At 37.8% G+C, this 138,026-nt stretch overlaps 5 protein-coding genes across 5 annotated transcripts; 2 read left to right on the forward strand and 3 right to left on the reverse strand.

Annotated features, from left to right (window-relative positions):
• Positions 1–1,750: 1,750 nt before the first annotated feature.
• LOC139736434 (neurocalcin homolog) lies at positions 1,751–8,934 on the reverse strand. The gene is made up of 4 exons (XM_071647187.1): positions 8,660–8,934; positions 6,246–6,397; positions 4,371–4,639; positions 1,751–1,930 (listed from the first exon to the last, which is right to left on the reverse strand). The coding sequence occupies exons 2-4, from the start codon at positions 6,355–6,357 to the stop codon at positions 1,751–1,753; spliced, it is 561 nt and encodes a 186-aa protein (XP_071503288.1). The 5' UTR covers positions 6,358–6,397; positions 8,660–8,934.
• A 5,905-nt stretch (positions 8,935–14,839) lies between these two features.
• On the reverse strand, positions 14,840–66,914 carry LOC139737065 (rhophilin-1-like). Its single transcript, XM_071647746.1, has 14 exons — positions 66,711–66,914; positions 62,488–62,603; positions 52,039–52,243; positions 45,645–45,722; positions 44,859–44,983; positions 31,164–31,272; positions 26,695–26,844; positions 24,705–24,800; positions 19,738–19,906; positions 18,601–18,714; positions 17,939–18,133; positions 17,441–17,517; positions 16,311–16,457; positions 14,840–15,536 (listed from the first exon to the last, which is right to left on the reverse strand). Exons 1-14 carry the CDS (start codon positions 66,765–66,767, stop codon positions 15,063–15,065), a joined length of 2,112 nt encoding a protein of 703 aa, XP_071503847.1. The 5' UTR covers positions 66,768–66,914; the 3' UTR covers positions 14,840–15,062.
• A 12,480-nt stretch (positions 66,915–79,394) lies between these two features.
• Positions 79,395–84,741, forward strand: LOC139736445 (cyclin-D1-binding protein 1 homolog). The gene is made up of 6 exons (XM_071647198.1): positions 79,395–79,701; positions 80,411–80,507; positions 81,073–81,220; positions 82,726–82,896; positions 83,569–83,730; positions 84,573–84,741. Exons 1-6 carry the CDS (start codon positions 79,527–79,529, stop codon positions 84,732–84,734), a joined length of 915 nt encoding a protein of 304 aa, XP_071503299.1. The 5' UTR covers positions 79,395–79,526; the 3' UTR covers positions 84,735–84,741.
• A 5,875-nt stretch (positions 84,742–90,616) lies between these two features.
• Positions 90,617–114,643, forward strand: LOC139736456 (phosphorylase b kinase regulatory subunit beta-like). Its single transcript, XM_071647209.1, has 23 exons — positions 90,617–90,691; positions 93,128–93,266; positions 95,217–95,316; positions 95,712–95,873; positions 96,472–96,608; positions 97,350–97,509; positions 98,904–99,101; positions 101,547–101,682; positions 102,312–102,467; positions 103,189–103,292; positions 103,653–103,799; positions 104,448–104,636; positions 105,462–105,544; positions 106,187–106,333; positions 107,498–107,624; positions 108,345–108,471; positions 109,206–109,354; positions 110,137–110,339; positions 110,916–110,970; positions 111,540–111,690; positions 112,192–112,361; positions 112,628–112,702; positions 113,776–114,643. Exons 1-23 carry the CDS (start codon positions 90,625–90,627, stop codon positions 113,980–113,982), a joined length of 3,189 nt encoding a protein of 1,062 aa, XP_071503310.1. The 5' UTR covers positions 90,617–90,624; the 3' UTR covers positions 113,983–114,643.
• Positions 114,644–120,800: 6,157 nt separating this feature from the next.
• On the reverse strand, positions 120,801–135,393 carry LOC139737087 (lysosomal protective protein-like). The gene is made up of 9 exons (XM_071647767.1): positions 135,185–135,393; positions 132,211–132,322; positions 131,292–131,429; positions 130,039–130,194; positions 129,533–129,624; positions 128,837–128,921; positions 128,269–128,430; positions 123,562–123,746; positions 120,801–122,498 (listed from the first exon to the last, which is right to left on the reverse strand). Exons 1-9 carry the CDS (start codon positions 135,343–135,345, stop codon positions 122,159–122,161), a joined length of 1,431 nt encoding a protein of 476 aa, XP_071503868.1. The 5' UTR covers positions 135,346–135,393; the 3' UTR covers positions 120,801–122,158.
• Between the last annotated feature and the right edge of the window lie 2,633 nt (positions 135,394–138,026).

The raw sequence follows: 138,026 nt of genomic DNA on the forward strand, positions 1-138,026 counted from the left end.
ATATATATATATATATGTATATATATATATATATATATACACATGTATATATAGATATATATCATATGTGGGGTGTTTGAAAAATATATATAAATACAATGACTGTATTATGGGTGCATGTACGATTGGAAATTTACTCGCTGCCACAGGAATATGAAAATTTCTTATCTTAAACAGTGAAGAGTAAATGGGATGATCTTACGTGTTACATCGCAGAATCTACAATTTTTATGTGATTGATCACAACTACAAACAATCATCTATAGCTTGACATTCTCTGTCCTGATTCTCTAATTTTCCTGCTTCTACTCACAAGAACTAGTTTTCAGGATGGTCATGTTTTATGATCGAACACATACTGTTACAATTCCTTTCGTGTATGATGTGGAGTTCTGCATATAATTTTACAGAAAATTGAGGATTATATGATATGATTATAATCTACGATCTCGCAAGTTTACAGGTAAAAGAGATATAGGGCAATGATGTTGACGACGATATTGCGTATATTCAACGTAACAGGCTGACACCATTCGCATTACGTAATACTTGACAAACTGTAGTTACATAATAGTTTCGTACAAATTCTGTAATACTCCAGTATTGATATATCCTCATCATGCCATGTTGTTTTGTTGTTGTTGTTGTTTTATATAATACAATATACTCACAGAAGACGATTCAACAAGTGTGGTGCAGCAAAACGCAAAAAAAAAAAGAAACAGAAAAAAACCTGTGTTAGACAATTCGATATCTCCGAGAAAAAACCCCAACACAATTACGTCTTATAAAAGATCCAAGATTTACCACATCGCCAACTGTACATTCGAGAACCATTATTGCAATCAATGTATGATCATGTCGATAAAACGGTATGTTCTATGGTATTTTATAGTGAGTCAGTCATATATATTTTCTGATTGTGCGTGCGTGTTTGATGTTAAATTCATAGTGTCTTATGAACTTCAACCGCCTATGTCAAATATGAGGTGTTATTATTGAAACTACAACAAATAAGCAACTACATGTGTGGCACCTCTATCCAGTGCTAATTGTAATCTGCAACAATAACAGTTTTGATGAATATTTCTTCATCATGTACAATATTCAATAGGGGTGACATTAAAAAAATAATAATAATGATAATAATAACAATAATAAAGGACATTTATATTGCGCAGCTACTATAATAATATACTCTACTGCGCATTACAAAATAACATACATACATACAAGAAATTCAAACATAAAATACATTACTTCAAGAGATGACTTTTTAACCTAACCTTAAACTCATCAATTGTAACTGCTTGTCTTACAAACAAAGGGAGATTATTCCATAGTTTTGGTGCAGCATACAAAAATGCCCTGTCACCGAGAGTAACTTTTGATTTCCATGATGGATATTTCAATAATGTTTGATCCCGTGAACTTCGGAGGCGATAAGATGTTTGAAATGATGTTTTTAACTCAACAAGTTCCTGTATTTACACTGGTGCTGTACCATGAATAGCTCTATATAGAATAGCTCTATATACAATCAACAGAGTTTTAAATATGACGGATAGAAAGAAAAGTTATGACAACGGTTCCCACCGGGCCCGGCTGTTGGTTCTAATTCATTTCCAGCCTTCAAAGGAAATATCTTTTGATCAGGACAATTCATGCTAAGGGTGAATGATAAATAAATACATTGACAAAAATCCATTCATTGATAAAGTTGTGATGATCGAATCGAAGCCTTCTTTTGTCATTGCAAGACTGTGGTAATAGCCGAGTCATGCTTCGCTGCATACAGAAATTCATCCAGTGACAAGAGACCGTCAAAATTCCTGTCAACCTGTCGGAAGATCTTCTCAGTCTTGCTTTGGGGCGTGGCCTCGTCGTATGGCAACGAATCACACATTTCTCCCATCATCTTGTACATACCCTATAGAACAAACAAGAGTGAAAGGACTGTAAATTGTTTTATCCAAACTTGCGTAGAAGCAGTTGTGAATGCTGCCGTTTCCAGCCTTTTCTGATTTCGGCTCAATTATCTGAAAGCAGAAGGTGGTATTGATATAACTCAAAATGCTAAGTTAATGCTAATACGTTTACACCACGTTCCCGACGGTCATGGCAATCACGGCCATGGCGCTCGGTCTGGGATGGAGTACGAGAAAGCCAGGCCCGGCATACAGGGGAGTTCAAGTCTGAACATCGACAACACACTACCGTAATTACAAACGGGATAGGCAGGAGACCAGTGTGTGAACAGGGAGGTGTCACACCTCCCTGGTGTGAAGAAAGAAGGCAAAGCTACATCGCCAAAGATGGCCACCCATAATGCAACCAGCAAACATGAAAACACAGAATCGTGGCATCTTGGGCATCCATGATGTTGTCTCTGGATACAGTGCACTCCCGTTATAACGAACACACTTATAACAAAATTCTCGATATGCCCTACAATGTAAGTAAAAACGTAAGAGAGTAAATAGATATTCAGGCCCGAAAAGTAAGATCTATATGTCTTTATTTACGATACTGTTCGGGTATTTATAAGGAAATTTCGATATAAAGAAAGAAAGCTGCGAGTCCCAATGACTTCGTTATAACGGGAGTCGCCTGTATAATGATTAGATTGCCATTGCACGGGAGGTCTTTTCTCTACACACCGTCGGCACAAACGTGATCCAAGGCTGCCCGGCGTCCACCTTTCATTCGTAGAAAAACTTGACCTTGAGGACGCGAAAAACATGTCAGACGTAAACGTGAGAAACGCGAGGGACCCTATCAGAACGTGACAGGCCAAGAGGGAACGTACAGGCATCCGAGGAAGAACGCGGGGTGGACCGTAAAGCGCCTTGAGCCTCATAGCCCCGTGATCCCCACTGCCCGTCACGAACACCATGATAGGCCTATATAGATCTTCGAGAAAACTTGGCAAGAAGTGGCAATACTTGAATACGGCGAAATATCAACCAAAATCCCATAGCGAAAGATACCAACCTCGCATACAGCACTTGAGGGCTAATAAGCCAAATATATTTTCTGATGGAAAAACATTATTTTTACTTTTCCTGCAATCGACATTATTTTGCGGTAATATCATTTCGGTATAACATTTATTTCAACTAATTAGCATTTTCGGGAGGGGGGGAATACACTGTACTGAAAACAAGAAACAGTTGACATCTCTGCACGGTGCACTCTGTGAAACGGGGCTGCCGTGGTAACGGGTAAAACCTAAACTCAGTATAAGACTGAGCTCAAAACCAGGGAGATACTATAGTAGGAGAGCTCTCCCTGCTCAAACCCATCTCTCTTTCATTACACCCTACTCTCATTTTTAACATTAGTAATGAGCTAGAGAATTCTTTCTTCTTCTTCCTTGAGGCCAACGGTTTTTAGTTTTCAGTTATGAATAGATAGTCATATGGGTATATCGTGTAGGGCTATAGTATAAACGAACAAAAAAAAAATATGCGTAAACATTTACATCATGCAGTTTTACGTACGAGCGGAGAAGACTGTCATCAAAAAGCAATATATTTGACTGGGATGACGTCCCCGGAGTGACGTAGTAAATCTTATTGGAACTGAAAGAGCAACGACAGAAATTATCAATCCGAGCTATCTTCAGCCTCTGGTACATACGGTTGTGGTTCGTTAGTCCGTAGGTTCTTAATTCAGAAAATGAAATAATGTTATTCCTTGTTCTGAAGGTTCACTAATCTGAATAGAGTGGGGTTCGTTTTTCCGAAGATTCGTTAATCCGAAAACGAATTAAGATTCACAATTCCGAAAGTTCGTTATGGCGCACCTTCTCTTCATTTTCGGATTAACGAACATTCGGAATAACGAATTTTATTTCATTTTTAGATTAATAAGAAGGGATACCTGAAAAAAAAGGGGGGCCGCGGAACTCTCCCCCTTTTTTAAAAGTTGGTGTGTATAGGGGTAGTGGTCAGTCTGGTCAAGGGTATTTTCATGTCATGTGGTACTTGTTCAGTTGAGTCGTGTGTTAACGAGTGTAATTTTATTTGTTTTCTTTTTTTTCTTTTTTCATAAAACACAATGTACTCGAAGAAGAGGTAGTGGTCAGTCGGGTCAAGAGTTCCCCCCCCCCCCCCCCCCCAGCAGTACCCTCGACAGTCACGGGTTTTCCTGTTTGTGTGGGTGTTTATTTGTTTTTATTCCTTTTTCAAAGCAAAATGTTGGGTGGGGGATGCAGCTCCCCAGCTCCCCCCCCCCCCGGTCATTTACCTTTTTATCAATACCATCATACCTGACGCTATATCACTGCACGAGAGCGACACAATAATATGAACTATTAGAATCAATCGTGTGAGGCTGGCTGGCATTGAACGTTGCATTCAACTTACCTGAAGGATTTCTAGCATTTCTAGTTTGGATATGAACCCATTGCCGTCCAGGTCGTAAATTTGAAATATCCACCGTAGTTTATCGTCCAGTGAGCCTCTGGCCAATACACTTATGCCGCACATAAATTCTCGGAAGCTGATTGTACCGTCACGATTAGTGTCGAATGTACGAAAGACATGATCGGTAAATTTCGTTGGGTCACCGGAGGGGAAATACCTTCTGTAGACAACTGCAAAGTCTTCCGTGGTTAGGTTTCCTTTTGGACAATCTGTTTAGGAAGCAAAACATCATCAGATGGAAAACATGCCATTAAGAATGCATAATCGGAAAAGAAATGAAGCAAAAACTGCAACAAAATTGAAGAAAAACCATGATATGGAAGCAAGCGATCTGTCACAATTCGAGAACAAAAACAGAACTGATTTCTTTCTAGAGGTTGTAAGTTTTTTCTCTTTGCTCCTCTCTGGTTACTTGTTAAAAATTGAGTCGATGTGATGGTCATTTAGTTGTAAATTTCTGCTCATATATGAATTAAATGTTTCCGGTTAAGAACTGTTCAGCTGTAAATTGCAGTAAAAAGGAAGCAGCGGTTATGCATTGGCACAAGTAATTCATCGAACAACAAGTATACCACATCCGGTATAGAAACGTTTGTATAGACACACGGACATATTGAAAACAGCCTTTGGCTGAATCCTGTTGCCGTGCTTATGTTAATGAATTTACGAAGTGAAACGAAACAGTCACAAACAAATACACATGAAAACCTATAGCAAATAGGCGTGCACTCCTCTGCTTAGACCCACACGTAGATGCATGAACGCACACAGTATGTCATACTTGGAAGTAACTAAACAGAGATTACTGTATCTACGCTGTATGGGAGTGTAGATTATCTTTTGAAAGGGTACAAAATGCGCATGTGCTAATGTTTCTAAATGTTGGTGTTTTCATCAGACTTGGCTAAAAATATGGAGAAAGAGCTTAAATGTAAATAATATGTTCTTGCACGTTAGCATTTAATGATCTCGTTCAATGATTTTTTTTAACAGTTAGATGTCAATTGAGTTTATAGTTTTGTATTTTCTGATTTCTTTATGCTTTTACTATAATTTTGATTGATTTATATCTTGCTTTGCAATTTGTTACGAATGCATTCATAATCTCTGAAAAGAAAAAGAAGATCCTAGCGCAACGAAGTTGAAAATTTCTGTAGATTTCAGTTGGAATTTTGGGAGGCGTTATCATTGGTTGATGAGGGGAACATAACCTCAGGTGTTTTGAGACGGATTATGATATCATAGTGTTTCAATCAATATATTGAAAATTTGAATATCCAGTGTGAAACGTGATATATATATACGTATTTGTTGACAGAGAAAAAGAGAACTACAATTATGGTAACTTTGCCATCCAATGGTAACTCAGTCCATGGAATTCTTGATTTTGATTGGCTGTTGAGTATTGTTGCCATGGTAGTTACTATTAGATGGCAAAGTTACCATGATTGTAACTTTTATGCAACGGGCCCCAGATCTTTGTTATGCAACAAATTATCAATGTTAGTTCAGTTGTAAAATATTACTAATAGTGATAATGGTGAGACTACACACATATCAAGTGAGGAAAGTAGAAAACAAAAGAGTAATTCAGGAGAAATTACAATGGCTTTACAACATGATTTGACAGTAACAATGACTACAATGGAAAAGACAAATGCTTAAACGATGCATGGTACAGACATGAACTTCCACAAAATTAGGGACTTATGGAGTCTCACATCGGCTTCACAGAAAAACAAAATCCATCTTCCACCTCCTGAAACTCTTATACCATGTATATAAACCAACTATGGACACATCACTATACCATACCGTGTCTGAAGTCGGCATACCACTGCTGTAATTCCTCCTCTGTGAAGGCTGTTTGTTTCTTGAGGTCAGAAATCGTCTCTGGCTTCAGTTCCTTGCCGCCTTTGTTCCCCATCCTTCCTAATGTACACCTTGATCAATCCTTTCCTCAGCAACTATGTTTAAACAAAAACAGTTAACACAGCAATAGCCTAACACCATCCACTGGTGTTCGTGCATGCATGGCTACTGATTTCAGTATCTTTCACCGGCGCAGCCAAGGAGGAGGGGGGAGGGGGGCAAGGGGACCGTCGCCCCCCCCCCCCCCACCCCCCACCCACCCAGAAAAAAAAAGATGGAATAGAAAAAAAGGAAAATAAAGTTGCGGTGTATATCATAATTATGCACGCAACGCCGCTCCCTTTCAACGTTTTCTCAAGTAAGATATACCGTCAAAATATTTCACCCAAAGTGTGCACCAGATTTTGGAATTTCACTTCTGAAAAAGAGAAATCTCTCTTGCTTGGGAGGGGGATACCCCTTCCCACACCCCACCCCTCTGTATTCCTTTCCATGGCCTTATTTGCAGCTTTCCATTAGCCCTAGTTCCCCTTCAGATCGACCAAAAAAACAAAAACAAAACAAGACAAAAACAAAACAAAAAAGAAAAAATCAGAATAATTCTGAGTGTCCAAGACATGTCACTTCAATTAAAAAAAGTTCCCTCATGTACAAAGGGAATATCCCCTTTTAATTAACCCTTTTCTCGCTCAGTTCCAATCCATATCAGATTTAGTACAATTTTTTGACAATTTCCTCATCTCCCCTCCCCCCCCCCCCCCCAAGTCAGGACCCACCCTTGCCTAGACTATGGCTACACTTTGAAGATTGACAATAATTCTCCAAATATGTCACAAAATGTGTGCCCCAGATCGTTTAACTGCAACCATAAAGATATTAAATCTTCCCCGTGTAGGAGGGGAATGGCTTACCCCCCTCCCACATCCTCCTGCTTGATCTCCTCACAGAGTTGCTACATTTCTCTAATTGACAATTTTCCCGATTTTCCAACAAAAGTCTGCGCCAGATCGTTGAATTTCAGTTCTGCAAATGGAGAAGCTCCCTCGACTACGGGAGAGGTCTATCTTGCCACCCTCCAATTGCTCGGTCCCCTCTATAGACTTACTACACTTCGGGGAATTTCCGAATTGTCGACAAAATGTGAGCATCACATCGCTTTATTTCAATTCTAAAGATGCAAAAGCTCCGTCGAGTTGGAGGGGTTATCCCCTCTCTCCTCCCCCCCCCCCCACATCATTGGACCTAGTAGGACACAGTGATGATGCACACGCGTAATAAGAGCTGAGATTCGTGAGTTCGCCATTAAAACTTCCTGAAAAAAAATATTTACCGTTCTTCTTTGCTGAAAAAAAAATTTCAAGTATTCCATCCAAAGTTTGCACCAGATCGCTGAATATCAGGTCTGAAAATACAAAATCACCCTCGAGGAGGAAGGAATTATAGCACCCTCTCCTAGATTACACCCTTGTGTTTATGCTTTTTATATTTGATTGCTTAACAGACAGTGTCCATGATATTCATTGTAAGAATAAATACAAGACATTTCTTAATGATTTCCTTTTTATAGGCAAATTGTTTAGTAATAATCTACATCAAAATTTTACTACCTTACTTTAACCAGCGAGACTGTTTCAAGTCGATAAAACACACACACACACACACACACACACACACACACACACAAAACATGCATCAAATTGCACCATTCACAACATCAAAATGCAAAAAGTTCTCACCGTGGGAGGAGGGACACCTCCCACACCTTACCCCCTCCCCCCTTCCCGATCAAATCCTGGTTACGCCGGTGGTACATGTACCTTTATTAGACTTATATCTTCCAGACTAATTAAACATTGTAAATTTCCATCCGGATCTTTGATTACTAAAAACATGGCAGGATGTTTGTTTTCATTATCTTTTCCATACAAACCACAATTTCATAGACACCAGTATAAACTCTAGCCTTTCTTCAAGTTTGTTTAAATGAAAAGCAGTGATTTTATCAGTAATATCACGTCCTATAAACACCTATAACACGTGTCCCGTCGTTTATGCAATCATTTGTTGTCAGTGTCCAGTCATGGAGGTACAGTTCTATACCTCCATGGTCAATAAATGCAGTGGTCAATGATTCTGAACGGTATTCACGCCGTGTTTCAATCAACGACATATCGTACGCTGTAGAAACAAACTCTGAACTCTGAAGAGGACTTTGGAATCGCCAGACTTCATATTCAAATAGAACTCGGAATAAAATACATTGTAACTTCTCTCTCCGTATGGTAACACTATAGTCAAACGTCGTAAAGACAAACTGTGTTGGTTTATATTAGCTAAGTAGAGGCTTGATGGCTTACCTGGTATTTGAACAGATCTACCTCACTTTCTTTCTATAAACAGAGCGAGTTTAAAATGTTGAATCTCTCTGTTTTAAGTGGTTTGAGGTGTCGTCGCCGTCCTACCTGGATTTGTTAATGATGTTCTGCACTATTATCGGACGAACCGCAGACTCTTGTAGCAGCACGCTGCTGCACAACATTAATGCCAAGTGCAGTGATTGCATTGTATACTATTATCGTTCAGCTTTTTCGCTGCCGATCGAAGCCTTCACGAGACGTATTAGAGCCCCTCCCATTTGTATAGCCCCGCTTTGTAGTACGCTCCTTGGTAGTATAATACAGTGTGTTTGACCCACCTCCATATCCTCCACCCCCCCCCCCCTCTATCTCTCTCTCTCTCTCCTCCCTCCTCAACATCATCTATTTTTCTCTGTAACAGCCCATTTTTTTCTCATCTCTCTGTCTAGTCATTTCTTTCATTGTCTGTTTTCACATACAATACACTTCCGTATAATTATATTCATCGGTCATTGGCGTACTGGCGACTTCAACCCTCAATAATGTGTTTTGTCAAGCGTATGCTGCAGTGGAAAAGGGATTTCCCCAAAATCATACGAGGACATATGAATAGTATGTAGGCCTATTGACTGCGATGCATAGATCGCTATAAACAATTAGTATTTATTTCAATTTCGAATTATTACTCCAAATGATTGGTTTGATAATGATACTATAGGTTCTGTACATGATCATGTGTTGTGATTTTCACCAGTGGACTTAAAATTCAGTTCACACACACACACACACACACACACACACACACACACAGTTGGGACAAAACTCCCATTTTTAAAAAGAGTACTAGGCGAAAATGATTATATACTTCCGCCAAGAAAGTGTGTATGTTTTCGCCGGCGTTACTTTCTTTGTGTATCTGTCCGTCTGTCTCTTTGCACAATAACTCAGATATCTCGGGACACATTTGGATTAAATTTTAAGAAAAGGTAGATAATGACACAAAGAACAGATGATATAACTTTGGTAGTGATCCGGATCACCGTCTGGATATTTTTTGTTTGCTTGTTGCTTTTTTTTTTTTTTTTTTTTTTTTTCAAGTAGGGTACATTGTGAACGCCAGATGGCGCGCTTGCCTTTGCTCTCCTCCGAGCCATTGCGCTGTTGATAAAGTAGGGTGGACGCAGTGACGAGTCGCGTCGGCTGGTCGGCGGCAGTCTGAGGGTTGCCCACGTTTCAGCGGTCAAGGAATCTAATATCGTGCCGATATGAATGTTGGACTATAATATGGGGTGGAAATCATAATACGGGTGGAAATGCTTGGTCTGTGCTCTTCGAGTGCTTTTCTGATTTCAAGAATATTTTCTTTTGGCCCCTTTTCGACCTCTCTGTATGTGGAGTTCCCTGCCGAATAAGGAAGACTATAGATACAAACTGGCATTGGTTTTCACCTGCAAATTCATGCAATTCCTTCTTTCAATGGCTAACCATACGTTTAACAATTACAATGAAAATGTCTTTCGAGAAGAACTGAATTGAATGATGTCCACCACTGCACATTGTACAGTGCACTCCCATTACAACAAAACCCCCTTGAGACCGGCAGGTTTCTCTTCTTCCAGTGCACTCCCGTTAAAGCGAACACGGTTAAAACGAAATTCCAGTTACAAAGAAGTCAAAATTCAGGCCGCAATATTATCCTCTCTTTGTATTTCTATTGTTTTATTAGTTTGGTTACAACAACATTTCGCTATAACGAAAGAAAACTGCCGGTTCCGAGGATTCGTTATAATGGGAGTCCACTGTATTTTGTTGTAGCAGAACAGAAAAAATATAAAAAGATGGTAATTTGGGATATTTACTTTGTTGTTATGAAAATTTTGTAATAGCCATATTTGCTGTAACAGGAGTGCACTGTACTTGTATTTCAGTGGTCACATTTTCCCCCAGAACACAATTCCTTCTGCATGTTATGTATGTTAGCCAGGTATGCACACACACACAAACAAACAGACTGACAGATAGACAGACACATACACACACACACATTAAACATTGCCATATTATAGTACATGCATGTTTACATATAAAAAAACAAAAAACCAAATATACTACAAACCGGTTTGCTTCTGATACATTTTTAATGCTGCTCCAAATGTTGAAAACCTTTAAATGCAGCCATGGAACATGTCATGTGGATATCATTTTATATAAAAATAATGTAACATGTGTTTGATACAAGAATATTTACAAGTGAATGGAATAACTTTAGTGGTCACAAAACAATTACCTTTATAAATTTATCAAAATGTTGGCTTTTTCTCAAAACTTGCAATGCATTACATGCTAAGTACATTTTCAGCACATAAATCATATATCCTTCAACAACTCGACGTTATTTACACAGACCTCAGTATCTGAACACATGCTCATACATTCCTGTAGTTGCTGCTTTCCAATACTAAGCCAGAATAATTTCCATTATATACTTCATTCATTCCACACCTGGCTATATATTGTAATTATCAAATGAAGACAACACCAAAATTCACTAATAACATATATGTAATTTCAAAATTTCATTTCAGCAAATTTTCATTTGCTGTTGCATTGAGATTATCCAGTATTTGAATGGAATTTCCTTATAATCTAAGTAGCAGTAATTGAACAAGTTAGTAGAATACATCTATGCTTATCTATAATGTGTGTGGCTTCATCAAGCTTCTGGTATAATCACATGATGTGTATTGCTACTTTGTTTGATGGTTCATATTGACATCCACTATTTTTCAGTCTCTTATTTGGCATGTTGCCAATCTTTCAGAGTAGGTACATCCTCCACAAGTAGTGAAGAGCAGGGAATATTTTTGAAAAGACGAAAATCCCCTGGGGAATTTCCACAGAACAGTAGTGGCTATGAAGACAGTCATATATACGTTAACTGTCCAGAATATTAGCACAACGCATGTGAATAAGCAGTGAGCTCTTACTGACTCACAGGTCATTACATCAACTTATTCCAAGGGTAAGGAAAATATTCTTCTGAGCAGGCACTTACAGTGTCAAAGTGAGCGTTAGCTTCACTTTATGTTAGTAGGCAGGTTTGTTATCACCTATACCCTGTCTGAATCAAAACATACTGCAGTCTGCAGAAAGACTACACCCTCTATATAGCATGACTTTTCAATGTCAACCTGTTTCTGGCTGATGAGTGGAAGTACTGAGGGGAAATACAACTTTGACTTAAGTCTGACGTACACAACAAATAAAAACTGTACGGACACATACAGACACATGTCTACAGCAGCTACAATCCTGGAAACAAACTAATTATCCTGTGGAGTCTGAGTTGTATGAGGGCAGTGTTCAAATTACTACAAATGTGAAAATCTCTATTCATGATGGATCACCTAACTGCCTCCTATCTAGACATGCAAAATCATACCTCCCTTCATTTTTTCGTAATCAAATCGATGTAATTTTTATGGCATTCAGCAAACCTAAAAGCTATACAGCGTAAATGTAGAGGAATCAGTAATATTATTGTGTGACTACAGAAATTGTATAATCTTTAAGTACGGCACCATGCTGAATTTAACAAATCTGAAAAACAATGCAAGAATTTCATTAAAGCTTCCTTGTGATACAATATTTAAATCTCAAAAATTCATATTTCTCCTTCTATCTACAAACATTTACTCACAGAAAAACCAGTTTCCATGCAAAATGAATTCAGTACAATGAATACATGTGTGTTCATAGGAAGCATAACAAACAAAATACATAGCAGGCAGTCATCATTCCATGTTACAATCATCACACATTGTGCCTATTGTTGTATAGCTTTCAAACCAATATAAAAGAACTTTCTCAAAAGGCAGTTACAGTAGAGAATGACTATGAGTTCCAGATTGATGAACCTTTTCATTTAACAATGTCTACAAATGCCAAGAAATTGTCTAACATTGATGTCAAAAAAGGACAAATAAATAAATACAATGGAGAGAATGAATAGAGATCTAAAGAAAGAGTATGAAGGTACATATATGTGTACTCATCTGTCTCTGTACAGACTGAATAAAATATGTATCATCTTGAGATCTATCCCAACTTCCTAAACAATAATATTTAACAGAAAAAGAGGACAGAGGTTGATATATGAATACAAGTGGAGAGTAAAATGGCATGGACCAGCATTACCAAACAGGAACAAAAATAAAACCATAGGAATGAATTCTGCCAATAAACCAGCATACGTGTCTTTAGATATGTTTCATAAATTGAAAACAAAAAGTCTGTTGCACAACTAGATTCATGGCTGTCATAACTAGTTGCCACAAGACACTATATAAATCTTGATAAAGACTGCTATCTGCTGATACAACCCCCTACACCTGTTCATATCACTATGCACACATCACTGAGTCTATTTCATTCTTGTTTTTATCTGTCTTCTACTTAAATAGAATATCAATTGTTGAAAAGAAAGAAAACTAAATCACTTTCCAGAATTGGAAGCAAAATCACTTTGCTTTGACTTCCCCATATATTGTTGAAATATATATCATCAACTGTATTCAACTGAGTTACAAGTTTAATGTTTTGGTTATAAATATTCTTAGATTACATATGCTACGGATCAGGATGCACAAATAAAATCTCACTTGAGCATTCCTTTAAATCAACACCATATCAAAAGGAATAAAAGTCATGGACTATCACATAAACAATATCCTTCATCACAAGTCAGGAATATCATAAACAAACAAAAGCAAAAAACAAAACAAAAACAGACATCTTTAAAGGATTCTTGGCATAAACAAATCCTTCATCGCATTGATCATTGACTGGTTCTTTTTCTTCACATAGCTGAGTTGTCCAAACATCTTAAAGAGTACTCCTTGAATTCTGGTATGATCACTGGATCAAACTCACATTCCCCTTGTCATTGCAAAGTAAGAAATCATTTTGTGCTAGCTGAGGAAGAGAGTGATTGTACAATTGTAGCAAGCTTCATTGGCCATTACCACTGTCATCCATTATCACTTTCCTTTATTATCACTGTCCCCCATTACCACTGTCCCTCCATTACCACTGTTGCCCCATTACCACTGTCCCACCATTACCCTATCCTTCCATTACCACTGTCCCCCCTTACCACTGTCCCTCAATTATCACTGCCCCCCCCCCTTACCACTGCCCCTCCATTACCACTGTTGCTCCATTATCACTGTCCCTCAATTGTGTCCCTCCATTACCACTGTTGCCCCATTACCACTGTCCCTCCATCACCACTGTCCCCCATTACCACTGTCCCTCCAGAACCACTGTCCCTCAATTACTGCTGTCCCTCCATTACCATTGTTTACCACTGTCTTACCATTATGACTGTCATTTATCAACACTAATCAACATTGTAAACAAAAAAAAAAAAAAAAAAAAATTGGTTGCTTTGTTTTGTGCTACATATCTTGTGCTCTATTTGAGGCAAATCATAGCTATGAGCCTTACACTCTTCATTGAAGTTAAGTTTCAGGGGTCTTTCCCCTATAGGGAAAATTTGAGGGTTGCACATGGGGGGAGGGGAGGTTAAGGGGATTGCTTGTGTGTAGTCAATGTTCAGCGGCTTTCAGTTTTTGTTTCTTGACAGAGCAAAATGTGTGGGAGGTTACAAGTAAGAGAGTTCAGGAACAATTCGTCTTTATATTGTCTTAAAGAGGATTAGTCACCATCATTCTAGCCCTTTATTACAAGATGGCAAAGAGGTGGCTGATGAGAAATGTAAGTAAGGAGGCACCTGGTTAGGAGTGACAATGCAGAAACTAAGTCTGTTGTCATAAAAGGAGATGTACAATTTTGGTTGTGCTGTTTTCATGAAAAGTGACTAAATCATTGAAGAAGAATGAATCCTATTTGATTTACCATTCTTTCACTCAGATCCTCTCAATTGTTTGATGTAGAAATTTTGGGTACTTCTTTTCCGTATACTGTTTATCTTCAGAGCCATCTGCTATCATTCATAATACATATGGAATCACCAGTGGCATGGCTCAAAGGAAACTTGTGTTGTCATGTATGAGTGTAAATTTTACCAATTTATGTGATAAATTGACCAGTAATATCTGAACACTTCTAAAGCGTTTGCATAAAATGGTCAGCAGAGTATCTGTATTTATAGAGACAATGTAAAAGAAATAATAAGAGTTTTATCACTACTTCTCTGGAAAGGCGGGATCCTGAAGTTGAACTTTTCATGGTTGTACCTTTTGTTTCTTGCAATCCCATCTCCCAATCATGGTTATGACACAAGCCAGAAAACTTGGTTTCACACTGAAAATCTTCTCCATTTGGCATTTCCATCTCATTTTCTTCTACATAGAGTTTGATAAGGGCAGCCTTGCACACTTCAGTACAGCTGAGCTGGTGAGCCCTGAACACTTTTCCTCTTTCGGTCATCAGCACTATTCTTCTCTGCTTTCTTAGCCTTCTTCTTCCCTGTGCTGTTCTTTCCATCCGTTGAGATTGATGTCAATGAGTCCTTGGCCTTTCCACCTTTCCCTGATCCCTTCTGCCCCTGAGCATCTTTTTGAGTCTTCCTTGGAGGTTGCTGCCTTTCAAGTGATGAGTCTGATGTGGTGGATCCATTGACAGGTGACCTTGAGTCTCGAGAGGCGTTAGGGGAGGGGCCATCGGGACTCTTGACTTCTTTGCGCCGTATGTCCTGGGGATGGAGGAAGTTCTTGTCGAGTGGAGAAACGAGTTCTAGTTTGATGCGCTGGGGTGAGGCCAGGATACTCTTCACAACCTCCTCATGCTTGGCCCACTTGACATCCTGGTCATTGACACCGATGATGAAGTCCCCTTCCTTGACTCCGCTGGCCTGATCGACATCGTGAAGTGAGGACAAGGAAAAAAATCACATTTACAAATGTGTCATCACCATACATGTAATTGGATCATTGTACACCTTAACAGCAGTACATATTTCAATATATGTTCACATGCATCAAAGAATCAGTGTTGTCACTATCCCATCTCCAGGTTGGGGCTGGCTCTTGAAGTGAAAAACATCAAATCAATGATGGTGGACTGCAGATCCTTGCACAGTAATATACTAAACAATTTCAAATTCCACTTGGCAAAATTACTTCAGAAATCCTTTCTCTATGGTATTAGGTGTGATCAAGCAGGCCTTCCTAACTCCACCACTTAACTGCCAACAAAGCATGATGCATCTCCTCACTTACTACATGGAAGAGATTTATCCTGGTTTGCAATTCTAACCTTCAATATCTAAATGGGACAGGTTGAAATGGACAGTTTATCGGTGATGAAGCGTAACACTCAGACATAGGACAGTTACGGGACAGTGGTCAAAATCCTCTTCAGTTCTCAAATTGATTAAGAATGGGCAAGGAAAGTCACTCAACCAAGATACACACACCATACTACCAATTATGTGTTCTCAGAAAAAAAAATGTCTGCCTAATAAACAAATCCTTCATATACTCATTGCAAAAGCCTACTACCAAACTGTCACAAGTGCCTGCCTACACGAGTATAAAATCCATGGAAAAATGTGTTTTTCATGTATAATTTGTGACCTTTTTTCTCTCTAAATCATTATAACATTTGGACGTTGGTCAATACTCACTGCAGCAGCATAGCCAGGGTCCACCTGAGCAATGATGACCGGTGAGTCTCCCCGTACTGTGAAGCCATACCCTCCCATCCCTCTAACAATCTCTACAATACGAGGTGCTGTCCACTGGTTTCTGGCATTGAAGATGGCAAGAGGACCCTGTGTGCAAACAGACATCACAATCATAAAATCAACATCAGTACTTTCCCAGTCATCCCTCTTTTTCATTTCATTTCTAAACAGCAAACACAATTTACCTAGAAAACTCATTTCACTGAACATGGTTACATTTGTGTTGATTCTGCACCCCATTTGATGGCAAGAGTTTGCAAGTTACTGCATAGCAGTACAAGAGAGTCATTGAATATACATTGCTCAGCTGTTATAATAACTTTGGCTTGCTCCTGGTGCCACAAACATTCAATCATATTATGAACCTGATTAACAGATCCTTATTTTTTCCATGCAGCTATGTTAATTCAGTTAAATTTGTTTTAACTACTCATCGACTTGAATCCACTCTGTATTCATAAATTATCAAAAAACAGTGTAAGTCAGATAGAAACTATCAAAACTCAAAGAGTATCTTGGACAACATATTGTGTACAGCCAAATCTATAATTAAATAAGAAAGATTAAATAACATATCATTCCAAAACAACAGAAAACCTTTCTGATCTTCATTGATATAAATTATGACGAAACTCTCAACAAAAAACTACAAGTTAGTAATACAATTCTGAGCTGATTTCAGTATACAGTGGACCCCCATTATAATGAAGTCCTCGGGACCACCAGTTTTTTTCCGTTATATCCGAACAAATAAAACAACAAAAAACAAGGAGCAGATAATTTTGCGGCCTGAATTTTAGTTCGTTGTAACCGGAATTTCGTTATAACCGTGTTTGTTATAACTGGAGTGCACTGTATATCAAATCAATCTATTCTCCAACAGAGAACTGTGTCCTATAATGAAAAGAAAATAATAGATATGTTTTATCCTATTAAAATTTCATCACTAAGGCAACAAAGTACAAACCACTTCACCCTTCCCATGAATACAGATATATTTCCCTGGACACACAGCAAACCTTTGTAATTATCAGTTCTTTACATACTGAAAAACTTCAAAGCATACTCACAAGATTGTGGAAGATGTCATGGACTTTGACTGTTGTGAAATCTGGAACTTGTGGCTGAGCAATTCTTTGAGTTTTACCTGTTGGTTAAGTAGAACAAGAAAATAATATTATAGAAATCCATCAAACATACCCTATGTAGAGTCCAAAATTGTTTACACTCTACAAGTAAAGACTAAAACACATCGGTAACAGATATATATATATATATATATATATATATATATATATATATATATATTTTTTTTTTTTTTTTTTAAACTTAACCTTAACATGGCCATAATATCTCTGCATAGATCATCTGCTTTTTTTTATCAAACACAAAATCATCTCTGCATTAATATGTAATATTAAAGCCACTTCATTCCATTTTGTAGCAGTTTCTGAAGTATGTTCATAAATCTTGTCTTCATTGGAAGCAGGTGGGGCAGTCACAATACCACACATGCTCACAGAGCTGTGAGAATGACAAGCTGAGTAGATATCAAGATATTTTCTTACTCTGTATAACAGGGGCATCTGGTAGCTCAAAGAAGTCATCCTCTTCATCCAGGGTTTCATAGCGGCTCATAGAGTAGCCATGGAACTGCTTGAGGACCTCCTTCAGTGTATCAATCTTGCGCAGCTGTTTCGAGAGGTCATGAACTCTGAGAGCTTCTTCATGGAGCATCAGGGCCTGTCTGATGTGAGCCTTGCCTGTCATGGCAACAACCGTATTAAGGCATATATTACTATTCATTGATCCATTGGGACTACCTTTCAACAAATGCAATTGGCAACCCCCCACCTGTGAATTTTCAAAAACTTCTTTTTTCTAAATAATATTTTGAACATCGCTTGAAACCTGCAAAGGTGATATTTGGAAAAATAAACATGAGGTCAAATGACATCTTGTGTCCATACATTGGCTCCAAGCATTTCTACATTATGTACAGTTGACAAAAATTACATCAATTTGATCTGATATACTGCTTATTTTGCATCCTATGTTGAATAAGAAAATGTAACACATAAAGAGAATTCAGAGTGAATTATATCTCTCCCTAATCTGGTTACATGAAGACAGGCTTGATGTCCATTCATTATGCCTGGTCTCCTTCAAAGAGAAGACCCTAGTAACATGGGGGAAGCTGGGTGAAATCTGCTGCCCTCAGTGGTCTTACCTAATCGTTTCCGTTCCTCCCATGTCTGAGGAGGGTTGACATCTGTCTTATCTGCGTTGGTGTTGTACATGGATGGGAAGAGCCTCAGCAGGGTCTCCATGTCATAGTCATTGTCTGTAGTTTGCCAAACAGGTGGGAGGAAAGAAAAACTAAGGTCAGGGTTGGTAGTCTTTATTATGACCCCTGACTGTCTCTTGTAATCTAACACACTGCCTATGGGAATTCATTCAGTACTGTACAAAGTGTATGGCTACTTTAGAATAGAAGAGGTTTACTTTAGAATAGAAGAGGTTAACTCTAAAGCCCTCGAGTACATCACAAACCATAACAGGAATGTACACTATTTCCATTCCCTAGAGAACACTCATTGTCTGGTTCTGTGGGATAGAAGGTTGAGATCTTTCCCTGGTTCTGTGGGATAGAAGGTTGAGATCTTTCCCTGGTTCTGTGGGATAGAAGGTTGAGATCTTTCCCTGCATTTTATTCTCATACGTGAGGAACAAGTCACTTGGGAGAATTAGTGTCAAATGAACATTATGACTACTCCTCATATACAAACAGCTTCCTGTGTATAAACATGTAAACTGGAAAGAGCTGACCATGAACCACACATAAAACTTTTTGTCAAAAAGAAGAAGAAAAAAATAGTGAGAGAAACAACTTCCATATTTAAGAATGACTACAGGTTTTCAGGACATGCCCATTGTGGCACTTCCAAACTGCAGTGGCACAAGTTTATGTCATTTTACGAGGAGCATATCTGAACTTACAGACACCTTAAGTCTAATTTAATACTGATTTATCTTTATCCAGCTTATTATCAAAAGACATTGACTGTAATAGTCAATTTTATGTCATGCACTTCATCTACTGCACATCCTTGACAACAGCTTACATTATAAAGCTGATAACTTTCAGACTGTGGCAGCAGTCTACAAACTCATTCATTTTGACTTATCAAGGTTACAAAATATCAACGCTTCTTTCTCTTTTCTCTTCAATAATTATGGCAAATTCTAATGTCTTTGCAGCAATGATACATGTTTTCTTTAAGATCAAGTGTGTTTGAGTTCAGTTATTTCTATTCCTATTTGACTAATGCTTTCTGTCCATTAGGTGCTAAGATCTTCAACCCACCTTGCTGGTTCTTGCTGGGCCCTACCACTGCTACAGCCGCATAGTGGTGTGCCCTGGCCTTGAAATGTTGAGACTTGACAAGAACCATAGAGATCCAGGAGTAAGGGATGTAGTCTTTCACTGTTTCCTGCATCATTAGTTTGTGTACCTTGGTGTACATATCAGCCACCTACACAACCAAATAAATGACATGGTGTTAGACATTTCTACAAACAATCAATTTTTAGGGGAACTTTACAAAATAATTCAAGAGCTATCATAACACCTCAATCCTATGACTAATATGCAGACATTGCAGTGAATACATTTGAATCTTTTTTTCAACCAGCGTTAGTATATTCATTGGAATTACAAGTAAGAGAGTCTTCTTTGAAATAAATAAAGCAGTAATCTGAAAAAGGCTTAACTGCAAGATCTGAGATTTGGAAGTAACCCTGACTGTCAGCATACTGTAATCTTAGATCAGATCTTTCTATCAGTTAATGAATTTTGTGAGGAACAAAACAATAAGATATTATTGCCAATGGAGTCAATCAGCCCTAAAGGGCTGGTGATATGAACTATGAATTGCTGGATTGGTGATATTAGTTTATCAACTCCATTCTTGAGAACATAGAGCCTCGGTCTTGTGATACAGATTGGGTGCAATGACAATTTTTCCACCTCTCCTCAGACTTTACATAAACTTATGAATTCATGCCGTAGATTGAATTAGTCTGAAAAACAAGTTGTCTGATTCAATCAAATTGATTAATGCTGTCAGCTGTTTTTCAAAAGCTGAAGGAGACCAGACATTACTTCTTCAAAACATTCTCTCTTTCCCCTTGTTCATTATTATTTTTCACCACCACTCAGCTGCAGCCATACATGCACTCTGCTAAAGTGTGTCTACCTCTTAGTCTTGACCACTCAAAAGCCCTTTGAAGATTGGTAATTGTGATGATGGCATATAAAACTATAATTCTCCATAATATCACCAAGAATGCGCACCTTTCTGCACATGGTCCTTTCAAAGAAGCACAAGAAACTAATAATGAGACTTTTGAGAATGGCTTCTTTCCCTTTAAACATACAAATGCTGACAGAAAGTCAGTTACAGTCTGTGGAAAGAGACTATCATTCCTCCCTGAGTTACAGATTCAAGAAACTCTTGGCAAACACCTCTTTATTTGATGCCTCCATTTCCTCTTGTTTTCATCCAATGTTAAAATCATTCATTCCACAAATCAGTCAATTATCCAGCGATAAAGGGTCTAATCACATTACTGTCTTGAGATTAACTATGCAAACATTCAGTGAGTATGTACTTTAAGTGTAAAATAGGTTTAACATTAGTTTCATTATATCTCACTATAACAAACATGCACTGTTATCTTTATCAGTTAATATTTTTCTTACGTATCTTTATAAGCAGTGTAAAATTCATAGTTAACTAATTGAATTGAAGGTCATACTAGCAATGATAACTCATGAAACAAGTGTGACCACGAAGACTCAAATATACCGTATACACCATATAATTTGCAAGTCTAAATTTTCACGAATCAAGACTTCCCAACAATTTCGCGAGTGGTTAAATTTGCGATCGTGGAGGCCTGTACTGAACGGAGAAATGTGTTCGCGTACATCACATTCATATCAGGATCAGAGTCAATATTTTCATGTGTTTTTAATTTTGCGAAAAGCAGCTGACTCGCGAAATTCACGAAAATAAAAACCTCACGAAATATTTGGCATATACAGTATTTTGTGACATGACAGCTTCTTATATAGCTCGGGAAAAGATATATCAGATGTTTGTATACTTCTTTTGGCTACTATGCTGATATAATGAAGTGAGAAATACTTTTGTTTTGTTTTGTTTTGCATTTCACCATCAGTAAGATGATTGGACAGTGGTAATATTCAGTCGACATCACATTTTTTTTTTCTGATAAAGTCCTAGATCCAACCTACAAATAAAAAAAGTAAAGTTGTACTTGCCAGCCATAATCTTGATATTCCAATTCATTTCTTTGTTAAACCTACTGACACAAGCCAATACACTAACTCATCCTTGAATGATGCACATAACGTACTGTGAAACGAGGAATATTTGCATGCATTTTAATTTTGTGGATTTTGCAAGAGCCAAGATGCACGCAATTAAAATGCACATGAAGGGTCTTGTCTACAATACACGCATTGAATGCCAGTGACAATTCACAAAAAAGGCCATTGGCTCCAATTCGCAAAAATTTCATTTCCCGAAATTATCTAGCTTTACAGTAATAGAGAGGGTCTCACTGTGCCTAACATTTGCAGGCTACAGGCCCAGAATGGCTTCAATCCAAAGTACTTGGTGCGACTGTAAGAGTTCTTGGTTTCTCTAAACCCACACACCTTATAGATCATTGGACTTTGGGGCACAATAAGCCAGGTACCGTACGTAAATGACAAGTTCTATGCCCATTCAATGCAAATTTGGAACAACACAAAACATCCTACTTCCTCACTGTCACATGGTCAAAGTTTACCCAGGCCTGCTAACAATCATATATCATATTTTAACACAACAAGTTCTCTTACATATTGCCAGGCCTCACCTGTGACAGCAATGAATCATCAAGTAAATGGATGTGTCTAAAGAATGCCTTTACAATTTAAAGTGCTGCTTTACTTCATGAAGTTGGATGTCTGAACACAATGTAACATGTTATCTAATTATATCTAACTAGCAGCACCCGTGGAAATCCACGAGTCTGAGGGGTTTTATTTTTTTTTTCTCATAATACGATTTTGCACATTTTTATTGAAGAAATAAAAAGAAAAGTCTTCTCATTCTTTCGTTAATTGTGCTGTCTTCTAAATGACCACCTTTCCCAGAAATTTTATAATACATTTTTGTAGTATATGCCCGGCGATCCGGTCCATTGGTAGGGATCATTCCCGCCACTACTTGCTTTTATTATAGAACTTGAGTTTCGAGGGGTTATTTGCACCCGTTGAAGTCCAACAGTTGTCTTGTTGCCCCTCACCCCTCCCCCCCCCCCCTCACGCACACACACATTTCCACCTCCGCAGGGCAAAAAACAAAAACATTCAGGGAAAAATTACCAAAAACGCAAATGAGATTCCCCGAAAGTTCTGCCCACAGGTTGTTCCCGTCGAAACGGGAAGATATTAACACTATGACTTTGATTACCCCCTGCTCTTGCATCCATGCGGGCACCCGCGGGAATCCACGGCTGGTCTCAAGGCCTCGGTTTGTTTTGTGTTTTTTTTTTCATGTTTCTTTTCCCCACGTTATGAGAGAAAAATAAGATATTTTCGTCTTCATAATTTTGCTCCCTCCTTTTTGTTTTTAATCACCAAAACTTGGCTTGATATATCATATAGAAGTACATCTGCTTCAGACTGTACATTATAATAATCAATATTAGGCCTACAATTATTGCTCCTATTATAGTTATTATTATATTATCATTATCCTTATTATTATTATTATTATTATTATTATTATTATTATCATTATTATTATTATTATTATTATTATTATTATTATTATTATTATTATTATTATTACTATTATTATTATTATTATTATTACTATTACTATTATTATTATTATTATTTTTATTTTTATTATTATTATTATTATTATTATTATCATTGTTATTATTTGGGGAGGGGGAGATCATAGTCATCAGGTTTAATAGGCACCCGTGGGAGTAGGGTCTCACGACCTCGTATTTTTTTTCTTTAATATTTTTCCCATGTTATGGAAGAAAGAAGAATATATACATCACTGCATTCGTCTTCATTTGCTCCCTCTTTTTTTTTTGTCACCAAAACTTGGTTTGATAGAACATAGAACCACACATTCTATTTCCACTTGCAATTTTAAAAATAGGCGGTCGGCAAAGCGAGGTTTTCCTCTACGTCCGCTCATCTTATGAATATGTATGATTACAGCAGCTCTGCAGTAAACGAATGGACACAGCTGCGCGTGTAATCTGATATGGAAGGGTACGATCGGCAAATATATTTAGCCGCGTCCTAAACAGTCTGCGTACAATGACATCGGACTTGAGAGCAAACGGCGAGCAAACTAAATGACGTACCTGAGCTGCATATAGTATTCTGCAGTTGTGCAACATACAATTACATAACAACGTTCGTTGTTTTCATTTGGGGACGCCAATAATGGCGAACTGTACGTAAATGCCCTTGTAGTCCATATCATCACGCACACACAGATTCGTGTAACCATCGTCAATACATTCAGTACACGTAACAGGCGGAGGCAAAGGTACATCACAGAACTATACACACAGTGTAGAGTGTGTAGAGTTCTGCGAGGTACATTGTGTGTGTGCGTGCACGTCCGCCGGAAGATGTCAGAGATTTCGCTGCACCATCATCTTTAGTATCTCCTAGTGTCTCTGCAAGCTAAAAGATGGAAGATCGAGAAAGCAGGAGGCCAGCGCAGGTTCCGTGAATATTGAAACGCTCGGCTCTTTCGTCACGCACAAAAATGCATTATGCATCTATCTAATTAATTTTTCTTTTTCGTCCTCAACGTCGACACGGAGGCGGAGCGGGGACGAAACCCGCGCCATTCGATGCAGGATACTCTCCTGCGGCCGACGGCACCGGTCGCAGCTGCCCGGAGCCGACGGCTCGGGAGGAGATAGAGAAACCAGCAACGCCGGAATAAAACAGGAAATACATAAGGCCGCGACAACAACAACAACTTTGAGTATTATAGTAGTAGATTTTAGGAAATTCCATGGACAACAAAAGAGCTATTGGGAAAGGTTACTAAAGGTACTGCCTCAGTCTTTCCAGCAACATGTGATAAGTTTAGACAGGTCATGAAATAAAATAATGAAGCAAACTCAAAACATGATAAGAACTGTTGTCATAGAAGAACTGTTGTCATAGAAACAAGAAATGTGAGGAAATAATCAGTGTAAGTTACTTACAACTGAAGCTTCTTTAGCCACACTGCAACACATCTGTACTGTCTCCTCCACCCCATCTAGGACAAGCTTCTCAAAGATGCACTCCTGAGTTTGAGCCTGTAGAAACATCACAGCAAAGAGCAAGCCATGCATTGGTGAGTCCTTTGAGACTTTGTGACTTGAAGACTTTCTTTTAGAGTTTGGATTGATCAACTACCATAATGTCTGGAGTCTGACTTGAGCTCTTTTTGAGCTTGAAATGACTGATTTGTACATTGATTCTAGTCTGACACGAATTCTGATTGAGTTTAAATTGACTGCTTTGTGTCCATTCAACTTAAAGTGTAATTGTGACAGAGTTTGGGGCAAAGGTGACCTGATTCTAGTGAGATTCCAACTAAAAATATAACTGAAAGTCAATCTCATAGTCAGGTTGATTGATAGTTGACAAATTATTCTTTTGCCGGGAGGCAATTTAAGTGACGCTTTGTCACAAAGTGAAAATGTCTACTTCCCAATTCACGCAGGAAATTATGATCGAGTATTTGAAAAAACAAAATCACATTTAAGTCTACACATATAATGCTTACAATTACTTAACATTATAAGCTAGTGAAATGAGAATGATGCAATGGTTCTACATACAGTTTATCCTGATGATACATAAAGATTTAGCTTGTTTACAGAATAAGCACAGGTTCTTTTTAATCGCACAAACGTTATGACATGTTGATATTTCTTTCACATTTTGAGATAATTACCTATCCCTCTGCAAAAGCAAATTACGATGCACTAAGCCATATCATAGCCAAAGTCATTATGTACACCATAATCATTAAAACCGATATGTAGGTATAAAATAGTACATCAAACTTTCTACATGCAAGTTTCGTCGGCCTCATGCCAAAAGGGCACTAATAGTGTACAAAGTCTATGGTGTTAAGGCCCTTTTGGAATAAGGCCGACGGTTTCTAGATTAGATAATGTTTTCACTAGGTGGTGAACTAGGACTGAGTGCACAGGTTATTGGTGTTACATTCCTGTTCTAATTTGTGGAATGATTCCCATGATATTGCCTGTTTTTTAAACAAGCACTAATCTTGTGATTCACCCAACATTTCACAAGGCCAATTAACACTGCTTTCCCCATGACGATTAATCCGGGAAGGGGGTGGGGGGGGGGGGGTGCATTCCAGAGCATTAGCCCCGTATGCACAACCCTGAGATAATGTTGGACATTCATGAAATTACACATTAATGTGTCCATATTTTAGTGAAAAAAAGCACAATGAGCAAATACACAACTGTCACTTCATATCATTCAATGTGTCCTAAAATGGAGAAGATTTTCCAACATTACCCTTCATTTCCCCATATGAGTCATGTGAAAGCATTCCTTATTTGAGAGGCATGCAGAGTCATCTTATTATGTTCCAGAATTTCTGCAGCTTATGTCACATGTTCAGAAGATATTGAGCTAAAAATATACAAAAGCCTGGTTTGAGACAATGGTATTACCCCCTTTTAAACCCCTTGTTAAGTTCAAAGCTGGCATCATCAGTGCAGCTGTTTATAAAACAGGCATACACAGTAAACTTGGAAAAAAATGGCCTTAATTCTTAAAAGTTTCAGAGTTTCAGAGTTTAATAGTCAAGAATAACATTTTTCCTCTGGTGAATTACTCAACATGAACAAGGTTTCTCTGCTAACAATATCACCCAGGTCTTGTTACAGACATGATGTGAGAGACTACTTGACTCACACTAGCTTAAAAATGTTTCAATTTGATTGGGAATATGGCTGTAAAAATGTTTCATGTTCTGTTCTTCTTCATACTGTGTCTTAATCAAAATATGCTTAAATATTTCTTACCATCATTTTAAGTTTAAATTGTTGCAAATCACACATTAGAAGCAGACAAGGGAGCTAGCATCATCAACAATGTAACAGTAACAAACGAGAAACAAAAATAAGAGTGCAATGGGAGTCAAGGGGTCAAAGGTTGACTGACCAGCATTAATCCACCCAACATGCCAAGGACTGGTGCACTCATGTCCATACTGGGAGCATGGCTGAAGTTCTCTGACAGGTATTTGAAGGATCCTGCTGCTCTCTCCAAGTAATAGACAGCCTTGGAAGCACCCTCCTCTGTGGTACGATCCTGAGAAAAGAGAAGCAAGACGAAAAAAATGATATCAGATGTTATAATCCACTGTCTTACCTCATAATCATCGGGGGGGGGGGGGGGGGGGGTCATTGTGCAAATAAGATTTGTTACAGTGCACTCCAGTAATAACAAAATCCTTGGTGACTGGCGTTTTTCTTTTGTCATGTCGAAATTGCATTATAACCAAATACTGGGAACGAGGAATGTTTGCATGCATTTTAATTTTGCGAATTTTGCGAGTGCCAAGATCGCGAAATTAAAATGCACACGAAATTTCTTGTCTACGTTATATGCATTGAACGCCAGTGGCAATTCGCGTAAATTTCATGCCACAAAAAATGGCCGTCGGCTCCAATTCGCAAAAATTTCGTGCCGCGAATATCATGTAGTAAAGTACATAAATATATCAAATGATGATATTGGGATCTGAATTTTTACTTTGTTGCAACAAGAATTTTGTATTAACCAAGTTTGTTATTACGGGAGTGTGATGTACTCAGAATCTCAATTGTCAAAGGTCCATTTCTAATGAATGCAAAATATCAAATAAGGATTCACAAATACAAATAATAAGAATGTACACATAGTTGAAATTAAGTCAGCCCTGGCTCTTCTTCATGATCTGGAAAATTGATTTTCTCACCAATACAACAAGACCATACAAGTCACAATAGGTCCATTTTGGTTTAAATGACTATGAAATAAAGGGTATCAGCAATCTTAACTGTTCATCACATTTCCACACATTCCTATCACAAGGGCACTCTATAGTCAACAAATCAAAATGCTCCACTTATATCATTTTGATTTAGCAAAGTAAAAGATTATAAAAAGATTAATTTGTCATTCTCTGCATCAGTAAGAATGTTCTGCATGGTTTGATGAACATATGCAACTGCCTAGCTCTTTGGAAAGCTCAAATATCTGATTCCATCATATCTTTCGGAACAGAGTAAATGCTTAAATAGTCCTATTTCACAGAACTGCATTTCATTGGTCTGTCATAATACAACTCCTGGTTCAGCACACACTTTTCAAAAACAATTTCAAGGCTTTAATGGAGCATGAAATGGAACTGAAAATTACAGTCACAAAAGGAGTTGGCACCCACTCAATAATGTTCAAAATTTTCATTTTATAAGTACAGTTTATACTTTTTTTTTTTTTCTCACAACTTCTCATGAGATGAGAGTTGATTCTTTGGTAAGAGTAGAGTTGAAATCAAGTATTCAAGATCTACTACAGAGGATGCTGGATTGAAGAAGAAGAAAAACAAACAAAAACAAGACCTGACCATTGAAATAATGGTCACAAGTTCACCAAGCACTGTAGATTTTGCAGCACATTTCATCATGTTCAATCAAAAGCAAGGGAAATCAGCTTTATTACAAACCATACTATATTCCTACCACCTATAAGAGTTATTCACACTAATGCTCATTGTTGCTTTTGTTACAGGTTGATGTTGTTCTTTTTGTATTATCACTATTATTGGCATAATTATCATCATCATTATCATTACCATCATCAATTTTATCTTTCTATCTATCCACTTCAACTATCATTGTAATTGTTACTATTGAGATAAATTACTTTGCAATTCTTTACATGGTGATACAAATGATCATGGTAATATTTTGTTGAGTTTTTAATACTCTCCTTTCCATTACTCTCTCTTTCAGCAATCTTTGTACTCTTTATTGTCCATGTAGAAATACTGTAATGCTATGAAGAAAAATGTAGTCATTTTTTCAACGTCCACTGGTAACTTGTAGACTTGTCTGAATAATTACTGAAGATTCAATCTGCTACATTTCACCCTCCTACGTCACTTATTCACAATAAACTGATCAATGCCAAAAATCTCCTGTCACTATTTTACAATGCCAAATACGCAGAGGCCTGATATTCAGATTCATTTCATTTCTAATTCAGAATCCATGCACATTTCCAAATCACACACTATTGTGAGGTTTATACAGCAAACAGCGGCACTATTGGGTATGCATGGGTATACCATAAAACCAGAAACATTTGCGGCATGAATATTTCGCGAATTGCCGACCACGAAAATCTTTTTACTATACTATATACACTTGCATTCATGGCACTATGTAGACGAAGCTTTCATATCCACTTTACTTTTGGAAATCTTGGCTCCTCACAAAGTTCATGAAAGTTTTATGCATGAAAAAGTTTTTGGTTCTACAGTATTCATAGATCTATTAATCTCTAACTTCTTGAATTGAATGACCAACTTGAGTGATGTATCAGGGGGGAATTGATTTGATTTGCATAAAGGCTGCTACAGACATACTGAATAGGAGTGGAAGAACTTGTGGCAATGACCACAGATCTGATACTGTACTTGAAGTTAATACCCACGTTCACTACTTCAATAGGGGATTACTTGTATCCATCATGTACATCTTAAATTCAGTTTTAACCAAAGGTAAAAAAGAAAAAAACAACAAACAAACAAACATACACTTATGTCCAGTGGATGTAAATGGGAATAAGAGATTCTTCACTACACGGCCTTGTGTGAAACTAATAGGATACTGGGTAGGTAGCCAAGTCTGAAAATGTCAGGAGACAGAATGCAGACAGGCGTCTAAATGCCAGAAGTGAAGCAAACACCAGAGCTGTGAGCAGTCTGTAGTCTTCCTACACAGCTGCCCTCTTTACAAATGCACCTGCTTGCTCATAATGAAGTTGTTGGAGCTTCCTTTACACAGGACAAATCAGTAAATCTATTCTTCATATCAACTGTTTTCTAGGGAGAGTATCTTCAAACCATCAAACTTACAAATAAGGTTGATGAATTGATTTTTCAGACACCAATAGTCTGCTGTTGACATTACAGTCAGCATATTTCAATTGTCCACATTCTTTCATTAAAGAGTCAAGGAACTTGAGTAATTCAAAAGATTAAAAATCAAATAATGTCGATGAAAACATGTGAGACCTGAATGAAGACAGGCCTACATGGTATGTTTGATTAACGTGTAATTTGAAGCACGTACTGGGCAAAACAGCTCTTCTAGACACAATCTTATGGTAAACTCCATATTTTACACTTTATTTTTCTTGAGGCTATCGGATACAAACAATTTGTGGTTCAGAAGAATTCCTGGCTTAAAATCCCATGTCTCTTCGGATACAGCAGACAATATTTTCTGCATGCTCGATACAAAGGAAACTTCATTTCCCATGGCCTAAATTCTGTCTCACCCTCCCTATTTTGCACAGCCCCTGACAACTTGCCAATTTTAGAAGGCACTCTTAGGAGCATGCTGTTTGGGCTTACAACAACAAAAAATACCAGGGGTTTATCAATTCCCGCTTCATGAGTCACATAGGCTGTTATATCTTATACCTCAAGAACCATTTAAATAGGATATTTGTCATTTGAATCCCAGCTACGGTCCAATTACTCAAATGACACAAGGGGAGATTAGTAATAGGAACCCGCTGCATCAAAGTCTCATCTCCCGAGTTTTCACAGATACATGAAAATAACGAGGGTGTTCTCTTAATGTCACAGAGAGAGAGAGAGAATGCCAAAATGGCATAATTGATTGTCTCTATGATTTGAGCTGACGATAAAGATGATGGGGGGGGGGGGGGGCAGGCTAAATTTTTGTCCCCTCTGATATCAAAACACGAGCAGCACTGTACAGCAGCACATTTTGCAGAGCAGCATTATCTATGTATGACATGAGAGATAGAAGAAAAAGTGTGGATGATTACACTGGTATCTAGATCACATGGTGTAAGTATCCAAGAACTCATCTGGGAAGATTGGTTGACTGATGCCTCAAGTAGAAAAGAGGAAATGAACCAGACTCGGGCATCATATTTTTTTTTTTCTACAAGGGATGAGATGAGAAGTAAAATGCTGCGCAAGTGGGTTCTTGCTCTATTTGAATTCCAAATTATGTTGGGACATGGATGGGAGAATGGTATGATCCATGGTATGATATGTTCCCTTCGCTGCATACAGCAACAGGTCATATGACCATGCACTATACACACAAGCTCAGGTATTCATGGCATTATCATGGATACTTTCATTATGAATTATTTGAGTGCAGATTACATCTGAAATGAAGAATGAGAACTTTACATTGACAACAATCCTCCTATCTATGGGATGACAAACTGAGTGCATAGCAAGTTGATGGCAGCATCATGCATTGCACACAAAATACTCAAAGAAAGAACACACTAATTACTTGATGTAAATGGTTGATAATTAGTGTTTTAACCAGAAAAGGTAAAAGTGTGGCATCCTGCTCATCTGTTCTTACCTGTTTTGCTCCAATTTGGGTAAAGAGAGCTGCAATGTTGAATAGCACACTACCTTTCTCAAAGGCAACAGATTTCTGAATAGATGGGACACCAGTCAATGCATCATACCTGCAGAGACAAGAAAATAATTTTGATATGATTCAAGCATAACAAGATGAAAGGAACACTGCACTTTAGTCAAGTTATTGTTGATGTGATTCTTAGCATAAATGAAAAACACTTATGATCAGGGCACACTCTTCCCACATTATAAACATTATCAAGCTTTTATTAACATACTTTATACTGCCCCTATGGAATATGTGTACAATTTAAACATCATGATTACTGCACTTCAGTGTTATACAGCATCTCATTAAAGTTGAATGAATTTGGGGTCAAGTCATTGATACATCTGCTAGTATTCCTATGAATAATGTATAATCAATTGCAGTTACCATAGCAATGACAAGGATCCTTACAAATGATCAGTTATTACACAGACCAGTCTGCAACTATAGTAACTGCAAATATTGTGCATTACTTGTAGTAAACTGCATCATAAAAATGCATTTGTGGTAAAAACCGGATGACCTGTAACTATACAGTACTACCAGTAACAGTAATATAAACCAGTTTGCAGTTAGCAATGGTCCAAATTACCTCAAATTCTTAAACAAAAACAGTTGCAAATCTACTTGCTATTATGCCATTAAGCTCCCTTGAATGTTCAGGAATATTCTTTCACTGCAGTGTAAAGAATCTATTTAGGCACTGTCCATGATTTTGCTTATCACAACTCCATGTGTTGTCTCATTATTTTGTTTTTCTCAGTTGACCTTCATCTGTTCAAGCATAGAATACAACTTCAAACTGGCTTATAAACACGCTGATATAATTCTGTAAGATTTTTCCGTGGCTTGTCAACCACAGGGGAAAAATAGTCTGCCAGTCAAGAAATATTAAAGACTGCATAGATTTTTGTGTCAACCAAACCAAAATCATGAGTTCTGCAATACTGATGGACTGATTGTGCCTGAACACATCATTTCCAAACAATCTGTATCTGAGTCTCCATTCTACCAATGAATCAACATGGGATGGCAGGCTCACTTTTCTAAAACTGGCTGCAGGAAATAGTAATATTCCAAATTCACTTCTTGTACAATTTACAGGGGAAAAAAATCAGTCATCTTCTCCAGAAAGAGGACGATAAAAATCATCTCTCATCATAACAGATGTGCCCTGGCATTTTTATGAGTTTTGCAGGCTTTCTATCCAAAATTTCATCCAAGAAAATTTGATATGTTCCTCTTAGAGACATTGTCATGATAAATGCAAACTGACCAATACATTATAAATCACATTACCGACAATTTATTGAAAACCCAAATGCACTGTCATCAGGTATAAAGCTGAGTTATAGAGTCAATATGTATTGCATTTCCAGCTTTATAAAACTGTCCAAGTTTGCCTCTCATATTAATTTGCTTCTTCAAAATACATTGTATAATAATTGCATTTGTGAGAAATCAAGAGAAATATCATGCCTAATCCAGTATAAGTCAAACAACTCTAATTTTCCTTTTCAGAACTACAATAATGAAAAAAAAAATACTGACATTAAATAAACTTGGCAATACCTAGTAAGATTGATATTGAGGCAAATAAGAACTGGCTGCGGTAATGGGATTCAGTCTCAAAGAAGGAGATAGAAAAAGAGAGAAAAAAGGAAAGACAAAGACAAAGAGAAAATGGAAAAACTATATCATCAAAACTGATAGATTTGCTGTTCCAACCTTTGTTGAAAATGGGGAAATAAATGTTGTTCGTTTGTTGGTGGGTTTTTTTTTTTTTTTTGGTTTTTGTTTGTTTGTTTTGGGGTTTATTAACATGGCCTGAGGAAAATAACTACATTACTTCAAAATAAACGACAAATTAACACAAACAGCCTAGATGACTTGATTGTCTCTCTGTGAACACAAACAATGTTGTAAAATTTGGACACTCTTCATGAAATCAAACTTCCTACATAATTAAGAGGGATGCGTTATCTACATGATATCTTTCTTTTTCTCTCTTATATATTAAATCAAACTGGAACATAATATCTTGTCTGTTGCCATGCTGCAGTAGATCTCCCTTAACTCTCTACACTCCCTTCGAGTGAACATCATTATAAGGTCACGGGTTTCTGAAATTAAAATCTTGATTCATAGAGTGTTTTGTGGAGACATTATATAATCATAACAATGATCATTATCATCATCATAAAAATATTGCCATAACAATGATTATTATATGTCTCCACATATCGTAGAGACATTATTATCATAACAATCTAACAATCTAAGGGTGTGTTTATTCAAATATTTTCTGAGGCAAAATCATGATCCTAAATATGTTTGAGACATTTTCGGGCGATAGATAAATGCAACTGTATTTTCAAATGTGTTTAGATACGCCCATATGAAATGCCATTCAAAGGGCATTTTAAAATGTGTTTGAGACCACGATCGCCTTTCTGAGAGTAGATAAAAACAATGCTGTCTTGAAACACGTTAATATCTCTGAGCTGCCCAGGTCAACTTTCAGCTGTTTCCCATTGCGGAGAAAGCATGGCCATTTGTGTTTTCTAACACCCACTGTTTGTGCATGAATGATGAAGGCATGTTTAGTCTCACCTCCCTGATGGTACACAGTTGACCTCTACTTCCCAGGTCAAACAGAACAGAGCAATTGCGCAGTGACAGCACTTGAATAATGATTATATGATGTAGATAAAGCGGCACCCTGAGAATCACATTTCAAACCACATTCATATGAAATACGTTTTGAAACGTGATTCTCTCTCTCTCTCTCTCTCTCTCTCAAGTTCGATGAAAGCAGCCCTAATCTGGTAAAGACTCCCACCCTTCTGATTATTCTTTAAAAGCCTGGTTGCATGGGGATGCCATGGCGTGGGAATGCCGGCTTAGCTCGGATATTCTAAAATTCCTGTAATCAATACCATTATAACTGATCTCTGTGTAAACTGTACACACACGGCCAGAGAATCTCAATTGGAGTCAACTCTTATCGATAAGCATACACATCAATGTACATATTCGCAGACCGGCGCTATTCGTAGGTTTTTCAAATTTATTCCGGTGAGCAGCAAACAAAGTGGGCCACGTATGAATCCCCACACTACTGTGTCTTTAATGGTGAAAACGACAGTAATATGTAGATGGTCAGTGTGTTTCAGTTGTTTCAGAGTTGCTCTTCAGAAAATGATTATCTCAAATCAAGTGACTAGATATTGCCCATATGTACATGTAAAAAACTGAATATAAACTTTAAAAATTCATACAACAGATAGCACACAGATATACTGTAAAACATGATATATTCGCGGCATGAATTTTTCGCGAATTGGAGCCGACGGCCTTTTTTGCGGCATGAAATTTTCGCGAACTGCCTCTGGCATTCAATGCATATAGTGTAGACAAGAACTTTCGCGTGCATTTTAATTTCGCGAATCTTGGCGCTCGCGAAATTCGCGAAATTAAAATGCACGCGAAAATTCCTCATTTTACAGTAATGCCATTTAGTTATCATAAATAACTTTTCTTGGTAACATAATGATGAGAATACAATCTAACTCTGAAGAGATGACTCTGATGTTGTATGGCATCCAAGGTTTACCAGAGGTGTCTACCCCGTCTGGGTCACCTTAGCGATGGCTCCAATGCGGGAGCTAGGTGGCCATGTTCTCTCCTGCACAATCCCATCCATACAAAAGAATGAAACCAGGCACAACAGGCATGCTCCACTCCAATGGGTTTGGCAAAACATCTCATCAAAAAGGGTTCCCACAGCCTCAATAACCCACAATTCAACTTTTCTTTCAGGCTAGACTGAATATCTCACCACTCGATGTGGCCTATCGCTTCATGCTGATTGAGTCATCATGTCTACAACAGGCGCTGCATTCATTTATCACAACTTCATAATCAGCAGTCTTGCAATTCTGCTGTTTGAAGTTTCCTGCATATGTCACTGGCTAAATCCGCTCCCCAGGACAAATGATTTATTAAAGCAGCCCATCGTAGGTTCTGATTAACATTAACAGCAGCACAGGGAGATATTCACTGTGCCCTGAATTTCAACATTTTCTCTGGCATATATGTAGCATATACAACTGTATGCTTGAAATTACTGATCACTGATGCAAAAATGATGCCCAGTAAGAGCTCATCCAGGTTGAAACTAGCTGAATATTATACAAACTCATAGCCCATTGCTACAACCAGGTTGGGGGGGGGGGGGGGGTTACACAGAACAACTTCTGATCGCTGTTGATTTGAGAAGCCGGCTTGATTACAAACTGTGCTGAAGGAATATGAACTTTGATGTCAGCAATACACCACATTACAACCAAAATCAAGATACATTTGTAGCTCATTATTTACAAGGCAACAAATATCCTCAAAACCTTACATATACCACACACAAGCCTTACCTTGACAGAATAGTTTTCCATCTTTAAAACTTGTCTTACATCAATCAAGACATCCATACATGTAGGTGCAAGCCATACTCAAGTGATGTCCATGATGTGCTCACTACAGAAACAATATTCAATCTTGATATCAGATATTTAAACTTTCTTTACATCAAGGCTCCTTGGTTTTTAATGTAAATGTACTGTAAATCAAAGCTTATGTGAATTTAGGCACTCTCACAAAATTTCATAGAAGCAAGCTTCTCTCATTTCTAGTTGACATGATTTCTTACTCTGAAAAAACAAACCCATATACATGTTGATGGATAACTCTACATTCAATGTTTAAAATATACATGTGTCAGTTAATTACGGAGCAGCAAGCAAAGTTACACTTCTAACTCCATTGATGCAAATCTTCTTCCTAGCTCACTGCTGAACTCAACACTGATAAGGACACTGATCTCCATTCGTAATACCTTCCTTGTGTCTACCATGCCAACCCTAAACTACAAAATGAATAGATCCTACTCATACTAAATCTGGCAGGTAGTATGAATGAGGGATACTTTTGATAGAAATTGGAAATGTAGCCTGTTTAATGTGCAAAATGAATGATTTGGGTCTCATAAAACATATCATAATCATGTGACCAAATTACCAACTTTCATTTGTTGATGTTACCAGCTACAGTAGAATGTCATGACTTGCTTAATTTTGTTAATTTTAATGCTATTTCACCATTCTGTTGTCTTTTTTATACTGTCAAAAAAGGTCATTTTAACTGAAGTCTATCAGTCTGTTAAGATGCATTTTCAACATGATTTCTTTATGCAAACCACTACAAACTCAATAACCCTAAACTATACAAGGTAAACTACCTTTACACTTAGTATCGACACATTAGGGCACCAAAGTGTTTGTGCAATGTATTTTTAATCATGCTGTATCAATGATTATTCAAGAGGACATGGCAAATCTAATGAATATTCAAGAGGGCATGGCATATCTATCTCAAGGCAAGATTCACTGAAAAGAAATTGGTTACAAAAACAGCAGTGACATGCAGAAAAAGATGTCATGAAAAGTTAGGTATTAGGCCTCATGCCAGATAAGTTTTGATCTTTTTAATATCTTTGAATCACTTCAAATATGACATTGTTTGGGTACATGGGCAGGCAGGCCTCTAGTAGCTTTTGTGACTGCATCTCATGTGTTTTGCTTGATTTTATCACAAAATAGCATGAGAGCAATTTCTTTCTCTTAGCATTACAACTCTTTTGTGTCTCTCTTCTAAATCTACATATATTATGTATATATACATGTAATGATGCCTTCTTTTTCTTGGATTCATAACAGCAAAGTTTTGTTAGACTTCATATTTGTTAAAAAAACCAACCTTGAAAAGGAATTCTAATCATTTGATATTATATTAAGTACAAGGGAAGTAAATACAAACACTCAAAGGTTCATACAGTTTTCAGCATTGGACCCTTGGCAAACTAAGGCACTTGATGTATTTGCACTACACAATCGTATACACAATGGAAATACTGTGTTGTATATTTGTGATCATTAAACCATATCTGCATGAAACATTCTGTAGCTGCTCCCATATATTTCATCTGCCCACACCACACAGGTCGTGTGCATATTTGATAAGGGATTATGAATAGAGAGCAGCCAGGTAGAACACTACAGAAAAGACTCACTGACATACATGTAATGGCACTCCCAAGTGCATTAGGCTGTTTGACTTTGCTATGAGTATGACTGAGGGCTGCACAATGGAAATAAAAGACATTCCAGCTTGTCACAAACATTTGGTGGCTAGGACTCATCACGTATCAATAACACTTCCACAATAGCATTAATCCAAGAAAAATATCCACATAGCTTTGTTTGATATACAGTACATAGTCTTTTTACTTTCATTTCCTTCAACAAATACTCATATGTGATACAGCTCTATACCATTTTCCACTCTATTTTTATTGGGAGGAGAAGGATTGGAGAAGGCTACAGCACTCCAGGATAGGGCAAAGTGCCTGGTATTAGACAACAGTGCACAAACAGGGCTGCACTTGACATATTGACAGTGAGGTACCACTTACATGGTAAGATTCATCGCCTGAGAATTTACGAGAATTCCTCACAAGTCACACCATGACCCTAAACTTTAGGAACAGTCAACACATGTCAAATAGTGGTGAAGACAATTAATCATCAGTTAGAAATCAAGAGACTAGTCAAGATAGAAGTATACTCAAAGAGACACCAAGCCATGAAAAAAAAAATTGTTTGCTTTCGTTATTTTGCATAGTTATAAGACACAGAGTTTTACTTACACACATTCCTGCCTCTTCAATGTCAAGAAGACAATGAGTCTGCAACATGCAGTATGTAGGTCAAACTGTATCTTTCTGTTGTTTAGTTTATCATCCCATTTCTGCAGATGTGACATCAGAGTAACAGTGTTTTATCTGATCTGAACTTTCATACTTAGAGAGGAAAGATTGATTCAAAGTAGAATACAAATGTTCTGTTTGAGGGAATCTGAGGATGCTGATACTGTGGTCTCTAATAAACTACATAATCTTAGCAGAAAAGAAGACTGTGTCCATGCGCCTTACTGTAAAACATGTTATTTTTGTGGCATGAAATTTTTGCAAACTGCAGCCGACAGCCTTTTTACCGCGTGATTTTGTTGCAAAGTGTCTCTGGCATTCAATGCTTATAGTGTAGACAATAACTTTCCTGTGCATTATAATTTTGTAAATCTTGGCTCTCGCGAAATGAGCGAAAGTAAAATGCCCTCCAACATTCCTCCTTTTACAGTACCTCTTTACGTACAGTTTGCATTTTGATTTGATCATACTATCTTGTATTTTACATTTATTATATGTAACAATTAAATTTGAGTCAATATTTATGACATACCATGGATTTTACTATATTGGGAATCAAGATTCAGTTCAGAATGGATAGCTTTGTGCAGCTTTGCATATTCAGTGATGCATGTCAACGACAAAATATATTTTACAATGTAGGTGACCTGTGGTAATCAAGGCCTCTCCACACAGGCAGAAATGTTGATGAATTCAAACCAAACTTGAACTTTGAAAATAGAAAAGGGCATTGTAAATAGATTCGGTACAAACAGAGTTGGGAGTAGCTCAACCCAAAAGAGCCAATTCAACTGAAAATAAGTGCTTTTCACCAAATTCAAGTTATCACCTTATGTTGTTGGTGGGGTTTTTTCCATGCAAGTACCTACTGTGCAATGACCAGTTTTCAGATCACAGAGAGTAAGGTGGCTGTACTTAAAAACCTACAGTGTTGTAGTCAGTTATCAGGTCTACACTTACAGTACAAACACACAATGTTAAAGTCAGTTATCAGGTTTGGGAGAATAAGTTTCAAACAGAGAAAGCAATTTGTATGAGTGCTACACCCTCTAAAGATATATACCATAAGTCTCCTAACTGGTATACAAACTATAGATATGACGTTACTTGTAGCCAAAACTCAGCAAGCGATACTTTTGATTTAGTCAGTCTCAGTATGTTTGTCAATGTTATTTATATACTTGTGCATCTAAGACAGGATACACAGATAAAGCACAGAAATCTCTTTCCTTTTTCTGAATATGGTAAAAGGATAGAAATTTTCACAAGGTAAGATTGATGCCAAGGCAGTTCAAATGAGTAGCTACAGGCTTGGCGATACGGTGCAATTAACTCGCCAGAAGCTTTCGCCCTTGATGCCTAATTTGCATAAAGTAAACAACTTGTTTACAGAAAACCGCTAGAGAAGTGTTGCAGGACAATCGCAATATCTCGCCTCAAAAACCCATCAATGCTGAAATCTATACAGCAAATTAAAGGGGAAACTATTCTCTAACTCGCAATATCAGTTACTTTGGATTTTATTGGGGGCAAACCTGTAAAAATAATGTCAAGCGTAGCTGTTATGAATTCAAAAGCTTTGGCGTCTTTTCTACTCGCAGCGTTAACTGCACCGTGTCACCGGGCCTGGTTATGGTAACATGTACATGAACCTCACAGGGTGTCAATTAATGCTCTACACAAGCTCCTACATACATATGTAATATGTCATCAATTGCTTTATTCTTTATTCTCGGGGCTCTGCTTTGAAAGAAAAAGACCACAACTTTTAATACTGTAAGTCACAATTCATGTTGAGAGATAGTAATAGCCTACTTCCCACTAAAACTCCTACCTCTACTGATCTAAAACCAGCCAACAACTCCAGCTTTCCAAATTCTCTTTGCATTGTCAGTGTTCAACAAAAGTTGGAAAACCATGAAAGTCATATAAACTGTAAGTCTCATTGTAAAACATAGTTTGAACAAGGGTGACTGGTATGGTATGCAGGTTAGTAGAACACTAAAATGATAAAGTGGCAAAATCAGTTTTGCTCTATCAAAGTAGGAGTTTCACATAGAATGCATAGTTTGTCTGTTGACTAGAGGAAGGAATAAAAATGCATAAGAGAGACCCTCATATCATACATATCCATCTTTCCTGGTCTTTCTAAGACCAATCATTTTTCATCCTGCTCTCTCCAGTGCCACCTTTAATAATTCTCTCAGCAATAGCACACCATGAAGTGGGTAATCATATCATAAAAGTACATGGTTCATGGCCATTTGCACTTTATCTCTCCCCCCCCCCCCTCTCTCTCTCTCTCTCTCTCTCTGTCAAATCTACAGCGTTAAGCCTTTAATTCACTTGGACAAACCTAATACAGCAATAATACTTATTCATAAATATAGTGCATGCTAATCATAGATTTGATCAAAAGGATTGCATCAGTTTGAGAGGCAAAAGGGTGTAAATGACACACAAGATACTGCCACTCTACTTTTCACAGATTGATATATCACTGGATGCTGAATTGATGGCAGTGTTCCCAAGTGGTTTCCTTTCTAAGCTGGATTTTTGGCCTACATTATGTAACAGAGTACAATCCCCTGGGCCTGATTCGTGAGCTGGTAAGCTGATAACTGCTGGCTAAGTATAGTGGAGACAGACCCTGCAGGTCAGGTAATACTAGCTCCCTCCCTCCCTCCATCAACTAAATTGTTCCCTCAGTTTATTGTGCCCTTTAGTGTTTCACCTTGATAGCAGCATTTCAAAGCAGTCTGTTGATGAAATAAAACTCTCATGACCCACATTTACAGTTTCTTTCTCCTCCCCCACCCCTTTCACATGATCTATTTAACTATTTCCTACACATGTTTATCATACAAATTACAATTGTATGTAAATGACCCTAGTTGTAGCATGAGCCATCACAAACTGTCAGTACTGTCAAAGTGGTTATTTTTGCGCTCCGCTGTGTGAGATGAAGGTTTTTAGTATTTTATTGAATTTTTGTCTTTAATTCTGCGAAATCTAGACATTTATTAGTGGAACATAATGGCATGCAAAAATATTTGCATGTTGTTATTTTTGTGCTGGTTTCTGGTCACATAAAATGCGAGAATATTTCCACACTGCAAAAATTTCCCTGTGTGAAAAGGCACTTTCATTAAAATATAGGGCCGAGGCCTGCTTCTCTGATGGATAAGAATTGCCTTACAAGACCAGCAGGCAATAGGCACCTAACAATACTGGTACTTTGTACTTTATATGAGGTACACACACCCCCACTGCAACACCTTCAGTTAGTACTATGGAGTTTTAATCCACAGTTGTTGTTGTTGTATGTTTTTTTACCAGTTTGATTCAGGCCAAAGCACTATGTTAGCATTGTACAGACTTTCACTTTACCTCACCTGCTTTGATTCCCATACCTAACCAGACACAAATCTCTTTTCAATGCGGTCACTCTTGCATCACAAAGGATGCATCTATTGTTGAAGAGAAACTCTGTGCATCACAATATGGCCCTAAACAAATGCACTATTGTTGGCTAAAGCCCTTCTCTTCCCTTCTAGCACAGAGTTTGATCAGACTGGAAGGAAGGAGCTGAAGTCATCATAAAATCAACTTTATTCTCTGGTCCCATGATCAAGGACATAGTTCATGAAATCATGACTTATACTCCATATATAATGCAAAAGTGTTTCTACACACTCTCTCAGTTCCTGTAGTGATGGAAATATTCTTCTTTTCTTTTCTTTTAATGTCAGTGTTTAGGGTTAGACAGATTAAACACAGTCATTTCTGGGGCTGCTCTACTGGTCGTCATTGTGTTTACATGTTCATGAAACCATCTGTGTGGGAGGCAACTTTTACCAAACCCATAAAGATTATGTTTCAAAGTTTCAAGACAAGGCACACAGCTACAGCTACAGCTATTAAAAGTGGTAGGTAGAAACAGCAATGTCAAGTTTCTGGACTTATTTTTTGCTCTTGATAGCTTTTAAGTATTTCCCATCAATCCCATCAATAATTTCTTCTTGACTTTCATACATACTGTTATTAAAAATCTAGTCTGTTTCAGTACATATTGTGGGTTTTTCATGAAGTTCTGCAAATCACAAAGACTTAAAAAAAGTTATTCATAAACATCACTGACTTGGGGGCATATCACCATCACAAACACTTGCTGCATCTGCATTTCAGCATCAATCATTTCAAGTGATATGAAACGCAAATCAGAAAAATATCTACTGTTGAAACACTGCAATAACTTTGAATCGGCACATAATGTAATACCTTGACTATTCTGATATCATTCAAGCAGAAGTAATGCACACAAAGCTCTGAGAAAGAAAGAAAAATTGTGAGGACATGAGTTGTACAGGTGCTGAAATCCTACTTTAGTGGATGTATACCCACACACACACACACACACACACACACACACACACACACACGCACACACAAATAATGATAATAATGGTTTTGGTAAATGCAAGGCTAAGTTTTGAATGTCTTTATTTTTATAATCTATATCAGGGGCCCGTTGCATAAAACTTACCGTTGAATTTCAATGGTAACTACCGTCAAAATTAGGCATAACAGCCAATCAGCATCAAGGATTCTAAAATTTAACAGCTAATTTGAAGACTTACCGCTAGAAAGGAGCGGTAAGTCCGGCGGTAAGGGTTTTATGCAACAGGGCCCAGATCTGATATACCTGACTCTATATGAAATGGAATGAGGAATTCAGACTCACAGGCCTGTTAAAAAAAAATGAGAGAAGCAACATCCTTCAAGATCTTTCTATCATTAGACCAATGTAGTGATTTGGCTTCAGTCTCCTGCCTTGCAGACTTCAGGCCCTGTAGACTGATAAGACCTGATCTAAACTGTTCTGTGTCAATACCTGGGTCTCTCCATACCAGCAATGGGCAATCCTGATGTTATCGTCAGCTGTCATGGCAGATGTCGGGCGTGTCCATGTTTGACTTGTTTTTAGGGTATTTACTCACAGATATGACATCACCCTGTAGTTAGTCCCCTTTTTATTGACTGTTGGGTAACACAACCTTTCATGTCCACAAAATGTGTAACATACTCATACATGTTTCCAAGTACATGGTTTATGTCAGGTAATCTCAGCTAAAGGAATTGATTTTGGAATATATCTTACAGAAATAAATGGTTTGTAAAGTAAACATTGTATCCTAAAAAATCCTCTCAAAATTCAAGTTATAACTGAAAGTATTGTACATGAGTACATGTCAGCTAAAATGATTGAGTCTCTGTGATTATTAAATTCACTGAAAGCAAAGATCTGTAGCAGTGTACTACATTTTTATTTCAATATTCAACAGTCTAAAACTAAAAACCAAACATGAAAGATGTTTGTCTCAAGTCTGATTTCATTAGGTGACATGAATTCTAAAAGCATTTACACAAGAGACAGCATTGCAGATTAACACGTGGTGTAAAACTACTTGATTAACAACTGATGAATGAACTATCCTTTGAATAATAAAAAGATTTCTCTCAATTCTGCTTTACTGCTTATACTATCAATCATAATTTCCACAGCTCTCATGCATCTTTCCCCTCATTTGTTTGAAATTTAGCTCCCATTTTGCTGGCTTGCTCCATCCCTGATGAAGCATCTCAAGTGTCTTGTACAGCTCAAATTACACTTTGTGGGTATCACACAGGTTGAGAGTGGAAACAGGGATCTCTTATGCACAGTGAAATCATGAATTATTCCACAATCTCAGGGTAGATCTCTCTACATTGCATCAGACTGACATATGTGTACCCATTCCCTTATCTTTGCCAATAGGACAACCAGTATAACATTTTAAATCCTAGCATGCATTGGTATGGCCTAGCTATTTAAAAGCTAAAGTAAATATACACTAGACTAACCTTTGTCATATAAACTCTATAAATCTTTATGATGTCACAAATTCCAATATCTATCATAAAATGAATAATACCTTATTCAGGAGCTCAAGGTTTATTCACTGCATATAGTTAGTATCACTCTCTTCACCAATGATGTAATTCTACTAGTATGTAATCTAAGCTGCACATTATGTATTTCCAATTACATTAAATAAATTGTAAATATTCAGAGTATTTATCTGCATTCTGGGGCATTTGACAATAAACAAAAACCCACCTACAGTGTATGTTGATTTCTTTTTACCTTTTTTTTTTTACAGCCTGAAAGAGATACATGAGGGAATTCACTGAATGCTGAATGCTAACAAACATGTTTGTATAAACAACATAGACAGCTTCAGCGAGAGGAGAGAGAACCCCTTCAAGTGAATCTAACATTAAGTGAAAAACTGGACAAGCACAGTACAGCTTGACAAAATCACAAGTAACTCGTAAGAGCCTAACAAACATGCATCAGTATAAAGTCACACTGAAGTATTTGACAAAGAGACTCCAGCATACTTGTACTAACCTGGAAACACAAAAGCAGGACATATTGTATACTCTGCCTCCTCATCGTTGCCATGCCAAAATAATCCCACTCACCACTGTTTGGATCAATATTGACTGTTCAAACTCCTAGATAAACAATGTACTGAGCTTTTTAAGAATGCATAACACATGAACCCTTCAACCATAGTAAACTATTATCTCTTGGGTGTAACTTATAGTTTATGCCTCCTACCTGATGTATTTACCAGTGCACAAAAACTATGATAAAGAGAAGAAAGAAAAATCCCAACTTTTATAGCGACACCATCATCAGCATGTTCCCTCCTCTGTAATGGATAAAGAAAGGATGAGACTATTCCATTTATATCATCTTGTGAAACACTCACCAGTGAAAGTAGATGCCTACATTCCTGTCAGGTGGGAAAAACCTGTTCTCAACAAAATAGAGCTGGTTGTAATATTCCATGAGTAACTCAACACCTTCATCATTCCTTTTGGGTGTCCGTATTGACTGCAGATGATGAGAATGTGAGAGAAATATTGAATACTCAGTAGAAGAATTTGAAGCAACAAGTGAAAAGTGAGAAAGGAGTGATATTGAATTTACAACTTGGGGTCAGGTAAGAGGGTATCTCTCTACTTGATGTGAAAACAAACAGATACTATTAAATGGGCAACAAAATCATCAACAGATCATTTTACAGTTTAGAATTGTGCATAATTACAATGTGAGTATACAGACATTTAGAGAAGACCAGGGAATTTATAAACATTACAGGACACATCCACAGTCTTTTCAAGCATCTGGCTTGCATTCATATCTGAAGTTCAAAAGTTCAATCACAACAGTACAGCTATCTAGACTCCATTTTCTAAGAGTTCAATTTTATCAGAATTAGTTAATCAGTAGTCAATTAATAAATAACTTGTAGATGTCACTACATGAATTCCACTCTGATAGGAAACACTATCACTGCTACAATTTGAATTCTGGTAATTATATTTTGATGGTATTTCCTTTTCTTGAAATTTTGGTCAACAGTAGATCATCTAGTTAAAGCACTGATGGCTATCATTCTCAAATCAATGACAGGTACAGTATATTTGCAAAAACATACAAACAAAGAAACTGAAAGTACGTCTCAAAACAGTATCGTAAACACATCACTTACTTGTCTGAGTTCTGAAAATTCCTTGATCTCATTCTGAAATTTCTCCCCATCTGCACTGTAATGCTCTGATATGTAATCCTGCAAGAGAAAAATAGAAGGCCATTGGCACATTTGCACTGACTTCTGATATAAAAGTATTTCAAGGCCAATATGTACATGTTTATAACTATCAGTACACATATTATCTTACAAGCTGAGAACATGCAAGCAGGTATATCATGCCACTGATTTTATCATCACTCTGAGGATAATTGGATCCATAAAAGGTGTCAGAAACAGTTTGTATTGTGGATTACCTCCTTGTTCGCATGCAATGCCCTAGTGGGCTATTTCAAAGATTGCCATACCATTACCAATTATATCACATCATTTTCATACTGGATATGATGAACAAGTTCAGGGGAAATGGGGGTATGGTAGATATATTCAGCCTCAAATGATGCAGCTTTCCCTAGCAACACATCATTTCAGCAGCTGATGCCATGATGCATAATTCTGCAGTTAATGAGCAACTGAAGAGGTTGACTTGACAAGCTGTTAGTCCAATCAATTAAATGGGTGGATGGGGAGGGGGCTGCTCTCACACAGATGATATTCATGTCACATAAACATCTCAAGCTGTTAAAGAAATCCATCTACCTAATTGATATAACACATTATTCACATCAACACAGTGGGACTGCATAATGCTCTACAACTTTGACAGATTGCATTTTACCAGTCTACAATATGCAATTATCTTTCTAGACCTCCCCTCTCTTTATACCATAACCAGCCACAAACATTCATATGTAGACAGTGAGTAAGATTGGAAGAGTTTGAACCATTTTAAAATGTGTATAAATATAAAATAAAACAAAAAAGGAATAATTTGGAATTTGTTGACAAAACTGAAGTAGCGGTAAAGACTCCACTAATTAGGTGATACGCTATCAGCGTATCACCTATTGTGATTGTCAAAATCTCTCTTTATTAGGTGATACGCTTTTAGCGTATCACCTATTGTGTTTGTCAAAATCTTCCTTTCTTTCTTTTTATTCTTCTTTCTTTCTGGCACATTTTGTGTCGTGAATATCTCAACATTGACATGACGGAATAGCATGACATTTTCAGTCAACATGTCTCATGACAATATCTAGCCACAATAAGGTTTTCATGACAGTAACGTATCTATGACGTCATCTAGGCGCCATTTTGTGATTTTCGGACATGTTACATGATCGATCATAACTTCATAACTAAAGGACATTTCCGTATCATTTTCGGTAGACATAAAGTTCAGGTCACGCTCAATCTTACTTTGTAATGCTAATTACCAAAGACATCTTTACGCGCGCGTACGCGCGTGTCAAACTTTTTAAAGGCTCAAAACAACTTCCCAATGGGAAATCTCGAAGTTTCAGACAATTTTAAGCGTTCCGCGCATTCGCGTCCGTCCGCGCATTTCCGCGCGCAGTGCGCGTAAGCAACATGAAAATGCACATTTTTTGACAGATTTGGATTCCTGATACATTAAGTAACAATATCCAATGATTTCCGATCAATTTCGACCTATAACAAAGGAATGCGCTGGCGTCAAAGTTGAAATTTTGTGTGCGCGTCTATGTGGAAATATAGCGAAAAACATGTCTTTGTTTATTTCGCCATAGCTCTTTAAAACGTCAGGTGACCCTATGATTTTATTGCATATTACAAAAGCATATGAATTGAAAATAACGTTTCAAGTATCAATATTTCCCTAAATACATTATGACGTCATCGTATCATCATCTGAAATCAAAAAAGTGGAATAAATTTTTTTGAGGTACTGTTTCTGACATTCATTTGCTCGTATCTCTGTTGTTTAAGCTCAATATTATCCCAAATTCAGATATGTTGTACTTTGAACATTTGCCTTTCAAGTCCATGTCATAGTTTTGAAATTTGATGACGTCATCATGCTTTAAATTGTGTTTAAAGGTAAAGACGCAAAATCGGACAAGTTTACGTGTTATGTCTATGGGAGGTGATTTTTTTTTAAACCATGCATTGACTTGACAACGTTTAAGCACCTTTATCTCAGCTGATTTTGCTTCATTTCCTCTGAAACTTATGTATGTTGTAGCTGTGACAATAAGCTGCAGTAATCATGCATTTTATTCTTTGAAATCTCCTCATGAGGTTGACAATTTTGCAATTTAAAACTGAAAATGAGAATGGAATGCGGACGAAACGATTCCTGATTCATCTTTCACGTACATAAGTTTACGTTCCTCTAATTTTCTCGTCGAGACGTATGGCCGAGTGGTTAGAGGCGTCGTCTCAGAAACGTGAGGTTGCACACGTACGGGTTCGATCCTCACAAGAGCAGGAAAGAAAATAATTATTTTTTTAATTTGTTTTTTCTTCAATGGAGTACTACACCTTCGTCCATGTAGAAGTCACGTTTGCATGTAAACACACCTATACGCACACACTCACACAGTATACCTTTGTTTTGCGTTGGAGACTGCATTACTTCGACTGCTGCAAAATTTTGCAGGCTGGGCTTTTCAAACTGATATAGTATATTGTAACAAAATGAAATTTGTTCATATCAATTCAGTAACACAATGTAGTCGTGGTTACTTTGTGCTGATTTATACATGTAACAAGTTATACATTGTAAAAAAAGGTATTTGCATTGTTCCTTTAAGTCAGTCTTCTGTATTGATGATTATTTGTCAATTAGTGGTTTTTGTGGAGTTTCAGATAGTGAAAAAAAGTATGGATGATAAGTGCAGCGATAATTCCTACAGTTAGTTCAAAGTTGTGTTACAGATGTTTGATACATACATTTAGCATTGTGTGTGTATATATACGTGTGTATACAGGTTGGCCATATGACACATTCTAGACAATTAATCTTAATTAATTAGCAAACGTGATCAGCTATGGAACTGAATATGGTACTAATGTATGATGTTAATGATTCTAATTAAACTGTGACGAGTTTAAAGGGATAGCATAACTGTGTGTAAAAATAAGGCAATTATAAGGAAATTTTAGGGGAATTTGATAACCATGCCTACAATAACTTCATACAGGTACTAATACCTGCCTCATATTGACGTGATAGATTGTTATGTCAACAGCAAACTGACAAGGTACGATGAATGTGTTATATATTGAACAACTGTCTTTCAAGTCCTTAACGTTCCCCATATTTTCTTGTCGAGACGTATGACCGAGTGGTTAAAGGCGACGTCTCAGAGACGTGAGGTTGCGGGTTCGAACCCCACAAGATCACGAAACAAAATACTTAGCTATTTTACTGTCTTTTTTCTTCAATTTTGTATTACATATTCGTCCATGTAGAAATCACGTTCGTATAAACGCACCTATACACACACACAGACACACACACACGCCATATCCCTCTTTTTTGTGTGTTGGAGACCACATTGCTTCGACTGCAGCAAAATTTTGCAGGTTGACTTTGTCAAACCGATCATAGTATGTAATGACGACGACGGAGGTGTTGTACTTTGAACAATTGTCTTTCAAGACGATGTCATTGTTTTGTAATTTGATGACGTCATCACACTGAAAATTGTGATTAAAGGCAAGGTATCAAAACCAGCCGATTATAGGTTTTATGTCTGCGGGACGTATTTTTCCCAAGTTGCCAGAAATGGCATAGCGACCTCAGTCGTTACAAGGCCGCTTTTCCGTCTAGCAATGCAATAGATGTTCACACGGCCACGTTAGTTGAGTGGGCATTGACTTTCCCCCCGTTATATCTATACATTGTTTGTTTTTTTTGTCTTACCATTTCCGTGGATGACCCGTGGCCGAGTGGTTACAGAAACGGTTTCGCATGCACGCTCAATATAACTTCAAGGTGCCTATATCTCATTCTTTTCTTTGTCGATCACAGATGACTGTCATCTGGTGACCACAAGCGTATCACCTAACTCGTCCTCAATGTGACGAGTTTTCATGTCTCGTTTCTTTTTATTCTTCTTTCTTTCTGGACAATTTTGTGTCATCAATATCTCAAGAATGACATTACGGAATAACATGACATTTTCAGGGAACATGTCTCATGACAAAATCTAGCCACAATAAGGTTTTCATGACAGTAACATATCTATGACGTCATCTAGGCGCCATTTTGTGATTTTCGGACCATGTTACATGATCGATCATAACTTCATATCTAAAGGTCATGTCTGTATCATTTTCGGCGGACATTAAGTTCAGGTCACGCTCTATCATACATTTTAATGCTAATTACCTAAGACATTATTACGCGCGCGTACGCGCGCGTCAAACTTTTAAAAGGCTCAAAACAACTTACCAATGGGAAATCTCGAAGTTTCAGACAATTTTAAGCGTTTCGCGCGTTCGCGTCCGTCCGCACATTTTCGCGCGTAGTGCGCGTAAGCAAACTGAAAATGCACATTTTTTGACAGATTTGGATTCCTGATACATTAAGTAACAATATCCATTGATTTCCGATCAATTTTGACCTATAACAAAGGAATGCGTTGGCGTCAAAGTTGAAATTTCGTGTGCGCGTCTTTGTGCAAATATAGCGAAAAACATGTCTTTGTTTATTTCGCCATAGCTCTTTAAAACGTCTGGTTACCCTATGTTTTTATTGCATATTACAAAAACATATGAATTGGAAATAACGTTTCAAGTATTAATATTTCCATAATTACATTATGACGTCATCATATCATCATCTGAAATCAAAAAAGTGGAATTAATTTTTTTGAGGTACTGTTTCTGACATTCATTTGCTCGTATCTCTGTTGTTTAAGCTCAATATTATCCCAAATTCAGATATGTTGTACTTTGAACATTTGCCTTTCAGGTCCATGTCATGGTTTTGAAATTTAATGACGTCATCATACTTTAAATTGTGATTAAAGGTAAAGACGCAAAATCGGACAAGTTTACGTGTTATGTCTATGGGAGGGGATCTTTTTTAAAACCATGCATTGACTTGACAACGTTTAAGCACCTTTATCTCAGCTGATTCTGCTTCATTTCCTCTGAAACTTAAGTATGTTGTAGCTGAGACAATAAGCTGCAATAATCATGCATTTTCTTCTTCGAAATCTCCTCATCAGGTTGACAATTTTGCAGTTTAAAACTGAAAATGAGAATGGAATGTGGACGAAACGATTCCTGATTCATCTTTCACATACATAAGTTTGCGTTCCTCATGTTTTCTCGTGGAGACGTATGGCCGAGTGGTTAAAGGCGACGTCTCAGAGACGTGAGGTTGCGGGTTCGAACCCCACAAGATCACGAAACAAAATACTTAGCTATTTTACTTTTTTTTCTTCAATTTTGTATTACATATTCGTCCATGTAGAAATCACGTTCGTATATAAACGCACCTATACACACACACAGACACACACACACGCCATATCCCTCTTTTTTGTGTGTTGGAGACCACATTGCTTCGACTGCAGCAAAATTTTCCAGGTTGACTTTGTCAAACCGATCATAGTATGTAATGACGACGACTGAGGTGTTGTACTTTGAACAATTGTCTTTCAAGACGATGTCATTGTTTTGTAATTTGATGACGTCATTACACTGAAAATTGTGATTAAAGGCAAGGTATGAAAACCAGCCGATTATAGGTTTTATGTCTGCGGGACGTATTTTTCCCAAGTTGCCAGAAATGGCATAGCGACCTCAGTCGTTACAAGGCCGCTTTTCCGTCTAGCAATGCAATAGATGTTCACACGGCCACGTTAGTTGAGTGGGCATTGACTTTCCCCCTGTTATATCTATACATTGTTGTTTTTATTTGTCTAACCATTTCCGTTCATGACCCGTGGCCGAGTGGTTACAGAAACGGTTTCCCATGCACGCTCAATATAACTTCAAGGTGCCTATATCACATTCTTTTCTTTGTCGATCACAGATGACTGTCATCTGATGACCCCAAGCGTATCACCTAACTCGTCCTCAATGTGACGAGTTTTCATGTCTCGTTACTAATGTATTTTGATGCATTCAATTATTTTCTAATTATTTCAAAAGCCTACCATTACACCAACACCTCACTAATAGGGCATTGTAAGTATGAACCTACACAAAGAGTAGATTTGTAAAGGAATGTGATTGGAAAGTGTAGTCATCAGTTCATGTGTCCAACACAGTAACATGCACTTTTATATACCACTTCAAAAACTTATAGGCCTAGATGCAATTGTGTAGAATTTCTGCAGGTTCATGTTGTACTTCACAGTAACCCTAGTTTCTGTCTTTATTTCTCTTGTGGCTTACATTTTTTATTGTTTATGGTTTCTTTTGAAAGACATTTTTGTAGTCAGCCTGTGATTTCCTGTATTCACAAGACTACAGTCTTTTTAAAAATTTACATACAGCTGTATGTACTAACCGTGAAGTTGATCCTAACATCAAGCATCTTGGTTTCCTTGAGGCCCAGAGGGATGAGAGGCACACTGCGCATATAGCTGTCATTCTGGTAGGCCTCTACATCACTGTTTAGCTCTGCCAGTTCTTCCTTGAGGAGCTGTAGGTTAGAGTTGACAAAGCTCAGCTCTAGGGCCACCTGCTCCTTCAGCTTGCGATTGGTGGCCGCCCTGGGACAGGAGAGGAAAAAGAGAGACAGGTTGATGGGAGATGAATAAGAAAAAACAGACAGACTGACAGACAGACAGACAGACAGAAATTTGAATCATACTTCACCATAAACATCCATGTCACAAAGGAGATCTTATTGAAAGACACACAAAAAAAGACATCCACACTGAATGAATGACAACAGACAGAAACAGGAACACATTATGTAACTCTCCCCTTTGTAATTTCGAAAGACTTTTCCCATGTCATTCTGCACAACGTAGCTACATCAGTACATGCACGTATCATGTACTGCCTTCTGCTAACATTTAGGCTTACGTACAAAGTAATTTGCAATGCAACAATCTCAAAACCTGTGTCTCACCCTATAGTAAATTAAAGAAGTCACAGAATATGAAGTACATTGTAGCTGAGAGTTGTGTTTATCAGCCACTGGAAACACTCCCTCTGTATTAGTATGGATGCATACATGTAGGATAGGAGTACATGTATGTGTATTTACTACACACTCTTAATCATGGTTGCATTAAATAGAATAAATGACATTTCTATTCAAGACTTCTGCTTAACCCATTGAGGACGGACAGATTTTGTTACAACATGCATTTCCCATAGACACTCGCCTGAGTATACTCGGGACTCGTCTTCAATTGGTTAATCAGGAAGTCCTATCACATGACTGAGTACTCCATTATGTGTGAAAGGAATGTTTTTTTCCTATACAGCTGATTATTGAAGACCATACAAATATTTAGAAATGAGTTAGGGGGAAAAGGCTTAATTTGAATTGTTTTCAAATAAAAATAACTTGAGTAATTGAGAGTCTTTATTCATGGGATGGGTTTTAGTCTCCCAACAACAAATCTCCCTGGAGAAAGGATGAGCCAAAATAATGAATTTTCCTTCCCATGATAATCAGCAATGCATCTACATATTATGTAACTTAAGGGCTTTTTACACTTGTAAATTTTTGCTTAGTCCCGTACTAACGGTGGGGCTAAGGGGGGCCTTAGCCCCACCGTTGGTACCGGACTTTCCTTAGCCCACTTTCTGTTTACACTTGTTTTTGCGAAAGTGGGCTAGCCCCACCAATAATCCCGTACTATCTGGCCCTGCAAAATAGCAGGGGTTAGCACCGCAATTGCGGTGCTAACCCCACAATTGCAGTGCCAAGCAGGCGAGTGTAAACAGAACAAAAAAATAATCTGCAGCTAAGCGACGAAGACGAAGTCCGACCCCTCACTGACCAATCAGAAACGAGGTAATCAAGTGCTGCCGGTGCGTGCGTGTACTTGTACAGTGCACAGCCTAATCATGAATATTCATGTGGTTTGGAAAGTACGGGGCTAAGAAATGCGAGTGTAAAAAGGTCAGTTTTCTCCTTAGCCCAGGACAAGAGCTTACGATGTAGTACGGGATTTATTGGCGAGTGTAAAAAGCCGAAAAAATTGATACGGGACTAACGATAGTCCTGGGTCAGAGAAAGTACGGGGTTAAGAAACACAAGTGTAAAAAGGGTTCTAGTGTGTTCTTACTTATCATAACGAAGTCAATGTCAAGGTGCCCTCTAATAAGGAGCAGATGACACAGCTTGTCAGTTAATTCCCTAGACACAGCTGGAGAAGGGAGAAGACAACTATCAGGAAGGGAGAAGGGGAGGATACACCAAGTTCTCAAGTCAGGCCACTGTCTGCTTGACAGGGCGGCCAGCTGCTCTGGCCAAATTCAGGAAGTTATGAATTTATCGGTCTATCAGCAACCGTTCAGACAAGCAGGCTATTTCCCTAGAACTTAATTGAGCAGCTACATGTACAAAGTGTATATTTTAGCTCTAAGGGATGAGTAGCAGAGGTGGATAATATCTTGGAGGATTGCTTATGATCACCTTTGGCAGCAACACTTTCCCAAACTGTCACAGTTTTCACCACTCCTATACAGCTGTCAAAAGTTCTGATTGATACTAGTTACCTGAATCATCAGACTAAGACCTTTGGTATCTTATCAGAGACTTTAATAGTGTGCCCCAACTTTGTGGAATACCAGTCAGTTTAGTACAATAGTTATAATGCTTTAGGTAATGACAGAACTCCAATATATATTCTTATATCTGAAGCAACTACAGATACTTTATCAGATACATGCCTTCCACTAAATGCACTCAAAACACTACTCTGTTTGACTACTTTATGTTTAACAGGTAAAAGATTAATTAGAACATTACCTCCTATTATCCCACACATTCATGTGCATAAGGGGTTTCAAGTGAAAAAAAGACCCCACCAAATCTATTCATGCTATCTTTCCAAAGACAATCTCAACCAAAAGTTAATGAGCAGCATATCTTTCATGACTGTACAAATCATGTTACATGCACAACACAAAATTGTTTTTTGAATTGACAAATCTGAAGGAAAACAGGAAATTTTGTACACTGTTGGAACTGTAGACAAAATGCACACTGCCACTAGTATTAGTCATTAATTAGTATTCTTGATGTAAACTTGTGTGTGATTGTTTTAGGGAATCATTCAAACTTTATTCTTTTTTTTTATTTCACTCAGCTGTTTTGAAGAGATGCATATTATTCCCCCCCCCCCCATACTCGCTTAGCACAGTATGATCGACAGATACATTGTACCAACAACTACAGAAGTCATATTCATTTTCTTGTTTTGTTTTATTATTCAATTTTTAGCCATTATTGCTGAAATAAATTCATATTTCATATATCACCCTCATCAGCCTCTGGCCATGAAAAGTGTTGGGCTCCTGTGTACTCTAGAGCAGATCTATAAAATCAATCTCTCAGATCACAGCTTGGATTAGCTGTATGGCATGTTGTGGAATAGCATCACACACTCTACATCGCAGCTGAGAGACTGAATTTCTCAGGAAGAAGGGTGTCTGAGCCAACACCTCTATGGCTCTTAATTTATTCCTACATCACACACACACACACACACACACACACACACACACACACACACACACACTTTTCCCTAATACAGAAAACTATAAATGCAATTTTAATATTGGTTGTTTATGTCTTTCCCTTATGAAGTGAGCTTGTAGGATACCGGCAGTTACTTGTATGAAATGCTACCAGTTACGGATTGTCTTCTTCAGAATATTGGCAAGCATGTCACATAACCAGCAGCCATCTGGGACTAGTTCACTGATTAATTATCATGTCAGGGTAAAGACTGGCAGCTTCATGGCAAGAATGAATGCTGGCAATATGAGTAGCATCTCATTACTTCACAATCATCAGACACAGAACATACTTACACAAGAAAATGGTCATCCAGCCACATTTATGATTGTTGTTGTTTTTTCCCCATTTTTCTCTTCTAAATACATCATGTCATCAATCTACACAGTGTACATAGGCAAGCTACCCCTACAGCTAAAAAAGAAAGAAAAAAAAAACTGTTTGGCAAAGGGGGCAGTTATTGATTTTCTTTGTCACTGCTTGCAAATAGAGAAGTGCAGAACAGTGCAAGCAATCAATTCTAGTGTATGAATTACTACACGATACATTACTCAGCCATGCATGGTTAGCATAACACATCTAAATTGAATAGAATACATGGCAAGGCTTAACATTTCTTAATTTCCTATCAAAAGTGTTCAAAAGGTTCTGTGCATTTGTACCCTTGATAGGATTCACTGCAAACATCATTTCTAGACTACCCTTTCTTTGATATAAGAGGAATTGCTTCTTTTTGACACTCCAATGGGTTAAAAAGTATTTAACAAAAGAACTCCATCAACTACTGTACAACATTGTATTTACTGTCTTTGATTTTGTGAGCTAATTTAATACATTTATCAGCTCCAAAGCCATCCATCGTCCATGATTTCTAACCCTCAGTTTACAATTTGTAATTTATGGCCACAAACTAGTGATTGATTTAAGGCTCAAAACACAGGCCACAAGCAGAGCACTACCAGATTTCAAAGCTACTTTACAATAGGAAGTCAGGCCTATTCACAGGAAAGTGATTAGCTGGTTTAAATCAAAGGTTGTTGCAGGGTGCACAGTGGAGTAATTACCTAATTCCTGTGTGCTGCCTCATAATCATGACATTTGAACTCCACATAACAAGTTCAGAGCATTTTACTGTAACAAGCCATAAGAGTCATTATCCAGACTTGAAGATTAATCCTTGCCTCTCTTTCAGCAAAGGTGGATTCAAAACTGAACAAAATAGACCAGTGAAAACACTGCTTTTGGGGGGAGGGGGGAGTGGGGGTGGGGTGGGGGTGGGAGGGGGCACAATAGGAAATGTAAATCCTGTAAGCAGCGATGCAGGTCATCTCCATGAGATACCAGAACCAGACAATAATCCTCATCAGGGGCCTCTATTCTCAACCTCTCCATCATTAATCCCTACATCCAGTGTAACACTATACCACTAGGTGCAGTAAACCAGCAATACAAGGTTGGGAGTAGTAGACCTGTGGTAACCACCATGTGAGGATAACCTGCTACATTGGGCTGGCTTATACACTGACTGATCACGGAATACACTACATACATACCTCTCATCAAAGTCAATAATCAACCATTACAGCACTACTATGTAGGCCTACAGCTGTAGCATTCAAATGTTATCAAAAAGGCTTGGACTGACAAATTATTTTGATAATTTTCCTTGCACTTTTTTCACTAAATTTATTTGAATAAGAACATGTCTGACACTGAAAAGAAAAGTCAATCAATTATTTCCATCTCACCAATACAACTTGTTTTTGATTTTCTAGAGGTGTTCAGCCTTGTGATATAGCTGTATCTTTGATAATTTATCTACAATTGACTTCACATAGACAATCATTCCCCCCCCCCTTTTTTTTTGATGGAGATATTGAACTATCAACACCCTGTACAAGCAGTGTATTCCTTCCTCCCCCATCATTTGAAACACCTCAGTACAACAGTAAATCTAGGGTACTGTACACAGAAAACAGGCATTTCCCACACACTAACCAAATAAATCATCCTCTGAAGGAATGAAACACTGATGTGTTGATTTGAGGAGCATTCATGCATGATAGCCAAATAAAAAGAAGATCTGGCAGCTCTAACACCTTGTGCCAGGCAGTGTATCCAACATTGGATTGGAAGAATCTAACATTCCACTCTGCGTAGTGACTCGAGAAGAAGAAGAAGAAGAAGCCAAATATTTGAATTTATAGATTCCTTGATATCAATCATGCTGAGCAAAATGAAAAAAGTAGCTCTGTCTGAAAAGCACACTAAAATCACAACATACATGCGATTAAATATAATGCACATCAATGGTACATGTATTAACTCAAAAGTTGAGGCTGATAGAATATTCGTGAAAGTTATTTCCTCTTACTTGCAACTCATAACCCCATCTTCCCCCATCGATAGACCAACTGAAAGTATAATATGTGGATTACTAGCAAGAAATACATGTGTTATTACACAGTCCTGAGTTATGATTATGAGGCTATACAGAGCACATTTCAATGTTTGGAAAATGACATGATATCTGTTGGTTACCAAATACTGCTACATTTTTGTATGAAAAGTGGATAATACAGCTGTACACACATTTCTGGTTTCAGGAGACAGATAAAGCTACTTGCAGGGATGCCAGTTAGAATGAAAGAGAAGGCCTGAAATACATCTACATGAAGCTCCTTTGTACACGAAAAAGCCTGAACTTTGAAAATGCCAGGGCCTGAATTCAGGCTTTTGCCTGAAAACTGGCATCCTTGTACTTGGAAACTACTTGAAACATGAATTCCTACAGACCACTGGAGCTGTACTCACTCTATCGTCTCTTGACATTTACACAACTTTCCCCTCCTTTCCCTTTGCTTTAGGTCTTTTCATCAACCCAAAGTGAGAACAATAGACATGGCCTTCATGAGAGTAATACGACAGAGATCAAACATAATAGGACTGTTAGGTGGGGGACCACTGATGACCACATTATAACTGTGTTACAGTGAGATAAAAGAGGATAAGAAAACACATTATTGAGGCTGCAACAGTTCAGGCATTGCTTGTAACCAAACACCACGCATGAAGCCCACTCACTGTATCCTGCATAATGTGTATACTGTAGGTTTACCATCTCTCACATTATACTGTATAACAAGGAATGTTTGCGTACATTTCAATATTGTGAATTTCGTGAGCGCCAAGATTCGCGAAATTAACATGCACGCGAAAGTTCCTGTCTACACTATATGCACTGAACACCAGTGAAAATTTGTGAAAATCTCATGCCACAAAAAAGGCTGTCAGCTCCAATTCGTGAAAATTTAATGCCGCGAATATATCATGTTTTACAGTATTTCACAACTCCTAATGTATCACTTTCTCTTAAATCTATCAACTCTAATTTTCAAATGACACTGAACAATGGGTATCTTTCTATAGTTTAGATTGAGAAACTTTCCTCTATCTGGCTAAGAGAAATCACAGGTGCTCCTACGATCTCTACATCTGTTGTAATTTTTTTTTTTTTTGTCAAGATAAGGTTTTGATCAGAGACGCCTTTGAGACCTATGCAATAGCTATTAAAATATCAACCATTTACCCATCCCTAGAAAAACAATCTAGAAAAAAAAAAACAAGCCAAGGAACAAAAAAAGCCAGCCTCTCTAGAACTCATCAAATTACCAGTAAATGTATCATTTTGTCTTGCTCATTTTGCATTTTCTATAACTACATAATCACAAAGTATAAATTATGTATAACATGATCAACCTGTTGCGATCACAGCAACCTGTATAACCAACATGCGATTAACTATGACTAAGAAATATTGCTACATGTACATGCAAAGTAATGATAGTTTAAGAGCCAGGTGTAAACAATAACAAGTCCTCTTCACCTCGTGACTGATATAACCTCACAGCATATCTATCCTTGGTCACAAAACTATACGAAGAATGTTATGAGACAATTCTTTAAATGTAGCAAACTAACTCAAGCCAAGGTACATGTGTAGGTGAAATGGTTATTATACATTGTGATGTCATCAGACAGTTATGCAAAGAATGGCAATCACATTGACCTCAAACTCTGAGCACTGACAATGATCACTGTCCATGCGACATTCTCCCTCACTGCGCTCTACTACAACGTAGGACGCATTCCCCATGTCTGCGCCATTGGTAGTCTGAAGCTGGGAAAGGTGACGGCATTCATTTCTATTGTGACACTTTGCCCATTGTATGTTTACCTATCCTTTGTACCTGCCCACAAACCAAGCAAAGGGGATAAATGCCTTCCTGCCTATGCACAATGAATAGCCTGCTGTACATTATTTAAATATACTCCCAGTTCATAGAAATGGGGTGGAGCCATTGAGGGGTGACATTATCAAATATCATCTAGATGATTCAACTCGGAAGAAATGTGACTGATTGAAGCTAGGCAATAAAGGGTCATAAATTACCTAGGTTTTAACCATGTACTACCATGCAAATTGATTTATCCACGTTTTACCACATAAACATGTCTTGATAGTGCAGTAAAACATTGCATTGCAATTATTTGTGCAATTTTTACAGCAGAATTCTCACCTTGTCCTCATTACATTGGTACCTATGAATTTCAATGCTTCATTAGATTTGCACAAATTCATGAACAAACCTACATGTACAAAAATTGTTCAATATAAGAGGGAAAACAGGAACTTCAGTCTCGCTAAATGTATCACTAATGTACAAATTATTTGCCAATTTAAGAGGCATTTGAAAATTCTGCTACCAAAGCACATCCTAACTCTAAATATCAAATGGCTCAAAAGAACAGCTGAATTCTATATTATGAAACTCTAGTAATCAAGTTCAAAGATAAAAGTTACAGCTATCTACACCATAAAACTCAATGATCTTTTTTTTTTCTAAAAGACTTGATGGGTTCAGATACATGTACCACATATGCAGGTATAATCATTCCTTCTTTTCTCCACTCATAGCTCCCATGACTCAGTGTTTAGATTTTTGAAAGAAACTATATAGTACGTATCATCGAAACAATGCATCCAGCAAGCTGCCATGGGAAGCCATGTGGCTATAAACTGTAGATCTAATTTGTGGCTGCTCACACACGATATCAGGGAGGCCAGAAGACGCTCACTCAAGCCTTCTCAATTTCAATCATAAAAACAAGCTCTCCATCAGATGTCTGGCATCCCCTAGCAGGTCGTCGCCATGACAATTACTGTTACTGGGGCAACGCCACAACTACATAATGAAGCAGCTGAGAGAGCGGAGTAGATGATATCTACGGCATGCCACCATGCCGTGCAGTGTAGTGTGGCTGTGTGTAGACTATCTAATTCACTTCATGCTTTAGCTCTTGGTTGTAATGCCTTGATAACATCTGATAATTTGATTGCTGTGACCCCCTTACTCGACATTTTCTACTTTCTACTTTGTTTGGGTTGGATTTTTTCTTTTCCTTTAGGACATGAACATTCTTTTGTTTGTGTAGATTACTTCCAATGAGCTTTAGTGTTCATATTGTCATACAAAGATTTCTAGAGTGAGTTGTAAGGGAAAAAAAGGGAAAGATTATTGGTGCTGTACCTGTCAGATTCATAGAACTTCACACTTTAAAAAGACTGTACATGGCAAGGTAAATATTGCATCTTATCCCATTTACATACATACAGAACTTAGCAGGATGTGCATTATGTGCATTTGAAAGAGAGAACAATGTGAAGTGAAGCTATAAAACATTACATGGCACTTTTAAAAACAAACATAATGTCAGTAGAAAAAAAAAAGTATTTCTTCACAGACCAAACACCAGGTCAAATCATTTCAATACTGTCTATCGATACCATTTCAGTCTTGTCAAATTATGTTAACAAAACTTTGGTAATGATATTTTTTTTTTTTCAGCAACCATGGCACACTACTGTGTCTTCATAGAGTGATCAGTACATCTTGAACGATCAGGTGCTGACTGAGAGTTGAGATAAATTTGGGTAGACATTTCTCTCTTTGACACTAAAATTAAACAGAGTGGCAAACAACATCTATGAATGCATACTACAAACCTGTTGAAACCCAGACATATACTTACACTGTACTTCAATTTAGATTAAAACAATTATGTTGTAAGATGTTTGAAACCTTCAGTGCCAGACCATCATGAAATCCAATGAATAAATATGATTGATAGCAAGACATGGTTCTCATCCTACACGCATTCTATCACTGTACACAAATCTCAATTTGAGACTCTAATATTAGGCCTATACTTTGTGTGATGGTCAACTGTTCATGTTTCATCTGACTTCGAGAATATCCCTTTAAAAGGATGATAAAGTTTTCGTTGAGGTGGGCATTCAGATTTTAACTTTTTGTGGGGTTGGTTTTGACATGGCTGAGATATTCCACAACAAAAAGGTGGGTCCCACCTTTTATCAAGACCACTTTGTTTTACTTTGTTTTTGGATATTTCAGCCATTTCAAAACTGATTGTCAACAAATAATCTTCAAATTCCTCTTAGAATTGTATGCTCTTTCACATTTCATGTAAGTGGTTTCTAAGTACTGTAAACGTCAATATTTTCGCGCGATTAATTTTTCGCGCTGAGCGGCTCGAAAACGTATTCGCGGGTTCTTAAATTCGCGCTCCGCAGCAGGTTACTTTACTGTAGTACACATTCACTGCTTTCATCCAAAGCCTCTGCTACATAGCTTGCTATGCCAGCGTACGACAAGCGACGTAGCGAGCGGCTCGACTGCGAGTACAAGCACTCAAATACGTAGTACAGCTGTGACTCTAGTACCGTAGTCACGGGGGACTGTAGCATCGATGCGTGCGGTGCACACATGCATGCTACAGTACACAGCAATCTAGGGTATCGTCTCTTCGCACAGTACTAGTAGCGTAAACATGCCTGTACATTGTACTACGTAGCAGTATCATCGATGAAGCGCACACAATTCATCCCGTTCAAAATGTGCGTAGAAAATTGTGAAGATATATTCGCGCGTTTTTTAATTCGCGCTAGCCGAGCGTAGCGCGAAATCCGCGAAAATTAATGTACCGCGAAAATTTCCACGTTTACAGTATCTCATAAAAAGTTAAAATCTGAATCCCCACCTCATCCAAAACTACTCGTATATCACCCCTTTAACTTGATATCATGCACCCTGCTACTGTATCCCTCCTCATCAGTGAGGCTAACACTGTGGCCCTTTAGGTACTTGTAAGTCTTACAACATCACTCACTTGAAGAGATTCTCTGCTCCTACTCGCATCCTCATCTCCTTGTTGATTTGCTGGTTCAATCTTTGCCGTCGGTTCTGCATCTTGCTACGCATTGTTTGTGCCAGTGGATCACAACCCTAGAAATAAGGAGACATGTCAAGACAAGTTATATAAAACATCCCCACATCACCAACTTGAACTTTGTCACATGAAATCTATAACATTTAAACTGCACTATACCGGAGCCCTGGTTTATGAAGAATTAGAATTGATCATATAGTTGATTTCTATCATACATGTAAGTCTACGGCAGCCTGTGTGGTAAGGGAATTTACAAACGATTATATCTTTTGATAAAACAGGGCCCAGGTAATACAACTGCACACTCATTGAAGAATGTACCTTTTTGTAGATCACAGTAACAACATAAACCTCAACACCAGAATGAATGAAATTTAGACTCATGACTTTAGAGAGGAACTGCATGCCACATTAAAATGTCAAGACCATGACATCACTACCTAATCAAATTGACTTTGATGTGAGTGTGACATGTTACTGTTCTACTAAATTCAAACACATACAGAAACTGACCAGAAATAATTAAGAATATTGCTGCAACTGACTGACAACTTGCCCTTCATTGACATAATTTGTCCATCAGTTGCAATGAAAACATCTCAACGGAAAATTTCATGTACATTGTATTTGAAAGAAAATTGCCCTGCTCATTTTAACTCAAATTATTGTTTTGTGAAAAATTTGAAACTTTCATATTCCATAACAGTCTTACTTTTGATTTATATCAAACTTTCTATGTTTTGTTACGATGCTTCTTTTTGTTTTACGTGTAGTCGAGTCAATTTGAACATAGAATGTTTCCTATTCAAAAAGTAATTCACAAACTACAAAAGAAAGCTCACATTTCCTTTTCAGATTGCAGTACATTGTACATTCATCTGACAAAATCTGTGTAGATTACAAGCATTTTGCTTTGATAATGAGTCAAATCATTTGAGGCTAAAATGTGCTTGCCAGCATGCATGATTGTATTTCCATACAAAAACACCACACACACAAGTTGTTTTCCAATGCTAGAAGTAACATATCAGAAAGAAATGAGGAGAGTAGATTGAAAAGAAAAATAGGAACACATGACAGGAATGATAGTCACTGAATTAATACAAATGTACATGTAGGTCATCTGATGACCCTTGGTTCTCATAACAGCATCTTACTCAGGCGCAACTCAACGCAAGAATTTCATCAATTTGACTGCAGGAAGGAGCTACATACTCTACAATTGTAAAATTTAGTTTGTGAATTCATTTGAAAGAAAGTAGTACATGCATGTATCATTTTCATTTTTGATTCCCTGTATTGAAGTAGATGTACACTAGGCCCTACATCTACATAGTGAATTATATGAAAACAAAATCCCCAATGAAAATGTGTCGGTGAGTTCCTGAGATAGCTAGTTTCCCCATGAGTTTAATACATGTTACTCTTGGAGTCAAATCTACTTTTTGGTCATTCAGGAATGAAACATCAAACATGAGCTGGAAGATTTAAGCTTCTCTGGTTTCAAGAACTCTGCAGATGCATAAAGAGAACAAACAACAGAGTACAGTAGCCAGAGTAGCCAAAACAACAGTAATTTGGTCTATGCAACTGAGTACTATCACTAGCTTTTTAGTGAATTTATTTTGGTGTCAACAGTACTGCATGATACAACAAAAATTTTGATTAGCAATTCTACCTTTAAATGCTTTCACTTCATCTTCAAACTTTGGCATCTAACATTAACTCTCATGTGTTTAACACAAACATGCCAAGTGAAACATCAAAGTTATAAATCATGGAGATACTACTGCAGCTTTCAGCTTGGTGTCCACCCAAAGTCTTGTGTAGCAAGAAACAAACCTTTGTTTAGCAGAAAAGAGAGTTAAAGGACAAGTTCACCTTCATAAACATAAGGATTGAGAGAATGTAGCAATATTAGTATAACACATCATTGAAAGTTTGAGGAAAATCGGACAATCCGTTCAAAAGTTATGAATTTTTGAAGTTTTTGTGCAGTAACCGCTGGATGAGAAGACTACAGCAGTGTACGAATAACTTAGATGTCACATGCGTACAACAATATAAGGAAAATATAAAGAGAATTTCACAAAATTTCATCTATTGAAAAAAGTACACATTCCCTTGACTCGTTACCGACATATGTTATGGGTAATATTATTCCCCCTGCCTTTAGAAAGAGGCAAGTCAAGTGCTCTTTTATTATGCGAAAAAAGTGAAAATATGTTGAATTTTCTTTACATTTTCTTTATACTGTTGTACGCATAATTACTCACAAGCTGTGGTAGTCTCCTCATCCAGCGATTCCAACACAAAAATTTTAAAAATTCATAACTTTTGCATCGATTGTCCAATTTTCCTCAAACTTTCACTGATGCGTTCTACTAATATTGCTGCATTCTCTCAATCCTTATGTTTATGAAGGTGAACTTGTCCTTTAAATAACCTTGCCTAATGGTTGTTATTGTGGACACTTTAAAAGCAAAACTGAGGTACTGTACCACTAGAATGAATGCCTGTATAGTAAACAGTTTAAATGTTGAGGAATTGTTTCAAACTTCAAAGGCTATACATGTATGTTATGTATGTTATCTCTTCCTCTCAAACAGAGCTCCAAAATAAACTAAACACTTAAGAAATATTGTAAGTGTACAGATCTATATTTTTATAATTTAGTAAGAAATTAGTATGGAAAATCTTTGTCACATTTCCATTCACCTATTCTCTGAAAAGTACTCATTGAGATTCAATCATTTTCAATCCCTTATTGTACAAGTTATCTCTTCCCAGATTAAATGTACAATGTACATCTCATGTGAATTCAGTAACATTGTGGCATTTCAGCAATACAATTGTACATATGTGTAAAGAGGGGAAAAATGTGTGTTTTCTCCTCAAACAAAATTCCCATTCGTACTACTGTGTGCTTCAGCTGCCTAATTCAGCAAAGTAGGACTTGTACTGTATTTCCTGTGCTTTGTTTTGTTTTTTATTCCTGTTTTTATTTCCCCTTGATCTATTACAAATGCAAATTTGAAAGAAATGGTTTGGTGTTTATTGTTAGTCAAGTGAGCCATGTCAAGGACACCCAAAATAACTGTGTTACAGAATGACAAAACATTTCCTGTGTTGGGTGGAAGCGTAGGCCTAACACCGAAAACAGCCCACACAGCTGATTTCAGCTTACAATTCTGTATCACAGATATGGTACACTACATGGAAAGACCTTGAAAATTTTGCATAAAAGGGAAATGAAATGTCACAATAAGGCTCAACAGTACAAGCAGCTAGCTTACCACCATCACCTCACTTGAGGTCCAACTCACAGCATAAATTCAAAACAGGGAGTAGATTACTGTACAATCTATATACAGCTTGTAAACCAAGATGAGACAAGTGTTGTTGTTAGAGATTATGATGTGAACATTCCTAGAAATTTTGAATATTCAGGTCTACTTCTATAATTAGCAGGTCTGAAACTTCTGATGGCTAATTGGTAGTTTGGGCATAGCTTTCTGTAAAGAGTATTTGAAACTTACTCTAATACCACAGTTATCAGATCTTATTTCACACCAATCAAACCATCAAACACTTTTGTTTTCCCCCTTTGTTTTGGCCAAACTACCCCCCCCCCCCCAAGTCCTACTGAGGTGTTCGATTGCTTCAGTCTTTAATTTCTGGAATTTTGTCACGCCAAAGCCAAAGGTTAGATACAAATTTGAAGTTAGATTCTAGACAAAGTCTCATTTCCAGAAACATGACACTGACCGACCTGTCCTCCCCATAGAAATACACCTGTAACAAGTTAGGTTCTAGACCTTAGGCCTACAGCTTGTTTTGGTCAGCCAGGTTCACTGCGGAAAAGACTAAAATGTGTCAATATCTTATGCATACATGTTTCAAATGTTATGCAAAATGTAAAAATTTAATTGGTATATCGATCCAGTCACGTCTTTCTCGTCTCCGACTTTGGGCACAGGCAACCAACCCAAATCGACTCCACCCACCAACAGCACTGCGTCACTACCCCAAGTTTGGCACGAAGGCCGCGCCAAGCTCAACTCCGCAGCAAATGCCCGGCCCACCACGTACCACTGCGGGTGATTTGCATGCAATGATCTGGTCAGTGGTTTCACGCCAACAAAAACTGAAGATGTTCTTACCTTTCTCCTCGGTGGATCGTTTTCCTGGTCACCAATCCTCGTGCTTATAACTTCCATAATTTGACTACGTCCGACCTTATCCCAGTGGTCCTTTGGGCTCCTTGCTTTCGAGCTAGCTGTCAATGGGTTGAGATTCGAAAATGTATTGTGGCCTAGATGGTAAATCGATTTCCCAGCGCGACTGCTGGCTCTAACCGCCGAATGCTCCACTGCATGCACTGCATACACTAGCTGTACTGTCAAATTTTCACCTGTTGTGTGTGCGATGATGGGGGTGATCGGTGACGATCGGGCGTGTACACGGGGGCAGCTCAGTCAGAGATGTTGGCAGTCTCATCACGTCTTACGTCGGAGTACACAGTACACAGTCACACAGTGTCATTATAGCGTCCTCTTGAGTTTAGTACAAGTTAACTGTTGGACTACCAAGAAATGAAGGGCATTATCTTGCTGATACTGATTACTCAGTAGGCATAAAAATAGATCTTTTTCATCGAAACATGTAGGCCTGTCGTCATGTACACCAACAACTCTTCCATGATCCAGACTGGGGTTTGTGTGTGTACACGGTGGTGTGTCGGGGGGGGGGGGTGGGGGAGGTGATGAAGGGGTATTCTAGTATGTATATACAGGGCTACAAAGCTACATAGAGGGTGGCCAACATTACTGTCAGCAAGAAGTTATTCTAAAGGTCTAAATAATGCTCTGAATACACAATACCAATCCACTTCAAGAACACTGATATCTTTCTTCATTATTTTTGTCAAAGCTGTGAATGACATGTTTAAAAACTTGTCAACTCTCCAGGCACTTCTCCTTTATCGGTCCAGCTCCATGTTATAGAATCGGTACACTTCGGGGATTGGACAATTTTCTGAATACTCCACAAGAATTGTGGATCAGATCATTCTATTTCTATTCTAAAAATGCAATAGGTCCGTGGTGTTGGAGGGGCTACCCCCTCTCATCCCTGCCGTCAACAGATGAAGAAGAAATACACTGTACTTCTGGGTGTTAGAACCCTTAAGTCTATTGTAGGTCATCCGGACTAAGTGTGTGTCTACTGAAGAAAATTATTTTCAGTATGGTTAAACCTCTTACGTACATTTTTAATTTAGCTATTTGTACCGGTAAATGTCCTAATTCTTTTAAAATAGGCAAAGTGATTCCAATGTTTAAAAAAGACGATCCTTCACTTTTGACAAAAAATATCTATCGATTTCCATTACCCTGTATCTAAAATTCTGGAGAAAGTTATTCATAAACGGTTGTATATTTTCCTATAAGATACCAATCATTTGCTCAAGTTGTCGCTAACCAATTCGTATTTAGACAAAAACACTCTGCTGATTATGCTATTGTCCAATTATTGAATAATGTGATGACATAATGTTTGGGGAATAAAGAGCATCTGATTGGCGTTTTTATGGACTTATCAAAGGCATTTGACACCATCAACCATGACATTTTGATTGATAAACTGATGAGATATGGTGTCCGAGGTATAGCCTTGTCCTGGATTTGTGATTATTTATTTCAATTCAATTCAATTCAATTCAATTCAATTCAATTCATTTATTTTCATACTTCTCGATTATGAATATCACATAAAAAATAATAATACAGGTTCTTTTACCTTGTAAACAATGTGCAAAAACAAACAATGTACATGGTAGTAACACATCATTGTAATGATAACTGGTCTAAATCGAATGGGGTTGAACAAAGAGAAGTATGACGGGACCTAAAACAACATGAAAACAAGCTTGTTTGGCTGTAAGACCCGAGTAATCAGTGTTTGTCCAACAGAAAACAATATGTAGCATTTCACTCCTCAGAATCCTCCAAATCCAATATTACATGTGGTGTCCCCCAAGGATCCATATTGGGTCCTTTATACTTTTTCTGAAATTCATCCTCGTTTCTTAGTTTAATACTTTTTGCTGATGATACTAACATCTTTTACTCTAACAAAGTATTTGAAAGTCTCATTACCACAGTTAATTCGGTGATATGAAAATTATCCCAATGGTTTTTATGTAGTAAGCCGTCACTTATTATTTCTAAGACAAATTTTGTTAGATTTAAGCTTCATAATTCCTTAAATACTAATTGTACTGATTATTGTATTTATATTGACGGACAGCCAATTGTTGAAAAGACATCAATTCTTATGTAAATTGTATTACCATTGACTCAAATTTGTCTTGGAATGATAATTTACACAATGATCATACTTCAGTTTCTGTATAGAGGCATCGGAATTTTATACCACCTGAGAAACTTGGTTTCTCAGAAATCTTTACTCTCTAAAAAAAATCGAGTGAAAATTTTCACTCTAAAAAGAGTGAATACAAAAAAGAGTGAATTTCGAGTGAAATTGGAGTGAATTTTGGGTGAAAATGCTAATTTTCACTCATTTTGGAGTGACGTCAGGGATCACTCGAAGATTTTGGAGTGATCCCTGACGTCACTCCAAAATGAGTGAAAATGAGCATTTTCACTCAAAATGCACTCCAATTTCACTCGAAATTCACTCCTTTTTGTATTCACTCTTTTTAGAGTGAAAATTTTCACTCGATTTTTTTAAGAGAGTACTTAATGCTTTGATATTACCTTATATTACGTATTGTAATATTGTGTGGGGATCGTACAACTAAAACAAACTCAATATTACTTTTACAAAAACGAGCAATGCGGTTGATTACAAACTCCCACTTATACTAATTTCCCTCTGACCCATTTTTTTTTCAATTAAAAACATTGAAGATTAATGAGATTCATACTTTCCAAACGGCAATTTTTATGCACCACACGTTCAAACAACTTCCCTTGGTGTTCAATGATTTCCTATACTTCCTAATTTCAATATTCATTCTTACCCAACTCGCCGTTCGTCTGATTATCATCATGAAAACAAACCCCCCCCCCAAAAAAAAAAATGTTGTATAGCACAAAAATCCTTAAAACATCATGGCCCTGATGTTTTGAATTTTTTACCCGATAACCTTAAACAATATAGATCTATTCATTTATTTAAAAGACGGCTTAAAGATTTGATGTTAACTCGATACGATTGTGTCCGAATATTAGAGCATGTTGCTATTTATCTGTTTTTTCTTGCTTGAGCATGTGAAGGGTTAACTGATATTATCTCTGGAGAGTTATTCTGGTTTGTTAAAGGGGTCGTACAGATTTTGTTGAGACCTAAATTCAGGTTTGTAACATTTTTTGGCGAGATAATGAGAAACCTCTTATGAAATATGAAAGAGCATGTAATTCTATGAGGAATTCAATGTTTATTAGATGACAATTGGTTTTGAAATTGCTGAGATATCCAAGAAAGAGCGATTCCAATAAAGTGTGGGACCCACACTTTATAACGATTGCTTTGTTTTTCTTTGTTTTTGGATGTTTCAGTCATTCCAAACCCGATTTTCATCAAATAAACTTTCAATTCCTCTTAAAATGGTATGCTCTGTACTATATCATAAGTGTTTTCTTGGTAACTCGCAAAAAGTTAAAAGCCCAATTCTCATCTCCACCAATACCATCCCTTTAAAGTAAGGGCTCCGAACTGAACGTATACACAACAAACATGAACATTAACACATATTCACATTTTGCACAATGCACCGCTGCACTTTTTTTTTCTTTTTCTTTTCTCCCTCATTCTTCCTTCCCTTTTTCTTTATCGCCACTCAGTCAGTGGTGACTGTCTTGTATATAATATTCTTACTATCATGTCGTATTGTTTAGACAATCATTTCTGAGACCATTGTCCTCGTCAGTCGTTTGCTTATGGTGATCGATGGTCTCCTGTATTTCTCTTACATCAAGAGTTGCTTAATTTATCTTTGAACGACAGATGGTTCGGTGTAAAAATGGCAGAGGTAAAAATGGCAGGGGTAAAAATGGCAGAGGTAAAAATGGCAGAGGTAAAAATGGCAGGGGTAATGTCAGAGGTAAATAATTATGTCAGTGGTAAAAATGTCAGAGGTAAAGTTGTCAGTGGTCGAAATGTCAATGGTCAAAATGCTAGAGATAAAAATGCCATTGATGAAAATTTAGTCGTTGAAATGCAAGAGGACGAGGTAAAAGTGACAGATTTTTTTTTTCTTCATGTTTCTGACACCTTTCTCGCAATACGCGCTTTTCGTGCCTTCTGAAATAAAGCACGGGGGAGACCGGGGAGAGATGGGACACGAGAAATATGGGACACTCATGTAACTTGAAAAATGCTTGGCCAGTCAACAATCCAATTATATCAGTAAAAAGATGAGCCTCGGTACACCAGAAAATGGACATATTAACCATTCTACAGCTCTACATGTATCTTGTCAGTAAAATATCAAACTTACTTTAGATCTGGTAGGTCCTATACTATGTTAATAGGTATTTTAATATTAGTGTGCAAACTTCTGAAAATAAAATTGCTTGATAACAGACATGCAGGTATGAAAAATTGGCAGGGATCTTTTACTGTTTCTGTTACCACTAGGAGAAATTTAATAGGGCAGTGTTACATTTCTCCCCGCGGCACATGTAAATCCTACTTTGGTCATGATGGTTATCCAATTTCTCTCCATTGTCTCATTTCTCCCCTCTTGATGTCCCATTCCCCCAAAATTCATTAATTACACGAAAATGTTATTATATAAAGGGGTATCACTAAATACTCTTAGTGGGGCAGCTTAGCAAACCTATCGTGCATTTTGTGATACAAGCACCAAATTTGGCACAAAATGTACGTTAACATATTGCAAACATTTTCAGATATTGGGCCACTTGGAATTCTCTCTTTATGTCCGCCATATTGAATTTCAAAATGGTCGCCATTTGAAATCTACAGTTGCGATTATCTCAGGGTCTAATGGTGCTATTGACCTGATTCTGGTGTGTTCCGGGATTTACGCCCATGCTTTGGGGCAACAGCTAAGTTTGAGAGGTATCAAACATTTACATTTTTTCGCCTGCGGATTCGTTAAACAATAATTGCAAGAAATCCAATGGCAAACTATCGGTTTTTACTCTCACTAGAACAGTCTATTGCTAATGTTCATCTCCAGTTTTAATAGGCATAAGTTTGTAAAATGACCACAAAGTGTTCATTAAACTTCGAGATATTTGTTTTTGCGCCATGTGATACTTGAACAATGTAATAAAATATTTTGCAAGAGCTTACTTATGTCTGCCGATACATCTACTGTAGTTTTTTTTTTTGCGTTTTGTATTTTTACTTCTACATTATGTCACGATCAGGCCTTGTGAGATAAATAGGCTCATACGAAATCTGAATGTGAGAAAATAACAAATAGAACAGGTGACAATTTAGCGGTTTGCTTCGACTATGTCTCGTTCACTTCTTTACACTAAACAGTTCAAAAGATGAAAAATAATGACATTATACTAGCCTGGACGTGAGCGGAATTCGTTTGTGTAAGAGTGTGTATGTGAGAGTATGTATATGTGTATATATGCGTATAGAAGCATATGTTTATACCAAAAGTGGGTTCATGCGTGTGTGTGTGTGTGTGTGTGTGTGTGTGTGTGTGTGTGATAACTTCATTGGGCGAAACAACGTAGGATTATACAGTTTAAGGGCTTTGCAGCATTGTTGGAACCCCCTTATAATGATAGATAACATTAATAATAATAATGATAATGATAATAATAATGATAATGATAATACTGAATAATGAAAATAATTTCCCATAGGCCTACTAGGCTCTTAGCTGGTTTATCATTCCTCTGAACAGACAGATTACGCCACTGCACTTGAATCAAACTCAGAATGAGAATGCTCTAATCTTTTTAAAACATAATTCAATAAACATTCTTCAAATCTGCTGTTTGGATTTGATAATTCGATAAATACAGTTTGCTCTGGCTAGGTTATCATTCAAAACCTCTTCATACGCTTATCTCTGACGAAATCGCTCTCATTACTTCTAACATTTTACCTCTGCCATTTTTACCTCTGCCATTTTTATCCCTGCCATTTTTACCTCTGCCATTTTTACCCCTGCCATTTTTACCTCTGCCATTTTTACCTCTGCCATTTTTACCTCTGCCATTTTTACCTCTGCCATTTTTACCCCTGCCATTTTTACCTCTGCCATTTTTACCTCTGCCATTTTTACCCCTGCCATTTTTACCTCTGCCATTTTTACCCCTGCCATTTTTACCCCTGCCATTTTTACCCCTGCCATTTTTACCTCTGCCATTTTTACTTCTGCCATTTTTACCTCTGCCATTTTTACCCCTGCCATTTTTACCTCTGCCATTTTTACCTGGCACCGTTTATTCTGCCGTTGCCTGTCAGCGCGATGCATCACACGCGTGACAATTCAAAGAGCTAGGTGACAGATACTGAGCGCGGTAATGTTATGTTTTTCCGCTGAAGACCCTTGTTTTGTTTTGTTTTGTTTTGTTTTGTTTTGTTTTATTTTTTTGCTTGACAGCTGAAGAAACCCGGAAGTGGAAGGGGAGAGATGAGCTGATGACCTTTTATTTTTGTTTTGTTTTGCTTGCTATGCAGCTGAAGAAACCTTGGGACCGTTTCATGAAACTTTTTGTCAGTGATTTACACTGACAACTGTTAAAAGCTACTGAAATCCGTGCGTCTGATTGGCTGATAGCAAATTTGTCGGTGAAAACCTCCGACGAACTTGTTGATGAAACGCCCCCCCCCCCCCGGAAGTGGAAGGGGAGAGATGAGCTGAAGACTTTTTTTTTTTGCTCATGAAACCCGGAAGTGCCCCCTCCCCAACTTTTGAAAACGCTCCGCCGGCCCTAAATACGGCTATGCGATATTTTTCCAAGGATATTCATTTTTCTTCATTTTTTATTGAATATAAAATCTCAAATATTACACCGATATTGCATATCAGATCGAGGAATTCAGAGACTCCAACCCCAAGCACCTTCTGATCTGGAGATTCTCCCGCCCGAAACCCCTAACAAACGGGAGACTCCAAGTTGATGTGTGCGAAGCGCGAAGTTCCTAGGGTTTTAGATGTTCTCTGGTGCTATCTAAGGCTTAGTTTTTCAACATACAATAGCAATAAGTAAGAAATCCTTTCCACCGGGAGACACAGAGCCAGGGCGGGAGAAATCAAATCTCAAACGGGAGAACGGGAGATTTTGCGAAAATGGGCTTTCGGCGGGAGATCTCCCGTCGAAAACGGGAGGGTTGGAGTCTCGAGAGTTTCCTCGCGCGTGTGTGTGTGGGGGGGGGGGGGGGGGGGGAGGCTCCGACACCCTTGTCAGGGGCGGATCCAGGAATTCCGTAAAGAGGGGGCGCGTTTACAAAATTAAAGGGGGGGCGCACGCACCCCTCCCCATTTTTTCTTTTTATTTCTTTTGTTTCAACAAAAAATAAAGGGGGGGGGGCGTGCGCCGGTTGCGGTCCTCCCTGGATCCGCCCCTGCTTGTTACCCCCGTAAAGAGATAAAGATGCGTAACTGTCCAATTTCAGTGAGGTTGGCTCAGCCTCAGATGCGAGTGGTGCGAATTCTACAAAAAGTGTTACCACTCACTGGGTCCTGTGCTCTCACTTTCAAGTACTTGTGCAATGTATCTCCATGAGTTTTGTACTAGTATCTCATTGCGCAATGATCCGCAATACCAATGTACTGCTATGATCCACGTGGGAACATGCGCCACTGACGTACTACACTGTAGTAGCTAACGTTAGAGCTTTCGAGATGAGAGTTCTCTGTGGATGCAGATCGGGGAGTGTTCCATCAACGTTTGTCAGCACTGCCACGGAGTTCTGTGGTCCTGCGGGACCTGCCAAAAAGCCTGTGTTCGTGAGAAGAGTGAGTACCGCGACTCTAACAATCTTGGTTTTGTAATGCTTACGCTTTGATACGTTTATTGATGAATGGAGAGAGAGTCACGGATGTTACTTTTCTTTATCAATAAAATTGCAGAATATTGTGCTGTCCGCGTGAGTCCCACACGATAAGATCTGTGTTTGTGATTGTACCTTACTTGCATTGCAGCAGGTAATTTAGGCCCTAAATCTAACGTTAGATTCTTAAAATGTCGACAACAACAATAACGACGTGATGTTGATATTAAAGTCTGCAAATACTACTGCTGATAATGTACTTTATATGCCTAACGTAATAGAATACAGACCTGTCTATGGTGATTCTATCACTAAATTTATCTGAGAAGCACTTTTACTACTCAGTTCTAGATGATGATGTCTAGAGTAGAGGAGGTCTAACTCTTTTTAGACCTCTACGCTCTAGATCTAGATGATATTTGATAATAATAGTAATGATAATGATAATAATGATAATAATCACAATAATAATAGTAATAATAACATCAATTCATAAAGCGCAAATATTCTTCTGTGCTGCAAAAGCTTCTTATGTGCTAGAGCTAGCCTGACCACACCGCTGTGCTTCGCACAGCACTCAGCAGTCTGACATGTACTAGTCTAGTGTTTAAATGTTGTAAACGATCGTCGCTTTTGACGGCAAAATCACATAAAATGTCTTTTATTTTGTTTGATTTTAACAGTAAGATGATTTTTACCACTCACCTACATCGTATTTTGCTGATGGTTGAGTTGAATTTGGTGTTTTGTGGGTATCCAGACCTTATTGTTGAATGTTTGTGTAAAGTGCTGTGTATAGTTAATGTGCATGATGTTGATAATGAACAGTTGAATAAAAAGATGTGTTTTGAGTCTTGATTTAAAGACTGCTAGTTTACAGTTCTATTCTATTAATTGTGTTACTGTCTAATAGTGTGTATTGAACACTATTTTCAGTCGATTTTTACAGCAATAAAAAATACAGAGCATCATTGGATTTTCTTTAAAAAATTAGTAAAGTTAATGGGGGATTTTACTATTAAAGATAATATAAAGTTTTGGTACCGGTACCTCAAAAGTTTCCCTGAATTTCCTTGTCTTAGTTTGTGTTTCAGGTTAAAGTGCCTTTCATATAACTAACACTGTGAGACTCACTCGCCCCAAAGTGCTCTCATGTCTTAGTAATCATGCAATAATGGTTTCATACCAGAGCCGTCGCGTTAACGAGAATCAATATACAGTACACGTATTGTACGAAACCATTACTGCATGCATGATAACTGCGACCAGCAGCCCCATACGCATAGCTAAATGGGGCTGCGCATTGTAGCATTCAGGATCACGACAGATGTAGTATCGCGGGTAAATATCAGCTTAAAATCCAGAAATTTCTTCAATTTGAAGACTCACCAGTTAAGGTGAAGTATTGGAAACAGGCTTCGGGCAACGTTTGGTTCTGCCAATAGTCCCTTTCTGTTCGAATTGATGACTGAATGTGACTCGGTCGAGAGGACCTTGGGAGAGCTACACTGAATCGACGGCCAGCGCATGCGCACACAGACATCTTATCCGTTCATGGATTTGAAATTTGCGCTGACCGTCGATTGGACCTGAACTGCTATCTAGTATCACTGTATCAGGTTTCCTCGTACACACATCGTAAAAAGAAAACAAATAAAAAAACAAAAAAACACTGTAAGCTGTAATTACTAGAAGTAAAAATTATCTATAGGAAAGACATCCTTGTAAGTAATATAGTCTATCTCCCCCCCCCCCCCACTAATATTTCCATTCCACTCTATCCTAAACTACAAGAAAAAGTGTAGTCTACCCTAACCTTGTTACAAGCTTATGCACAGATGCACATTGCCGCACACAAATTGGCAAGTCAAGTGAGGGTATGGCCTATCATCATCATCATCATCTGTACGGGAGTTGAGAGTGTCCTGTAGTTCTCTCGGTCGAACGCCTTCGATGCAGATGTCATCTAAAAAAAAAATAAACTTTAACTTTGTGTGCAGCGTGCATGGATGTCAGACATAGTTGAATTGCTTATCTGCCCAAAATTTATTGAGACCATTTTTGAAAATATTCAAACTTAAAGCAGTAACCAATTGTTCTAGCAAACTATTCCAAGCATTGATAGTACGTTTGCTGAAAAAACTGCTTCTAAGATAAAGTCTGCAATGGGTGCTGAAGAGTTTCATAGTTTCTATAATGGGGGGCATAAGGAAGTCTAGTCTTGCTGTTTTTTATTTCACAATTGTCATACATATATTTATTGTGAGCTCTCCTGATCACCTTGTGTTTGGCCCGTGTTACATGTTGCATCTAAAGATTTGAGAGATTGTTGTGTTTTAGCTATGACTGTCTTGCTATCCTGTGTGATGTTGGTGTTTATTGTAAATTTCCACTTATACGTCTTCTGAATTGGACATGATCTGAAACTTGAGTTTGGTCAGCCATCTATGATCTCAGCTGCTGATGAGTAGGCAGCTTCACTGTCTCGAGCATGATAGTCAAGGTTCTTAATCAAGGATATACTTTGGAACCTTGTAGCTCACTGCCACACATTTTTAAAGGTTTTCTGCTTCATTATATGGGTTTAAAACTGTTTTTGTAGTGTTAGGTTTGATCCACTACCACTGAGTGCAAAAAGTTATCGTTGATAAAATGTGCTTGGTGTATGAAGCTCTCCAGAACAAGTCAGCAAGTACAATTGCAAGTGATAAGTTGGAATCAAATGTTTAAAATGGGGCACCATAAGAATTTAATTCTGTACTTGTAGTATTCAAGCAGACAGCCAGGTAAGCACTTTTTTTTTCCATCACCCAGGAAAGCTAACCATCTGAACTGTCAGTGAAAAAGTCTGTAGAACGAATATAGTCTACTAACATACATTACTGGTATTCTTTCATCTTAACAGAAGATAAACTGAGTGTTTGTAAAAAATTAAGACGTTAAGATGGCAGCTCCAGAGCAGAGCCGAGATGAGATTTTTGCCAGCTTTGCTGACAACATGCAACTTGTGCTCACCAAGTTGAAAGGTAAGTTATAACAAAAAAAGGAATAAAAGTTGTTGTTGCTACAATGTCAGTATTTACCCTCCTTACCTCAGCAGTTATTTTTTTTACTTTTTTTTACTCTTAAAATGATCATTTCAAACACTTTTCTTGACCTTGATACAAAAGAGGTTTCTCCCCAGAACAAGATCAGATGAAAGTAAGGGTTACAATTTGAGCAAAACAAACAGAACAGAAAAGGACCATTACTGATTAAAGTGCAGGTCAACACCTTGTTAACTTTATCAAATTGAGTAAATTAAAACATAAAGAATGGTAGCAGTTCCTTAAACGTAAACTTGAGAAAAATGGGTAGGCCTAAGTCTCAGATACCTTCAGGAACTAGGGTTGTTGGTCACAATGGTGTAATTTAAGCAGATGAAAGTTATGATGTCATTACCTGGCTTGAGAGTTGTGCTCTGAAAACATACCAAAAGGTTGTGTTTATTGAAAGGAAATACGAATATTCTGTATCCCTTGCTTCAGATAATTGTATGGTTGTGACAGCCTCACAGCTATAACTTTAATGGGGCTGTAAGTTTGCTTAAATCTGACCTAAAATATGATTGCCACGAAAGTTAATGTGTAAACTTATTTGACTGCTGTGGAGTGATATTATTATCACCTTGTTTGCTACATGAAGTACCTGAATATGATATCAGAACAAACTTTCTATGAACCAAACCAAGCTACAATTATTATGTTTTGGCTAAAGGAACTTCATATGGAAGAGTGCATTCTAATCTTGAAGTGTTAAAACTTAAAAACTTGAAACAGTCTGATGATAGGATTTCATCAAAAGGTCTCTAAAAGAGATGTATATTGTTACATTTAGACATTCACATAGTCATTAAAGCGTAGCTGTGTTTGCAAAATATAAAATTTGGATGCTATGTTGACATTACTGCATTTATTCAATCTGCGCCTTAGCAACCTTTGCGGCATCAGATTGTTTAGAACTGTCTCGTCATCTTAGTTGTCCATATAAAACTGAGTTAAGATAATTAATTCTTGCTGTTTGAACTGTGTATATGCCTGACACCATGAATTAACATCAAGTGTTTTATATTTTGCTATATTAGATAATGAGGACTCGAGACAAATGGCTGACAGTTTCAACTTGACCGAGTTCTGGATTAAAATGGGTATGTACAAGAAAGAGTGTTACTGTAGTCAGAGTTTATGCCTTTCATTCGGTGTGGGTTTAACAACTCTACCCCCCCCCCCCCCAAAAAAAAAAAGAAAAAAGAAAAAGAAAAGAAAAAGAAAAAAAAGAAAAAAAGATAAATAAATTAAATAAAAGATAAATAGAATAAATAAAAAATACATAAATAAAAGTTTACCAATGCAGTGAAATACATACTGTATACAATGCTTCAATGTCATAGCCTAAAGATATCATTGATGAATATTGATCACTATGCAAATGTTATTTTTCTTTTTACTTTTTAATGTGTGATATTTCACGCTGAAGTGGGTGCGTCAGCTTTACAGCACACTGAAAATTATGGTGGCTCACATAAGGCATTAAGGGAACTGTAAACTTGCGGGAAAATAACTGTATATTATCATGTTATGGATAAGGAGACTGAATACTCAACGTGCCAAACTCATCTGGTAAATTTTATTTGGATTTCAATCAACAAAACTGTACTTTTTGGCCATTTAGTACATTGTACATGTGTATTATATCCAATGTACTAAATGCCTAACAGTATAGTTTTGTTGATGAATGTTATTCATTAGGGTGCAGAAGCAGAATAGTTTTTCATTGTGAGATATATTCATGACGTAGATGATCTTTTATGAGTAGGCTTTGCTTTTGGAAGGGTATAGCTTAATTTGAAGGGAAAGGGACTAGGTCAACATTTCATTGTAAGGGAAAGGAACCCTAGTAGACACCCTTGATTTTGGTTTATGAATTCTACAGAGACTGTGTTCAAGGCTATGTCCTTTGAAGCAACCAAACTAGCAGCCTGTTTTACCAGTCCTCCACCACCCAGTGCTCAGGAATGCCAGTCTCTGCTCAGCTGTGTTGAGATGAAGATAATCACCCTGGTTTCATTCTATTACTCTCTCCCAAAGGAATGTGGTAATGCCCGTTATGCATTTTTCTTTAGTGACTATGTATTTTTTTTTTTTATGTTGAGCCACATTTAACCCATTGCAAGTGTTTAATTCAAAGTTGTCATTATGTTTCTATATAGGCAGCAAAAGTAAGATTGATATGTGCACAAGAAATAGAATGCTCATTTGAGATTTTATTTAAAAAAAAAAAAAAATCTTGTGCAAAGCTTTAAAGCTAGAATCATCTCTGTAAGACTTGATGCAGTCAAAACTGCCATGATGATATGTTGCAAATGTACTGAAGCAAATTTTACCTGTATTAGTGACTCTTCTTCACAGGCATAATGAGGATATGCATCTGTTACATTGCATGGTTTTGTTTCAGTTGAATGAGAGTGATGAAATGTGACACATAAAGGAGCATAGACAAAGTCTCTTTGCCATGATGATAAAAACAGCCAAATGTTAACTAACTTTCTATATGTGCAGAATCATTGTGCTTCAATATATTTTGAAATTAGGCATTTTCATCAGAAGGAAATAATGTGCATGAAGCTGTCATACATTCATATTTCAATGAACTAAACTTACAATAAACATCATGCTCTCTTCAGTACCCGAGTTTAGGACCATGCCTTACTGTAGCTCTCACAGATATGATGAGATCATCCATTTAGCTGCATGAAATAGCCATATTAGACAAAGCCTTGTGTCTTGTGATCTGTTTCTCACAGGACTGGCCCTCAGGAAACACACAAGGAATCTGGTGATTGACCTTGTTGAAGGCATCAAGGAACTCTCTTTGAGGATTAAAAGCGCCAACTATCAAGGGTAAATTCTTACAGTGTCAGGCTAGAAGAAAATGAGTAATGTTGTGTATGCCATGTATGTAGGGAGTGGTTAGATTTGCAATTTTGGCCCACAGTGCTGGAACTTGGCGATTCCCCCCACTATGAGGATGATGTACATGACAGGTACATTCATGATACTGGAGGCAATACTATGACATGTTGTCTATTTCACAAATATAAGTTGACTTACAAATTTCGAAACAAACAATCAAAATTGAAATTATATAGCATATATGCAGTAGCTCGTGATAAGACTTCATGAGATGCTGTCAGAAGATTCTTGATTATAGCCCCTAACTTTCTGTCAGATTTTGTTGGCTAGTCTAGGTTTTAGACAGGGTAAATCTGCTGCTTAATATTTTTATCTGCATGAATTGATGTGTCAAGCATTACTTGCAGTAGTTACAGAAAGATGACTTTTGCCATGACTTCCGATTTCACCCATGTATCATAATTGTATGCAATCACCTTATGTAGTTTGTGTGATTCCCACTGTTCGTGTAATTCCCACTATTTGAATGTTTCCTAACATTTGTTTGCTGTAGAAGTGAGGAACAGTTACAATCAACAGGAGCTGTATGGGCATCTTGTGACACCATCCAAACTGCAGCAAAAAATAACAAAGAAGCCACGTTAAAAGAACTGAAGGCTGTGGGAGGGCTGGTCAAGGATGCAGTGGAAGAGCTAAATGAGGTGAGAAAGAAATTTGGCAAAAGTTTCATCCATTCTGGATTTTTTATGCCTCTGCCACGAAGTGGTGCCGGAGGCATTATGTTTTCGGGTTGTCCGTCCGTCCGTACGTACGTCCGTCCACATTTGTTTACGCAATAACTTGAGTAATATTGACTGGAATTTTACCAAACTTGGTCAAGTATTAAGTATGATAGGGCAATTAGTTGATTAGATTTTGGGTGAAATCAGCCAAAGGTCAAGGTCAAATCATGAAATTGTATCCGTTTACGCGACAACTCCAGACTCAAATTTAACTGTTTACGTAATAACTCAAAACTAGATGAAGCAGCTTTCATCAAATTTGGTCCAAGGATGATGTATGATGGGGCAATCAGTTGAGTTGATTTTAGTGATATTGGCAAGAGGTCAAAGGTCAAAAGGTCATGGTCAAATGCTAAAAATGTTATTTCCCCCATATCCATGCAATGTCCGAAGGTATTTTTTTTTTCAAACTTAGTGTAGAACTGTACTACTGCATAAAGATTCTCCAGAGAGAGTTTCATGTCATGAGGTCAAAGGTCAAAAGGTCAAAGGTTAGGTGAGAATGTTACAATTTCACTTTCTTGCAAATGGTTCAATGTATCTATGGAACTTGGTACATACGCATTTGATATGTACTGCATGGCAGGGATTATCTAGGGAATGTAGGGGTCATGGGTCAATAGTCAGGGGTCAAAGGTCAAGGTCAACTCAAAATTTTACTATTTCCCTCATTAACTAGTATTATATGCAATGCTTGCATTATCATTTTTAAAACTTGATATATACATGTATTACCTAATGTAGATTCTCTCAAAGGTCAAAGGTTAAGGGTCAAAGGCCAGGTTTAAATGCAAAAAAAAAAAAATCTATTTTATGCTGTAATTACACTCCTTCTTCATACCTTCAAAATTACTCAATGTATAAACTTACAAAAGGGTCGGTCAGAAGTCAAGTAAAAATCCGCACTTCCCCAAATGCGTGTACCTGCACTCTTAGTCAATTATAGCAAACCTGACATTTCAATATTTTGTCAGTCATCACACATTGTGAAGACATTGCACCATTCACCTATTGGGAGAATCATGCATTATGGCGGAGGCATCAGTCGCCATAGCGACATTTCTAGTATGTACCTATCTCACCTTACACTCTTTTAATTCATTCTCCAGTAAATTCAATGTCCCATAAGTCAGCTGTCAGTAACATTTGTTTAAATGGTGAGTTTGTGTCAGATATATCCCTCTGCAGTGCATGAAATTGTACAATAATCTATTGGTAAGAATGATGTGGTAAGTGCACCAAGTCAGTAAACTTTGGGTGGATATTTTTTGAATACCACTTTATTAGTGTCATTGCCAAAAGTAACAGTACCAGTATTGCCTATTTTGAGTGCTTAGGTACTTATGAAAGTCTTACATAATTGTCCTGATTTGAATTACATTTAGCAAAGTACAAGTAAATACAAGTAAATGTCTGTTTTGTAGGCCAAGAACTCTGATGGGAGCAGTGCAGGAGGGTTAGATGAATTAGAGTTCCTGCTTTCAGGAGGTCAGCAGCCAACTGACCATGAAGATGATGCAGTGTGGTCAGATCAAGACAGAGCTGTTATTCATCCATGTCTTGGACTAGCCAATGCTTGCAAAGCTTGTGTAAAGGTAAGTCCAGAAATACGATTATCAAGGCTTGTTCCATGTTACTTGTGTGTTTCAGCCAGCAAATTAATGAGAACTGTCAGTACTTAGGATAACAAAGATGTATGTGGCACTTAAAAAAAAAAGAATAGAGCAAAACCCATGATTTCCTAAGTGTTCTGCTGGGAAAAGGGTGGGGGTAACCCTTGAACCAACCAATAATCTACAACCCATACAGTCTCTGATGTACTTGCACTGCGTTGTGCTACAAGCTGTTAATATTAAATAATTATGGTCACATTTTCCTCTGCCAAGCAGTTTCTGTAATCATACCCTGTATGTACATATTTATAACAAAACATTGATCAAGTATATTAACATTGCATCTTAAGTGGTGTTATGATTCATGTGTGAATCTTCATGACAAAAACTAATGTACTCATCTGTATTGTGTGGATAATTAATTAATTTAATTTTGTGTGTGTTTACCTGTGTGTGTGTGTGTGTGTGTGTGTGTGTGTGGATAATTGGTCCTTTCACAGTGTTGCTGACCACATGGGCACATTCAAATAGTCTGAGTAATCATGTACAGTGTATATGTAATTTGTATGTAGTTTGAAAAGTTTTGCCTTACCTTCCCAAATATGCTTTGACTGTAGGGAAATTAGATTGACCTTTGATGTTCATCCCTTACAGAAAGTGTCTGAAGCAATCAAAAAGAATGGGAAGCATGAAGAAATGGTGGACATATCACAGCTGGATCACATTTATGAGTTATCTGAAGAGATCAGTCCCAACCTGGATGAACTTGTCTCCTGTCTCTATGCTCCCATGAGATATGCTGTTGTCAGAGCCAATGTAAGTCTTGAAAGTTTTTACTCATGCTTCTATTCGAACATCTCAGGGATTAGTTTTATGCCTTCACTTTGTGGTGGTGCTAGGGATATTGGGATAGTGGATTGTGTGTTTGTCTGACTATTTGCATACAATTGCTGTGGTGCCATGAAAACTGAAGAACAACTTCAGGTATTGTTAATGAAGCAGAATATATGTCTGAGTTACAATGTGAAGATTAAGCTAATTGGATTTTGGTCAAATGTTTGTGTTCAGTGGCCACATACATATTCAAAGCGTGAAAATCATTGAAGGATGTAAAATCAAACCAACTTTGTGCACAGACTAACAACATGAAGCATACAAAGAATTGTGTCTGAAATATGCATCAGTTGAAAACATGGAAATTGCTCATTGTGCTTCACTTAAAATGAAGCCTTCTTCGTACTCATAGAATGTCAAGTTCAGAGCCTTTACGGTTTTGATAGTTCAGAATATAAAAATATTATTTGCATTTGCCTGTGTTCACATTTTCTCATTATCATTTCAAATAAATTAATGAGAGGATTATCTAATCTATGAGGTTTTCTGGTTCAGTTCAGTTTATTTTATTTTAGCACGGAACCTGCTTCAGCCAATGGCTGTTCTTCAGCTGGTCCAGTGTGATTAAAGATATCCATTTTTTCATTGTGTTAGACAAATCTTTTTATTTTCATTTCAAACAAACAAAATCATGAGAGGATTATTTACTGTGACAGGATTTCAAGTGTGATTAAAGACAGTTTATTTTATATTCTGTGTTGGACACATGTGCATTACCAAACTGTTCATGTTGTGTGTATTCTTCTATTTCCCCAATGATCCAGGCATCCCTTGTGTCTGAAGTACTACACAAAGTCTTGGGTGCTTCCAGGGAGTCCCACTTTGTGAGAGATGAGGATTCCCAATGGTTGGATTTTCTTGAGAAGGCTGTAGATCACAATGTTGATCAGATCAAGAACATCACTAAATCAGGAGCCCAGAGATGATGACTACCCAAGACATTGAAATTACTTTTTGCATCTGATCTCAGACAGATAGAGACTTTTGGTTCCGTTTAATAACTTTGAACAACGTCATCAGTATCATTATTACTAGTGTGCTTGCTAGGAATGTACATCACTGAGAACCCAAGTCTTCTTGGTGCCTAACCCTTTTTTCACCTGCAGTTCATTTCCTTGGAAAATGTGTTGTCCACGATGATGCAACGAACGAGGCCACAGCATGTGTACATTTTCAGATGTACAATATTTAATTTTCTTATAAAATATCCCTGTGTACTTTTTCTGTAATTATTATCTTTGATAGCAATTTCTGAAGAAACAAAATAGAAACTCTTAAAGATGAGCAGCAGCAGTAATGCAAATTAATAACTTCCCATGATCAATGTTCAACAGTGCAGAATTCTCTCATAAGGCCCAGTGCCATGGATGTACAATGTTTGTTTGTACCTCCATGCCAGTACTTCATCTAATGCCTTTATTTGTATTATCAACAAATGGACAATTTCTTTTTTTTTTTCTTTTTTTTTTTTGGGGGGGGGGGTGTTTAGGTAGTGTACCTTAAATTTGTATATTATTTCCTGCAGTAAGCGCATATGACAGGAGATACAGTCAAATATGAAACCTCATCATAACGAGTTCGGTTGTAATCAGGAACCCTTTCAACAGGGTGATCGGATCAGTCCCATTTTCCTTTGTGTTTAAACCTATATGGAAGAATGAATCTGTTATAATGACCTTGGTTATAATGAGATTCCAGTTATAACAAGATTCCGGTTATAATGAGGACATTTTCAGTGCATCATGATGAAGAAAAACATAAACAATCTGATCGAGTACAACGAGGTTCCATTTCTTGACCTGCCGCTTTCAAACACGCAACAAACGAAAAATTGAATACCGAATTCAGGCTATCCATGTATTCTCTTTCCCGTTCAGTAAATCTGTGCATTGTAGATGTATAAAGATTCCCATGCCATCTCTCTACATGAATTATCTGAAGCGGGAAGAGAAAACAAGCATGCTAGGCTCAGTCCCGCTGTTATTTCTTTTAGTCCCCCATTATCAGTGACAAACAACAGAGTTCTTGTCGTGTTTTCTAATGAAACAAGCGATAAGATACACGAATACCCTCCAATTTCTTAAATCATGATCATTGAACATAATAATTTGATTTTTTTTTCTCGAAATACACATGAATGATCATAAGATCAAACGAGATAACAACGTGACAAAAGACATACCCATTCAAAGCCTTTTCATCTAATGAAACTCATGGCAGAAAGTGGATGAATATGTTTTTGGAATGCATGTGCAGCTCATTATATCCTTTCCATTTTTAATTCTGACGTCAAGTTGTTTTGCTGCTTAGTAAGCATTGGAGTGTACAGCATTATGTAAAAGATTAAAGCCGAAATAGTTCATGAAATCATCGCGATCCTGCCAGGTGAAAATAACAGCACGTTGAATAACTAATGTTTTTATAGATCTGATTTTGTTCATTATCATTTACACTGCATTTCACAATTGAATATTTTCATTTTTCAGAATGGTCTATGATGAGGTAGAGATATGCGTGGAAAGGATCACGAATTCAGCCCTGTTGCGTATCTTTCAAGAACGCATGTACAAAATGCAAGGAGATTTTTGGGAGAAAATAAAGATCACATTTTAACCCCTTCAGGAGCATACATCCACAAACAATTACTGCCGAAATAAGTGAAATCATTGCAATTCTGCTGGGCACCAAGAGCAGAAAATTCCCAGCGAGTGAAATGACGCATGTTACTCTTCCTGCGCCGGTGTTTAGAAAAAAAAAGAAAATAAATAAATAACGCTTTTTAGACATGATTTTGTTCAATCATTTTACTCTGTGTTTTACAAACGATAATGTTCATTCTTTCAGGATGGTTCAATAAACGAGGAAGCTTCACGAATTAAACCCTGCCATGTACTTTTCAAGAACGCATGTAGAACATATGCGAAGAGCTTTTCGGAAGAAAAAAAACGCTGTCCAACATATTCAAAAAACCCAAATCATGAATTTTCAACTACCAAAAGAGTCACATTTTGAGACATTTTTTATTTTTTCAGGTGAGAAATAGCCAAACTACGACATCTAGTATGCACCAGATTGCACAATTTACAGCTTAAAGATGCTCAAGCTCCTAACCATGTAAGGAGGGGGACCCCTTACATTGGCTGTTTGGGTGGCACTGATGCACCACAAAATCTCATGCCTAGCTGCTCTCTGAACTTGACATGTCTGAGATAATCGGTCTTAGCACAAATTGGTGAAGAGCCAACAGACAGGGCGTAGTGACAGAGGTTTTCTCTTTTAACCTCTTTAGAATCCCTTCATGTTTAGACAGGGTGTAGTTCATCACAGAACAGCAAGTTTGAGTTATCATTTTGTTGTTGATACTGAAGTAGATTTGACTTAATATATGTGGGGCTTAATGATAGGCCATGCGATCCCACAGTGAACCTAGATGTGTCTATATAAAGTATCAGAGTGATTAAGATACGTACACATAGTAAATCATGTACAATGTAGTTATTTTACATGTATTTGTCAGCATGAAATCTTTCACTGGTTCTAGTTCAGTGATGCAGGTAAACTCATCTCTTAGTTAGCCTCAGTGACAATTGATGATTCTCAAATAACATTATTATGCTTTGCAAAGTACATTGTATATACATTTGTAATATAATAAAGATGTTTTCTTCATATGTGACTACGTGTATTACCAAAATGCAGAAATTCTATATGATAGAATGTATTTGAATTGTGGAAGCATTGTAGAATTTAACTTTAAAAAAAAAAGCAAAAAGCTACAAACTGTCTTTTGTCTGTCATTGCTCTCAAAATCTACAAATTGTGTTTGGTGGGAAGGGTCATAGCCATGGACCAAACAAGAATTTTTTCATCCTTCCCAAAATCAGTGTAATTTATGTACACAATCAAGTACCGTTCTCTCCTGTTAACGGTGAGCACGTTTATAACAAAATTTCGTTACAACTAAGTAAAAATTCAGATCCTAAAATTATCATCATTAAAGTCTGAAACTGGTGTAAAATTTGCTTATAACGAACATGCTTATATATTGGAATTATTATACAACGAAGTCATTTCTGATCATGTGGCAATATTCCGAAGGTTCGTTATTCTTAAGGTTCGTCATTTTGGTTAATCCGAAAGTATGATAGGATTCTTTGTTATTCCGAAGGCTTGTTAATCCTAAAGTGACAACTAGTGAATAGCTTAAACTGTAGTAAAAGATTCGAAATTATAGACCTAATATAGTTTTCGAATTAACAAACCTCATTTCACTTTCGGAATACAAATGTTTGGGGTTTTTTTTGGGGGGGGGGTTTCATTGTCGGATTAATGAACCTTCAGAATAACAAACCTTATTTCGTTTTCAGATTGATGACCCTTTGGAATAACAAATCTTTGGAATAGTGAGCCTTGGAATAAAGAACCTTCTGAATTACTACAACTTCAATAGTGCACCTTTGGAATAACGGACTGTAAGCGGATCCTAAACCATCAATCTCTTTTAGTACGTTTGTTTTCCATTTTAAGCACGAAAGTAGGCCTTCATGTACAAACAACCATATGCCGTCTTCATGGAATGTAAAATCTTAAAAAAATTAATGAGAGCATTGCATTTATCATTACTTTTAGCGTATGATGAGTCAATAAAACATAACATATATACGCTGATTCATAGTTCAAGTGTTCTCATCAGAATGTACTATAACATATATATAACGTGAAGTGGGCTCAGCCTCGTCCGTGATGGGTGCTGCATTGCAACTAAGTCTAGTCATGACGGAGGAAGAAGGGCTGCTAGCAGACATTGCAGTAGTTCACTTATTGCCTTTTGTTGCCAAGCTTTTGACCCTTTTACAGGTCTTGTGAACTACTGCAACGTCTGCTAGCAGCCGTTCTTGCTCATAACTATTATATATAATACCGGTATATGTAGGCCTAATATGTGTATATACACATATATATAGACACTGTATGTACATGTATATCGTCGCTGGGGCGACAAGACCTCGTATCTACAAAATGTCAAATGTTCAGGAGAGCCAAAAAACATGGCGGCCAAAGCACTAAAGCGAATAGGATAGCCTTTCCTTGGACATGCCGTTGTGGCTTCATTTTTTTGGGTAAGACAGCTAGGATTTGGACAGGGCATCACTTAACCTATTATTTGATCACAAATCAAAATAAGTCATTTTCACCAAAATTGCAGATACAAGGTCTTGTCACCCCAGCGACGATATATATATATATATATATATATATATATATATATATATATACATGTATTAGGCCTACATATACCAGAAAGGCTATATATACACGTATACATAATAAGAAGAAGGAGTCTTGAATTCGCCATCCGTAGTTCCAACAAGAAGATTTTTATTCACAAAATGTTCAAGCCGCTGGCCGCCCTGGGCCTTCATCAGTGTAGTGTGTACTATATAGAGTACAATGAAAAGTCTTTAATTCTTTAGGAAAAGACTTATCATTTTGCTAGTATACTTGGATACACTGACGAAGGCCCAAGGGGGGTCGAACATTTTGTGAATAAAAACCTTCTTGTTGGAACTACAGATGGCGTATCCGAGACTCCTTCTTATAATAATAACATTCAAAGTCCAACACATGGAAAATTCCAAGGTGAATTAACTATATATATATATATATATATATATATATATATATACATACATATACATATATATATACATATACATATATATATAGACATAGATATATATATATAATTGTATATTTCAATGGAAAGAAATTTAACCCATACATGAGTTTGTATAATTTCCAAGTATATGAATATATATATGTGTATATATATATATATATATATACTTTGAAATTATTCAAACTCATGTATGGGTAAAATTTCTTTCCATTAAAAGGCCATAGTGAACATTACTGCAACGTCTGCGAGTCATTCCTTTGTCACACACACACACACACACACACACACACACACACACACATATGTTATATAATTATAGTCGAGACAATGTAATGATGACAAAAGATGTTGCAGGAAGCCGGCTGGTGGGAAGCTGTCGACCTTGGTCTTCTTCAGCTGTATTGTCTGCTAAGCAGACGTGTGTGTTACGTGGGTGTCTTGTGGCTGTCTTGTCAAGACACCCAAGTAACAAGAACCCGGCCGAATGTCACACCAGCTTTAAAAAGACAATCAATGCATGTCTGTATTTTTTTGCCACTAGATCTTCGCCCTTTCACTTGAATTTTGTTTATTCATTAAAAAAAAAGAGTAAAAGACTGTGAATCTTATTTTCAATTCTCATCAAATAATTATGAAATGTATTTATAAATACATTATTTTTATTTATTACAGTTAAAACTGTGATAAATAACTTAGCGCTTGGGACTTTGTTGATGATTTTCATGAAGTTATCACATAAAAGTCTAAGAAATCTCGGCTCAAAGTCGTTCATTATTATGTAGGCCTTATATACCTAATAATGTAGAAAAGTGATATCCATTTCATGAAACAGAACCCAGATCCGGGCGATCATTGACAACTCGTAGAATGTAGAGTTGTACCTCCATGCTATACTCATGATCGCGATCAAGCTAAAAGATTTTTTCCAGTGGTGGGAGGAGAAAAATCTCTTTGCGATCAAGTAAGGTTTCTTTTCTTGGTGTGGACAGGGAGGTGAGACACCTCCCTGCCTGGTGGGGATAACACTCGTAAGTGCCCATTGTGCGCGCCGCGGGCAACGCGTTACTAGTATGCCCATTCCACGAACGGGTACCGCGCGAATGATCCCGACGTACGTGCACAGCCAGACTGTCAAGATGGCACCCGAAGCAGACGACGACTATCACAAGCAGGTCAAAAATTTGAATTATTACTATTGTCTGGGTACGTATGACAGCACTTTTGTAGTCTGAACTGCTTTTAAATATAATCGGCCAACTTTCCTCCCCAGATGCGGTTGACCTTCACGTGTCATTGATAGAAACTCTCAATTTATGACGAGTGTCGCACCAAACAAGCGAGCGAACGCGCAATATATTACTCGAGAGTATTCGTACCCCAAATAGCGTAGGCAGCGAGTGCAGCACAGCATGCAGCATTGCAGGGACATAGTACTAGTAACCCCTCCGACCGACCGGCCCCCGGGGGCGCGGGGGCGCTCAAGAAAGGGTTAAAGTATGTAGGCCTTACCAGTTACGTTAAATTTACATGTATTTGTAAACTGCATGCTGTTGACGGGAGCTTCGCGTTCGGGCTTTGCTGTCCTTGCTAGATCAAATGCTACCTTGTCAGGGAAATTGTCTGGATCGACTTCCCCTTTTAATACAAACTGAGGATGTATGTAGCTTGTAAATTCACACTGAAAAGTGGTGCACTATCTTGCATCAGAATGATGTTGATACTGCCTTCTCTGCACTTTTGAACAACTTCAGTAACGTTAGGTCCCTAAAACTTTTAATAATGTCGAGGCCTGCACAGCCTGTGGCACAGGAGTATGCTATACTAGACCCTAGTCATAATAGACTCATTTATAGTCATATCTAATGTAACTGCGACCAGCAGCCCCAACGTACAACGTACAGTGTTGAGCGGCGGGTCTCCGGGGCTATATCTAATGTTAGTAGTAATTTGTCTCTATGTTCTAGTCTACCTACTCTCCCAAAGTGCCTTGCAAATGATTTCCCCGAAGACCTCTGGCTCTGCTAGGACTAATGTTAGGAGGGCTTGCGTTTGTTGTGCAGGGTTGATGTGTTGTGAATGGGGGCTCTTGACCCAAAACCTTGAAATATATTAGTACCGGTACTGTACATGAATCCCTTTTAGCCGCTCCTTGGAACTATCGCGGGATGGTAGGGTGTCGTGCATCAGTGAGAGCTGGTGGCATGGTGAACAAGATGATTTTAAATGTTACTACTACATGTACTGTAGAACATGGGTAAACTTAGCCTAGTGGGTGGGTAAACTCGGCCACTTGTAATGCGCACGCTGGGGGCCGAGTTTACCCATAACTATGGTAATTGAATGTACAATAAAAGTGACTGTGCAGTTATAGTGCAAGTAAAAAACTAGACAGAAAGATCCGTCAGTCTGGAGGACTCTTTTTCTTTTTTGCCATTAACGCTGTCCTCCGTAGACAGACGGAAGGATGCAGTACCCATTGCTGTGTGGATGTTCTTAACCACTGTCTCTATGGAAAATTGGGTGAGGTACCTCACCCTTCTCGATTGCGTCTAATTCACGGCCCTAGGTCGGCAAATTTAAGCTTGTATAGTGAAATTAGCTTTTTAAGAATACATTAAACTCACCAGATTAATGAATAATCCAAGATTTTTGTAGAATTTTCAACGTAAAACACAGCCTGTCGCGTCGTCACGTTCAAACTGCAGAAACATACACTATGAATCTATCAGCCAATCACATGTGAGGTAGTTTCTACGTGTTTGTTTTACTTAAACAGGTACCTCGCATGTGATTGGCTTACAGATTCAAAATGGCGACTTACAGCTTGCGAACGGCGATGTTGCGATATCGATAAAATGTCTGCGTTATAACCGAGTTTATGTGAGTATTTTGATTGCACAATTGAGAAATTTATCCCAAATATTGCTGCATAATGTGTCATGTCATGTCAAACTTGTTTGAATGTAAAAAAGCTGTCTGAAATTTGGTTTATCGTAACGTTTGATTTGTGCGCGACTGCTCCACACAGGAGCCGCAATCATTGACTTCGGTCTGTATATGGAGGGGATCCGTGAAGCCAGATGCAGTCTCCGCGGAACATTCCCCGACGGACAGATACAGACCGATCTTTCGGTCAAGTAAAAAACATGCCTCTTTGCTTAGCTAGACTTAGAGCATGTGTGACCTAACAAGAGGCTGCATCACCTGGATGAGCTAGAAGAGCAGCCTCTCTGAATGTTGATGGGTTGGTAAATATCGACCACTACAGGTCTTGGCAGATAGTTCCAGCTTAATCTAGGTTCTGACAGCACTATTTGTTTTTTGCATGTTTTGATTTTTTGATTAGCTTATACTAGAAGTGATGAGACGTACTGGATGTCTTCTTCCCTCAACAGGTATTCAGCCAAGTATAGTTATGTAGTTACTCATTTAGAATGCTGGTGATTAATCTGCAGGAAACATGATGAGATATGATGCCAAAGTATCAAATGAGATTGTAAGTACAGTGTATACTAAAAGATCTTAATGGGGATAATGTACCTGATTATCATTATTACAGGATCTACCAAATCCTATTAGAAACACAAACAAACAAATGTGTAACAGCTTCCATTATACCACATTCCCAACTATTCCCAGTGAAGGAACAGATCCTGAGTCACCAGAGTGCAGCCCTAGGCCTCTTCCCTATCAACACAGACAGCAAGGTCAAGGAGGCAGGGGTCAGGGAGAGTGTCTACTCTGCAGTAGCAGTCTGGGCACTGGCTCTTGCTTACAGGTATGTTTTGTGACACTTTAGTAGGACACAATTTGTGTAGTTGTAATTTGGAAAAAAAAATAACCATATATATTGGAATTTAGCAATACAGTCAACCTTGCTTAAGTCGACCTCATATAAGTCGAATAATCTCCTAAGTCGAAGGTCTTTTCAAGTCCTTTTTATATTCTATCAATTTTAATTTCTCATAGGTCAAATTTTCTCAAAGTCAAAGCTATTTCTTCAATCCAAATAGATTCAGCTTAGGCAAGGTGGACTGTATAGCCAAATTATTTTGTCTAGAGGGCGTATAAATACCCACATATTAGCTAAATATTACCAATTATTATCCTTACAGAGGATTTTTAGAGCCCAAATACAAGTGTTATTTTGTCAACGCACCTCATAACCTCCAACCCACTTAACAAGTTTGTTGAACTCGACCAATATTTTTTGCCGAGGCGACCAATATTTAAAATATTGGAGGGCAAGAGGGGGATTCCCCAAAGTTTTTATAAACTGCACCGTGATTGGTTGAGATATATACGAGATGACCTGAAATAAGAAGTAAAAACGTCTGTGATTGGTCAATCACGAATTAACTAGAATATCGTTTCTTCTAAAATTCTGTGTTTATACAAACAAATTTCATATATCAATAAGTTGAAATTGTTTTTCACACAATTTTTCAAAATATCACTTTCATAACAGGAAGTTAAATTTAGGTTTGATGAAAACAAGTTGCATTTTTTTGTGCATGCAGGCGCAAGGCGACGATTGATCTGCAGCTCTGCATGCTCAGCGCTAAACTAGATAGCCCGCGCGCGATATAATGTAGCCGGCCGCCGCCGCTGCTGCGCTTGCATTTGCATGCGCGATATGCATATTACAGTTACTGTACATGTACGTACGTGTGTACAAGTACGTTATATACAGCACAGTAGGACTAGTTGTGGTAGTAGTAGCCTAATTCGATCTTTCACGATCTACGGTAGATGTGACGTGAATTGTTTCTCAGATCTCGGATACAAATACATCTAATTCTGGTCTAAATTAGCTAGATCTCGGTCTAGCAGTAACATGACGGCTACCTTGGATACATAGATCACTGTTTTATCAGAGACTGAAGTGGATTAACTTGCACTGAAGAGTGTACATGTACCATACCCCATGTCGGGATCACTACACAGTAGGAACAGCACTCGGAGTCGGAGACAGAAAGGGTAGGCCAAAGTGAAAACATTCTTTGCTAAAATCCTCTGTAGGATAATAATGATGATATTGAATGTCCTATTTTCGATTAATACAAGGAAATATTGGACTCGCTAAGCAAAATATTGGACTCGTCTTCGACTCGTCCAATATTTGTGCATAGCTCGTCCAATATTTCCTTGTATTAATCTCAAGGCCATCCAATATTCTACCCTGTAGAAGGAAGATGCATAAATGTGCTTATATAACTAATGTTTCATTATGCAAAGTATCAAGGATATTTTGAGTAGTAACATAGCTCATCAAAAATCAGGAGTAGTGTGTGCAATTTTGTCTGAAACATGCATTGGATAAAGATCATAATTATGCTGTATATGTGGTCAACAAGCAGGTCGGTATTGAAAATCTGCAAAAATATTCATAAAATTTAATAAAAATAAAACAACACACACAAAATAATGCATATTCCAGCAAGAGTTGCTAAATCTCACACATTTTGTAGTGAATGACCTAGGTAGATAATTCTGTTCTTTTTTTTTGTCAACATTTGTTGTCCATTTTGAATATTCAACAAATCGAGTCTGAAAGAGTATCATAGTTAACAAGATGTCTCTGAAGTATTCTAAAAGTAAAAGTTAGTTTAAATAAACAAACAAAAAGATGTCCTGTGTTATGTAATGCAAAAGTTTACTTCCGAGCATCTCAAGTTCAAAAACTATGCTAAGTCTCTATTTGTTTTCTGTCATTCTTATTTCACAGGAAAATAGATAATGATGATGGGAGGACGTATGAGCTGGAGCAAAGTGCTGTCAAGTGCATGCGAGGACTTCTCTACTGTTTTATGAGACAGGCAGATAGGGTGAGAAGGAATTCATGGCATTCATTAAGCTAGGAAGAAGAATCTAGGCAAAGCATGACCTGCACAAAATTTACCTGAAAAATGAATAATATTTATTCATTAACAAATTTCCAAACAATGCAACAAGATTGCGTGAATATCCTGTGTGTGAACATTTTAGTTTTGGTTGTAATCATAACAAATCTTGGCAATTTACAATTCATTTCTCTAAATTGTGAAATCATACCTGTACTATTTATCAGTTCAAATCTTACTATATATGAACTATTCACAAAGAGATACTTTTAATCGTGGAGGTGAAAATTATGATGCAAATATTGGTTTACACCATCGTGAAGAAACATTTTTAATTTGTCATTAGTCAGTGAATTGTGTCTGTGGACTTCATTGCATAGGTGGAGAGGTTCAAGTTTACCCAGAGTGAGGAGTTTGCACTCCATTCCCGCTATGACCTGAACACAGGAAACTTGATTCCTGGGAAGTTCCACCATCTTCAGATTGATGCCATCTCAATTTACATCCTCTACCTTGTGCAGATGATATCTTCCGGGTTGCAGGTAGGAGTATTTTGTTGCTGGTAGTGATAATGATCATCATAACAACAGTGACGTCACAGTGGTGGTGGTAATGATGTTGATGTGAACCAGGAGGCTTCACTCCCCCGGCTGCATGGTCGGTGGTGATGGTGGTGGTGGTGGTGGTGGTGGTCGTGGTGGTGATGGTGGTGATGGTGGTGGTGATGGTGATGGTGATGGTGGTGATGGTGGTGGTGATGGTGATGGTGACGGTGGTGATATAGTGGTGACAGCAATAGTGATGATGATGATATGAACCAGAGAGGCTTTGCTCCCTCAAATCAAGATGTTTTCATAACTTATGATAGCAGTGTAGCTTGTTGTGATGATGGTGAGGCTGGTTGTGATGGTGAGGTTAATTGTTATATTCATGTTAAAATGGCTAACTATGAACAAAATATCTCTGTGTGACTATCACATAATGAACAGAAACATATAGAGAAAGCAACCAAATAGTAAGAGGTACAGGAGTTTTGAATTTATATAATATGCATTTATTGATAGACATGTAATATTATTCATCATTGTCATTCAAAATATTTGAATATTTCTTTCATGAATAACTCATTTTACTCTCCAGATTATCTACACTTTGGAAGAGGTCAGTTTTGTTCAGAATCTTGTGTACTGTGTAGAGAGAGCATACCGAACCCCTGACTATGGGATGTGGGAGAGAGGCAGCAAGTACAACACAGGGAAGAAGGAACTTAATGCAAGGTACAGTGTAAATCTCAAAGAGTACAAAGCTGAAAGTAACACTACAAATTGAAATGGGAGCACTTGTTACATGTTATCTTAATATGTTGTGTCACATTTATGGACCAGAGTTTTGTGTATATGCTACAGCAGTCAAACTGGATAATACAGTTGAGATTAGATGTTGCCAGATATCAGAAGAGAAAACCAGATTTCTGCAATAGTCTCAGTGGTTTCTGCCAGCAAAATAGACATTTCAGACAAATGGAAATTGAAAGAGTCGAAATGCAATCAGCAATACTTGGTAGATGGGTGGTACTTGAAAATACCTCCACTTTAAGCATGTTATTTGCAATGTGGAGATATTTATGCCAAGAGGCAGTTAGGTGTGTGCAGAAATAAATGGAACTTCTTATCCCTTGGGTGACAATACCTCGTCTCTCATTTGGCATTTATTCATACTATATACACTGTTATTTTCGCATACAGATATTTTCGGGCATGAGGAGGTCATAGATAATTTCGCGAGATGTTGTTTTCGCAAATTGACGCCAACGCTAACGTAAATGCACTAGCACCCAAGCGCATCGAGACATATTATTTGACGTCAACATTGATGTTGTTTTGCGAAAATGAGCAAGTTTTTTTTTTTTTTTGCTTTCCTAGAAATTCATGATTTTTTAGATACAAGGTTTTGTCACCCCAGGACAATACGCTAAGCCTAACAGAAAACGTAACTGTGTTGTATCTCTTGTCTTTTAGCTCCATTGGAATGGCTAAAGCAGCACTGGAGGCTGCCAATGGCTTCAACCTTTTTGGCAAGGAAGGCACCTCCTGGTCCATCCTCTATGTGGATCCAGATGCTCATGCCAGGAACAGGACCACCCTGGAGAGTCTTGTGCCCAGGGAAAGCAGCTCAAAGGTCTGAGACCTTATCATATGCCAGAGCTTTGGCTTATTACTTGTAAAGCTTATATATTAGAGGGGATCTTGCTAAGAATTTCACGTGCAGACAAGGGGAAGCAAATTAAGATGTGTTATCTCAGCTCTCTCATCCATAAGTTGTATCCATTGATCTATTTTATTCATAACATTACATTAATTAGCATATGACCAATATTTTGACATTGTGCTTTGAGAAATTTTCTCCCTTTGACCCAGATGTATTTTGCTGGCTTAAGCACATATTTTCCAGTGAGAGATTGGGTTACATGTATGCAGTATATCAAAGTCATTAGCACATTGACAGTCTGAGCACGCAACATATTGTTATTGAGTCATCAGTGCAATGATCAAAGAATATTCTTGATATGGCTGTCACATGACTGTTGTGGAATTTGCTTAAAGCTTTCTCTGTTTTGTTGTCCCTGCCGAACGAGTTCGAGCAGGGGACTATGAAACGGGCTCCATACGTGTGTGTGTCCGTGTGTGTCTGTGTGTATGTGTGTGCTCCGTGTGTGATCAAAATGTTCAATTTGCTACTTCTCTGTCATTTATGAGCCAATTTTGATTCTGTTGGCTTTATATGATAGCACTACATGGGAGCTTTGAAACTTGTACACAGAATTTCAGTTGTGACCTTTGACCTTGACCTTTGACCTATATTGTACATTTTGCTACAAAATGCTACTCCTTCGCCATTTCTAACCCGATTTCGATTCCGTTTGCTTTATGTGATGGCACTAGGTGAGGGCTTCAAAACTTCTACACAGAATTTTGACTTTTGACTTCTTTGACCTTTGACCTTGATTTTTGACCAGTATTGTACATTTTGCTACAAAATGCTACTCCTTCGCCATTTCTAACCCCGATTTCGATTCCGTTTGCTTTATGTGATGGCACTAGGTGAGGGCTTCAAAACTTCTACACAGAATTTTGACCTTTGACCTTGATTTTTGACCTATATTGTACATTGGCTACAAAATGCTACTCCTTCGCCATTTCTAACCCGATTTCGATTCCATTTGCTTTATGTGATGGCACTAGGTGAGGGCTTCAAAACTTGTACACAGAATTTTGACCTTTGACTTCTTTGACCTTTGACCTTGATTTTTTACCTATATTGTACATTTTGCTACAAAATGCTACTTCCGGCGGGGACATGTATTACGCACCGCGTAATTTCTACTTTTCCTTGTTCCTTTTATGACTGGGAAATGTCATGAGTAATACATGATTTTTCTTACATATTTTATTCATGGCTCTCCTAAAGATATGGCAAGGAAGTTATGACAGTACAGATTCTATTCAATATAACTCTTTCATTGAAACTAGACTTCTATGAAATGACTGATATCCTCCCATTATTCTACCCAGAACACAGATGCATCTCTGATTCCGACAGTCAGCTTCCCGGCCTTTGCCCTGGATGATGCAGGTTTAGCAGAAGCCACCATGGACAAGATCAAGAGAAAGCTACAAGGGAAGCATGGATTCAAACGGTTCTTAAGAGATGGGTATGGGACTGTGCTGGAAGACAAGGAGAGGAAGTATTACAAGCCTACAGAAGTAAAGGTAGGCATGAATTTACCACTCTCCTTACCACCTTATCCCACTTATAACCTGTTTTCGTTTTGTTCTTTTGTGTTTTTTACAAACAGTAAAGGGTAGCCTCTTAACAGCCTATAATCTATCAGGTAATAGATATTATCACATACAACAGACAAAAATAATGTTCCGTGCAGATAATGTTTGACCTTCTGTTAAAGTAAATCATGCTCATTGGCGACGTCACATTTTTAAAAGTTGGGGGGCCCAGTTTATATATTCTGGCGGCCACTTCCGGGTTTCCTCAGCTAACAAGCAAAAATAAAGAAAAAATAAAAAAATAGCCTTCAGTGCAACTTCTGCTGCCACTTCTAGGGTGAAAAAAGTGGGGAGGGGGGGCAAGGTGGTTACACCCTGTGTATTCCTATATCAACAACAACAACAACAAAAGGTGGGAGGAGCCCCCTCCCCGTTCTGCCAGCCCTGATACTGTAAACTTGGAAGAATTATTTGCATTTCATGTGACATGAAAGCAAATACTTTTGCTTGTAATATGAAATAATATTTTATCTATTGATTCTGCAGAATTATAAATGCAAGTACTTTGTTTACCCAACACAAAAATAATTACTTGTGTGAAAATTTCCGCTTTAAAGATAATATAAAGTTTTGGTACCTCAAAAGTTTCAGTGAATATTTGTGTTTCAGGTTAAAGTACCTTTCATATAACTGACACTGTGAGACTTACTCGCCCCAAAGTGCTCTCATGTCTTTGTAATTATGCAATTAACTGCGACCAGCAGCCCCATACGCATAGCGACCAGCAGCCCCATACGTATAGCATAATGGGGCTTCGCATTGTAACATTCAGGATCATGACAGATTTAGTATTGCGGGTAAATATCAACTTAAAATCCAAAAATTTCTTCAATTTGAAGACTTACCAATTAAGTTGAAGTATTGAAAACAGGCTTTGGGCAACGTTTGGTTCTGCCAATAGTCCCTTTCTGTTCGAATTGATGACTGAATGTGACTCGGTCGAGAGGACCTTGGGAGAGCTACATACACTGAATACTACGGCCAGCGCATGCACACACAAACATCTTATCCGTTCATGGATTTGAAATTTGTGCGCATGTGATGTGTGCGCATGCGCTGGCTGTTTTATTCAGTATATGTAGCTCTCCCAAGGTCCTCTCGACCGAGTTACGTTCAGTCATCAATTTGAACAGAAAGGGACTATTTGCAGAATCAAACGTTGCCCGAAGCCTGTTTTCAATACTTCAACTTAATTGGTAAGTCTTCAAATTGAAGAGATTTTTGGATTTAAAGTTGATATTTATCCGCGATACTAAATCTGTCATGATCCTGAATGCTACAATGCGAAGCCCCATTACGCTATGAGTATGGGGCTGCTGGTCGCAGTTAGCTATGCGTACACGTGTTTTGTATGGGGCTGCATGCTGCTGGTCGCACGCCGTCGAACGGCGGCGGCTCTGGTACAAAACCATTATTGCATGATTACTAAGACATGAGAGCACTTTGGGGCGAGTAAGTCTCACAGTGTTAGTTATATGAAAGGTACTTTAACCTGAAACACAAACTAAGACAAGGAAATTCAGGGAAACTTTTGAGGTACCAAAACTTTATATTATCTTTAACAAAACTATGTGCTGTTTATTCTTTAGGAAGGAAATACTTACTTCTATTAAAGTATATTATTTTTTTGCATTCTGTTAAAATGATTTAATTATTCATGAATAGCACAATTTCTCCATTTTTGAAGTTGAAAACCAGAACCTTACTGTACTAAGCATTATCGGCATACCTGCCAGAAATCTGAACACTTTTTTGAGAGAGAATTTCAGAAGTAATGTGCATGGGGCACAATCTGAGCTGCCAAAGACCATTGTCATTGTTGTTGTCATCCATTCATCTTGAGAGATGACAGTGCTGCACAGGCAATGGATTCGCATCGCCTTGAGTGACAATCTCAGAAGCACTTGAGCAGCTGAAGTCAGTTGGTGCTGAGGTATAGGCTGCCTTTGTCTTCCTCCTGGCTCTCTCCTCAGCTTGCTGATCATTTCTTGCAGCTTTAGCCTGCTTGACATCCTCTCTAACAGTACCTTTGCACAGCTGGTTTTTGTCAGCTGAACCTTCCTAGTGTTGTTGTCGATGTCAGCTATCTTCATGTTGTGTATGCACATGTCCTTGAAATGAAGATGCGGTCTTCCTATGGGGCAAGACCCTTCTCATAGCTCTCCATACTATATATCCTTTTTTTATTTCATGTGTTTACCATTTGTTGCTATAACGGCAAAATGCTGGAATGCATATGGAATATGTATTTTAAAAATCTGATTAAATGTTAGTACTGGTATTCAAAAAATCACAACAGTTCATGTTAAATTGGAATCATTGGCAAGCATGTATCTGTATGAATTTCCTATCCCATTGTAACATCCACTCCAGATGTATGACACCATTGAGTCCCAGTGGCCCCTCTTTTTCATCTTCATGATGCTGGATGGTCTGGCTAAGAACAAAAGCAGTCAAGTAGAGGAGTACCACAATCTTCTCCAGCCACTTCTCAAGCAGACCAAATATGGTAGGCCAGAGAATCTTAAAGTTTACAGCCTTTTAGTGGTGTGACTTTAATTTGACTGAAATGTTGGATGGCATAGATACTGTAATCAGTCTTTGCATGAGTCACACAGAAATGTGTCATTTTATACCAGTATCTGTTAGGAGATGTGTATGCTGTAGGCAAACCTCTTCTCAAGTAAATCATATCTCTCTGCTCTGAGACACACATCTTCATTCTCTACTTGTACATTTCTACTGCATCTGTGTTGATGTATGATTGATTCTATCATCAGTGGTATTTTGTTTTCAGACACTTGCTGAAACCAGTGAAGTATATGTACCATTAGTCAATCAATTAGAGGCTTGTTTTCAAGCAAATTAGCATACTGCATATTCTTTGTTAAATGTTTGCCTGTTTTTTACAGAAAACAATTGTATGTATTGTTCGAAAAAAATAACAATAATGATATATTGCTATGAATACTTTCTAAATGATGATAACATTTCATATTGGCATCTGAGTATGGTAACACAGGTATACTTACGCCTTGGCCCCAAAGGGTGCTGGAGGCATTATACTTTTGGCTTGCCATCTGTGTGCCTGACTGTCCTAAATCCTGTTGTTCTATTACAATTTCTTCAACATGTCAGGAAAGATAGTTCCCAAGTACTACTACGTACCAAATGGCTGCATTGAGAGTGAGAGACGTCATCCAGGCAGTCAGTCAAGGCTTGCCAGCTCTGAGGGAGAAGGGAATAATGTCTTCCTATGGGGGCAGTCGATGTACATCCTGACATGTCTCATGAGTGAGTATAATCCCAACATGAATTTTACCATGCAGTGTATGTATGGCTGTCACAAATACTGTAAACCAGACATTTTCAGGTGCATGAAATTTCTGTGAATTTCAAGAGGCGCTAAGATTTGCAAAAGTAGAATTCCCACAAAAGTTTTTGTCTACAAAATGCATTGAATTCCAGTGGAATGTTGTACACCATCATGGTCGGGAATTCACACTTAAGTTTCATGCCACATAAAAGGCCATCGGCTCCAATTCGCAAAAGCTTCATATTGTGAATGTTTGTGGTATTACCGTAGTAGTTGAAAGATACATATACAGTGGCTACTAGCAGGACCTTAAAGCAATGCCTCTGATTTCATATAAATAAATAGAATATATAGCAGGATTGCTGGCCTACAAAGTATTGTTCTCTTGCAAGCATGATAAGGTACTCGAGCAGGAGATCGGGCAGTGCAGTAAAAAGGACATAATTTGTATATCTATCAGCAACAGAATTCATGGTCATATTATAACTTATGCTTGAGATTAAATAATTGCACAAAGTACTCTTTTGGCTGGGGCAAACACTAGCAAGGGACTGCTACTCTCTTCTAAATGACTGTCACTGTGACAAATGTTATAGATTGCAGTGAAGACATCAACATACCTTATGTATCATTACATCATTAGCCTAGCAATGACAACCCATATTGATTGTGTTTAGTTTCATTTTATATGCATTGCAGTGGATGGCCTCATCACAATCAATGAAGTTGATCCTGAGGCTCGCTTTCTTGGTTCAGCCCTCTGCAAGAGGTACAAGCATAACACCAGGCACTCTGCATTTGAGGTGAGAAAAAATTGACTTGCCATGCATTAGTCCTTTGTAATTTCTAATCCTGAGCAATGACATTAATGTCACAATTTAGAAAGGATCATTAAAGAGTAACAGTAGTTCTGTAATCATATTTAATGCTTTGTAAATGTTTGAAAATACAAAGAACTTCCAAACATGTTTATCATATTAGACCGCTTCAATTTGTGTCAAAGAATTATGAAGACAGAGTATATTCCTTATGTTACAATTTATTGGTCTTCTGTCTTGTTTTTACATGCTTAATAGAAATTCAATAAGTTTTGATGTTTGTATATTGATATCATGAATAAAATAGAAAGCTGAAGATACTTCTTTTCTTTGCCATGAATACAGACAATGACGAAGGATATGACAGTCCAAATGGCTTTCATAGCAGAGAGCACCAGACTGCAGACTACCCTAGCAACCTATGGCATTCAATCACAGACCCCGACTCAGATTGAACCCATCCAGATATGGCCGCCAGCAGAGTTGATAAAGGTAGTACAATGGTGGAATATGTACGAGGGTATTACTGTAGCTTTAGCTAGTGATCATTCAGTGTTTCTGTTAGATATATAAACCTTGAATATCAACAGTACAATTCCCAGTTATAGATGTTGGTTCTGTTTTCCCCAATTGGAGTCCTGAGGGGCATTTCATGAAGCGTTTTGTCTGACATATTGGTCGGACAAATTTGCTCTCAGCCAATCAGATGCAAGGATTTCAGTAGCTTATAACAGCTTGTCAGAAAAATATCCGACTAAAACGCTTCATGAAATGCCCCCAAGGTGTACTGATGTTTATCAAAAATGAACAAAAAAGATTAGATTTTTTTTTTACTGTGAATAAGATTTCATATGGTAATAACAAAACCTCCAAAAAAAGATTTCAAATGCCAAAGCCTCAAAACACATATCTAAAAAGAAATAAAAAAATAAAAAAGAAATGCCATGGATTCTCTTCATAGCACATTGGGAACCTCTCTTTTGCAGATGAGTATAGTTGATTGATTTTTTTTTTTTTTTATGTAAGTGATATATTACATTAGCTAAATCTGCATGTGTTGTAATATCTTGTGGAATGAAAATGTGCGGCTATTATTTGCTGAAATTGACTTATTTCCTGCAATGTGTATTTCTACTGCAGGCCCTGACCTTCCTAGGGCAGAATGAGAAACTTGGTCTGACTGGTCGACCAAATCGACCCATTGGTATCATCGGGACATCCAAGATATATCGCCTCCTTGGCCGAACTGTCATCTGTTATCCACTTCAATTTGATCTGATGGATTTCTACATGTACCAGGATCTGTCTTTCTTGGTAGATGACATCAAGGTAAGCTGGAGGGCAAGGTAGGCTAGAGGACAAGATAGTCTATGTCACAGTTGTCATGCGTGATTTATTGGGTGTCCATCCAGTGTGTTTGGTCACAACCAAAGTGACATAGCACTAGCATGTCCTGGTTACGCCTCTCATGAACAGTATACACATCTACCAATGCCAACAGAGGTCTTATTTTAATTGTAAGAATTGAATATGCAAAATTTTAGCTGTGTACAGATTCACTTGTATTTTGCAATCTATGTGCCTTCATTTGGTTCAATTGCAACAGATGATTTAGTGTGTTGCTTTCTGAGAGATGGGCCAACAATGCCTCAATGAATGCTATCTAGCTAGGCCAGATAAATCCAGAATGCAGTTCATGCTAGTTCTATGAACTCACCCTTCATTTCTGTGTTCTTATAATACCGCCATTAGATATTTCTTTGGTTGGTTGACGTACATTCCACAAAACTCGCTTTGCTGCATCTGCCATCTTGAAAAGAGCTGTTGTAGATGTACAGTAACAGTACCAGTACTCCGTTACCAGCGGTATACCTTAGTGCCTGTAACAGTGTAAAACCTCTTTGTTGTTAACCATGAGAAATATTAGAAAATATGCCTCTCACGATATGGATGTTGGTGGCGCATGGATTGTGAAATGGGAGAATTGATGAGATTATGAGTCTTTGAGAATATATTATACAGATACATATTATCTATCTTACTGTCTCATTACTATTATCTAATCTCTATGCAGTTCTTACAAGTATGGCCCTCTTGCCATGAAAGTGATTTAAAAGGCTATATTTTCGTTGAATGTCATCTCTCACCCCACAGAACCTAGTAGCCTTTGTGAGGAAGTCATGGAAGTTTGTAGGGAGACCAACAGTCTGTGTCGTCATCAGAGAAGAGCATTTTAGGTAAGCAGGAAGGAACTCTGTCTTGACAGCTACCAGCCAATCTCACATGCTTCATTATATGATGTTCAAATATGTTTCTGTTACTATAAATAAGAAAACAGAAGAGAAGATGTCTTGATTCTAATGTGATTAGTACTCTAGTGTATTATAAGGTCATTCATATGTTATGAAGATTTAAGGTTTTTGAGCTTCAAATTATAGTTACAAGATGATCTGTGCTGCAATACAAGACTGTTAGTCACATGATCCCAAGCACAACATTGACAATGACAATCTCACTGTAGCAACATTACAGGGTTGTGTGTACACTCACAGTGATATTATTTCATCATACCTTGAAAGGAAGCAAATTGAATGTGAGCACTGACAGGACCAAAGTTTTTTAACTCGTTGAGGACGAGACCCGAGTATGCTCGGGCAGGTGTCTATGGGAAATGTGTGTTGTAGCAAAATCAGTTCGTCCTCAATGGGTAAAATCTTTTTTTGAATTTGTAGATATCTTTCTAAGTGGTCATTATAGTGTGTGATATTAATAGAGCATGAGTGAAAAACTGTGTGTGTGCAAAATATCACTCATTTCCAGTCTAATATCAAAGTAGGATAGTACGAACCTATTGTTTATATTTGTGATAATGGTTGTAGTGGGCCTGAGTGTACAGCCATGCTAGAGATGTTAGCCTCCTTCAAACGTGGCTCCTGCCATGGAATCCGAGTACGAGTGGACAGGCTTCAGACTCTCCTTGCCTCATCTTCTGTGGAACATCTAGACTTCCAGATGCCAGAAGGCAGGTGAGTAAAGACATCACCTAGATATATCAAGATGATATTGACTGTATCATCTCACCTTTTGTACGTGGGTTATCATTGTGATGAGACTGATACAATATTAGTATTGAGCACTTACGGCACTGTCACATTGTCCATGAAATGGTGTTATATTACACTGCATTGAGTACTGAAGTGTGATGTCATAGTCATTCATCACCATGAAAACTGGTTCTAAACAGCCTTATATGTTCCAAGTGTTTGTTCATGCACCTGGTTCCAACCCATTTTTTTTTTTTGTCCCTGCCGAACGAGTTCGAGCAGGAGACTATGAAACGGGCTCCGTACGTGTGTGTGTCCGTGTGTCCGTCCGTCTGTCTGTGTGTGCGTCCGTGTGTGATCAAAATGTTCAATTTGCTACTTCTCTGTCATTTATGAGCCAATATTTATTCTGTTTGCTTTATATGATAGCACTACATGGGAGCTTTGAAACTTCTACACAGAATTTCAGTTGTGACCTTTGACCTTGATTTTTGACCTATATTGTACATTGGCTACAAAATGCTACTCCTTCACCATTTCTAACCCGATTTCGATTCCATTTGCTTTATGTGATGGCACTAGGTGAGGGCTTCAAAACTTCTACACAGAATTTTGACCTTTGACCTTTGACCTTGATTTTTGACCTATATTGTACATTGGCTACAAAATGCTACTCCTTCGCCATTTCTAACCCGATTTCGATTCCATTTGCTTTATGTGATGGCACTAGGTGAGGGCTTCGAAACTTGTACACAGAATTTTGACCTTTGACTTCTTTGACCTTTGACCTTGATTTTTGACCTGTATTGTACATTTTGCTACAAAATGCTACTCCTTCGCCATTTCTAACCCGATTTCACTTCTGTTTGCTTTATGTGATGGCACTAGGTGAGGGCTTCAAAACTTCTACACAGAATTTTGACCTTTGACCTTTGACCTTGATTTTTTACCTATATTGTACATTTTGCTACTAAATGCTACTTCCGGCAGGGACATACATGTGTATGCGTAATTTCTACTTTTCCTTGTTTTTGTTTTTTTTTGCTGATGCCTTTTTACTTGTACTTACAATGAATGAAAACTGCACAGAGTTTGGGGCCAAGATTTTTAATCAGCATTTTTTTTTTCTTAATATACACATGGCAGTGCTGCTAAACTCCTCTTCAAACCACTGGAAGAACTCAATGTGGATCATCTCCCTTTCAAGGCCATGAAGAAGACGAGCTCTTTCACAACACTGTCACCAAAAGAAGAGGAAGCTATTGACATAAGGGTAACTATAACAACGGACTTCCATGTCCAATAATGAATGATACTGTCTACGCCATATATTAAGCGAGTCTAAATTTTTGCAAATCGGGACTTCCCAACGATTTCGCAAGTGGTTAAATTCGTGATCGTAGAGTACTGTACTGAATGGAGAAATGTACGCGTGTGCATCACGTTCATATCGGGGTCAGAGTCTTTATTTTTGCATGTCTTTAATTTCGCGAATAGCACCTGACTCGCGAAATTCGTGAAAATAAAAACCTTGTGAAATATTCGGAGTATATAGTAGTAGGTCTTACAAATGTTGATGTAAACATACATGTGGGTTATGGTCTTGCTTGTGCACACATTTGAATATCATACTGTGGAAAATTGAAAATTGTGATTTTAATGATCAGCCCTCATTAGAACATTCTAAACTTGGGATTGAAGTCTACAGCTAGGTTGCATGTCACATTTATGTTTTGTAGTGGGATTTTTTGGTTGGTTGTTGTGTGTTGTTTTCTAGAAAGAGTTTGATTCAACTCTAACATCTGGAAAATGTAAAGCTGTTGCCAAATGGAAGTACCTGTGATCATAGCATGCTAAGGATTATTATATTACTTCCTCAAATAGCTGGTGAAAAACCCTTGTTCTTTGGCTTATCACATAATGACTCAATACTACTAATTCCCATGTCAGTGAATTATTAACCTTTAACCTTAACCCCTTGACTTGTCCACAGAGTCTTGAAGGAAAGTCCACCTCTGAGGTGATCCAAGAGCTTGGACGGAGAACATCACTACAGAGCCAGGGAGAGGTTCTGTGGGTGTTACGCAACAAGGAAGGACCATACTTTGTCATTGATGATGGTGAGTGATGTATATGAGTGTATGTCGGAAAATGCCAGCTTCCTTCCATTGTAATGTAAATCCTGGCCTTTAGTCAAATACTAATATTCATATTGTCATTATGAATACAACTTGTTTCATGATTAACTCATGATTAATGATTAATTATTGCTACTGCCGAAGACTTCTTAAGAAAAATTGCCAGTGCCAACAACATATTTGGCTGCTTAGTGTCAAATTGTGTAGTCAGTAGTGATGGAGTCTCTTTTTGCCTCAGCCATGAAGGATGCTTGAGGTGTTATTTCTGGATAGATTCCTGGGAAATTATGTAAATACAATGAATGATGAATATGAGGTCTTGTGATACGGCAATGAGATTAGATATTTCAGTGCAATGTCTGCTAATTGGAATCATTGATAAGGTATGAAATGATGTCATACTAGTATGATAGCTTTTGCCACGCAGAAGAATATATGTAAGTAGTTTTTGCGCTTGATAAATGGATAGTATGAAATAAAAATTGATATTATGATGTTACATGGCTTGATTGACACTTGACCAATGTCTTTACTTTGTCTAGTCCTATCTTTCTTTCACTGGAGGATCAGGGTTTGGTTATCTATTGTATCTGTATCTCTTTAAATAATAGCGGATTGTTATAAGGAATACCATTACATGCAAATACAGGTTTCATGAGTATTTGACTTACATCGTAATGGAGTCATGCTATTGTTGTAATGGTTACCTTGACCAGTAACCATTAGAGACCGGCTGGACATCCTCTACCAGAAGGCTCGCATCTTGAAGGACTGGTCCACTGTGCGGTACTGTGCCAGCATCATGCAGAAAGTGGTTGACAGCCTGGCTCCTTCCATCACATCCATGCTAGTTAATGGCAAATTTGTGAGTCCCTCTATGCTACGTTAAAAATCAACATTAGCCACTAATAAATGTAGATTTTCCATCAAGACTTATCTCAAAATGAATATTTCCAGCACTGTATATATATTGCATAATGTGATATTTTCTCACATGTTGCTCTAACTATCCTTTTAAAGGGCCAGGAGGAAATTTAAGAGTCATCGAAATTATGATGATCTGTGAATATGTGCTGTTATAAACTACTTGAGTGTACTATTGTGCAAAGTTGGAACGCACAACACTGATATACTTTTCAGTTGACGCTGTGGTTATCTGTTGACATGCATTTTACTATCATTCCAAAAATGCCTGAGTTTTCACAATGGCACTAGTTCTATAGGTCTAACTTCTAAATGTAGAGAACTTGTGGAAGTGTGATTACTTCAATGAAAAATAAAACTTGATAGGAGTGGTTCAATTTTCAAGCCTGAAAATTTTCTATTCATTTCTATGGAAATAAGTATGATTTGTGTGGTGTGTGTGTGTGCGCACTTTTTGTGTGCTTCAAAATGTGTGAAAACAGTATTCCTTATCTCATTGTGTTACATGCATATATCATGCAGTGTGCACTTCCATTTGTTTCAGACTTTCTTTTCTTCTCACTTTATGTCAACTAAGTATTGCACCAGCCTTCAAAATACAGACTGTATACCCCCTCCCCCCTTAGAAAAAAAATAAATAAATAGAAGAAGACATATGACAATAGTGATATTAAAAAGGTGCAGAGTAATGCATGCTACTTGTTTGTACCCTCCTGAATATAGATCACCATTGGAGTGTTTGGTCATGAGGAGGAGATCATCAGTCGACCTCACAATCCACAGGAGATTAAAACCATCATCTATGACCGCTGTCTGCCATATGATATCAGGGAGGCAGTCATGCAGCAGGAGATGGTCATTGCTCTGGGCAAACTCATCTCAAACAGACCCAAGCTCTTTGACAATGTCCTCAAGATCAGAGTAGGGTGAGTGAAAGTTTTACACTTTTCAACCAACCCAAATGTCTTCAAGTGTTTCATGCAAGACATGAAGTTCTGAGTTCAAACCTCAAATGTGAAAGAGGGTGGAGTCGGGTAATTTGCTACTTTCTGCTCATCATCTCTTAGATTTCACACTAGCAAATGGTTGCCACATATTTCTAGGTACTGTTATGGTGCACATGTTATATAAAAGAAAATTTGTTTATTTCTGACTTTGTATTTCTTTGCAAGTAAAAGTTTCTTTAATCTATTGATGTGATTTTTTTTTTTAAATACCGGGGTAATAAATTTAAAGTATATACAAAGTATGATAAATCAGATTTATATTTTGCCTATTTAAAGAATTGTACTACATGTATCTCTTGGACCACACTACCCACATACATGCAAAAAATTGCAGGCACATGAAAACAGATAGACAGACATTTGCACACATGTCAGGAAGACAAAATTACATGTCAGAATGTATGCAAAATGCATGTTTTAAAGAGTAGTATCGCATCATTTTTCATTGGTTAATATGATATGTGTTGAGAGAAATGATTGATGTTTTATTTCTAGGTGGTTACTACATGCCATGAGATCAGAACTTGAGATAACATGGAAAGAGACAGCAGTAAGTCATTACCTTCATCCATTTATCATATCTTAAAATGACTAGGACACTATGTATGAAATTATCACACTTTGTTCCCTATACTGTATACGCCGAATATTTCGCGAGGTTTTTATTTTCGCGAATTTCGCGAGTCAGATGCTGTTCACGAAATTAAAGACACGCAAAAATATTGACTCTGATCCCGATGTGAATGTGACGTACGCATGTACACTTCTCCATTCAGTACAGGACTCCACGATCGCGAATTTAACCACTCACGAAATCGTCGGGACTTCCAGATTCGCGAAAATTTAGACTCGCAAAATATGTGGCATATACAATAGTCTGACATTGTTTTGTGTTTGGCTTTGTACCAATAATTTTGTGGAGCTCAGTTCCTTTTTTTTTTTTTTGGGGGGGGGGTCACAAAATTTTGCACTGTCTCTAAATGGCAATACCAATAGTGTGTATTTTCCTAACTATGTATGTATGTCAGTTTGACATCGGAAGGAAAGAATGAAGATATGTTTTTACTAAGGAATGATGTTATTTTGATAGTGCATACTTTTCACCCTGCTTTCCTGCAGCTGATCCACAGCCTGTCACCATCACGCCTCAAAGATCTCCTCAGCCATGTCTTAGAGCTCAAGATGACAACTCTCAGCAACCGAACGTGGCTTCAGAGAAGACAGTTCAGTGGTGCCCTCAATAGGACTCCTCCACAGTTTTATGACAAAGGTATGTACAGCTGCATTGCTTCGTTACACCAGTTTAATACAGTCTAACTAGACACTTGACTCACTTTAACCTAAAGTCCTTCACGTTTGAGCTGCAGCATCAGTCATGATGTCAATTAACTTTAGTTTGGGTCTATTCTATGTATAATGGCTGACATTAACCCATTGAGGACAAATCCTGAGTATACTCAGGCAAGTGTCTATGGGAAATGCGTGTTGTAGCAAAATCAGTCCGTCCTCAACAGGTTAATGTGATGTTACACAATGATAATGATTACAGTAGTTACATTATTATCATTTTTATAATCATTACGATCATGATGCCACAGATAGGGGTAATTGTTATAATCATTTTTGCTATCATTTTTTATGTCAGTGTGATTACTTCTGCTACCAGTATAAATTCTGTTATAACTACTGCTGTCACTGCCATGACTATAATTGTTATCAATGCAGTTGTGTATATGACATTGTTTTTCATATCGTCTTGATGATGGACTAGTGTGGAACATCCTGAGCCGCACACCTTCAGGTCTGAGCATTGCTAACTACTACCTCCCACAGCAGCCTACGCTATCAGACATGACCCAAACTGACCTCAACTTTGCCCTCCGCATTGAGGAGATGTTTGGCCGCATTGCACACCCAGAATACAGGCAGCTTATGGTAGAGGTGAGATTTGATGCAAGAAATGTGTCATTATCCTGAAGTACTTTCACTCCTTATACTATCTTATCATCCCTCTTTGCCTATGAAGTGATATCTCTAATGTATTCATGACTATGGTTCATACTGATTGCTATCAAGCTACTGCAACATTTGATGTAGCATTTGATGTGTGAAGAAAATACCTTCTTCTTATATATATTCCTTTTCTATCACATTAATTCACCACTTTGTGATATGTATGTTTTGATCTGTGTATCCTGTATGCATAGCTCCTGTCTGTGGTGGCCACCATACTGGAGAGGAATCCTGAGCTACAGTTTCAGCACACAGCCAACATGGATTCTGTAAGTCGATCTGTCCATCTATCCATAAAATTCCTCTGCTGGCTAGTTGTGTTTGGTGTGAGAATGTCACAAAGAGAGCAAGAGGGCCATATTAATCCCCCTTTACAGTAAATAAGGAGTGAAATTCCAGTTGTATACATAAACAGAATTGATGTCATTATATTGCTACCAGATGCAGCTGTGATTAGCTCATCATGCAATAAAGCCTGAATATGACAATAATCAACGCTGCACACTGGTACTGGTTCAACGGTCCAGGACCTGTAAAAATCACTGTCAGACCAGTAACTTTATCAGGTATAAACCAGTAAAAGATGGAAAAACTGGGTACCTACTGGTTAGACAGACAGGTCAGGCCAGTAGAAAAAAGAAAAAAAAAGAAAAAAAAATGGGTTAGTTTGCAGTCCTGCAATAATGGTTGTAAAAAAGTACTTGTGTAGATATAGTTTGTTTGTTTGTTTATTTATTCCCATCACAATCAATCAAACATATACAAATATAAAAAATGATACAATGTTGAAAGCGGCTGGATAAGCCTCACTCAGTAAATATTGCCATCATGGCTTACTGTTTTTCAGGAGGGTCATATAGATGTCAGCTTTACAGCTGTTCTTCATCCCCTATATGAATTCACTTATGGCATCCATTTGTAAGAAAAACATGTCACTTTGTTTTCTAATAACATTGATTTATTGTCACATAATATTCGGCAGGATATAGTTGTATCTTCGAGCTATGTTTAGTTATTACACCGTGCTAGCAATCCGGAGGTCTCGGGTTCGAATCCCGATGGAAGCCCATTTTCTTTGCTCATTTTTCCACTAATATAACATTAAAGATATAGATACAGCAATTCTAGCTGGGTTCTCTTCTCTTATTAAGATAGGTTGTGATACTAAATGTCTCAATATGCTCCCATATTGTGTGTGAAGCACATGAAATTTATCTTATTTATGGGTTGTTATTTTGTGTATGTACATCATTTTTCATAAAGACTTTATTTCTATCTACTTTTGAAAAATGTGTTCAAGGTCTGATGTTCATTGTATTTTTTCCCCCCTCATAATGAAAAGATGGTACATGAGGCCTTTGAGCTCTACCGCCAAGATTACATGAAGGGAGTGGATCACAATCTAGATGACCTGACGCCATTCTACAATCTTCCCCTCATGGGCAAGAAGAGTGCCTCTAACTACCTAGCCAGGGTCGTCACTAGGCACCTCCTGAATTCTGCTCCTGTCAATGTCGCTTTGGATGCCGAGTCTTGTTCAGTGTCCTGAGGGAGGATTCCATATTGGAGGATCTCACAGCCAGGAGCAAGGCATTCTGTGGTTCAGGCAGTGGGACATGAGAAATACAATGCTACCAGCCTTACTTCATGAGAAATACTTCTTGAGAAATACAACGTTACTTCATGAGAAATACAATGCTATCAGCCACTGAGCTGGTAGTTAGGCTCTCAGATTTCTTAATTTATTTTTCAAGGCCGACTAGATACTGTTTCCTTGTATAAACAGAACCTGTATTTCATTGCATGTATGTGTTCCGGTGATATTGTACACTGTAATGCAACACTGTTTAAGCACATGTTTGTGCAGTATTGCATTATCCTCTTGGTATTTTGCCATCAGTACTATGAGCCAAATCATATTGGACAACTCAAAAAAAAAAAACAACAACAACAACAACAACAAACAGGGTAACGATAAAATTGTGAAAGAATTGTAAGTCGATGAGATGCCTATATGTTAAAAACTGTGATTTTCCTCTCCATACTCTATTTCCTGAAACGAAGAGTTGCCATAGTGAGTCAAACAAAAAAGGCATTTTGATTCAGAATTATTGTTCAAACTCACATAAAATATCAGGAATGGTAACATATAATGTTAAATGTACCAACTTTGTCTCACAAAATCAGTATTATTGAGCAAGCTGGGTAGAGAGGATGATTAATGTTTAGCTGTTAATTCTTCTTATCTTTGTGAATGCATGACAGCAAACATCCAGTGAACAGTAGGTATGGGTGTTTGGCAAAGAGCATCTTTTTCTGAAATAATGATTTGAGATGCCAAAGTGGGTGATATTCTTTTGTATATTATGCTCTGAATGTGTGAGAAAACTCTAAATGAAGTGAGGATAATATGAGAACAAAGAGCAGTCTGACTACAGTGTATTGTCATCATCCTGGCTCCAATCATTCTTGTTTCCTTAAACAGACACACAACTAATTTTGGTATGTTTCAGAAATGCATGGAAAATAGTCCTGCGTATATGTGTTTATATTATCACCCATTACATTATCACTGCTGATTGATCTTTTTGTCCTACAGAGTCCATTACAAATTTTCATTTTTTTCTTTTTTTAAAGAAAGTAAACTTTACTTGGTAAAACTTGGTTCAAACTTTGAATACATCATGGAACAATTATTTGGAGCAATCATTGATATGACAGAAGAGATTATATTTGAGAATACATGTATCACTAATGAGGCACTGTGAATCTGTAAAATCTTGCTTCACAGGTCATAGACTGCCCAATATATTTCCAGTATGATGCTGGTCACAAAGTAAGATAAGCATGGTAGATTGAGGCATACTTCTTTGTACAGGGAGAGAGAGCCTTTCTAGCGTTTTTCTTGTTTAATGGTACAGTACTGATTGATAAAGGAGTGTTTCATATCGAGTTGACTGTGAAATATTCACAAACAAAAACTAGGCTTTGTTCAAATTTGTCCCCAAGAGCAGCTGAAGTCTGATATTTAGTTTGTTGAGTTGTTGATTTAAACTTTTCTTCTTACATTACTTGCTTCCTCACTGTGTGCTTGGGTTGTCAAATGTTCTGGGTGCATAAGCGTATTTTGTTATCACACAGTGATATCACTGGTTTGAACTATTGTGCACTTGTTTGCTGTGGGTTATAAAGGTGATCTAAACCCTTTCGTGAGGCTTGGAATTAAGAGCACAGGTCATAGGTCAGAGTTGTGGATTTCCTGACTGTGAAACATTTAATGCTACATTACTATTCAGTCCGGTGACTGAAGAGTGTACATGTGACCCGAATTTGTATAAACATCATACTGTTGCTCATGACATTTAATATACACTTGTACGGTATTACTATACCTAAGAGGTGCTATTTCCAAGCATTCATTCATTTCAGTGGTACGGAATCATGAGTTGATGCTGACTTGTTGGATTGTAGCTTTAGTCTCATATTTATATGATATATGTAGAATTTTATGGAAGAATATATCAAGAGTTGATTTATATAGAGGAGGGTAAACCTATTGTTGAATTTTATTCATGCTTGATAGTATGTAATAATATATAACATTTATAAAGTGCTGAATATCAAATCTGTGTTTAGCAGCCATGAGAGCAATTTTACGATTTTTTTCACACTGTGTAAAGTCCAATGCTGTTCTAAGTAACTGTGTGAAACATAGATTATGGCTTTATTGATTGGCATGAGGATAAATGAGTTCTGTGACTGAACAGACATCAGACCTCATAGTATCAATGTCCAGTCCATTTTTCTCTGGGTATGACGTGTTTTGACAGACAGACAAAATGAGTAGAAGCAACAGACAAGAAACAAAATCTTGTAAGTTTTATGATATTGCCAACTGTCCATGTTTAAACTCCAGGTGGATCAACTTCTTATCTCAATAGATCTATACTTTCTCTGGTGATGTCCAGTACTCTTTTCTTTTCTTTGCGATCATATTTCGAGCAATTTTCGTTAAACATATCACTGGAGTACATGTAGCACTTTGCTTCCATTCACATTGATGAAGACAAAGTACAACGCATGTCAGGATACTGAGACTTTAGTATACTCAGAACCACTACAAGGAATGTTGTAAGTGGCACACCTCTACATCAGCTCAATTGTATCCCTGATTGTTATGAATTGGTTTGAAAAGTTCTATCATACCATATTCATTGGAAGGGAAGTAATGCTCATTTTAAGTCAGTTGCAGTGCAAGTGATGTGGAAAGTAACAGATTCAAGTGGAAAGCCAGTGAGCTTTCAGAAATTTGTCATGTGTGTCAAAATGTACTGATTTCAAATGACAGGTCTTCTCTGCACTACAAGGCTACAAGTAAATAAGATGTGAAGATTAATTTCATGTTTTACAGGTAACCAAAGTTCTTTGCAGATAAAAGCAGTAGGCAGAGGTGTGGCAGACTGGACACATCTTTTGACACTGTTTTGTTTTGATACCCGTGACTAGGAGTCATGCCGTGGGCTTTTAAGTGATCAGTCTAAACCTAATAAGAATGCATCAAATAGCAGCAAGGTGACTGCTTGTCAGGAGCTTGTGGGCTTGTAGTATTCTTAGTTTTATGTGCCCTTAATGACCTGCCTGGACTGTTTATTTTGAAGAAAACATGCAATAAACACAGATATAAAACACTTAAACATGTCAAAGTTTACATTTTCTGTGAATCATTTTATTACAAATTTAAATGCTTCTATGATTAATATTTCATGATTCAAATTGGAACATTTGATAAACTGAATCACTTACCAGTACACATCTAAACAGATTTGATCTGCACTAATGCCACTATATACATGACTTACCACCCACACTTACAACCCATCAACATGCTACCTGAATTGATATAAAACACACATTGATTTATGTAACATAACTAATTGGGAAAGAACAGAGATGAGAACCATGAAAAACCACAAAAATAAGAAAAAAAACTTTTCATTTAAAATGTAACTATGGCTCTTGGCTCACAGGCTTTGTACATACATGTACATATTTTGTACAAGTAATTTGTAAATTAAAAAAAAACAAAATGTAAATTAACACCTGCATGTATCATGAATTCAACAACGATGCATGAACTAATTTCCCTCGTGTCATAAGAATCCTTCTCATGAAAGCAAGAATTTAATCAGTTTTCTTCACTGTCTCTTTGTACAGAGGGAGACAAAGTGAAGATAACTATACCTCAATCCTTATAAATCGAAGTGGTCTTTGAAAAATAGTGAAATGTTTTAAGAATGCTACTGCTCAGTTCACTTACTATCTTAAGTTGTACAGTCAACCTTGCTTAAGTCGACTTCGCATAAATCAAAAAATAGGGAAGTCAAAGGTCTCTTCAGGTCCTCTTCAAATTCTATTGATTCTAATCCCTCAAGTTGAATTTTCTCTCTAAGTTTAAGCTATTTCTTCAGTCCAAATAGATTTCACTTGAAAAAGGTTGACTGTATTTTTTTTTTCATTCTGTGCACAAAGGCAAAAAGCAATAGATACAGACTGTATCAATTCACACTGATAGTCTTAACTGATTCACATTAGACTGCATTAAGATACTTGAGGGCATATAAAATGCATAGACGGTGACAGAAAAAGAAATTCAAACTGGGTAGATGAAAAACAAACGATAACATAAATTCACTAGAATATATCAATCTGCACACTGAATATCTTGTTTTGTGTGTATTCTCGCAATGTTCATCACTGCTACACAAAGAAAGCAAGATTAACATATAACATCCTGCAAATAACTCTCTTTAAACTGTATATGGCAATAACAGAGTCAACAAAAAAACATTAGTTTTAAGTACGGTACATTGCAAACAAAGATTACTAGTACTGTTGGCTTACATACAGTGAGAAAGAAGGATGTAAACATACATAGCTTTCATATTTCTCATTTCATATTTTGAGGTGACATTGGCACATCCTGTTCTGGATTAACTACATTGACAGAATGCAAAATCTGATATACAGTGTATTCTCTCAAACATCTACCAGGCACAATTTTTCAGTGATTGTCACTCACATGGTTTACATTGAGCAAGCAGCAGACACAACTGAATCATCACCAACCACTGTCACTGAGCATATTCAGGATTGAAAGCACATTAAATAATAAGTCACCATGGTGCACCACGTATTCTTTCTGGAGTATGTGAGTGGCCCTGAAAAGGGCCTACCCAATGCCCACGTTTCGGCAAGCATGTTCTCGCCGTTCTCAAGGGAAATGGCGAGAACATGCTTGCCGAAACGTCGGGATTGGGTAGGCCCTTTTCAGGGCCACTCACATACTCCAGAAAGAATATGTGGTGCACCGTGAAGCCTTCTACCACCCAACGTTCTATCACCACGGAAGCCTTCAAAGATTTCAATAAGTCACCAATTAAACAGAGATACAAATATGATATTTAGAGATCAACTTTTCCTGTCTGCTTCCTGGGCTAGTTTTCATGGTGCACTGATAGCCTTGCACTAGGCTAAGTAGACTGCACACAAAAGGGGGGTTCACACGTACACCAAAATCTCGAGATTTGCATCGCAATCGCAAGCTCAAGATTTTTGCATGTGTGGACATAAAAAACCCCCAAAATTAGCGCGATGAATAGCACGATGCTAAACCTAAGAAATTTTGCGCTTATTTCTGAATTAGCGCACTAATTTGCCCTGCCAGTACATGTGAACGGTCGGGTTTAGAAACTTGAGTTTTTATATCCCATCATTCAATGCGCACATCACAACAGTGTGGCCTCTGTGAAGAGGTCCTTTACCTCTTTTGCGCACCACAACAACAGCGCATGAACCACACCACTTCAGACGTGCAAAACAACAATGGGCAAAGAGAAGCGCAGGCAGTCAAGTGCGCTGTGTGACGCAGTTAGCAGGTTTGGCTGTTATCTCGATCGGCAATTAGCGGGTTATTTCTCTATACATGTGAATGGTTGCAAAAAACTCGAGATTCTGAGCGCGATCGCTATCCCGCTAATTTGGAGTGTCTGAACAGTTGCAAAAAATCTTGAGATTTGGAGCGCGATCGTCATTCCGCTTTTTGTACATGTGAATACAGCTAAAGAGAACAGAGAAAAGAATTCTTGAGTAATCACATCTCTATATAATTCTGTTGTCTCCTTCTAGCCCTGAGCTGGTAGCAGATATGGTCAATATTGATTCTTACATGGAATCGAGTACTTCAACAGATATTTGTGACAAGATCATTTACTATTTCCATGAATTTTACTATAACTGCTTCAGTTTCTATCTAAAACAGGAACCCCATGACAGTGAGCCATCTGGACTGAAGAGTTTTCCTTGTCATACTTCATTCTCATTAGAACAGATGGACAGGTGAAATACAAAATGACTACCTTAGATCTTGTTCTACATTTATAAAATAACACCAACAAAGGTAGTTTTATTCTTTTAACACATTTCTTGACACACTGAGATCCCATTTCACTAGGCATGTAGCACAGTAATGTGCAACTGATATAAGCAAATCATTCGCATAACTTCTTGTACAAGAGGCTGAGAATAATAAAGTGAGGATGTTGACTACCGGGGGTCTGTAAAATGCCTTCTCTTGCATATATGATAGCAGTTCACTTAAAATAATGCAGGTATTTGAAATTAAGTGATATGCTGATTAATGTCTGTTCATTTATGAACTGAACTAGAAAAAAAATGACATTTGTGAAAGAGAAATGTGTGGAATCTGCCCCCCTCCAGTTTCAACATAGCCAAAAAAGCCCAGCCTGATTAGGGTTAAAGGGCTTCACTGTTGCACTTACCCAATGGCTAGGGCAGGCACCATATAAATACTATGATGCTGGTTAGCAAGCTAGTAGAGTATTACCCCTTTCAGTAACTCATGCATTTTTGGCCAGCTCCTGGCCCAAGCTACACAATTGGCCCGTGCCAAGCAGTAAAAATTGTGTATAGTAACTATAGTAGAGCCATGCTACTGTTACAATGATCCATACAGGGACTTGGCCACGTAAGGGACAATTACCAAGGTAACTGAACTTGTGCTCCGGCGAAGGGCTCGGCCAGGTAATGGTGACCTTTGACAGTGCAAGGAATTTTGGCCCGAGCCTGGCGCTGCTGTTGTTCATGAACTCTTTGATCTGCACCAGGACCACGCCTGGTGGTAGCTTCAGCAGCGCCAAAATAGCCTGCTCCTGGCGCGGGCCACTTTGGCCCGACCCATTCATAAACTAAAAATTTTACGACTTAGCTCGGGCCTGGCCCAAGCCAGAGGAGTTATTGAAAGGGGTTTATGACTTCTCAAAGAAAATGGGGGGGGGGGGGGGTGGGGGCAAGAAAAGACGTAAATGATTGGAATGATAGTGTCTATTGAAGGCAATCGAACACCTCGCTATATACTTTGTTACCTTGCCACATGATTGTACTGCATAAGCTGTTATTTTTTGCGAGGGTTTAATTTTCGCGATTTTTGCGAATCTCAGTTGGACCGCAAATTTAACAACACGCGAAAATATCACCATACGCTAAGGTAGTAGTGCGCTTATGTAGGCCTCTGTGTCAATTCGCAAAAACAACATCTCGTGAAAATGTCCATGACCTCCTCATTCGCTAAAATATATGTACGCGAAAATAACAGCGTATACAGTACATGTACATGCATAGCCACCTACTACAATACACAAATAAAATGCCCTACAAGCACTGTCATTCAGGCAAGTTCTCCCTGGTAAACTAGTTTGGAGGCACAAACCCTCCCTTGTCGGTCATAAAGGAGTCCCTCAAAAGCATCTCTTTCATATTCCCTCCACTGTAGCTGCCCCCTTTATTATGAGCAGCTACAATACATGGCCTATGGGACACTGCCAGTGGTGTATGTAGTCTTTCTGGCGCAGACTCCTTTACGACCAACAAAGGTTTGTGTCTGCAAACTAGGTTAACTTCTGGATGTGGCAAGTGATATTTTTTAAACAATTATCATTCTTAAATTCATTTTTTTTTTTGAACACGCAAGTACAATGTTGGTCAAAATGTTGTATGAATTGTGTAGAAGTTGTGTAGAATTTATGAAATCAAGACATCATTAGAAATGTATGAGGGGGAAACATTTTAAAAATCTTCATTCACATGCAAACATCTCATTAAGTTTAACAGATATGAATTTCATGGTAAAGACATGCTCTAAGTTGTTTTGTTTTGTAAATGTTTTTGCCTCTGCCAAGGAAGGAGGAGGTCAAGTGATCATTGGTGTTGGTTTGTCTGTTTGCAAAAGAACTCAAAAAATTGTGAATAGATTTACATGAAACTTGCAGAAAAAGTCAATGATGACAAAAGGAACAGATGATTAAATTTTGGTAGTGATTCTGGAATTTTCATGGATTTTCAAAGGATTTTTTCATCTTTTGGTGTATAAGGTTAATGAACTTGGGAGGTCTAGCTTCGAAGTTTACATACGCGCACTAAAGCACATGCTCTGCTGATAATGTAAACAAAAAGCTTCTATATTGAGAAATTGCAGGTGTGCTTTGTGGAAATAAGTTGCTGGCTTGGCGGAGGTCTGTGCTCTCTGAGTACTTTTCTGGTTTTATTTTGTTTTGGTCCTTTTTGCATGACAGAATGATTATGAAGTATAGAGTGAAAAACATTGTATCATTCATTCATAAAGAATAGAATCTCTGCAGGTTGCCTCCATGTCACAGAGGCTGATTGCTCAGAAACTGCATGATCATGTGATACGACTGGGCGGGCCTCCACTGGGGAACCATGTGCCCCGCCCCTTTCACAGTCACAAAAGAGGCATTGCTGAATTGGTGTACAAAGCCTGCCACCTGATTGTCAACCTTCCACGGCCGTCTTGGATTCACCTCAGTGAGTTGAAGATCCTTCATGAACCATTGGTCAGCCAGGAAGTTACAGACAACATCCACGTCACCATTGTAGACGAGGGCTCGGAGCCGACTCTGTCCCAGTAAGGAGGTGAATTGTGGAGCCACCGTCTGGTAGACTCTTGTGTAGTTTCCTTCCACAGCATCACTGAAAGGAGGAAGACATAGAGAGAGATAAAATGTACACTGGCATGTGGTAGAAAAAAAACACACACTGATCTTTCCTTGTATAAGATTTGATGGAATTCTAGACAATGATTGTTAGGTATTAAACACATATGAGGACAGGATAAAATCAATCTTAAAATATCTGTGTGAATGTAGCTTTCTTCTGAAGCACCAATCTAGTACTGGAGGAGATAGGATTCATATCCTAATTACTGTAAATTAATAGTTTGTCTCAGTCAGGATTAATATATAGTAAGACATTCTTAATTCTTCACCAACTGGTAATATGTTTGAATGTTTGAATAGCTCAGAATTAAATCAAGTATCAGCAAGAGGCTCAACAAGTCTACTACAGCAAAGACTATTATGGCTGGTTTGTATATGTGTGCATTGTGTGCATTATGACCTAGTTATTTACATTACGTGATGCCTGCATAAGACTAAAACATGTAGGGCGGATGGAGAAAAGTAATATTTTATGGGCCTAGTGCAAATTGGAAATACAGTCTCATCACTGTCATACCTACACACCCTCATCACTGTCATACCTACACACCCTCATCACTGTCATACCTACACACCCTCATCACTGTCATACATACACACCCTCATCACTGTCATACCTACACACCCTCATCACTGCCATACCTACACACCCTCATCACTGTCATACCTACACACCCTCATGCCAATAATATCGAGAGTTTGGCAATATGTTGTATTTGCTGACAGTAAGATCCCATGGGAAGTACCCTATGGACAATTGCGGTAAATTACCACATTAAATGTTACAGAAACCAAACAACCACTAAAGCCCGCCGCACACTGTACGACTCATGACCTTACGACTGACAGACTTTGGATCTGAAATAAACATGCAGTGTTTATTCTGAGATACTACAATTTATTTTGGATCCAAAGTCTGTCAGTCGTAAGGTCATGAGTCGTACAGTGTGCGGCGGGCTTTAGATGGTAAACTTTCTGCTTGTCATTCAGTGTCATCCAGGGTCATCAGAGGTCAAAGGGGTCATTTGAGGTCATACCTGCAGACCTGCCAAGCTGGTACTGAGTCTGGGATGTGTAGAGCCTCTCTCACATCTTTGCGGCTAAGATAGGTGGTCTCAGCAGTCACATCAATACAGGGATCAATATTGGAGCCAAGATCCTTAGGATCAGTGAAGGAGAATCCATGTGACTTGTAGTGGGTCGTCCCCTGTAATCCTTTCAGCTGCACAGTAAATTCAGTCATTCAAATTATGATGTCTTCAATACATTTTGCAATATCACCTATTCACAAATAAATGAAAAGTAGGAATAACATATAGAATCAGCCCACAAACATTGCTCTTCACGAGCGAAAAATGCATCAAAATAATAACAAAAACTGAAATGGAAGAAAATTTGGATCATGAAAGCAGTAGTTGCTTTCATAACTGGTTCCTCAGTATTGACCAGCAGAAGTCATCCTAAGCACTGTAAGCCTCTTCTGTACATGATGATTCTCACTGTGGGTAGTGGATACCTTTTAGTTTCTGAGTCACAAACTTCTGCCAGAGTAAGACCTGCCTACCACACAGTAACAATCAATGAACCTGCTCCTTGCACCATCTCTGACATGGCTTGTTGTAACCTCTCTCCCATCAAATTTCAATCATCAAATGCAATGCTTAACTCTTAATGTGCCAGGCCCAAAACCCCTAACGTGCCAGAGGTTTTTACTTAAGGCCAGAATGTATCGAAACTGGACTGACAATGTAATTTAAAACTGCCATATCTTTCAAACTATCGACTGTTTTGAATTGAGTTCTACACAACAAATATCAAGAAATGATTGTTCTTTCGTGCCATGTAGTCAGTTTTCCGTAATATCTATCTGAACTTGAAATATTGCAAAAATGAATAATATCATCAAAAAATTATTGGAATTTTTTGTGTAGTATGAAAAGAAAGAGTCAGTCGTGGTTTTTCTTCAATAGAACGCTCCCTTGACTCTGTGAGAAAGTTTTAGAGCTACATCTCCCGTTTCAAATGATAGCAAAATTGTCTTCTAGAATTGTATGATTCCAAAGATACAAGCGGTTTATTTTGTCTTAGCAATTTCTCTTTCTGCCTCAGTAATTCATTCCCAAATCGGAGTCCTTTAGTCCCAGATCCTGTATTTGAAACTAAAGTAATTGTCCCGGGCGCGTCCCGGGCCCTTGAAAGTGTCTTTTGTCCACTTGAGAAGGAAGCACCCTCTAATCCTTCTTTTGTCTATGCGGACTACGGGCGGGCGCACTCTATTGAAATCGGCAGGCCTTTGTCAGCGAGGATTTGTGCGCGCGCAATTCCTTGGTAACGGCGGAGATCATCCGAGTACTGATTGAGTACAATACACACTAGCGGTTGCTAGGGGCAGCTTGAAGGATGAACATGACTCCTGATCGAAAGCGAAGATGCTGCCGTGATCTGACCGATAAAAGTGCACACGCCTTCCGGTTTTTATTTGTCTAACGCTGTATCAATCAAGAATGTTGATCCGATCAACCTATTGCCAGCCACTGTCCATCCGATCACAACATTACCAAAATATTATAACAAAGTTAATTCACGGTAGTATACCACTTTTGTGTTTATTGCCAATCCAGAGAAATCAAAGTAAAGTGGGTTTGGCTAGAAAACCAGTTCAATCTCAGCACCACGAGGTCAGTCGCTCGGAGCAGCACACCACGTGCTTGTAAGCCCAGCGCTGGTGTTTGAAGCCATGTGCGTGCAACTGAAAAGCTCACCATTCATTTCATGATTCGGTAAAATAGCGCTACGTTGGGAGGAGCCCTCTCATTCTCGAAACGATCATCTCACTTTGAAATAGTAAAGTTCAATAGCGCTGTACTTGTGAACTATGCGGCCAGAGTTGTGAAGTAATTGAATCTTGCAAACGAATGAATTCAGTCAGATTTGAAATTTCCAAAAGCCCGATCAGAACAGCGAAAATAACAACGAATTGAGACAAGACACTAAAACATGACACAGATAAACAGTGAAAGGAAAGGCAGCTTTGCACATATCATGATGAAGGAGCGAACAATGCAATTACATTCAACAAAATCATTACGGTACAAATAACACTTAAAAAGAATCAAAAGCCCCCTGACAGTAGGCCTGATCTGCATAGCAAAATTGGTGACAAGAAGACAAAACTGTAGGTGCCGACAAGTATAAAATCACGTTTTACATTGCTGGTATGCTTTTTCAATGTTTGCTGTCTTTGATTGTCTTTAGTCTCATTCGCCGTGAAACATTTGATTATCTGAATATGACATTATTCAACGGCACATTCCATACTTTCACATGGCGTCAGAAATCTCTATAGCGCCTGCCAATATAGGTTTCATACCGAGCGATTTGTAACCATCAGAATTATTTTGAACGTTCATGGAAATCATAACATCGATCACTCTACTGTTGAAGTTCCTTCATTGGTTTATAATAGCCGATGGATGTTAGTTCCGTACTTGAATTCGTACCTTCATTGCGTTGTGACACAGTTTTCATGAAGCAGCATCATCCGACATTTCTTTCTTTCTTTTTTTGTGTGATCTCCAACACTGTTTTACTCCAAGGACTGAACAGCGGGATCTGAGTTTGAAGTTTTCAAAATCTGCATGCTAACAAATAGTTTGATGTTACTTTGCATCCTCTCTCTCTCTCTCTCCCTCTCTCTCTTATCTAAAGTCCTGCGTAATAATAACTTTGATGGATTTGCTTGAGTTTGAACATTTTCCTCTTCACCTGCGACTCGGGGAAAATAACACGTTTCTATAAGAGGTAAGATAAACGATAAGCAAAGCTCAACAAATAACATAAATGCGTAAATATACTTTAATTCTGTGTCTCACTGAGCGATGAATGTTTGGAAACTTATCAAATTATAGGTTTCGAGCTTCCTAAACAGTTGAAATCAAAATCAAACAAGAAAACCCGTTTGCGAATTTGATATTTGCTGTCTACGAGTTACTAATCGAATTCTGTTCTACTTTATCGAGACTGTGCTGTAGGGATTGTGTCTGCATCATTGCTTGGCGATAAACGATACAGCTTCGATTTTTGTTATCATGAAATGATAAATAATTATTGATCATTTTGCGTGGTTGAGTAAACAATTTCTATAATACACCAATCGACTGTCGATGGTTCTTTTTTGTTTGTTTTGATTTTGTTTTTGTTTTTGGCCAAAAGAAATAAGATAAATATTCTTGACGTTCGCAACGATTCTGGTCGCTAATTCGAGAGTACGTAGTTAGAGACATTTACTGTTCCAATAGCCAAGGTTATTTACACGCTATTTATAGCCGGAAAGCTACAAGAACCAAAACATCCTCCAAAATACGGCAGGACAATGACAAATTTTACGGATACGGAGATACGCTCAATGCGTGAAAACTAGTTTTCTTCAAAATGTATAGAGAAAAGAAGAAGCAACATAATAAGAGAGAAGGCATCCGAAAGAGGTACAGTATGAAGACCAATTGAAGAGAAACCCTCAAAGAAAAAAAAAATGCAACCGTGGACGCAAGCACAAAAACAAAAACCAGTACATGGATAACAACATAGTTTGACTGATTTTCACGTGCACATCGTCACATACATATAGAAAATCAGGCTCTATAATGTACTTTCATATCGGTGGAGTAAAACCAATACAGCCAGTTTGCGCTAAAATTACAGTTCCAGTCACTTTCGTAAGTTTGAGAAAAAAAAAATCGGTTTTGGGTCAAAACCAGTGTTGATTAGTATTTGTACTATTTGCATGTCGTCGCTCAAAACAACAGCTCTATTCGCTCTTTGCGAACGCTGCCTACAATTTTTAAACTGAACTAAGCAAAATAATGTTCATCTTTTGCGATCTATATTTTGTCTGAAATTCCGAAACACTAGATTTCTACTTTGAATTTCATTTCGCTTCGAACTATAGGAGAAGGTAATCACGCCAAAACAAACTACGAACTACGTGTGGTACCAAGCGGCATAGTTTACAGGTCTACTTTCCGTTCACTGCACACGTGCATAAGACAAGAACAAAAGCGTCTTCTTCTTTTGTATGCTAGCGTGGGGACGATTAGTGAAGTTCACCAAAATAAAAGGATGAAAGACTTGACCGACGAAAGCAAGCTTACCGTCTTTGAGGGACAAAATCAAAGCAGCTTCCCGCCGGACAGCATCCAAGCGGAACAATACAACTGGAACCGCATAGGCAATACACGCAGATTAAATAGCATACACACGCGTGGTTTACCAATGAGACTTTTGATCTATACACATCTCGCAGAGGGTGCGCTCGCTGCGGATTTTCCCGACGCGAAAAAAATACATCTAGCCGAAAAATCACGTATTTACTCAAAATTTTCCAATGTAAGCATACTCATATTTTTGGTGAAAACGATGGCTATGCTAGTCAGCTACCAGTACATATCATTGTCAGTTTCTTGGTGTAACACATTATGGTACCATAAGAACTTAAATAATCAATGTTTTTCGCGCTCTTCTTTGTCGCCGATCGGCGACCATGGCACGTCAGCACTAAGGTCGCCGTTCGGCGACCATGGCACGTTAAGAGTTAATGACAGCGATAAATTTGAAAACTTATAGAAAAAGTCAAAAAACTTTGATGTAAAATATCATGGTGTAATTCATACCCCATCCAGTAAAGTACAAAGTAAGGCAAGTTTAGTTCTCCAGAGTAAGACTTTACCTCACACAGTCATTCTCACCTTTCTATAACTTTTGGACTGCACATTATAACCCATCTTAAGAGCTGACTTCATGTCAAACTCGTATCGCTTCATCTGAACAGGAATGCCTCCTGCGCAATCAGTGTAGATGGAGTAGGCGTTGATACCACTATCATACACCAGGGTTGCCATCTCATCATACTGTGGGAGAAACATGGGGCAAGAAAAAAAAAACACACACACACATTTACACTTTATCGTAAGGATCACAAGAATTGACACCAATCTGTGGTAAATGGAATCGGAGGTAGATAATATTTTTCCCCTACTACAAGAACTCATTGCAACTGACTGACAAATTGCCCTTCATCAACGTAAATATGAGCCGAATTAATTAGTGCTTTAGTAGCAGCCATAATAAAAATCATGGGCATACAGACCAACAAGCTTTTGTCCAACAACCAGTGCTGGTTCTAATCCTAATAGCATGCAGCAGGTACCGCACATTTATTATAATCAGCACTGACCGTCAGGCAGAAGCTCGGTGGCCTAGTGGTGTGATTTGTTGTTGAGTTACAGTCTACTGTAGAGTAAGAAGCCAACATACCGCTTGTTTACACTTGGTGTTGGTGGAGTTAAAGAACTGACAATAGGAGCCAAGACAGCAGTATGTCTGGAGTCTATCCCACAAACTGAAAAGTAAACAAAGTTATTCAACAAGTCATTCATATAGTAAAGATAAAATTTTAGTGTACATTCATTCAATCTGCTTTCTGCTTGTAAATTAAAACAAAAATAACGGCTACTTTATATCATCACATTCTACTGTTCATCAAATGCTCTAGAACTTACCGCTTACATTTGGAAGGTGGCAAAAATAAGTGTTTATGACCAATAAGATAGGAGCTTTGTAAACATCATATGGCATGGTTACATGCTGTATTGCTGGATTTACAGAGGACACACTTTTCACTGCAGTGCAGCCTGCTCTGAGGACACTGAAGTCACAAGTAGCTTTATGTAAATGTGCCATGTCATTCAGCTATCAGACAATGTCCTAACTAATATGATTGCACCATTAAGTGCTACAGGACTGATAAATTATCTTGTCTTCACAAGGAGTATGATTGATGTTTGTAAAGCTGCATGTGGGTAGAAATGCTGTCAACATAAGCATTGATAATTTCGCTCAGACATGCCAACATGGCGATGTCAGAAAATGCTTGACAACGACCTTTCTTTAAGCAACCAATCAAAGCTTTACGATTCCCACAGTGGATAAAGGTGGGATTGGAATACTTACCCTTGGTCAATGAGGGAGTGGTAGTAGGCGAAGTAGACTGCAGAATTCATGTTAATTGTCATATTGAGGAGACCATTGCCAATTGCAAAACCCTGTAAAAAAAAATTATAATAATAATAAAAATATCATTGACAAACCATAATTGCAAGTGACTGCATGTTTGTTTCCCAAAGTACTTCTGTTCTTGTCTAATGAAAAGTTGCCACAAGTTAAAAACAACAGTTTTTCTTCCCTCCCTTTTTTTTTTCTAGCTATGTTAATATTATTGCACTTAAATTTCTGCATGAATTGATTCAGGGTGTTTAAGAGTGCCGGAATATGATCATATGGCTTACATGATGCAGTAAGTTATCATACAATAATATGGCAACTACATCCTAGATATCTCATATTCCATGACAAAAACTAATATATGCTGATTATTTAATTTCACTCCTGATTCCAGTTACAATGATTCTGGCTGAACTCTTGAAAAATAACTGGCAAGCAGTGAGAGTAGGACTTACTTCCAGCTTGATTGAAGAGTCATTGACAACCAACATGGCGAGTGTTGGAATGTAAACCCCAGCATAACTCTCACCAGTCAGATAGAAAGAGTTGTTGACATACTCAGGAAATTTCAGGAAGAAGTCTTGAAGTGCAATATAGTTATCCTGGGCGACCTGTTTACAAATAAAAACATTACATCTTTGACAATTTAGCTGAACTAAAATGAGTATCACAACAGAAATCCATACACAAGGAAGAAATATACAAATACTCATAATCTCACCAAATTGTCCTTACAAACACTTGAGTTAGGGAATAACTTGTGGTTCACACAGCTGGTCTTTTGCCTATGATGCCCATGAAACTCAGTTGTCAAAATCATTATAGTCCATAATTGACTATTATAAAAGATATGAATGTTATTGCAGCTATGGGAAAAGAAAACTTAATTAATACTACTGCCAATTTTATGCAATTGGTTGGGCTGATCTATGGTAGCAGCTCTTCCAATGTAAATTCTCTCTCTCTCTCTCTCTTTTCTTGATTGATCAACAGCATTTGGACAACAACTATTATAAAATGGGTTCAAGAATGTAGCCAATTGGAAGCGCTGAAATGAGTCACGTGTGCCTGTATTGATTTCTCACTAACATGCACGGCCTGACGTCACAATGTTTACACTAACAGTGCGCACTCAATCAGTTGTTACAAGTGCGTCGCGCGCTACTATACACGCTGTCAATCCTGTAAACAACTTCTAGTTCGGGCTGCCGGCCGGCCTTTCTTGTGTGAATAACATGCGTACGTATGCGTATGCTCCTATACGTACAGTACTTATATGTGCGGGATTTCCGAGTGCGACGTGCATAAATTTTTGGGACGAACATCTTCGGACATCTTGACTCTTTGACTGGTATTGACCCACAAAGGTACGTGAAAAATGCTGTTAGTTTTCGACCCATTTTATAAAACAAATGATGCACAGGATTATTTCGTGGCGTTATTGGAGATGTAGCGCTCGAGGGTATTTACAATTGTGAAACATGCATCATTGGTATAATATCTCATCAATGACTGGGATGACTATCACATTACACAAAATTAGATTTTTGTGAAGAGCTGGCTTTTTCTTGTGGTCATAAGTCTAATGGAAGTCAGTGAGAATACAGAAAATCAGCACAAAACAATTTTGGGGGTTGTACTGAATAAGATCAGTAGTTGACTATAGGGCCTGTGATGACAGCTCAGTGGTTGATAAGGTGAAAATGACCTTGTCATCGTTGGTTGCTATGTCCATGCTTGGTGAATAGGAGAACCCCACTCCTGCAGGACTCTCCAAGAAGATCACATTGGCCTGTTTGTTCCAGCTGTACTCATTAACATACAGGGAGGCACCATCATTGTTGACCTTTGTCCAAGAGGAAAAATAAACAATTTAAAAACTTCAGTTTCATCAGGATATAAAAATCAGTTGCATTTCTTCAAATGCCCAAGATAAAAGGGACTGTACAGTTCTGGTTGAGGTGAGGGTTTAGCTTTTAATGTTTTGCGAGATATTCAGGAACCATGTGAGTCAAAGAGCATGCAATTCTAAGGGGAATCAAAAGTTTGTACGATGCAAATCAATTTTGAAATGGCAGAGATATCCCCAAACAAGGTGAAACAAAGAGATCCTAATAAAAGTTGTGGCCTGTTGCCTGTTATTATTATCACTTTTTGGATATCTCAGCCATTTGGAAACCAACTGTCATCATATAAATGTTGAATCTTTCTTAAAATTACATGCTCTTTCATATTCCATAAGAGGTTTCTTATTACCTCACTTAGGAATGTTATAAACCTGGATCCTCACCTCAACCAGTACTGTACAGTCCCTTTAAGCTGCCTAGTAATGGAATTGCAAACATCAAAACCACATCCAAAAAACTTAACGTAACAGCCTTCAAAAAAAAAAGATTGTCCAAAATATTCCCCCCTTAAAAAAAAAAAAAACATCTTTAAGAACTAAACTATACAGTACCTCATATGCAGGACTTTCTTCAACACGAGAGTTCAGATTTACTTATGGAAGCTGCAGTTATTTGTTCTGCTTTTTACAGCAATCATCGAGTGAAATGGGTATATTAGTATCCATGGCTGATGTCTACAATCCTAACTAAATCATGATACAGGATTAGCTCTCTTCTTACATGGAATGGTCCAAGCTCTGAGAGAAATCCATCCAGTGAGCTGCAGCCCGGTCCTCCATTCAGCCATAAAATGAGTGGATCAGTAGCAGGCTGAGATTGTGACTCAACAAACCTGAAAATAGGAGATATCAAATGATAGTATTGTAAAAGACTCATCAGGTCTGTACATTTATGCAAATATTTGGTACTATTCATCAAGACTTTGTGTCCTCATTTGTATGCTATGGTGATTTAGACTCAGATAGTCATATGACTTCGGCACTGGAGGTAAGAACTGTGACAAGAATTGCTTTGCAAAGCCATCCCCTCCCCTCCCCCCTCCCCCTCCCCCCCCCCCCTCTCTCTCTCTCTCTCTCTCTCTTACTGGCACACCCTTGAACATATAAATTATCAGAAAGAAAGTTACATCTACATTGTATATCATATCTGACTAAAGTACAACCATAATCATTGTTTCAGAATAAAAGCTCAGAATAGTGTAAACCCTTACTACGAAGGATACCTGTAGTATCAAATCTTTTGTATCACTCTTTTTCAGTGTTCCCTGGATAGACTGCCAAATTATGAGTGCTTAAATCACAATTATTGTGTGCTATAAAATGGTGCTAAGATAAACCTATGAAATTTGCAGTAGGCCTTGCGGTGCAAGCTCAGCATTTTTTGAAGCCCAGGATGTGTGTGAACGTACAGTGCGAAGATGACAAAATAAATGCATGTGTGGAAGTTAAATGAAATATGACAAGCTCTCTTGCTACTCTGCACTGACAAGTTTCTTAAAAATCATAATCAATTCGACACATTTTGTGTACTGCAGTATGCCATTCTGTGAGAAATGGGTAGAACCTAGGTTTTTTTTCTTTAAAGATTTCAACCCATTAAACCAAAGAGGTTACTTGGTTATCAGGTAAAGTGAGTCGCCCATAATTCGACCATATCAAATGCCTTACGAAATGCAACTGCTTGAGTACATGTGTAAAACCTATGGTATTAGCCAATAGCCTATGCTTTTGCTTGTGGTCGAATATGGTAGGTAGGTAGGTATTCATTTCCGTTAAAAACATGTACAAAAAAACACATACAGTTTAAAACGGCTCGAATGCCCATATTCAGCGGTGCCGCCATGGTACCACTGGTCTTCCACGGGGTCCAGTTACATAATAATTAGACAAGCCTTTACAATATGCAAAGAGGCAGAATGATAGAGATAAAATTGGAAAGAGATTGAGAGAAAAAAAAAATATAGGGCTTGAGGTTACAACATACATGACATTACATAATCAAACATTACATAACAGAACAGAACAAACTAAACCCGGCTGTCCTGTCACAGCAAGCAATACATAGCAACTGGGATTCATGAATTGGTATATATCCTTTAAAAAAAAAAAATTAAATTTAAGGCTGATTGAGCAGCTGGTGGTAGGTTATTATACATAAATGCCGCTCGATATGTAAATGATCTTTTGAGAAATTCAGTATAGGGTTTGGGTAAACTATGGGTGCATTTATAAGATTTTTCTTCTGGCCAGAAACAGTGTTTTGAAACACTGTTTCTGGCCAAACAGTGATTCTAGCTCGAAAAAAATTCTTATAAACGCTCGCCGTGATTTGAAACAGTGTTTTGAAACACTGTTTGTAAACGCACAAAATAGTGCGTTTACAAACAGTGTTTCTGTAGAATCAGTGTTTCAAAAATCTTATAAACGCAACCGCGATCGCAAACACTGTTTATGTGACGTCACAATGCCTTGCGCGCACCCTGTTTGACCTTTTGCCGAGGCCGAGGAAAAACTGCGCAGAGTGAGTTGCGCAATGGCACAGTCTGAGCGAGAGCCCCAACACGCTCAGAGAAAAAAATCTTATAAACGCTCTCCTGACAAAAGTGTGATTTGAAACAGTGTTTCAAAACAGTGTTTCAAAACAGTGATTCTAGGCCCGCAAAATCTTATAAACGCACCCTAAGTTTGTTTCCAAAACGCAAAGAATAAGGGTGAGAGAGATAATCAAAAGATTCAGACGGATATTGTGGGGTCATACCATGGAGTTTTCTGAACAAACATGTCATCAGGCGTTTATCTCTTCTTTCTACTAAAGTGTCCCATTTCATAGCATTGTGAATCTCCAGGTTCGAAACATGAGATTCCCATTTTATCTGGAGTATTAATCGGCCAGCCCTATTTTGTATTGAAATTTCTGTAATCTATCAATGTGCAGTTTACAAGCAGAGCCATAAACAACATCGCCATAATCAAAACGTAGTAAAATAACAGCATTATGAATTAACTTTAATATAATTGGCACGGGAGGTCGAATCTTGGTGCAGATTTTTTGACATAGAGATGAATATTAATTGATGTCAACATAAACTCGAGTCAGTCTTTTTGGGTTTAAAGTTTGCAAGCCTTTTGTTAATACAGGCAACAGGATCAACATGAGCATGTTGTGACGGCAATAGGCCTACACTGTACATGCAATTTGTATAACTCACCACCCGCGATCGCAATATATATTAACAAAAACTTCATTAAATATTTCGTCCATTACTAGCACTGGCATTAAACTAACTTTGACCAGCCTGTACTTGAAGCTCCCACAGTAACGTGGTAAAAGGAGCCCCCCCCCCCCCCCCCACCTTTCCCCCGGGTTTAGCATTAAATTTACTTTGCATAAATTACTGGCACTTTACTGAAAAAAAATGGACAATTCAAGTTTTCACAACTTTTCCCATCACGTTAATTGCTACACTTAATAACAGACAGGCATATGAACAAACGAACAAATCCACATCAGCAAATGTCTCCTTGATAGGACTCTGTTTTCGGTTCCTTCAAACTTGAAATAAGATTCAGAAGAAGAACTTGAGTAGCCCTACATTTAGTATCGTGACTCCCCCTGATCCTTGACGTCGATCACTTAAATGCAGAAAGCAGAAAAACGTATGTTTGGGACTAAACCAGTCGAGTCGCTTACTTACCAGTAGTGAAGCTTTTTGTCACCGGTAGCATTAAGATATCCCGAATACTGGTTGAAAGCAGGTGCTCCAGAAGGAATGCCGGGTAGTTTAGTGACTTTGTCAGGAGCATATGCAGCTAGAGCCGCTGATGTGAACACACAAAAGAGAATTACGCGCTTCATTTTGACCTTTCCCGTGAAGGTGTGAATGGGAAACGCAACACAAGCCCTCGGAGGAAATGTAGGAAGTGTAGCTAGCTCAGACTTCAGGAGCTAGAGAGCTGCGGAGGTAGGATGAGTGCACAGAGTTCTGTGGATGAGTGTCGGGGAAAACATCACATGATCTAGATATTATCAAGTCACGTGACCGCAACCGCTTGCGATAGCTAGGCGCTGTTACAATCTGGGGGGCATTTCATGAAGGAACTTGTCGGATAAAATATCTGACAAGTCAGTTATATCCGACAAGTTCAGAGAAATCAGCCAATCGGACTAAAGAATTTCTCAAAACTTGTCGGATATAATTGACTTGTCAGATATTTTATCCGACAAGTTCCTTCATGAAACGCCCCCCAGGCCTTTACTTGCTTTTTTTTTTTTTTTTTTTTTTCCGTGGGAACCAGGATGTATAATCCATGCATTTTGACATGTCTTGATTTATAATAGGGCCTAACCTCTGCATCACTTATGTAGCCAAATAAATATATTTAATAAATATCACATACATGTGCATATTTTCTATTAACATTTCTGCATTTTTTTCCAGTTCAGACTACAAAAAGGGCCTATTTGATATACCACAGTGTATTTCATGATCATCAGTCAAATGATAGAAGTAGGTATTTACTATGTTTATGAATATGTGGCATCAGCCTCGGCTCAATATTGAATATATCAAGACCTTTCTCTCATCTGCCATTTTTTCAAGATTATAAGGGTCTTCATATCTTTAATCAATGTTTTATAAAATATCTTACCTGCCAAATTTCATGGTCTATAATTGCACTCCTTTATGTTTTAATGAATGATTGTATGAGTTATTATATTCTTCCTCATTTTAGGGGCACCAGACTTCATTGTCAGGGCCATGCGTCAGGCCACGGCCATTAAAAAGGAAAGCTGAAATGATTTGTACATGGAATATGTGTACTTTACTTTGGTATGTGACATATACATGTTGATTTTCTCTCCCTTTCCTTGCAGTTTTATTTTAATTGTAATATCAGTGATGACACCTTCATTTTTCATTCCTGGTACCAGTGGTATGTGGTTTTAATTGTCCCCCTCTACCCATCTCTCCCCCCCCCCCCCACCAAAAAAACAAAACAAAACAAAACAAAAAAACGGATGGGGCATTTGAAGCATGTACAATAGGGGTGGGGCGGGGTGGATGAGATATGATTCGATATATAAGATAAGGTGGGAAGAGTAAGACAGATAGAGAGGGCAATATAAATAAGGAAAGAATTTAAACATGTTTGTACTGCACTTATATTAATGGTACCTGTAATCTTATTAGGAAAGCTGGATATAAAGGATAACATTTGATACACATTACACCCTAAAGGCCTCGTGTTAAAGGGATGGTATAGTATTGGTTGTGATGAGAATTCAGCTTTTCACATTTTGCAAGATAGATGTACTTAGAAAACACCTTGTGAAATGTTAAAAGGCATACAATTCTAAGAGGTATTGAAATTTTAATTGATAAAGATCGGTTTTGAAATGGCTGATATAAAAAACAAGGAAAAACAAAGCAATCCTGATAAAAGGTGGGTCCCATCTTTTATTAGGATCACTTTGTTTGGGATATCTCAGCCATTTCAAAACCAATTTTCATGAAATAAACTTTGAATTCCTCTTAGAATTATATGTTCCTTCAAATTTCAAGAGGTTTGTCATTATCTGAAAGAAAAAAAAATTCATCAAAAAACGTTGAAAATCTATTTCGTGATTATTTTTTTCTTCTTTTGCTTCTGTTACTCAAGGCAATACACACACACACACACACACACACACACACACACACACACACACACACACACACACAAAAACAAACTTGATCATTGGTGATGTGCTTAATTTTTCTGTGGTAATCACCTAAGCTTGTGTATCAATGTGTTGCTTGTAGAAGTATAAAGCGTAAGATCATGTCAAATACGTATGTGCATTTGTCTCCTGCCCTTTTGACGTGCACTGCATGGTCAGCAGTCAAACTGGAATGGTGGGGGATCAAACATTTTCCTCTATCTCTCATAATACTAGTACCAGTGATTATGATGGTGATTTATAACAATTATTGTGTTTACAAGTTAATGTCTGAAACTTTAAGCACATGTTCAGATATCATACCAAGACTGCAAAAAACACCAAAAAAAAAAAACCAAACAACTATTTATTATACAGGTATGCCAGTTGTTTCTTGAAACCATGGTTTTTAAAACGCTTGCATTTCCAATGCATTTACACCCTATAATATATTTCTGTAGTACACACAATGCATTTTTATTTCAGTGTCTTGTCTCAATTATGACACATTCAGTATAATACTAGTGCCTTCCTGGGAGTTGTTACCAAAGTTCCCTTTGGATAATCCTTATCAATTCTATGTCACTTCCATGCCATCTCTCAATGCAGGTTTGATGTGAAGAGAGGTGAAAATGCAGTAGGAAAATATGAATTCAAAAGTTTTTAACATGGCAAAAAATTTCCTGGGCCTTTGCACTGATGATCCCTTTCCTCTAAATACATGGGAAATGCAGCATAGCCATACATGTACAATATACCATATGTCCAAAAAAAAAAAATTACAACGGACCCTCTGCAATGACAAGGAAAAGTAGAAATTACGCGGTGCGTAACAT

The sequence above is a fragment of the Diadema antillarum genome, unplaced genomic scaffold, assembly GCF_040938485.1.
Source record: "Diadema antillarum isolate AM-2024a unplaced genomic scaffold, OU_Dant_1.0 scf00000028, whole genome shotgun sequence".
Lineage (NCBI taxonomy): Eukaryota > Metazoa > Echinodermata > Echinoidea > Diadematoida > Diadematidae > Diadema > Diadema antillarum.

Excerpts from the sequence above, each read along its gene's own strand:
- LOC139736434 (XM_071647187.1), bottom strand. The coding sequence starts at position 6,357 with ATGGGGAACAAAGGCGGCAAGGAACTGAAGCCAGAGACGATTTCTGAC. Across the intron at positions 4,640-6,245 it reads GTATGCCGACTTCAGACACG|ATTGTCCAAAAGGAAACCTA; the intron begins GTATGGTATAGT and ends CTTCCTAAACAG. Across the intron at positions 1,931-4,370 it reads AAATGCTAGAAATCCTTCAG|GGTATGTACAAGATGATGGG; the intron begins GTAAGTTGAATG and ends TTTGTTCTATAG.
- LOC139737065 (XM_071647746.1), bottom strand. The coding sequence starts at position 66,767 with ATGGAAGTTATAAGCACGAGGATTGGTGACCAGGAAAACGATCCACCG. Across the intron at positions 44,984-45,644 it reads AATTTTCAGAACTCAGACAA|TCAATACGGACACCCAAAAG; the intron begins GTAAGTGATGTG and ends CATCATCTGCAG. Across the intron at positions 16,458-17,440 it reads ATGACATCTTCCACAATCTT|GGTCCTCTTGCCATCTTCAA; the intron begins GTGAGTATGCTT and ends GTTTGCACACAG.
- LOC139736445 (XM_071647198.1), top strand. The coding sequence starts at position 79,527 with ATGAATTCTACAGAGACTGTGTTCAAGGCTATGTCCTTTGAAGCAACC. Across the intron at positions 79,702-80,410 it reads CTCTCTCCCAAAGGAATGTG|GACTGGCCCTCAGGAAACAC; the intron begins GTAATGCCCGTT and ends TGTTTCTCACAG. Across the intron at positions 83,731-84,572 it reads ATGCTGTTGTCAGAGCCAAT|GCATCCCTTGTGTCTGAAGT; the intron begins GTAAGTCTTGAA and ends CCAATGATCCAG.
- LOC139736456 (XM_071647209.1), top strand. The coding sequence starts at position 90,625 with ATGGCACCCGAAGCAGACGACGACTATCACAAGCAGGTCAAAAATTTG. Across the intron at positions 101,683-102,311 it reads TCTCAAGCAGACCAAATATG|GAAAGATAGTTCCCAAGTAC; the intron begins GTAGGCCAGAGA and ends TCAACATGTCAG. Across the intron at positions 103,293-103,652 it reads CCAGGCACTCTGCATTTGAG|ACAATGACGAAGGATATGAC; the intron begins GTGAGAAAAAAT and ends CCATGAATACAG.
- LOC139737087 (XM_071647767.1), bottom strand. The coding sequence starts at position 135,345 with ATGAAGCGCGTAATTCTCTTTTGTGTGTTCACATCAGCGGCTCTAGCT. Across the intron at positions 131,430-132,210 it reads CAGAGCTTGGACCATTCCAT|GTCAACAATGATGGTGCCTC; the intron begins GTAAGAAGAGAG and ends TCTTGGACAAAG. Across the intron at positions 130,195-131,291 it reads TAGCAACCAACGATGACAAG|GTCGCCCAGGATAACTATAT; the intron begins GTCATTTTCACC and ends ATTTGTAAACAG.